The 132,699-nt window shown below is 40.2% G+C and overlaps 4 protein-coding genes, 6 long non-coding RNA genes and 1 other non-coding gene across 11 annotated transcripts; 2 read left to right on the top strand and 9 right to left on the bottom strand.

The window, feature by feature from the left end:
- Positions 1-13,775: 13,775 nt before the first annotated feature.
- On the top strand, positions 13,776-13,882 carry LOC131228338 (small nucleolar RNA R71). The gene has a single exon (XR_009162844.1). It is a non-coding gene; the product is annotated as a small nucleolar RNA R71 (small nucleolar RNA).
- A 6,195-nt stretch (positions 13,883-20,077) lies between these two features.
- LOC131227663 (uncharacterized) lies at positions 20,078-21,663 on the top strand. Its single transcript, XR_009162417.1, has 5 exons — positions 20,078-20,301; positions 20,389-20,469; positions 20,666-20,856; positions 21,285-21,346; positions 21,565-21,663. It is a non-coding gene; the product is annotated as an uncharacterized LOC131227663 (long non-coding RNA).
- Positions 21,664-28,908: 7,245 nt separating this feature from the next.
- Positions 28,909-37,729, bottom strand: LOC131227824 (uncharacterized). The gene is made up of 3 exons (XR_009162519.1): positions 37,611-37,729; positions 36,143-36,217; positions 28,909-28,990 (listed from the first exon to the last, which is right to left on the bottom strand). It is a non-coding gene; the product is annotated as an uncharacterized LOC131227824 (long non-coding RNA).
- A 24,784-nt stretch (positions 37,730-62,513) lies between these two features.
- On the bottom strand, positions 62,514-65,036 carry LOC131227439 (uncharacterized). The gene is made up of 3 exons (XR_009162274.1): positions 63,778-65,036; positions 63,498-63,583; positions 62,514-63,333 (listed from the first exon to the last, which is right to left on the bottom strand). It is a non-coding gene; the product is annotated as an uncharacterized LOC131227439 (long non-coding RNA).
- A 5,753-nt stretch (positions 65,037-70,789) lies between these two features.
- Positions 70,790-73,713, bottom strand: LOC131227440 (uncharacterized). Its single transcript, XR_009162275.1, has 4 exons — positions 73,139-73,713; positions 72,865-72,969; positions 71,897-71,971; positions 70,790-71,790 (listed from the first exon to the last, which is right to left on the bottom strand). It is a non-coding gene; the product is annotated as an uncharacterized LOC131227440 (long non-coding RNA).
- Positions 73,714-82,981: 9,268 nt separating this feature from the next.
- LOC131226807 (uncharacterized) lies at positions 82,982-88,915 on the bottom strand (the record flags this gene model as incomplete). The annotated part of the gene is made up of 3 exons (XM_058222533.1): positions 88,880-88,915; positions 87,858-87,947; positions 82,982-83,020 (listed from the first exon to the last, which is right to left on the bottom strand). Coding segments are annotated over exons 1-3 (165 nt in total), but the record flags the coding sequence as incomplete, so codon positions are not given.
- A 5,882-nt stretch (positions 88,916-94,797) lies between these two features.
- LOC131226806 (putative disease resistance protein RGA1) lies at positions 94,798-96,814 on the bottom strand. Its single transcript, XM_058222532.1, has 3 exons — positions 96,787-96,814; positions 95,585-96,719; positions 94,798-95,512 (listed from the first exon to the last, which is right to left on the bottom strand). The coding sequence occupies exons 1-3, from the start codon at positions 96,812-96,814 to the stop codon at positions 94,798-94,800; spliced, it is 1,878 nt and encodes a 625-aa protein (XP_058078515.1).
- On the bottom strand, positions 96,815-98,305 carry LOC131226805 (putative disease resistance protein RGA3). Its single transcript, XM_058222531.1, has one exon. It carries the CDS (start codon positions 98,303-98,305, stop codon positions 96,815-96,817), a length of 1,491 nt encoding a protein of 496 aa, XP_058078514.1.
- A 19,741-nt stretch (positions 98,306-118,046) lies between these two features.
- Positions 118,047-119,298, bottom strand: LOC131227437 (uncharacterized). The gene is made up of 3 exons (XR_009162272.1): positions 119,064-119,298; positions 118,716-118,794; positions 118,047-118,619 (listed from the first exon to the last, which is right to left on the bottom strand). It is a non-coding gene; the product is annotated as an uncharacterized LOC131227437 (long non-coding RNA).
- Positions 119,299-122,461: 3,163 nt separating this feature from the next.
- On the bottom strand, positions 122,462-123,498 carry LOC131227442 (uncharacterized). Its single transcript, XR_009162277.1, has 3 exons — positions 123,367-123,498; positions 123,116-123,253; positions 122,462-122,543 (listed from the first exon to the last, which is right to left on the bottom strand). It is a non-coding gene; the product is annotated as an uncharacterized LOC131227442 (long non-coding RNA).
- Positions 123,499-124,858: 1,360 nt separating this feature from the next.
- LOC131226804 (disease resistance protein RGA2-like) lies at positions 124,859-128,239 on the bottom strand. The gene is made up of 2 exons (XM_058222530.1): positions 125,844-128,239; positions 124,859-125,771 (listed from the first exon to the last, which is right to left on the bottom strand). The coding sequence occupies exons 1-2, from the start codon at positions 128,237-128,239 to the stop codon at positions 124,859-124,861; spliced, it is 3,309 nt and encodes a 1,102-aa protein (XP_058078513.1).
- Between the last annotated feature and the right edge of the window lie 4,460 nt (positions 128,240-132,699).

Here is a 132,699-nt window from a genome sequence, read left to right as displayed (position 1 = left end):
ATTGGCCGTCTTCAGCTTAAGTGTGGCTCATGTTTGTTGATTAGGATTGTTGGTCTGGTGGGCCACTATGCAGATGGTTCCAATTGCCCGGTATGTGCATTTTTTTATGGAAACTGCTGGTGATTTTCTCTAGTATTGATTTGACAGGATGACCTTGACAAAATCTCGTTCTACGTGCGTTTTTTATTACTAACATCTCAAGGGCTTGTTTGGATATGAAAGGAAAGAAAACAATCCCGTGAAACTAACTTGTAGTTGTTTGTTAAGTCTTTTTTAAAAAAAAATAATTTATGTGAAACATCTTTTGTCATTTTCTATCTTTATTGAAAACTATTTTTAATGCATTCTCACACATCCACTCATTTGAAGGGAGGCCATTTTCCCACTATGGAAGGAAAATGGAGTCAAACTCAAATGTGGCACCATCTATCTTCATTGTGCCCCACACCTGCCACTGCGCCACATGTTCTACCATTCTATCTTTTCTTGTAACCCACATGTGAAAAGCATCCTGCATGTGCCAATGTGCACAAGTTCGCAAAGGGCCCACATGTGTCAAATGTGCGAATGCATGTCTTGTGCTACATGTGCCACCATATACGACCTCAAGCACCTCACATGTGCCACATGTGCTGTATTTCAGCTTCAATGCTTGCATATGCCACATTTACTGCATGTTTATTATCCACCTTCAAGTATCCCACATGCACTAATCATTGCTATGATTTAGCTCCAAGCACCCATATATGCCACAATGTTGCATATCTAGGGGGGCATTTGGATGGTAAGTAACTTTAGATAAGTAACTCATTTTAGTTTCTACCTATTCAGTAGATAAGTACGCTTGGTAAACAGCATACTTATCAGCCAAAAATTAGAAAATCATGTTTGGCTTCGAACATCATAAGTAATTATCCCTCAAGTCTATTTGGTCTCCCTCACGTCCACCATCCATCATGTGGGGCCAACTTTTGACGTAGATCGTTCATTGTGTGGGTCCCACCTTTGATGTGGCCCATTCATCATTAGGGGATGACCTTTAAGGGCGTTTAAGATAAGCTACTTAATCCTCAAGTAGTTTAACTTGGTTTCTACTTACTAAGATAAAGTGATTAAGTAACATTAAGTAAAAATGTTACATATAATTGATCACAAACCAAACGCACTTATCTATTGTTGTAAGTAGAAAAGGTAGCTTATTTGGTGGTATCCAAATGGGCCTTAATGTGCACCGTTCATTATAGGGCCCACCTTTGATGTTTGTCATCCATCATGTGGGGCCCACCTTCAATATCCACTGCCCATCATGCGGAGCCCACCTTTGATGTGGACCATCAACCATGTGAGCCCCACCTCTGATGTGGGTTGTCCATCATGCGGGGTCTACCTTGGATATGGGCCACTCATTATTAGGGCGGAGCTTTGATGTGGATCATCCATCATGTGAGACCCACCATTATTAATTAGCCATCATGCGAAGCCCGCTTTTGATGTGGACTATCTATCATGTGGGCCCCACCTTCAATGTGGGTTGCCAATCATGCAGGGCTCGCCTTGGATATTAGCCATTCATCATTAGGGGCTGACCTTTGTCCATCATGTGGGGCTAGCTTGAATGTCCACTGCACATCATGTAGATCCCACCTTTGATGTAGACCATCCATTATGTAAGTTCGACCTTTGAAGTGAGTTGTCTATCATGCCAACTCACTTTGGATGTGGGTTATTTATCATAATGGGCCAACCATTGATGTGGACCATCCATTAGGTGGGCCCACATCAATATGGGGTCATCTAAATGTGGGACCCACTTGTTTACAACCATCCTGACACGACCACTAGCTAAGCCTAGCTCGAACTCGGCTCTGCTCGGTCCTCAAGCTTGACTGGCCAGCTCGGCTTGGTTCGGTCAGCAGCTCGAGCCAGTTCGAGCCGAGTTTGAGCCAAGATCGAGCCTCTACGGTATTTTCTTAAACGCATGGAGTGCACCTTCAACTTCTCATGGAATGTAAAGCAGCAACATCGATTTACAGGTATTTCATCAAATACTCAGTAGGCAACATATAAATCAAGATACAAGGGTATTTGTTTCATATCCATACCTTCCTTGCCACAAGCCGACCCTTTGTTGAGTCATGTCATCAAACACTTGCTGAGCAGCATCAATATCAAAATAACAAAGTCACCAAACAAGCTCGATCTGAGTTCGATTCGAGTTGGGGTTCGATCCAAGTCTAGTCGAGCTCAGGCAAGCTCAAAAAATCAGCTTGACTCGGCTTGAACTCAGCTTTGAACTGAGTCGAATCAAGCTTTTTTGAGTCGAGTCGAGCGAGTTAACCGAGATAACTCGGTTCGTGTACAGCTCTATCCACACATACCAATAAGATGCCACCATATGTCAACGCTTCCTATTAAATGATGGACGAAATTCTAGTCACATACCAAGGATATCTTTTGCCCCATATCCTTCGGTGGCACATCAGCTGCCAAAAGCAGACTGACACAAAATTGTATGCCGGTTTGTAGATAAAACACTGTGACGAATGACATGTAGTCATTATACAAGTGACATGTGTGATCGAAGCAGTGTGCACAACAAGTCTATAAAGACCTACCGAGATAGCGATAATATCGCAAATTGGATATGCTCGGCAAGGCTGTCTTACATAATCTTGCTAAAAATGAGAGATCCTCCTAGAGACGATTGATGCTCTCGCGACGATTAAGAAAGTTCGAGAAATGGTTTCTTCTCAAAGAAATCAAAGACACTGTAAGGAATCTGGACATAATGAGATTGATCCCACAATGTCTGCGGATCTCTATAGTCATGCTAGTAAGGAGATCTAAAATCAATTTTGTATTGTAGCCTTGGAGACCTCATTGGCAAGTCTGGGATGATTATGAAACAACTATGCGTCATGATCACCAAGGATCTTGGATCAACAAGAAAATCCAGTGAGGGTTTGCTTCCTCCCGATCTATATAAGGAGCACATGATGAAGAACTAAGGACCCCATGCCAAACATATTCTCTCATACATAGAGCAACGTTACTTATTTTAATTGAGATTCCTCCACTTCTATCCAACTACGCTATAGAACGTCTAATGTTTAGGTTAGCTTAGATTGTTACTATATAGTGGCTTCACTACAGTACAGTTAGGAGTGTTATAAATATTCACAACCTCCAGTCATTGGATTCCCAATTAACCGACTCCTTATTTGGAAGATTAAACCATTAGTTATATCCTATTGACCACTTAACTCGATTTTTTATTCACACAGGTGATCGCAGGTATTTATCTTTTGTTTCTCTGATTTTATTGTTCATTTGTTGATTGTACTAAGCTTGAAATATACATTAATAAAACCAACATTGTTAGCCTTTAGTTTTAATCTTTTCTATCCATCATTGTTCTATTAAAAAATACAAACCCTACTATCACCATTCAGAGAAAAGTCCTTAATGTAAGGCAAAAAGAATCCATTCACAAGGATAAACCCCTATCCTTTTGAATTGCTTGATTGCTATAGCAATTGGTGGATGAGAAGGTGCTTAATTCCACGAATTCATGAAATTTAATTGGTATGTCCTAGCGTTGGGGTCACTAGTGTTCAATCAAACTCAAGTCGAGTATGACTCTGGCATACCTGCACTAACCTAACTACACACGTTTAATCGAATACGGGCCTTTGTTAACATATGTGGCCTCGTATTTGATTGAATTATGAGAAACATATTTTTTGAAATGCTTGATGGGACATGGTATACTATCTTTAGTATTCTTCAATAGAGCAAGATGCCTCCTAAATCGAAAAAGGATAGTTCTATCCCTTACACTATAGAACAGCCATAAGACAAAGGACTGTGCATTAAACCCATCAACGTGGACGCATGATTCTCTTCTCAACTAGTCTTCAGAGATGTCGCTATGCGCTTCCTTCAGATGCAAGGACACATAAGGTAGATCACAGAGGGCATTTAGATAAAAGTAGAGACATTCAAAAGGGCAATCGAAAGTTTCTTTGAGTGGCTTTTGACATCATGAATATTCAACCTGCTCCCAATCTCCCTTTGGATTTGAAAGCAAAACAACCGACCAAGCTCCCTACAAGGGTCAGCTAGACCAAACTCCAAGGTCATCCTATACCATTGGTGGCGAGGAGAAACGACCAAAATGGCCGACCTTACAACCAATCAAAATTCGTTGCCTAAAACCTATGTATACCTAAGGGGTAACTCCAAGCATGCATAGATAATCTTGGGGAGAAGTTGGCCACTTGGCCAATGCTGCACAATTACTACACGATGGCCAAGAACCAAGGGGAGAAACCTCTAATCACACTGACCATTTAGCAAGGCTAATAGAAGGTTGATATACCCGAAAGTAACCTCTGAATATCACACCAACCATTTAACAAGGCTACAGAGGGTTGAGATACCCGAGAGCAACCTCTGATCCCACCACCTCCTCGATCGTTGATCAAGTGATACAAAGGTCATACCTTGCGCTGCTGGAATGACTGCTCGGCCAAGACGATGACATAGGATTCATTTAGGAGTACAACATCTAGCTAAACGGTTGGCGAATTGCCTGACCAATGTACAGGAAATCCTATCCTAACTGGGTATATTAATACTTTGAGTTACCTACAGGTTTCAGGTTCCCTGAGTATATCCTATTCTTCAAAAAGGGTGAGACTTCCACGTTTTAGCATATCGATTGCTTCACCATGTAATGTGGTGAAGTATTGCATTATGATTTCTTGAAATTGGGGTTGTTTGGGAATTCCTTGATGGGAGCAGCCTTTACATGGTACATAAACCTCATGATCAATTCAATCCAAACCTGGCTTGATATGGAGGAGAGGTTTCATATGCAATTCCCCTGAATCAACCCAGAGGTTTTAATGGCCATTTGTCAAAACTTTGCCAGTTGCCTGTAAAAATGGTCGAGCAATGTTGGGGATTTGTGTTGCGGAATCACACAGATCTAGATCTAGGATAACAATCCAAGAGCACTAAGCAAATACAAGAGAACACAGATTCAACGTGGAAAACCCTTTCGGGAAAAAACCATGACACAAAGTGACAAATCTTCACTATATATGAAAATAGAAATTACAAAGAGAGAAGACTTACCCGATTCGAACAACCTCGAATCTCACCCTTGCTACACCCTTTAGAAACCCTAAAACCCTTTTAAGAACCCTTGGAACCCTTTTAGAAAGCCTTAGAATCCCTTAGAATAATACTTCCTAATCCCATTTACACCCATATATAGTTTTAGGAAGAATCCCAAACAAAATCAGAAAGAATCATAAATGAAATCGGAAACAAATCCCGCACTTTCGCAGTTGTGCAAAAAATCTGTGCAGAATTTAATTAGATGTAAGACATCAAATACAACAATCAATTCATCAGTTGTTTCAAAAGTGCTAAAAATTAGTACTCAGTGATCCTTCACGAAGTTGAATTCACCAGACTCACCTTAAAAGACATGAACTTTGAGCTTCATAAGAAGTTTGAGGGCATACATTTTGGTGACTTGTTTGAGCTGTCAATTAGAACCACATGATACTAGTGGATTTTCTAAGGGGAGAAACACCATCACGTGGCATGTTTTATCACGAACTGAATTATGAACTAGACATGGCGGAAATAACCCCCACACAACTGTGCGAAGACCACGAAGTTGACTATGAAGTGGTTGTGGCGGAGGTAATTGGCAAATGCCCCTACGAGGGTCTGACCTTGTAATGGCCCGAGATTAAAGCCTCTACGGGTGTTAACCCCTAAAAAGGTGCCCCCGAGTCGAAGAGATCTTTGACCTCCAATTGGAAGTCAAATTTATTAAAATCCCGGATTACCAAAAGGTCCCATCAGCTGAGGAATTGAAAATGGATGTGTATTGCAAGTGACATGGTACTAAATCTCATTCTGCTAAGAATCGTGTCGTTTTCAGGAACATCATATGGGAGAACATTGACAAAAAGCCTTCTTAAGTTTTACACGATAAGGGCAATGGGGATTGATCGTGATCCCTTTTTTGAAATGACTGATGCAAATATTATTCAAGCCAATATAGCAATAATCGATTGTCAACAAGAAGCAACAGTGCAGCATCCTTTGCAACAACCTTCCCAAATGACAAATCAGCAACCAACCGTTCCATTACAGATGTCACAACCCAGGAATCGGCCAGTCATTATTAAGGACAAAGGCATCTCGTTGGCAACCGTCGTGGCCATGGGAAATGTAACAACGAAGTCTCCCTTAGCCATGAACAGCAAGTCATCTGCAGGAGCCACCATTTGCTGACTGGGGTCAACTTAAGGATAAAGGAAAGGCTTCGATGATAACTCCTTTCCTAGCTAGGAGGGTCAAGTGTTGCTAAGCCTTCCACGAAAGCTACTGAGCATGTCCTTCCCTACGGCACACCACACCTCTAACTCTTAGAATTTCTAACATTACTGTGATTGCTACTGCACATTTTTGGCTTATAGGTGCGGTCCACCGAATGGACAGACTGGATCGCCCGCAAGCATGTCGAGTAAGAGAACAGAGGAATTTTAACATTTCTGATGAATGCATTGCATTAAGTTTTTAAACACACGTGTATAAATGGAACAAATGGTCTGTTTGGGCAGAGGATCATCTGGCACAATCAGGATCAATTCAGGTGGGTCCCATATCTCAAAATCTATCTAGGTTGAGCAGCTAATGACCTTGCAAGCGATGAACAACATCCCTGTTTGATTCAAAGAAATACTTTCCGGAAGACCCAGCAGATCTGTAGCCCCCAGTGATGTTTCTGACAAATCCAACCTATCCACCATTTTTGCCAGCTCATTTTAGGGGATGGACCCAAACAAATCCAACACTCAAGTGGGCTGCACGACTTGAATAAATGCTATTAAACTCCCACTATTGAAACAATGCTAGCCCGCTGGGATGTTTTTGAAAAATCCACCCCGTCCACCATTTTGTTACATCATTTTAACGGGCAAGCCCAAATATAAGGTAGATCAACACTCAAGTGGGGCTTGTCACTTGCAACAGCAGGATTGAACGCCCACCGTTGAAATGTCCCAAACTCATGTAGCCCATTATGATATTTTCCGGAAATCCACCCTGTTCACTATTTTTGTTAGATCATTTTAGGAGGTGGGCACAAATAAAAGACAAATCCAATACTGAAGTGGACCACACGACTTGAAACAATAGTATTGAACTCCCATTGTTGACACAACGCCAATCCATATTAAAACATTCGTGGCCCACCATATTCGTCGGCTCATTTTAGGGTGTATGTCTAATTATGAGGCAAATCAAATACTCAAATGCCTCATAAGGCCCACAGTGATCTTTTTGGAAGATCCACCTGGTCCAATTTCTCCATATGATTTTAGGGCGTGAGAATGATTTTATGGCTGGTTTGAATGACACATAAATAGCATGATGAGCCCAGGAAAGAATATTTCCTCAGTGGTTATTCAATCTCGAATATTTCCTTTAATGTAGCCCACGTAAGCTTTGGATCAACTTCACTTTTTGGGCGTAGTAACATCAGTATTAAAATTTATAATTAAAAAAAAAAAAAAACCCCAGATTGGGCAACGTGGATTTCTGAACATGCATCATGGTGAGCCCTGCCTGCATCATGGGTCAAGCAGTTTGGATGGTATATAAACATAATAATTGACCCAAGAAGGTTTCAGCTGTAGCCTATAGGCATTTCCCTCCCTACTATTTGCACCTTGGTGAGCCCTACCCTCATCGCGGTTTAAGTGGTTTGGATGGCTTATAAATATAATAATGGACTCAAGAAGGTATCAATGGTAGGTATTGTATGCCTCCTTTAATTTTGGATTTGCCTTATTTTTGCCCACTCTCTAATATGAGCTGAGCCGGCGAAATAGATGGATGAGATGGATTTCTCAAAAACAACATGGTGAGCCTAGGTAGGTTTCAACAGTGGGTGTCGTTATTACCACTATTTCTATTGGTGTGGTCCACTTGAGCTTTGGATCAGCTTCATTTTTTGGGCTCATGCTCCAAAATGAATTGGCAAAACAGTTGAATTGTGTTGATAATATACTTACCTCACATCGGCCTTAAGGCTCTTGGGCCTCGTGGCACAGTAGCATGTAGAAATTCGCGCGCTATCATTTATGTATGTAAGCAGTGGAGATTGAGTGGCTACCCCTTAAACACTCAGGTCCACCGTGATGTCTCTGACAATTCTACCAATTCCACCCATTCCACCGGATCGTTTCAGGGGGTGGGCTAAAAAGTGGGGTAGATCTGAAGTGTGCCACGTGGCTGGAAACAGTGTGTATTGAACCCCATCCATTATTCATGGGGCCCACCAGGATGTATTTGGGTAATCCACTGTCGGTTTTAAGGGATGGGGCCAAAATGATGCAGATAAGGTTTAAACTCAGTTGGGTCCACCTTGAATGTATGTGGTCTATCCACACCGTCCATCCATTTTTCCATCTAATTTAAGGGATTGAGCCCAAAATTTAAGCATATACAAAGATCAAGTGGATCATACCACACGAAACAGTGGGGATAATGATTTCCACCGTTGAAACAATGCTAGGCCCTACAGGAATGTTTATTTGTCATCTAACCTGTTCATAAGATCATCCAGACATGGATGAATGGAAAACACATATATAAGCTTGTTCTAAAACTTCTGTGGCCCCTAAGAAATTTTCTAAGGGTAGAAGTTCAAGTCAACTGTCTCATGTGGTGTAGTCCAATGTATATGCTTCATTTTTAGGCTCAAGCCCTAAATTTATCTGGGAAAATGGATGGACAGAGCAGATAAAATTTATAATATATCATGGTGGACCTCAGAGAGAGTTTACTCAGTACGCTAGCTAAACGTAGTGACTCACTACACAATCAGCTTCCACATTTGGGGCTACTATGATGTTATTGATCCACCTAGTTTCGCAGGAGTTTCAACACGAGGTCTGGGGTTCAATACCCATAGGTGGTGAAATTCCATGTATGCATGGGTGGGTGTGGTGTGTGTAGGGTGCCTGTGTATAAGAAATAAAAATAAAAATAGAAATGCAAAAGATCATATGACCAGTTTGGATGGCATATAAACATCACAATAGACCTTAGGAAGGTTTTAACGGTAGGCATTTTCCTTCCTATTGTTTTCTGCCTATGCGATCATCCAGTTTTGAATTTGCCTCATTTTTGGGCTCACACATCAAAATGATACTTGGAAACTAATGATGATATGGTTTCATGAGCGCAGGGCCTCGTGGAGTCTCAACGCACTCAGTTTGGGGGTGTAAGTGTGTATGGTGTGATTAGCAAGGCTAGCATGTATTGAAATGCTTTCACTTGGGGCAGCTGCTTTACTAAAAGTGAAAGTAGTAGGCATTTTATGAACATAGTTTGAGTAAAAGATTTTCAATCGGGAGCACAAAAACCAGCATTGTCCAGATTGAAATTTAGATTTTTGATCGCCCAGTACGCTTTATGTTCTAACTCCACAGGCAAGTGACAAGCTTTCCCATAGACAAGTTTAAAGGGAGACGTTCCAATAGGGGTTTTTTAAGTAGTACGGTATGCCCATAAGGCATCGGTCAATCGGATTGACCAATCCTTACGATCAGGGTTAACCGTTTTCTCTAGAATATGTTTGATCTCCCTATTAGAAATCTCAGCTTGTCCACTTGTCTGTGGATGGTATGGGGTGCTCACCTTATGAGAGATACCGTATTTCTTCATTAAACTCTCGAATGGTCTATTACAAAAGTGTGAGTCCCCATCACTAATAATGGCTCGAGGTGTCCCGAACCGTGAAAGGATGTTCTCTTTTGGTCATTATTTCGGCACAGAATTGCTTCGACCCATTTAGTGACATAATCTACGGCGAGCAAAATATACAAATTTTTAAATGATTGGAGGAATGGTCCCATGAAATCAATGCCCCAGCAGTCAAATGCTTTTATGATAAGGATGGGATTCAAAGGCATCATATTTCGACGGGACAATGCTCCCAATTTTTGACAACGCTCACAAGCCTTGCAAAACTCATGAGTGTCCCTGAAAATAGTGGGCCAACAAAAGCCACACTGTAAAATCTTGGCTATGGTCTTTTTAGCAGAAAAGTGACCACCACAGGCCTGTGAATGACAAAAGGAGATGACACTCTGATACGCATCATCTGGCACACATCTCTTTAGAATTTGGTCTGGACAATAATTGAATAAATATGTATCGTCCCAGAAAAAGTTGCACACCTTGGTAAAGAATTTCTTCTTATTTTGTACAGTCCAATGTGTCGGTATGGAACCTGTGGTAAGATAATTAGCAATATCAGCGAACCAAGGTGAATGAGAGACTCTAAACAGTTGTTCATTAGGGAACATGTCATTGATATGGGTCACCTCAAGGGAATCAGAAGTATTAAGGCGAGAAAGATGGTTAGCCACTACGTTCTCTACTCCCTTTTTATCTTTTATTTTTAGGTCAAATTCCTGGAGTAGGAGGATCCATCGTATCAGGCGGGGCTTAGCATCATTCTTAGACAGAAGATACTTGAGCGCCGCGTGATTAGTGTAAATAATGATCTTGGATCTGATCAAGTAGGACCTAAATTTGTCCAAGGCGAACACTACGGCTAAGAGTTGCTTTTCCGTAGTCAAGTAGTTCACTTGGGCAGGATTTAAAGTCCTACTCACGTAATGAATGAAATAGGGCCTCTTATTTTTTCTCTGACCTAAAACCGCTCCAAGAGCATAATCAGAAGCGTCGCACATAAGCTCAAAAGGAAGGCTCCAGTTGGGTGGTTGTATGATGGGTGCACTAATCAACATGCCCTTAAGCTTAGTGAAAGCCTCCTGACATGGCTCAGTCCACTCGTATGGTGCATCCTTTTAAAGTAGATTACATAAAGGACGAGAGATGAGACTAAAGTCCTTTATGAATCTTCTATAAAACCCAGCGTGTTCTAAGAAGGATCGCACATCCCGTATGTTCTTGGGTGGATGTAGGTTAGAGATAAGATCAATTTTTGCCTTATCCACCTCGATTCCTTTAGACGAGATAATATGTCCAAGGACAATTTTCTTATGAATCATGAAATGACACTTCTCCCAATTAAGTACCAAGTTCTTCTCTTCACATCTTTTCAACACACATTTAAGACTTTCTAAACACTTGCTGAAAGATGAACCAAAAACAGAGAAATCGTCCATGAAGACCTCTAGATATTTCCCCACCATGTCAGAAAAGATACTCATCATACATCGCTGAAAGGTGGCAGGGGCATTACATAATCCGAATGGCATCCTTCTGTAGGCAAAGGTGCCATAGGGACATGTAAATGTGGTCTTTTCCTGGTCCTCAGGGGCGATTTCAATCTGATTGTAGCCTGAATACCCGTTAAGGAAACAGCAATAGGAATGACCAGCTAGCTTTTCCAAGATTTGATCAATGAAGGGCAAAGGAAAGTGGTCCTTCCTCGTGACGGTATTCAGCTTCCTGTAGTCAATGCACATTCTCCAACCAGTAGTAACTCTAGTTGGCACGAGTTAATTATTGGCATTGGCTACGATGGTGATCCCAGACTTCTTAGGAACCACCTGAGTTGGACTCACCCATTGACTATCGGATATAGGGTATATGATACCCACATCTAATAGTTTAAGAACCTCGGCCTTAACCACTTCCCTCATGTTTAGATTTAGTCTACGTTGTGATTGCCGAGCAGTCTTCGCATTATCCTCAAGATATATGCGATGAGTACAAATTGAGGGGTCGATTCCCTTAAGGTCCGCTATCGTCCATCCAATGGCTCCCTTATGCTTAATGAGAGTAGATATGAGCATACTCTCTTATTCTTTCTCCAGGTGGGCAGAGATCACTACCGGGTATGTCTCATTTTGACCTAAATAGACATATTTCAAATCAGAGGGCAAAGGTTTTAGGTCAAGCTTCGGCGGCTTAAGGTTAGACGGTAGAGGCACTACATCAGTTTGGGGCAACTTTTCAAATTGTGGCCTCCACCGGTTAACTTCAAGTACCAGTGCAGTATCAAGCAAGGCACATGTCTCCTTAATCATGTCATCATCAAAATCATGGGAGTGGGCCAGGCACATCTCTAGAGGGTCAGAGGATAAGGTCAGAGGTGTCGTATCTTCCACTAAAGAGTCAATCATGTTAATATCGTAGAAATCGTCATCATCCTCTAAGTTTCTGTCGTTATTAAAAAAGATGTTTGACTTCAATGTCATATTTCCAAAGGACATAGTTATGACACCATTCTTGCAATTGATAATTGCGTTTGAAGTGGCAAGGAATGGGCGACCAAGAATGACGGGAATCTGAGTGCTCATGTTATTGATGGGTTCGGTGTCCAGGATGTAAAATCTATAGGGTAGTAAAATCTATCAACTTAGACCTACACATCCTCAATTATTCCTCTTCGTACACGAACAGAGCGATCAGCAAGTTGTAGTGTGGTTAGGGTGGGTTTTAATTCACCCAAACCTAACTGTTTGTATACCGAGTAGGGAATCAGATTGACGCTCGCTCCTAAGTCAAGAAGTGCATGATCAATTCGATGGTCCCCGATTACACATGATATGGTTGGGCTACCGGGATCTTTGAATTTCTGTAGTACGTCTTGCTTTAGGATGGCACTCACTTTCTCGGTCAAGAAGATCTTCTTTTGAATACTCTGTCGTCGTTTGGTCGTGCATAAGTCTTTCAGGAATTTGGCATATGAAGGTATCTGTTTTACGACATCAAGTAGAGAAATGTTGACTTTCACTTATTTCAACACCTCTAGGATATCCTGAGAGTTAAAGAGAGGTTTTGGTGCGACCAACCGTTGGGGAAATGGAGCAACTGGCTTTTCTATAAGTTTCGATTCTAATTTTTGTGGGGCCTCACTAGATCCATCATCGTTGTCCTCTTCTGGTTCTTGAGGCTTTTCGGGCCTAACCGAAAGGGTTTTATCAATGATCTTCCCACTCCTAAGAGTGATGATGGATTTAGCGTGCTCCATTTGATTTGAAAAGCTGGGATTACTTATCTCGTATTGCGGTTTAGGATTGGGGAGTGGTTGTGCAGGAAGCATCCCCTTTTCTATAACCGTCATACGTGAATCTATCTTTTGTATAAAATCTCGAATTGCCTGGGTCAGCTCTTGCATGGAATTTTGAACCGGTTCTTCTTGAGGTTTCCCCTGATTTGGATTTTGATTGAAGAAACTTTGAGGGGTAGCAGTTTGTCCATTTCTCCAACTAAAGTTTGGATGATTTTTCCAACCAGGATTGTATGTATAAGAGGTCGGTCCATTGAAAGGTCTTTGATAATTATTTACGGCATTAGATTGTTCATTCAACACTTCTCGAAAGGTAGGTATCGTAGGACAATTTTCAGTTGTATGAATGTTGCAATCACAGATGCCGCAAACACTTTCATTAACCTTATCCTTCTTTCCTTACATGGCCTCAACTTTTTTTATAAGTATAGTCACTTTATACTTGAGATCATCCTCTTCTTTCAAGAGATATAATCCACCTTTCTCCTTAGATTGAGTTGGCCTAGACGTTGTGTTCTATTTTGGGTAATAGTCCCATGATTGTGTTTTTTCAACAAGACTATCGAGGTAATCCCATATCTCGTCGACATTTTTATTAATGAATTCTCCATTACACATTGTCTTGACCATTTGGTGCATGGAAGATGTCAGTCCATCATAGAAAAAATTTGTGATGCGCCATGTTTCAAAGCCGTGTTGTGGGCATGAACTGACCAAATCCTTAAACCTTTCCCAGCATTGGTAAAATGTTTCATCCTCCTTTTGGGTGAAGTTCATGATTGCTTTTCTAAGGGTAATCGTTTTATGATGTGGAAAAAATTTCTTTATAAATTCCCTTTGCATATCATTCCATGTGCCAATGGATCTAGGACGCAGTGAATGTAACCACATCTTAGCCTTCTCCTTCAAAGAAAAAGGAAAGAGTTTCAGCCTGACTGTGTCCTCAGATACATTTTGAAAATATAAAGTGGCTATGATCTCATCAAACTCTTTCAAATGTAGATATGGTTCTTCAGATTCAAGCCCATTGAACTTAGGAAGGAGTTGGATAACCCCTGGCTTGATGTCCATATGTCCTGTATTTTTGAAAAAAATCATGCATGAGGGCGTTCTCAGCCCCGCTGGTTGTAAATAATCTCGTAAAGTACGAGGCGGGGGTGCTTGATGCACCTCATTCTCACCCTGAATGTCCTCCAACCTAGGTTGGGGTAAAAGAGGTTGGTTTTCAGTCATCACTTCAATTAGCTCAGGGGATTTCGAGTGGTGTCTAGTCCTGCGATGGATAGTTAACCTCTCAACCAATCCTCCTTCAGTCAAGAGACGTCGAGTGTTGTCACGGGCCCACTTGGGCATGAAACACTCGCAGCCCTCAATCTAATTCAAAACCTAATCCTAAGAAAGGAAAAGAAAATCTAGAAAGAAAAAGAGAGTTGGAAAGAAGTTACCAAATTGAAGTCCCTAAGTTAAAAACCTGTGAAAGAAAACAAAACAAGTCAGTTTCTAAAGAGAATGTCTAAAATTAGAAAATCCTTAAAAAGAAAGATAGAAGTAAACTAGTCTCTAAAAGAAGAAATTCCTAAAGGAAAGTGGAAATTTCTAAAAATAAATTAGGAAACAAAGTTAGATTCTAAAAGAGTTAGAATTAGAAAGTTTCTAAAATAGAAAATCTAAACCTAAAATTAAAAAGTTTCTAAAAATAAAATATTTCCTAAAAATAGGAAAATACTGGAGTTAGAAAATTTCTAAAATTCAAACCTTAACTCTAAAAATAGAAAAAGTAGAGAAATTAGAAAGGAATTTACCAAATTAGAAGCTGATGTCAGGATCCTACAAAATAGGAAACAGGTTAGTTCTAGAATAAAAATAAAAATCTAAAACTAAAGTTAGTAAAATCCTAATCTTAATCTAATTCTAAAACAAATTAATTTCAGAGAATCGTAGCCGTCAGTCCCCGGCAACGGCGCTAAAAACTTGATCACTCCCCAAGTATAGGGTTGTGATGTAGTAATAAACTCGGTGAGACCGAGGTCGAATCCCAAGGGACTAAAACCTGTACGTTATCTGAAACTAGGTAAAATTAGACTAAGATGAAATCTAAATTGATTATAATTTGATGAATAATGGTGAAATATTAATGTAAAACTTAAGAAATTTAGAGGTAGGAAACTAGGGATTCAGAGGATCCACTTGTAGAGATCATGGAGATCTTATGCTTGTTTCAAAAACTCAACTGGACTTAGAGTCCATCTTCATCTAGTTGAAGGATGTAACCATGAAAATCAACTGAACTTCCTTTAATATAGTTTTCAAGAGATGAAAGGTATATGAATTAGAATGGATTCCATCACCAAACCATGCCCAGGAGACAAAGTAAACAATAGAATTAAACTAATTAAAAACCAATCAACATGATATGAAGGTTAAGAAGGGTACCGTCATCCAACCATGCCCAGGAGACGATGGTGAACAATAGGGCTTCTTGACGTCATAAACATAAAAAGGAGAAAGAAATACTCAAAACCATCGCAGATCTATTGTAATTTCAGTCACAACTGACCATTAAAGGCTAAAAACATTCCCTTAATAATCAAACTAAAATCAATTCAGTTCATAAATTAAAATTAAATTAAAAGCATAAAATAGAGTCTCCCATCTCACTACAAGCTTCACCTCTTAGCCCTAGCTAAGAGGTTTAGCCTATAAACATAATTAGGCTAATCTCTTAAACAAAATAAAATAAACAAGAAGAAAAAAAACAAAAGAGAACAACTCTACTCTCTGTCTCTCTCTCCTCTGTGCTCCACGTCCAAGCTGTCGATACCTTCCTCTCTCTCTTCTCTCCCATTTATATATGTGAAAGACGGTGGAAGGGAAGGTTGCTGGAGTCGGTGTGCGTGGCTTTTACGCAGCCAGTTTCGCAGCAGCACAAAGACAGCTGTGTTTGACAGCTTTTGGGGAATCCTGCGATCAACAGTGACCGAATCTGTCTCATGGTAGTGTTCATGGGCCCCCTGGGCATCTTCTGGACGGTCTGGATCACTGATCCGACCCTGATATTGATCACAGAACGACCCACCGTGGCCGGTTTTCCCGGACGCTCGTTCCTGCGTAAACAGGGTACGCTGTGACGATCGGTGGGCCCCACAGTATGGTTTTTAGAGAAATCCACCCCGTTCATTGGATTCCTGGCGAAAAACCAGTTAGGAAGGGATGGTTTTGGTAGAGTTTTCGTGCGGTCCAATGATGTTTTTCTTCCGTCATTCATCCTGCGTTTTAACGGTTAAAAATCGATCTTTGTTGTTCTCTGGAATTACGTCACCTAGGTTAGGATGATGGGGGCGTGGACGATCCAGATCCGACCGATGAAGCACGGTGGTGGCTCATAAGATTCCTCCGCAGGCTCTGTTCTTACGTAAATGGAGAAAAAATAGATTTCTTCCGCTGTGCTACTGGTGGGGCCCATGATTAAATTCAGTTGGGAAATCCACACCGCCCATTAAAATCCTGGCGAAAATACAGTTAGGAAAGAGTAGTTTTGGTAGGTTCTTATGTGGCCCACTGTACTAACTCAATTCGTCGTTCATCTTACGTCTTTTGACGATCCACGTTCATACACATGTATGGGTCCAAAAGTCCACCTAAGTGAGGGTATTCCCTACCCCAGAGACACAGTGGACGGCTCTGATCATCATAATGGATGATGGATGGGCCCCACAGTGATCAACCGGTGGACGTGCATCCGACCGCTGGCGTGGAAGATGATTTTGAGTCGGTCAGCACACGTTGACCGACTTCATAGGATGCAGTGTATGTTGAGTGCACCTACGCACTGTGCACTGACATTGCTAGTGGGATCCACTTGTGATGTTCATGATAAATCCGCTCCGCTCATCTGAATTTTCAGCTTATTTAACCTGTTGAGATCATAATTGAAGCATATCCGGATGCCAGGTGGGCCCTAAATCAGGATTTAAAGGGGCTGATCTATCCGTTGGGCTACTTCCACAAGGATCCGGGAGCTGATATTCAACGTGTACGGTTAATTTATGGTCTTCAGGCTAGGTATGAAGTTTGGAGCCGATCGGATGGTGGGAACCCTGTGATCTTGCATTATGGATGTCTTTCAGGCCTGTTTAAAGTGAGTGGCTGGAATTTCTCTGATCTCCAACGTGTAAATCCTCTATCTTGGTCCCATGGGGTCCCGTCCCATGCCTTTAAGCGTTAAATCCATGCCTTTAGCCTCCTTTTCAATCCATGCTCGTCAATTCTCCTTGCATCACAAACACGGTTAAAAGAGCCCATTAAAACATTATCATGTTCGTAATTCAGGTAACAACTGGGGTCTAATATGCAATATTTGACCCTCAACACCCTTTCCCCTAAGTACTTCAAAATCATCGTCTATGTTTGAACTGGTGCATACGGATGTCTGGGGCCCTTCTCCAATTATATCTCTCTTTGGACTACGATATTATGTTATATTCATTGATGATTTCACCCGTTACACCTGGATTTACTTTCTGCACTCTAAGTCACAAGTGTTTGAAAAATTCAAAATATTTCATTCTATGGTGGACACATAATTTCAAGTAAAAATTCAAACTCTCCGCTCTGACTCAGGGGGAGAGTATCTCTCCACAACTTTTTGTACATATCTTCAGGGTCATGGGATTACTCATCAGACCACCTATTCTAATACTCCACAACAGAATAGGGTGGCTGAAAGAAAAAATTGCTATATTGTTGAAACTGACAATACCTTAATGACCGCTGTGAATGTTCCCCGTTCATTTTGGGCGGAAGCCATAATGCATTCAGTGTACTTGATTACTCGGTTGCCAATCACAGTCCTGAATAGTAAATCTCTCTACTTTGTTCTCACCGGTTCTCTTCCTACATATTCCACATTTCGTGTTTTTAGTTGTGTATGTTATGTTCATCTGGCATCACGAGAACGTAACAAACTTTCCCCAAAATCAGTCAAATATATGTACTTGGGATTTGGAGAAACTTAGAAGGGTTTTCGTTGCTATGATCCAGTCTCTCGTCGTGTAAGGGTATCACGACATGTTGTTTTTCTTGAGCATATTGTCTTCCATTCATCTGGTCCTCCTTCGCCCACACCAGACTCTCCTGGTCTTACTATTTTTTCTGACATTCCGGTTGCATCGAGTCCACCTTCTTGTCTATTGCAGGTTTATTCACGACGACCATGTATAGATCCATCACCTACTACTCTCCCTATTGTACCTGTAACCGATCCAGATCCTATCTTGGTACGTCGTTCCACTCGTGAACATCGATAGCCTGATCGCTTGATATATTCTATGTCTACCTTGAATACTACCCTGGATATTGTATCTATTCCTACTTCATACCATCAGACAGCCAGTAATGATTGTTGGAAGAAGGTTATGGTAGAAGAACTTGCAGCATTGGATGATAACCATACATGGGATATTGTTACTCGACCTCCTGACCACCAATTAATTGGTTGTAAATGGATTTATTCTATGAAACTCAAGTCTGATGGATCATTAGATCGATACAAAGCTTGGCTTGTCGCTCAGGGATACAAACAAGAACACGGAATTGATTATGATGAGACATTCGCCCCTGTGGCCAAGATGAAAACTGTTCGCACTCTTCTGGCAGTTTCATCAGTTCGCTCTTGGCCTCTCACTCAGATGGACGTGAAAAATGCTTTTCTTCATGGAGACCTGCAAGAAACAATATATTTGAAACCTCCTCCTGGTTCTTTAATCCCTGCTGATAAAGTCTGTCGCCTGAAGAAAGCTCTATACGGTCTCAAACAGGCCCCTCAGGCATGGTTCCAACGTTTTCATAATGTTGTTATAGGAGCTGGCTTTACTCAAAGTGGTCATGATTCATCCTTATTCTTATGCACCTCTGCGCATGGAATCGTCATTGTTCTCGTTTATGTTAATGACTTACTTTTGACTGGTAGCGATGATACTGGCATCTCGGCATTAAAGGACGTTCTGAAATCATCCTTCAAGATGAAGGACCTGGGTCATCTAACATACTTTCTTGGACTTGAATGTTCGCGTTCTATACGTGGAATCCTGGTCAGCCAGCATAAATATGCCAAGGATCTTCTTGCCTTGGCCTCCTTAACGGATCAGAAGACAGTTCAGACTCCCTTGGAACTTAACGTTCAATATGGCCGTCACGATGGTGAACTCCTTGCAGATCCCACATTATACCGCCGTTTGGTTGAGAGTTTGGTTTACTTAACAATGACCCGTCCTGATATTGCCTACGCAGTCCAAGTTGTCAGCCAATTTGTTTCTGCTCCTCAAACTATTCATATGACTGCAGTATTGCGCATCTTACGGTACATACGTGGAACTCTAGATCGATATCTATTCTTTTCCTCCACGGCCTCTCTGGATCTTCGTGCTTATTCAGATGCTTACTGGGCCGGTTGTACTCTCACCCGCAGATCTACCACTGGCTACTGTGTTCTTCTTGGCACTTCTCTCATCTCTTGGAAGTGTAAGAAGCAGGCCACTGTTTCCAAATCAAGCACAAAGGCCGAGTATAGAGCAATGTCAGCAGCTTGTAGTGAGATTATCTGGTTACGTGGACTTCTTTCTGACTTGGGCATTCATCTACAAGATCCTACTCCACTCTATGTAGATAATCTGAGTGTCATTCAGATTGCCTCTAATCCGGTTTTCCATGAACGGACAAAGCATATTGAAGTTGACTGTCACTTCATCTGCGAGAAGTTTCAGTCTCGGTTCATTTCGCTACCATATGTCGCTTCCCATGATCAGATTGCTGACATTCTCATGAAGTCCCTCACTTCTACACGCCACTCATTTTTAGTTAGCAAATTATTACTTGTCGATGACCCGTATTAGTTTGAGGGGGGATGTTAGACAGGCCACATGCCTTTTTGGTTTGTTTACAGTTTCTACTTATTTCCTTGTCAGGAAAAAAAAAAAAAACACTGCTGTCCATGTCCAAAATAGGTATACATATCTGTGTCGACATTGCATTGTCACAACATTATTTTTTGGTTACATTGACTTTTTCTCTTTATATCCTGGACTGTTTAAAATGTGTAAGATTTGTTCTAATGGACTGCTTTACTCTTTTTACTCTTTTAGGCTTGTCTTCTTTCAGTGATTTGATTAGTCTTTAAAAGATATTCGGGGATTAAGTACCTGAGAATGTGCAAAAAGGTTATCTTATTTGCAACAAGCAACATACATATGCTTATCATTTATTTGTCCAATGAAATGCATTCGTGAATATTGAAATCTTTTCAGTTACTTGCAACAGGAATGACAGAATTCTGAAAATAAGATCAAGATTGTGCTTTGTTGGCCATCAGGAGTATACATGTGTTGGTGTGTTTTATTTAGTCCTTTTGCTTCTTATACTCTCTTATGATTCCTTGCCTAATGTTGTGGTTTTGTAGATCTCTTGACTCGCAATTCTGCAGTAATCATTCAGAAGTCTGGATCACAAGATTAATGTAAATCTTTATCCGATGAAAGGTAGAGTTATATTTAATCACTAACCCAAGAGGCATGCTATTTTCAGGCATGCATCTGCAGACACCCAATACAACTATTTCATGGAAAGTCAAAACTTGAAACACATGTTGGTGATCCAAGCCCTTCAACACACTGGTGTCATGATGAATGTGTCTTCACCTACTATCAGTTTTGTCCATTCATCAGGCGAGCCACACTTATATTGAGAAAATGGATGCAGTTTTATCCATTCATTAGGTGAGCCACACTTCGATTGAAAAAATGGATGCTTAAAAGATTGATAAGATGATAACCAATGGTACATGAGTGGACCACTAATTCACCATATTAGGGGACTGACCGAACTTTTACAATAGGACACTTTCACCTAGGGGTAGACCTTATGAATGGAATGGATCTCACACGCATATGCAACACTGGCACACGTGAGGGCCCTTATATTTGTCCTATGTAGAAGTGCATCCACAAGGACTAACTCCTTCAAATGTAAAATTTCTATCCACTTTCTAATATTTTCAATCCTGTGTTTACTTTTTTTATGTAATATCTCCACAACAGCCAAAGAACTGGTGTGTGTTCATAGGAATGTATATACTGATTTATTGTATACATAACCTTCTCTAGAAGCTCAGTTAACAGTTTTATAGCATTGTGGATATGTGCAGGATTTGCAAAATTGGTTACAGCTTTTGCAAGAAATGCTCACTGATGAGAAGTATATATTGAGGTGGAGTTTTGTCTATCGCTATAGTTTCTTAGACTTCAAAGTTGTTGCCTTGTTTGTGTTTGTATTTCATGCATACAAGCAATCACTTGTAGCCTACATGTTTGTGTAAGCATGAAAGTGTTTTTTACCAACCATCCCTTATTGACTTGGCATGAGAACAGAATAATGGAAATTTGCAAAGCATTACATTTTTATTTATTTTTTATTTATTTTGGCAGCTGTTGAACCGTGCCAGGAAATGTCAATAATGCAGCCCAATTCAGAGTAATGGAAGAATCTCTGATGAAATCTCTTTATTCACATTGAGAACACTAGGCAATTGTACTTTCTTCATTTTCAACATCTGTATGCTATCGCCTGCTCTGGGACAGGCTAAAAAGATGATGATTATAATATATTTGTGAGCCTTTGCATCTCCTTGTATTAGATTCACCATATTCGAAATGGAGAACAATCTATTTATACAAAGCTATGCATCATTCCTTCCCATCAAGGCTTATGGGATCTATTGGTTTTGATTTTATAGTAACTCAAACAGTAATATTAGTAGATATACATCTGAAAATGTTTAGCAACATCTACAGAGACATCACTGTCGGCATGCATGGTTTTTGATGGCTCAATGGTACATGCGTGGTTTTATAAATTTATATGAATGACTAATTCATACATGGTTTGGGGTAAAATATTTAATCCAAAGTTACTGTTGGAGATGGTGCGTACTTGAAGTTTCGAATACAGGTCGAATCTTGATCTTCAATCTTTCTATGGATGACCTGGCTACAATTTTGCACCTTCCAACAAATACCATTGTATGAGCGGATTCGACCAAACTTCCATCGGATACAACAGCTTGGATTAGAGAAGCCAGACCTGGTACCTTTCATCCCTTCCATGTTCAAGTAATTGAGGGAAAGGGAGATACAAGTCAAAGTAAAGGTTGTCTACATTGCAATTGAGGCTCTGTGGCTTCATACATTCATGGATGTGGCCCACTAGACTGCATGGATAAACGATCAAGACCACCACCCATCTGCTCGCCCCTACCGTTGTGGGTGATTGTACAGAAGACGGAGAATCTGTGCTACCTGATTTCAGTTGCATAGTCAGATTATGAAGACCAAAAGCTACACAGACCTACTGTTTGTTGGTGATTGTACAAAAAACATGCAGATAGGAGAATCCTAGCTGCCCAATTTTCTCTGTTGAATGTGATATTTATACAGTTTGTACCAAAAATGGCTGATTTTTGTCACCACCCTCTTAATCGAACGGATAGGATTGTCCAATTGATGTGATATTTATAGAGTTGACTGTCGCCGTAGGGCTGATAAGATTGACATAGCAGATGATCCACCCATGAGCTATGCAGGCCCAATCAAGCAGTAGACCCTCTGACATAAGGGCAGGCTCCAAATTGAAAATGAAGCAATAGGCCTCCCAAATTCTAGGTCAAGGGTAGGCAATCTCGTGTTCATAGGAGATTCTTCATTGCCTGCAAGTTTATCAGCTGCTATGCTTCACGAGTAGGTTTCAGGAAGCAATGATCACTTTACTAGCTGTTTGTAGCTCTATCCTTGTGTTGAGTTTAGAAGGCTAAAGTATAAATGGATGTTTAAGTAGAGGAAGAAAGAGTGATTGTATTTATTTTAGAATGCATGTAAAACAGATCTGTAGTCTGACTGTTATGCTTGTTACAAGTAATCATATGAGTTTCATGTGCTATGTTTATGTTAAGTAATTGATTCGCCATTGTATCTACTTTTTGGTTTTGGATCTCTCTGTTTAACCTTTTTTGTGGGCCCATGCCCTCCACATCAGACTTATACATGTCAAGAATCTTTTTCCCAGATTAATCACACCTATTAATCATTTTATTTTTTATTTTCATGAGACCTTTCCCCAGATTAATCTCACCCAAACAGAACATTCGTTCCATTTGCAACCATGTGATCGATTGTCCATAGTTCTGCACCAAAAACAAGATCACGATTTCCCATTCATGTTGAATAGAGGCTACAGATGGAATTGTTAGGATTGTTTGATCATTGAGGCTTTTGGGGTATGACCCACCCCTGCAGGGCACATGAGATGAAGTATGCATGTCTGTGGTGGTACCTCTAATTGTGTGTAATCATCAAACACATGACCGAAAAATCAAACAAGATGGCCCCCATCAAGTGAGCAGTTGCAATCATGGTCACCATAGATGCCTGTGGTGGAGATTGAAGTGTACACAATTTGAGGTGTATTTGAGGGAGAGCTTCCTTTCCTTGTGAAAAATGTGGACGCAAAGTTCTGCAGGGCCCACCATGATGTATCTTATCCACACCAGCCATCCGTTTTACCATATTGTTTTAGTGCGCTAGCCTAAAACTGAAGCATATCTAAAGCATAAGTGGACCACACCACAGGAAACAGTGGGATAATGACACCCACTGTTGAAACCTTCCTAAGGCCCACAGTTATGTTTATCTATCATCTGACCTGTTCATAAGGTCACACAGATATGGATGAAGGGAAAACAGAAATATCAACTTGATCCAAAACTTCTGTGGCCCTCAAAAAGTTTTCAACCGTAGGCATTGAATTCCCACTGTTTCCTGTGGTCTGGCCCAGTTGAGATTTGGATATGCTTCAATTTCTGGATAATATCCTAAAATGAACTGGTAAAACAGATGGACAGCATGGAAAAGACATATACATCACAGTGGGCCCCACAGAGTAAACTCTGTATGCTATAGCGACCATGGGCTTTTTTTATCCGTCTTTGTAGACTCCTTTTTCTGCCACTAGATCGAAAATAGCATATAGGCCATAATTTCATTACCTTCCATTCCACATCATCACTATTTTCAGTTGTAGGGCATTTCCAATTAAAGAAGCATTTCTCCCTGCATTTGTTAATGCTGGAGAAGTTGAATTCTCTACTTCAGCAGGAGTTTGAATTAGAATGTTAAAACAATGTTACTTCTCCAAAATGACAGGTTTCAAGAATTTAGGGGGTCCCACAAAATTACCACTTTAATCTCAATTTTGGCGGGCCCCATGACTTCTACATCAGATTTGTACATGGAGAGCTGCATTTCCTGGCTTGATCACAGCCGTGGATCATTTGTTTTTCTTTTTGGGGTTAAAATGCTACTTCCTTGTGCAGAATCAGAGGTGGAGATATAGGGCCCACCTGAATTGGCATAAGGGCATGATCCTGATTGTGCCCTGGATGATCGCCTTCGCAAACAGACCATTTATTCTATTTATAAACGTGTGTTTAAAACCTAAGGATTTTTGTCATGCATCTGTCTGAAATGTTTGTAACTTGAAAGGTCCCTGTTCTGGTACTCCACATGCATGTGGTGATCCAATCCGTGCATCTTGTAGACTGCACCAATCCGTAAAAAATACACTGCAGTTGAACGTATGAAATTCCAGGAATAAGGTGTACTGCTAAGCAGCTAGCAAGATCTTTTCTCCTCCCAACTGTAGTGGGCCCTGCAGTGGTGATAGCTGTGTGTATTACTTTAAGGTAATTAAATAAAAATAAAAATACACAAGCTAGATTATGTTAATGGGAACTAGCAAGCAGAAGGATGGTGGCTAAGGTGGGCTTCACTATGTGAAATCTACCCCAATCAACAGTTGCATCACCTTATCTTAGGTTCAGAAATAAAAAATAAAAAAATCAGTCTCATCACTCTCATCTGTAATTTAGGTGAATCACATGATTGAAAAAAGTGTACAATGCAATACTCATCCTTCAAATTATTTTTCTTGGTTTGTCCCACCTGAAGCACAGATGGACCTAAATTTTGGACACTATTTTTAAATTTGACATGGAATCTAATAATTAGAGTGAATTTTCAATAATCTCATTGGTGGCCTGCAAAAATCAGGGTACATGTCTCTCTACGAGTGGTTTCGATTGGTAGCACATGGATTAGGTAGCACCCTCGCCTGTTCAGACAGGACAGGGGAGGCTTTGAGGGACACTGAGAGGTTACCGTGATGTATGAATTCTATCCACACCATTTTATTTTTTTCATAACATTTTAGAGCACTGGACCAAAAATAAGTCAGATATAAGTCTGAAGTGGACCACACCACAGGAAGCAAGGGTGCTAAGAGGGCCCACCATTGAAACCTTTTTAGGGTCCACCATGTTGTTTGATGTGGTCATATGCACTTGGAAGAAGTGAAAAAAGCAAATATCATCTTCATCCAAAACTTATGTGGCCACCAAGAATTTTTCAACGGTAGGAATTTAATCCACACTCTGTGGTCCATTTGAGCCTTGGATCTTCCTTATTTTTCGGGTCATAATCTAAAATGATATGTAAAAATAGATGAACGGTGTGTATAAATTCATACATCATATTGGCCCCTTAGTGACCCTTAGAGCCTCTGCCTGTCTCACCTCATATTGGTAAGCCAAGGGTGGAAGTGAATTATGCACATTTAGAGGGAGATACGAACCATGTGGCAGTAGGGCTGTACATGAGTCAAGCTAGCTTGAAAAGCTTGCTCGGCTGGGCTCAATCTAGCTCGACTCGAACGATGATTCAAGGTAAGTCAAGCTTCATATGACACAACTCGTTTTGAAAACGAGACAAGTTCGAACATAGTGGAGCTTGACTCAACTCGAACCTGGCTTAGCTCGAAGCTCGAGGTTGGCTCGACTCAAATATATATTATATAGATATTATATTTAAAAAATAAAAAAAAATAAAAAAACTTAAACCCTACTCTACCCATCCATCCCTTTCTTATCATTTCCCTTCCTTACCTAATCATCTCTCTCTCCCCACTTGGCCACTGGCACAAACTTGACTCATCATCTGCCCAACTTGTGTCAGCCGTATAGCCTGCACTCACCTTAGATCTCCCCTCTCTCTCAACACCAACAACAAGGTACCCTCTCTCTCTCTCTCTCTCTCTCTCTCTCTCTCTCTCTCTCTCTCTCTCTCTCTCTCTCTCTCTCTCTCTCTCTATATATATATATATATATATATATATATATATAATATTTGATTTGGGGGTTGGGTTGGGTGGCTGGGTTAAATCAGGTGCAAGTTGGGTCGGGTTGGGAGTAAGCTCACCTCGACTGGATCCACTAGCTCGCCTCGAGCTCGACTCGACTCGACTTGATGTCTGTGGCAGCGCCAGCTAAAGGCTGTTAGATATGGATAAGTATCAAACATGCTACGGGAAATCATGTAGCGTGACAACAACAGCATACCAGTGATAGTTCACTCGGTTTTTCATATAACATCAACAGCTCTATAGTATATTTAAATAAGTATACACGCTCTTTCAAAAATGCTAGGTGGAGCCCATGATTTGCTACCCTAGGCAAATGATCCATGGGTCCCACCGTGGATGGGAGAATGTAGCGGTTTTTACACTACTCTTATTATCTGTTCATATGCAGGTCAAAATTTTAAATATAGATTTTGTTCTATTAGTGTGATTTTGAACTATAAGCCATCCATTGTGGGTCCACAACTGATGAATAGTCTCGATTTCCAAAATATGACTTCAAGTTTCAGAAATAAAAGAAGAGGTATAGGAAGCAAAGATGTGGTTTGCAACTAGCATTGGAAAAGAAACAATTAGCAAAGATGTGGATTGGCTATCGTACCAAACACTACCGACCTAGCTGGTGTGTTGACGTCACCATGTTATGTGGGTCCCATTATGATGTATGTATTATATCCAAACCGTCTGTAGATTTTTCAAACTCGACCTAAGGATTTATCCGAAAAATAACACAGATCTAAAGATTTCATGGACCACATTACAAAAAGCAATAGAGGATTGAACATCTACCATTGAAACCTTTTTGGGTAACAGAAGTTTTGGATTAATATGATATTTGTTTTTCCTCTTTATCTAGGTATTTTTGACCTTATGAACAAATTGGATGGAAAATACACGTTATGGTGAGCCCTATGAATGTTTTAACGGTGATAATTATTGTCCTACTTCTATTTATGGTATGGTCTATTTAAAGCTTGTAAACAATTCATTTTTGGATTAATGCTTTAAAAAGATATCTCCGAATGGATGAACTGTTTGGATATAATAAATACAACATTTTGAGGCCAATGTAATTTTGATTTCCTTTGAACCATTTGTACATTTGGAGCTATAAGAACACCAGTGCTCGTCTTCACACGACACATAACCACACCAACCAAGTCGGAGGTGTGTGGTACACCAGCCAATGGAAACGGGTGGGCTACTCCACTACCACTCTCCAATGGCTAGTGGTCGGTGCTATGTGGACCCAACATAATATACGTATCTCATCCATGTCGTCCATCCATTTTTCCAGATAATTTTATGGTGTGAACACAAAATCGAGGTAGATTAAAATCTCAAGTGGGCCACAGTGTTGATTGAACTCTCACCATTAAAACTTCTTGGGGCTACAAAAGTTTTGGATCAAGCCTTTTTTCTGCCTTCATCCATGTTTTTATGACCTAATATATAGGTTGGATGTCAAATAAACATTACAGTGGGCCCTAGGAGGTTTTTAATGGTAGACGCTCAATTACTACTGTTTTCTCATGGTCTGGTCCACCTGAGATTTTGATCTACCTCAATTTTAGGTTCATAAAATAAAACTATCTTGAAAAATGGATGGACGGCATGGATGAGATACATACATCATGTTGGGGTCCACAGATCACCGACTAATAGCCATTTGCTAGTGGTAGGGGGAATTTCACAAACGCGGATTGTGTCTTGCCCCCGCCCGGACGGTAATCTGTCCAGGCAGGGCTCTGTGCGGCCCAACGTGATGTAAGTGTTTTATCCACGCCGTTCATCGCTTTTATCAGATCATTTTATGGTATGATACTAAAAATGAAGCAGGTCCACATCTCTGGTGGACAACACCAAAGGAAGCTGCAGTGATAATGAAACTCACCGTTGAAAGCTTTCTAAGGGCCACCGTGATGTTGTTTACCGTTTCAACTTGGGCAGGTTGGGTTGAGGGTCAACCCAAGCACAACCCGACACCAAGAGGACCCAACCTACAATCTGACAGCTAACCTTATCAGAATTCCAACACAAGGTGACCAACCCCAACCTAACATGACCAATTACATGTGATTACTCCAAACCCAACCTAAACCGACCCAAATTTAATCAACAGAAATTCAAATCTGGTTGGCATTTTTCAACCTGAACCCAACCCAAGGAGCTTGACGATTCAAGCCATACTCAGCTTGGGCCAGTTGGGTTCAGGTTTTCCCATACCCAAGTTGCAGCCCTAGTATCAATGCGTCAAGCTAGGGCCAGGCCAGGCTCTGATCACCTAAGCCCTAGCCCTAATCAAGCTGAAAAGGCATTAGTCATGGTCTTGGCCTCATTGGGTCGTGCCATCCCATAAAAGTGGGAGTCCCATATGGGTGCATGATCCCATCAGTCCATCAAGTGGCTCCCATAGTGTAGATACCTTGTCGAATAATCATGCCTATTCACAAATTTGGCAGGTTGCCCATAGTTTACAAAACAAATGGATGGCTAAGATAAAGGGATCATTTTTAAGAAATCAAACTTACTAAGCGTAACACGTTTTGCCTAGAAGGCACAAATCATTCCGTCTTCGAACAAATGGACCAAATAATCTTTAGCTGCCTGCAGAAATATCACCTACTTAGATGAAGTAATCCACATATCTATGAAATGTCAAATTCATGGCAAGAAGTGGACAAAATGAACTTAAGCCCCACAGAAAATGGAAATATCATCGCCTTGGATGCACAAGGGCACATATCTTATAGAAGTTCAAATTTCAACTAGTAATAGTGGCGGAGGAATTGTATGATCCTCGATGCAAGAACATGCATCGCTTCCTCGAGTCTTCAGTTTGTATTAATGGAACCGTTGGTTCAGTCCCTTCAATGGTCAGCCCATAATGATTTGATGAGCACCATTTTGGATGAACCATACCCCAAAATTCTACCAAAGCAAAAGAGTTAAGCAACTCAAACCTTTGGCTGCCTTTTCAATGGGTTGTGGAATGTTGCCATCTAACTAGTTACAGTCACCAATACTGGGGTTGGGTCATCCTACAAAGAAGAATTTAAGGGCATGGTCCATCCATTGTGAGGCCTATCAAACCTACAGTCTGGATCAATGATGTAAAAATAGAACACCTGAGGGATACCATGCATATCATTGGACCATGTAATTCCTCATAGCAACAATGTATTGCTGAACACATTCAATACAACAGGGATGAATTTTGATTTCATAAACCAAAATTTTGGATTTAGTGAGAAGTATATGTTGTGAGCAGTAGAAAGCATAGAGATCATTGAAGGCAAGGAATTGAGACAAACTTCTCTAGACAAAGGCATATCAAGTTCTGCATTCCCTGCCATTTCAAAGATCTCAATCACTAAGTACATTGTACATGTGACACACATAGGGGATCCAGGCAGTCTAAACCATTGGCACCATTGGAAGCAACATGGCCTAATAATCAATCACACTGATGATCTCAACCAACTAGAAGGGAATAAACACATTCAAAAGAGAGCAATTTGTGGCTTGCATCGAAGGAGAAGATTATAACAACTGATTAGTCAAGAGGAGGATTTCTTCGACAATTCATTGCAGATTCCAGGAATAATCATGGCTAGGCGTGTTTGACGTAGACATGTACCCAAACACATTCCACTCTTTTGCAGAATCCAGAAATGGTTGTGCCCTCCTGTGGGAAATGAGAGTTTCTATAATGAGGGAGTTTGTTCCAATAGTTCAGGAAATTTTAAAGGAGCTAAATGTAAGAGTCTTCGTTCCCATTAATGCTCCAACAAGGGAAGTTAAAGGGCTCTCCTTCATGACTGCTCTGAAGTATTATCAAGAAGTTGGCTAGTTGCAAACCAAATGTAGGCTAGCAAGATCTACTATCACCCCAACAAGCCATTCAATTTGTTGAGAAACTCCCACGACTAGTTTCAAATTAGGCTACATGATGGCGTCCAAGTACAGGAGTAACTTTTGAGCCAGCATCAATTTACGAAAGATGTGGATAGAAGGTGATTCTCTCCTCACCATTCCTTGACTAGAGGAGTGTCCCCCTCCCTAGCACCTTAACCTTAAGGAAGCAGATTTCTTCTCATGAAGATAGACATTGGGTAGATTTCTCATATTCACCTTGAAGCAACTATCTTAGCATTTGTTTGGCACATTTGGGAGCTAGATACAACAATCTCATGTATAAGGATCATAGTTCTAAAGCTGTTGTGGCTTGACTAGCAACACAGTCAACTCAACTAGACGAGGTTTCATGACCAAAAGCCTTACTCCATTGAAACCATTGACACAAAGTGACTCAAACCAAATCACTTGGTTCAATGCAAATCTGGGTTAACCATTTTGTGGGGTTTTTTTTTTTCTTATAAAGATGTAAAAGATTGAACTCGGAATTGCATGTTGACTCAACCCAAATAAACAAATTCGAGTCAAGTCCTCAGTTATAGAAATTAAAACTATGATGGCAATCATATACCAAACACTTGATGTGTGTGCTTGTGTTTCCCTTCTCTACTAAGGCTCCCCTTTTGAAGGTTTTCTTCTTTATATTTCTCACTTGTACATAAAATAATAATGATGATATTGTAAAGAGTATATAAACCTTTTCAATATAAATATATTTGTATCTCTTGTATTTCTTGTCTTTGGTTTTGCTAACATAGTATTAGGGTGAGTTGAATCATGTTGACTTTGTTCATTTTGTTTGTTTATCTTATTATGGTTTCATTTGACATATGCTTTGTGCATTACACTCTACTGGCTTTGACATCAAAAATTACAAATCACATCTATTTTGGAATCAAATCTTTTCCCATCAAAAGACTACAATTGTGTTTATTTTGAATTTTCTTTACTTGCATTTAGTTTCTCAAACCCACCATCCATTGTTGATTTAACCTTGCTTTATTCACCGCTTACCAAGTTTTTGACATGTCTATGTGAGAGTTGCACCTTGGAAAACCAATGCGAATCTTATCCACTGATTACATATTGATGATCTTGACCGTAGATCATGATAATCATGGGTCCTCGATGGATAGATTGCAATGCAATAGTTAATGTGAAAGTGTCTCAAACATCTATGAACATAGGTTAATGGAGAAGGATTTCATTGGTTGTCCTTGAGAACTTGAGATTGGACACCACAATCATTGAACAAGGGAGAGTTGTGGGCCATGGATCTTGGTACTCTATTGTGCCAGGACCATCTAGCAAGTTGTTGGACAAACCTATGGTTATTAGCATTATTATGTGGTCATCTTGTGCAAGGGGACTAATGACAACTCAAGAAAGTCTCCACCATCAAGCACAATGACATGTCGGTGTGTGCCTTGCCCAACCCCACATAGGAGTGTGAGTGTGCCATGGGAGTAGGCTCCTGCTTTTGGACCTATTGGACACTTGAAATGGTGGATTGAGTTCAAGTCTCTAGACTAAGAGGCTTGTCATACGTGGACTATGATCGACTTAAGGATGTACCGGATCTGATTAATCCATAGACTTAAGGGTGTGTGAAGAGTTCAAGATCTTGATTATAGGTACTTTGGCTCACTTGACGAGGTCATGTGGCCAACAAACGACGGTGTAGCTTGGCGCATCCATGAATGTTCACTGTGGCTCACATGGTCCAACAAGGGATCCATTGATTACTTGTGTTTTACATCTTGGGGATCAAATGTTCATTAAGAGGTGTTCCATTGAGCTTGGCACTTAAAAGGTTTTTAAAGCTTTTACAAATGTTTTCAACCATCAAGCTTTTGTTTTAATCGATAAAAAGGTTATTATTGCACTTAATGATAATTTGATGATTTAGATATGGTGTTCCGCCACTTGATCTACAAGAAGATTGGTTGTGATAGTGAAGGGATTGAGTTATATATAAGTACATAAGATAAGGCAGGATTACATGATTTAAATGTAGTAGGGCATGTGGAAACTTGTGGATGGTAAAGTACCACAATTGGTCTCCCCAAAACCCTAACTCCTTGTATGTGGATGTTGTCCTAGAGGAAGAGGGGAAATGATAAAATCTCCCACATCGCCCCTGGGCATTAATGTATACCATTTGCTTCCCACTTCCTTCACATCACGCACATGTGTGGGGTCCACTTGAGTGAAGTGCCCTATGTGTTTCCCTTGTCCCTACTACAAGGGTTGACTTGTGGCTCCCATACTCTCCTTTGTCTAGGATAAATCTGAAATAGATCTCCTATGTTGGAGGATCAACACTGTCAAGTGATGGGTTGTCGACGACATCGATCAAGGTAATCCTAATCGTAGGATTTATGTTTTTCATTCTTAGAAACTTGAGAATATCTTAACAAGGATACATAGTGATGTAAAATCTAAAACAAGGTTTTTGAACATTGTCAAACTCCACTTTGTTTTGCTAAACAACACTAACCACTCAACAACATGCTCGACATAATGTATATTTTGATATTAGGATGTAGATTTTGGCTTCCTTGATGTGTTAGAGTACACAGTCATTGGTGTGCATACATTACAATGTATTTGACTGTGAGAGTACACATATTCAGTTATCCTATGGTGCACCATATCCTTGAAGGTAATGGTGCATCTTTTAAATTCAATTTACATTTATTTTAAGCTTATCTTTTATAACAAGTGATCTATAAATAAGAGCTAGTGGGGGGAGAGAGAGGAAGAGATGAAAAAAAATATTTTCTTCCCCCTCTTTTCTTCATCTCGACATCTTCCACAATGCACTCTTGAATTTAACATGTTATCAGAATCATGATAGCTTTCTTATTTATAATCTCTCTTATTTTGTTCATTTCCCCAATTTCCATTCTTACAATTTGTCATGAAGTTTTGAAGGGTTGTTACTAGCATATTTGTCAGGAAATAAAAAGGGCCTCATCATGTGCCGACAACTGTCAAAAGTGTTGACTGATTGTCATCCAACCATCGGAAATGATGTCGGATCATCATACAGCCACCATAGGCGTTGAAAAATCATAATGCAGCCACTAGAGATGCTATCAGGACATTCTATGGCCATAAAAAAATGCTATCAAAACATTCTAAATCCCCCGGATGTGTGGTCGCATAATACAACAACCACCAGAAGAGTAATAAGTTCTTTGCTAGCAACCGAAAATGCATGTGACTCACATCAGCCAACATAAGTGCCTACAATTCAAATCCCATCCAACACAAGCGTTGGAAGTACAATTAGCTTATTCCAGTCTCCGAAATCTGGCAAGCTTGACATGTAAGATATACATGCTCTAGAGTCTTAGAGTACACTGTTTGTGATGTGCATGTATTACAGTATATTTTGGGTTTGAGAGTACACATTCAGTTGTCCTATGGTGCATCACATCCTTGGAGATAATGGTGTGTCTTGCCAATTTGATTTCCATTTATTTTAAACTTACCTTTTATAATAAGTGGTATATGAAACCAGTGTTGCTTCAGGAATGCTTATTGATTCACTATGTATTTGCCAGGGAGGTTTGGAGTCTTTTTCTCTAATTGTTCAGGTTACTATGGGTGTTCCCGAAGACGATAAAGGAATTTCTCATTGCTTGGCACAGTGGGAGGATAGAGAAAGAAGGGAAAAGGTTGTGGCGATTAAGTTTCTTAGCGAGTCTATGGCCTTAATGGGGGGAAAGAAACCGTCGTTGCTTTAGGAACAAAATGAGTGGACCGGTGCAAGTGTTCAATAGGGCAATTCTTAATATGAAGGATTGGGTGGAAGCATAGATTTTTCAATCTTCTCTCGTCCTTTGGGGGGCGTTTCACTGGGTGTAGTTGTATTTTTGTATATTTGCATGCTTTGGCTTCAGCCTTTTTATAATATATCATCATTGATCCAAAAAAAAAAAAAAAAAGTGGTATATGAATAAGGCTGGTAGAGGGAACGAGATGAAGAAAATATTTCTCTTTTCTTCATCTCCACGTCTTCCACAACGTATTCTCTTGAGTTGAACTTGTAAGATTTTGATTACTATTTTCTTTTCTTTGTTTGTCAAGTCATTGTTATCTATTATGGGATGTGGTTCATGTATTTACTACACAATGATAAACTTATTTCTACATATGTTATCCGTAGCTCTCAACCATTTTCTTCAAGAGGATTTTGGATGTGAGTGACATTCTTATAACTCAATGGTTCTCTAGTTCTAGTAAACCCTATTGTTTTGAATAAGGTTGGTTTAGACTCACATAGAATAGTCGAGATTTAAAAAAGTGACCAACGATTGCTATCTATATAGTAGAGCTTAGATTGTCTAAGTTAATACTGAGTCGACAAGGATGCAACACCTTTTATGCCCAAGAGATCTAATCTAGTAGGAGTTCCCTAGCCTTTTATCATTTCGAAAATAGAGAAATGCTTCAATTTTCTTAGAGCAATATAAGTTATAGTGCTCCTAATTGCATTTGGTTGCATTGGGGCTCGTGGACTGTTGTATCCATTGATCTAGATTGTTCATTGGGTCCAACGAACATTCCTAGTCTACCATGCAAGAATCACACCAATCTAACAAATATTAACCACTCATTCAATGCTCTCTAATTTGGACAGTCAAGATCATTTACACATAAATAGGTCCAAGCAACAATTCGATCCATCTATTTGTTAGAGATCATGATGGATTGTTTATCATTCTAAAGAATCCTTTTGTTAGGCAATCATAGCCACCCCATCCATGTCCTAGAACAAGGAAGGGTATGGAAAATAAGTCCAAATCAAGGATGGATTGGATCATCCAATCAGTGCATTTTTTGAATGGTAGCTTGAGGAATATTTTCTGAACTTAATGCATAGTTCAGATCAATTGATTGAACTGTCTAACTAAAATTCTCATCATTAGTCTTTCGTTTTAGTTTTGTTAAAACTTACGAAGGAAATCCCAAATCCAATATTAGTTTTTCATTTGTGAAGTTATGCTTCCAAATACACACTTTTTGCATCAATTTGAGATGGAGTTTCAAACATATCATTCATGTACCTCATCATATCAAGGGAATTAGGGTAGTTCATTTATTACATTCTTTTTCTCCCAATGTCAACATGTCAATGATTACGTTTATGTAGAGTATAGGAAGGTCATTTTTAATTCTCTTAGTTGATGATTTATACTGAATGGAGTTTACAAGGCCCTATTCATAGAAATGAGACTTGATCAACCTCTTTTAAAAAAATCTAGTATTTTTTGTTTGCTTTTAACATAGGCATTTGCTCCAAACAAAAGTTTACTACCCATCATTTAAGGTAAATGATGCAAAAATAAATAAATGAATGAATGAAGAATGTTGTAAAAATTTAAAACTACATAAGAGTATTTAGCATCAAGTTTAGTTGGAACAAGGTATTCCATAATGGCAACAGTGCCCGTAATGGCAATAATGCTTAATAAAAAATTATTTTTAAAAAAAAAAAAACTATTTTGGCCCCATAAGGGCCATTGTAACCGTTACAGGACCGTTACAGGTCATTACAAGACAATTCTGAGGTCAATTTTTCCATAACAGCCGTTACGACACCATAACGAGGGATGGTTGCCACCATTACTAGGGATACCTTGAGTTTGAAGCATAACTACTTAACTTGAAACCACAAAGAAACTCAGGTCCGTAAGTTGAACAACAATCATTGAATAGCATTTCAACAAATGGAAAGGAAACATAGACTTCAAATAGTTTTTAGCAGCAAAAAACAACAATGACAGATTGGCCATCCATGCTCCTAACAATATTTTGTAGTTCCCATACATCTTGGATTGCTACTAAAGCTTCAGCCATCCAATAATTAACTCCCCTAGAATAGAAAGCAGTTAGCTCCCTTACCTAAAACAAAAACAAAAACAAAAATTAAAAAAAATTAAAAATTAAAAATTAAAAAAAAAAAAAAAAAGGACCATGAGACTAATACATGTGCGAATATTAAGACTCTTCAATGTATGAAAATCCATAGAAGATTCTTAAAAGCAAGGATCACCCAGCAATAGAAAGGAAAAATGCTCAAAAGTAAAAGCTCATTGAGAACACAAACATAACATATTCCTAAATTTGCCTAGTATGCGTTTATATTATTACATTGCTGTTTAATCCCCACTGGATTCATAGAGAATAGCCGAAGATACTCGTTGATTTCAGGGGGCCTAAGTTGTATAAGCCAGCCATGTTGTAGTGGTTTGTGCACCTCAGAGCTCTAACCTTTTGTAGCGTTCTCAAGTTCTTTTAATATAAAATGTTATTGTGCTTTGATATTTCTGACATGTAAAATGGTATCAAAGAAGTTTAATTGTGTTTCAATATGATTTTGTTTTGAGTTGGATTGAGGTTGACCAGATTAGTAACCAAACCTCGAGATAGAGAACAAAATCAAATCACAAGAGCACATCTATGAGCAAATGAGCAAGGGAGCCATCTACTTTCCTAAAAATTGGATCAGGAGACTACAAAGATCTTGCAGATGAAACTTTCACCATTACATGGAATATGCATTGTAGGAAAACCTTTCTAACAGAGCAAGCCTTGCCCAATTACAACCTCCCAAGTAGGAATCCATTAATCGATTGGTTCAATCAACCAAACCTATGACTTTCAAGTCACAACTTTTGAAGACTGTCATGGTACCTTTTGAAGAAATGTGGGTGTGAAAATCACCCTGTTTTAGAGCATTAAAAGAGCTTACAGCCCAAGAATCCCAAGTTCTATATTCAACTAGGAAGTTAAGGCCAAAGCATGCTCACCCAAACTAAAACATCAATAGTTCAAGCTAAGCATTGTAAAAGTCGAGTCCAAGTAGGAAGCTATAGCCAAAATATCCAGACAATCACGCCAAAACTAAAACAGCAATCATTCAAGCCAAGCATTGCAAGAGCCCATTTGGAACCTCGTATTGGTCAATACAAAACAGACCAATGCATGCATTTTAAACTGGATTGGCGCAAATATATATATATATATATATATATATATATATATATATATATATATATATATATATATATATATATATATATATATATATATATAAAATTTGTTTGAACTGCAAGCATTGCCAATCCTGGATTGACCAATACAACAATCCAAATGGGCACTAAATGTACAGAATGCTCAAATAGTCAAATCCATCAATCTGAACTGCCCATTCAGTCCTAACAGTGTCATATGGCTGATCAAACAATCATAACCATCCAATCCAAACAAAAGCAATGGGTGAACAGACAGATACCCACGCATCGAATGAAAGTAGCTGTGGGTATCAACAGCTCACAGGACTGATACTTCCGTATCTCCCAAAGAGCCACAGTCCCCAGCCTGAACCTGTGGGGCTTCCGCGGCTTCCTCCCTGATGAAGGCCCTGCTCTTCCAAAACCGATACACCATCAAAACTCAACAAAGACAAATATAATAATAATAATAATAATAATAATTATAATAATTAAAAACACACACACACCTGCCTGTGCACTTGCAGGTACCTCATCCCGTCCACTCGCTTGACTTTCCTGTTTTATTCTAATTCTTTTTCAGAAACTTCAAGAATCCAACGAATCAACAGGAGAAAAATAAAATAAAAAGAGGATCAGAAATGGAAGTGAGAGAAGTCCCAAGGCCGGGGTTGGGCGAGCCGATGACGCTGGATCTTCTTGAGATCCTGTAAGTTAGAAAAGGGGGAAGAAATGGAAATTTGATTTTCAGGGGTTTTGAGAAAGACCCAAATAGGGGAGAAAAAGGTACACCATCAGCAGGACCACCTGAAATGGTAGTCTATGGGAAGCGGTGCAGCAGACATTGTGGCCTACACCTTACCTGATTGGAGCTGTTAATCGAGTGTCCTGAACCGTGGAAGGCACCATGGATTATATGATTCGTCCGACCCTTACACCCTATGCAAATGGACGGATGACGATGAAATGGCAGGAGATTCACCATCGAGAAGCGAAAAGTCATCAACCCAACAGGGCGATTCTAGCATGGCGGACCGTCCATGGTGGGGGCCTTAAAGACGAGTGATTCTGACCTACACGGAGTGGGCCCCATGTATGGCGGAAGGCTTGGTGACTACATTTTAAAATGGTACCACGGGCTGCTGAAACGAGAGAGAGAGAGAGAGAGAGAGAGAGAGAGAGAGAGAGAGAGAGAGAGAGAGAGAGAGAGACTTGACCTTGTTGAGTCGTTCGAGCGGGTGGACGCCTTCTGGTGGGAGTTGAGAACCGGCAGTTCGGCGGTGAGGAGCGACGGGAGAAATGCTTTCTCCTCCTCGCCATGGGATTGTGCCCTCAGAGAGAGAGAGAGAGAGAGAGAGAGAGAGAGGGAGGGAGGGCTGAAGATTTCAAAATGCTCTTTTCCCGCTAGAATTTCAATACGTCCGTCATGTGGAGGGATGTACGGCTCGCACTTGTGCTTCAGCTGAGCTCGGGGTCCAACGGGAGAATGAACGGTCCGATGGGGGAATTGGATTGCTTGGGGTGCCAGGCAACGCCGACCTCCGTGCTGTGTTGACATCACCAAATTCTCTGGGTTGCCAGGGGTGCCAGGCCCACATGATGTGTTTTATATCCGGAAGCGGATTGGCTGGTGTACCACTCCCCAGCTATATAGCTGCTGTAGGTACGTGTCGTGCGAAGGCGAGCACTGACGGTCCTCGAGTTCCGAGTTCTACGAACGGTTCAAAGGAGATCAAAGTTAAATGGGTTCCACAGTGATGTATTTATTTTATCTACACCGTTCATCTATTTTTAGAGATCATTTTAGGCATTATCCAAAAAAACGAATCATATCCAAAGATGATATGGACCACACCATTAATAGCAACGGAGATAATGATTTTCACTTTTAAACAATTTGTAAGGCCAATCCGCTTCCTTTATATCCAGACCGTTCATCCATTTGGCGATAGCATTTTAGGAAGAGCCCAAAAATGGGGCACGGATTGGCTACTGACAGGTTGAGTAGCGAGATTGGGATTGAAGTGACCACACCAAGTTGGCCCCATTATGATGTATGTTTTGTATCCACGCCGTCCATCCATTTGGAGATATCATTTTAGAGTGAAATCTAAAAAATGAGTCACATTCAAAGCTCTAGTGGACCCCACCACAGAAAACAGTGGGGAGAGTGACACCACCGTTAAAAACTTCTACAAAAGTTTTCCATCAAGCTGATATTTGTGTATTCCCTTCTTTGATGTCCTTTTTAACCTCTGAATAGGTTGGATTTCGAAAAAACATCACGGTGGGTATTGGGAAGGTTTCAACGGTGTGCATCAATTTTCATTCTATTTTCTGTGGTGGGGTCTACTAAAGCTTTGGATCTGCCTTATTCTCTAAGTAATGCATTAAAATAATATCTCTAAATGAATGCCCGTTGTGTATACAACACATACCTCAGAGTAAGGTCTGGTGACATCACTTCATGGCTAGTCAAGCCGTCAGTATCTAATATGCGACGCCCAAAAATGTTGCAGATCCGAAGCTCAAGTGGACCATATCACATAAAGGCATAATGACATCCACTTTTGAAACTTTCAGAGGGCCACCATGTTGTTTAGTTGAGACACGGCCTACCTAGAAACGCGGCCACTAGCAAGGTGGCTAGTGGTGTGTGCTATGTGAGCCCACCATGATGTACATATTTTATCCACCTATACATCAATTTTTTGCTGTCAGTTTGGGCTTACAGTGACTCGATGTTCACCGTTAAAACCTCTAAAGGTCCAATATAATGTTTATTTAACAGCCAACCTATTTTGTTCACATAGATATGAACCAAAGTTAGAAAACAAATATCAACTTGATCTAAAACATTTATGGCCTGAAAAGTTTTTAATGGTGGGAGGTCAATCAACACAATCTCTTGAGATGTTATAATCTACCTCTTTTTTTTATTCATACCTAATTATTTGAAGAAAATAGATGGATGGCATGGATGAAACACATAACATGAATAAAACACTTGACTACAAGCCACATGCTGGTCTAGACTCCCAATCTCTGTCAATCCCTATCTATTTGTTTGTCATCCAACCAATTCATAATGTTTGGTAGACTTAGATGAAAGAAAACATAAATATCAAATCGATTCACAACTTAGAGCCCCTAAGATTCAACGGTAGAGTACAATTTTCTTTGCTTTTCTATGGTGTGGTCCACTTAAGCTTTGGATCTGCCTCATATTGAGCTTGCCTAATATAATCTCACAAAGTAAATAAATGGTGTAGATATAACACATATATCATGGTGGGCTCCACATAAGTTGATGATGTCAACACACCACTAAGGTTGTTGTTGTGTTGCCCACCATGCAATCCGCTTCCTCTGATGGGAAGCTGAGCTGGAGGCCTTGCACCTGGGCCTTCAGTGTAAATAGCATTACAAATGGCCCAGCTGTTGCAGCCCAAATGGGGGCTAGCAATTATCCAGGTATGGGCCAAGTTGGCTAGGTTGCCCAGTATGCCCGACATAGCAGGTCCAAGCCCAAGCATGACTTGATCAAACCTGGCTCAGCTTGAAAATTGATAAAATCCCTATTTCCCTTTGGATTTTTCTAATACATTCATTTATCAAGTCAACTACACATCTGCAAAGATAGATAACTGTCCGAGGACCAAAATGGCATATTTATAAGGTCAAGCAAAAATGAGGTCAGGTCAGTTGGGCTAAAATGACCTAGGGCGAAGCCCCAACCCAAAAATAGATCTGGCCATGCATGCAAAGCCCAAGTTTGACCCATGGGCAAAACTAATAGGTCCATGCCCAGCCTAAAGCTGGGTCAGGCTCACCGGGTTGGGTGGGTTACTTGGCCTGATCCCACCCTTATGCCAAGAACGAACTCATCCTATCAGGGACCGGTTCATGGTCTCACTACAAGAAAGTAGGCCTTTAGCCTCAATTTTTTAGCCTCGGTTCAAAAAAAGGAGGCTAAATATGGTTTTTAGCCTCAGTTGTAAAGGAACTGAGGTTAAAAATTCACTTTTTGCCTCAGTTGATGAGAAACTGAGGCCAAAACTCTGCCCTATTGCCTCGGTTGGTGAGAAACTGAGGCGAAAAGTCTGCCATTTTGCCTCGGTTGGTGAGTAACTGAGGCTAAAAGTCTGCTCTTTTGCCTCGGTTGGTGAACAACTGAGGCTAAAAGTCTACGCTTTTGCCTTGGTTGTTGAGAACTGAGGCCAAAAGTCTGCTCTTTTGCCTCGGTTGATGAGAAATTGAGGCCAAAAGTCTACCCTTTTGCCTCGGTTGGTGAGAAACCGAGGCCAAAAGTCTTCCATTTTGCCTCGGTTGGTGAGCAACTGAGGCTAAAAGTCTGTCTTTTTGCCTCGGTTGTTGAGAAACTTAGGCTAAAAGTCTGCCCTTTTGCCTCGGTTGGTGAGAAACTGAGGCCAAAAGTCTGCCCTTTTGCCTCGGTTGGTGAGCAACTGAGGCCAAAAGTCTGCCCTTTTGCCTCGGTTATTGAAAACCTTTTTGCCTCAGTTATTGAAAACTGAGGCCAAAAGTCTACCCTTTTGTCTCGGTTGGTGAGCAACTGAGGCCAAAAGTCTACCCTTTTGCCTCGGTTATTAAAAACTGAGGCCAAAAGTTTCCCATGTTGCTTCGGTTGGTGAGAAACTGAGGCCAAAAGTTTGCCCTTTTGCCTCAGTTGGTGAGCAACCGAGGCTAAAAGTCTGTCCTTTTGTCTCAATTGGTGAACAACTAAGGCCAAATATCTACCCTTTTATCTTGGTTGGTGAGTAACTGAGGCCAAAAGTCTGTCATTTTGCCTCGGATGGTTGGTAACCGAGGCTAAAAGTCTGTCCATCATTTTTGGAAACTCATTTATGGAAGTGGGCCGAAAAATAATTTCTTGAAGACGTCTATCAGTGAAGCCTTCTTGAGGCTACCGGACTCATCACAGTGGGCCACGATAAGATTTCAAAGGTAAATAGTCTCATTATTACTGATCCATGCATTATGGATCATTGGAGTGTTGAATGAGCCTACTATTGTGGGTCCCATTCTAAAATAATCTGTCATGAGAGATGGATGGAGTGGATGCCATGTCATGGTGGCCCTGCAGGGCTCTCTCGTTCAATGCCCTTTTTTCCTCGGTTATGGAAAATTGAGGCCAATATTGCCCCAGGCACGTGCTAATATACTGAGAAAGGAGCATGGGACGACGTTGCGTTTTCGTTATTTCCCGTAAGGCTCTGCTACAAAAGCAAGCCACCGTTCCTCTCACTCAGAGGCATTTCGTGCAGGTCGGTATTGCTCTTATTCCCACATTTTTTCGTTAAATCTCGTCGAAGATCGGATGTTCTAGCTCTCAATTTCGTTTTTCTTGATTTGTTTGGAATTTCTTTGTTGTTTTTTTATTTTTTCTCGATCGAGAACCCTAGATCGTCTGGTTTAGAGAGGAATTTGGTTCCGTATCCTGTAAATCTGTAACCGGATAAGGATTTTAGGTGAAATAGGTTCAAATCTTAGTACTGGAACAAGATCTATTGTTTTTTTTCCCCAAAATTTTGAGTCTCCCTGTTATCTAGATCTGTAGATAAACGGATTAGTGCTTTCCTAAAAAATCTCACATTGTAAAGAGCTCGAAGGATTGAAAAATCTGCTCCAGCGCCATCATATCTTTAACTTGGATTATTGTCAGTCTAAGCTTTTAGATCAGATCTGTAAAAATTAAAATAAAAAAATTTAAAATTTAAAATTTAAAAAAAAAAAAATTTAAAAGGAGAGAGAGAGAGAGAGAAGCAGAACGAAGAAGATTGACAGCCTGCAAATGCTTCGTATCATGTAAATTTAAACCTAAGAGAATTTGGGTGTTTGCAGAAATGTCAGATCAGAACTTTGTAACCTAAGAGAATTTGGGTGTTTGCAGAAATGTCAGATCAGAACTTTGTGAATGAAGACTGAAGCAGCGGAGCAGTTAAAAGAGAGGGAGGATTGCAATGGAGATTATAAGCAGTGTATGTATTTTCCTTCATTAGCCATCTCATATTTTAGATGAAAATCTCACTTCCTTGTTCCTCTTGAAGTCTCTTATGACATCTCTAATGAGGATCACAAGCAGTTAAAAGAAATGTTGCTGACTCAATTGTGTTTGGGAAGTTAAGAGGGAAAATCAGTAGAAGGAATCTGATATCGGTTGAAGTTCATGATAAGGAAATCAGTAGGAGGAATCTGATATTGGTTCGTTTCAATCATCTTACTTTAAGGTATGGCTTATATTAGGTAGCCTCTCCCTCTTGTAAGCTTTTAATGATGCATACATGTAAGTGGTTCACTCCTCTGTGGCTCTACATGCCAACCTGGCACCAATCTAATTATAAGCACAATGTTTTAAGTTACTTGCTATGAATGGCTTTACTAATTATAAGCACAATGTTTTAGCTTTCGTTTTATTTGAAGTTATTATAATTTTTGTTGCAGGCCAATGATAATAATGTTGATGATGATTTATATTGCTATGAATGCCAGGTCAGCCAAAGTGGACTTGATAGACTAATCAAACTTTCATCTATAATTCTGAAGACCCATCTGTGCTACAAGAGGTACATTGAGAGATGAGTTGTGCCAGACTTAAGGTTGAATACATACGATAAGACAGATTGCTATGCACTTAATCAGAATGAAAGGAAGCATCTTAAAGGGACGAGAACAAGATGTCAGATTGTATTGGGGAAGGGCAAACATAAGGAACATTAAATATAGTTTAAAGTCACATAGCCCTAAATTACAATCTCTAAATGCAGTATGCAAATGATTCGCTTGTCAAGATCATCTAGGATAACAAATTCCTACTTATGATATCAGTGATCGTCATCTAATATAAATTTATCCAGATTCCAAATATTTGGTACCTTTGGTGAGAACATTTAATATATGATATCAGTGATCGTCATAGCATGCAAATTCATTTTTCTGTTTCTTTGTAGGCATGGCACAGTTTGTGAGCAATTTTGCTGAACCAGGAGATCCTGAGTATGCTCCTCCAGTCCAAAAGGGTGAAACTCCGGTAAGAAACTCTACTGCATGGGATATTCTCCTTCACATGCTTGGTTGTATAGATGCTACTTGTAGATATTTTTCTTGATGGAATCCCAAGTTGTATCCTGTGGATAGTGCAAGTTGTGCAGATTTGTTCCGCTTTTTAGACAAATAATTGTTTCCTTGAAATGGATAGGCAAAACATCATTTGATGTTTTTTACTTTTTAATTATATTGATGTATTATTTGTCTCCTTGAAATGGATAGGCAAAACATCATTTGATGTTTTTTACTTTTTAATTATATTGATGTACTTTATAATGTTTTTTTTGTCCTTCTCTTGTGTAATATATTTGTGCTCTGGGTTTTTATTTTGATGTTTTTTAGCTCATGGGTTTTCTTTTTTTTCTTTTTCTTTTTTGATGGAGCTTTTTTCCTGTTTGTTTTCATTTATTGAATATAAGGCCAGGCTGGTTTTTTGTCCCAAGGCGACCTGGCAAATTCAAGAATGGAGATTCTAGTGCAAAGGAGTTGGCCTCAGCTACCCAGGTCCAGGGTCCATACATGCCCATCAGGGAGACATTTATTGCTTTTGCTTACTGTTGGCCATTTTATTCCCACATTCAATGTCAAAATTTGTGATTTAATGTTAACAAGTCTAACAATGATTTGTTAGAATGTTAGACTGGGCAACTTAAGGCCAGGAATTTTTCTTCTTCGTAAAATTTTTTTATCTCTATGACCGTGGTTAATTTATATCCGTGTTTCATTTGGGGATTAGTTTTCTAGAATTGTATGTGAATGGCTGCCATGCATGTGGCACATCCAGTTTGTCTGTCTCCACATCCTTTCTTTTACGTATTGCCAGTCTTGCTGGTCAATCAGCAGGCGTGCTTGGTTCAGCCTGCTTGCTGTTGGCAATGGTTCTTTCATTTTTTAAAATTCTGCTTAAGGTCTGCTGGAGAGCCTCTGTTCCAAGCTGGAATGGTCATCTCACCATCTATAGAAAACGTGCCTTTCCTTGGCGTGTTTGCTTGTTTAATACAAGTGCTAACCTTTCAGTTTTATTCTGCCCCCTCATATGCAGTCTAGTTGTAATATTGGCATGTACAAGTTACTAACTATAATCAACAATGTTGAAATAACTTCCATGAATCTAATGACTGGTGCTTAAGGAAACTATGATAATGGGTAGAAAACACTTGAGAGCTTTGTTGGGGACTATAATTTTATTTTGCATTTCTTTAACCTTAGCTGAGGTGCTTCTGGGACTTGACATTCTCTTATATTCCAATTTTTCTGCCCTTTCATTTTCCTGCAAATGCAAGCTTGCTTCTCACTGTTTTTTATTTTAGCCAATCATTTGGGACTGTTACATTATTTCTGACACCACTAGCTAAACATGTAATTTCTTCTATTTATCAAGATTGAAATTTCTGAATATTGAACATTAGATTCTGGGAACTCGCAGATATGCTAGAGCAATCTTCAGATGGTCATTCTGGCAACTGAGCCAGGCTCAGGAACTCAGGTCATGGGTCTTAAAAATTCATTCTCCCTAGAATTTCTGAAATCTATTTAGAAGCTTGCATTGCAAGATTGGGGTTGGTGATGTCAGAGGTCTTGAAGAGGAGTGGGTGATGTCATGTTATAATTTTGGTTATCCTCCAGCTCGGAACACAATGGCTTAATTGTATTTATTCTGTTGCAGAAATGCTGGTGAGGAGAGTCATGGGCTTTACTTCTCAGAAGCACTTCATCTTCTGATGACTGTGAGGAAAATGGGTATCCAGATGACAACCAGGAAAAAACCATAAATTCTTTTGCAGGATCAGATGTACCATTATCACTTTCTGTGGTTGATGATTTCCATTGTGAAGAACTAGGTCTTTTGGGCGTTAATAGCATGTTCCATTAATGGTCTTTTGGGAGGTCAAGTTTTACAAAATCATAGGGTCTGTGCTACATTTGAGTCCAAGTCTTCTGACTTTTATGCAACTGATGATAGTGGTTTATCTCACCACCTCTTGGGAATTAATAGCATGTCCCATCTATGGTCTTCTGAGAGGTCAAGTTTTACAACATCATGGGGTCTCTGCTACATTCAAGCCCAAGTTCTCTGAATTTTATGCAACTGATGCTAGCTGTTTACCTCATCACCTCTGAAAGGATCTTTTGCTCCTTTAGGTTCCAGAATTTCCCTGCCTTCAATTTTTTTTTTTTAGGGCTGTCGTACATCCAACTTGCATTTCCTCGACTAGTTTTCCCCATGAAGCGTTTGCATGCATTGCTGTTCCATCACCTTCCTATTTTATTCACTGCTCTATACAAAACTGCTGGACAAAATTGGCCTCCCCCCTCCCAATTTTTTTTGCTACTGCATAGGTTTGTGTCCAGCTCCGCATTAACAACAAATGTGATGCTTACTTAATAGATATCCAACATAGGATCTGGCTGCTTAAGATTTGCAGGTTGATCTTACATGGTGATAATCTACTTCCACATTTGGTTTTGGTACCCTGAGTAGCTTGGTAAGCTATCGAATTTTGGTGGCTTGATTGCTCAGTACATATCTGACACTATACGTACATATACATACGTGCGTGTTTGTACTCAACTACTAAGCGCTAAGTACAGGAATCACATGTTGAGAAAATTAAACAATAACCTCCAGTGAGTATTTTAAGACTGATCATGCTCTTCTTTCTAAGCTAATGATATTCATCATAATTTAGTTTTCTGTTTTCCTTTTTACAGGATTGATGGTAACTCATGGAAATGATGCTCCGATCCGAGAGAAAATAGTCACGTGGAAGGAGACCTTACTGAATGTGGAAGGCTATGTGGCAGTTTGTTTGTTTGTTTTGAAAACTTTAAATTGACCATTAATTGTTTTGTTGATTGTTGCCTTGATGGATGTTAAATGGGTGAAACATGCACAGATTCAATCATTGGTTGGTTATAATATTGTTAGCTTTTGTTGACAGAAACTAGATTTAGCCTCGATTATTGATAAATGATGTTAAAAATTGATTTTAGCCTCGGTTGATGCCAACAAAGGCTAAATCTATCTTTAGTCTCAATTTTGCCTTAGTTGCCTAAACTGAGACTACAACTCCCGTGGCTAAAGGCTTTAGCCTTGGTTGTTGAGAACCGAAGTTAAAAATAGATTTAGCTTCGGTTGGAGGCAATCGAGGCTAAAATTTGGATTTAGTCTCAGTTGGAAACAATGGAGGCTAAAATTTTGATTTAGCCTCATTTCGAGAAAACTGAAGCTAAAAAGGTCTTTTTACCCTCACTTGAAGAACTGAGGCTATAAAAGTCATTTTAGCCTCTGTTGTTAAAACTGAGGCTAAAGCCTTTAGCCACGGGGGTTTCAACCTCGGTTTGGATAACCGAGGCAAAACTGAGGCTAAAGACTTTAGTCTCAGTTTTAAACCTTTTTGTAGTGTCTGGACCTGGGCCTATTTTTAGGCCGAGTTAGCGTACCCCAACAGGATAGCCTGGCCCAGCTTTACCATGCTAAGACCAAAATCAAATTGAGCTGGATGGGCCTAATGTTTGCTAGTTGGACCAGTCTAGACGGCTGTAACATCTAAGACCTCAGATGGAGCTGAACGCGACTGGGCTGCGACCAGCCAGTGATATGGGTTTAACCCTGACCGTAGCGCCCACCTTGATGTGTGCATTATACATCCACGCCGTTCATCAGTTTTTTCAGCTTATTTTAGGGCATGGTTACAAAAACGATTCAGATACCAATTTCATATGGACCACACCACAGGTAACAGTGATTATTGACCATTAAAAACTTTTTTGTGGGCCACAAAAGTTTTGGATCAAGCTGATTTATTTTTTCTTTCATCTAGGCGAGTGTGACTTTATCAATAGTTAGATGGTCAATAAACATTGGGTGATCGCAGGAAAGTTTTTAATGGTGGACTTTCAATGAACATTATTTCTTGTGGCTTGGTCTACATGAAATTTGTGTCTGGTTCGTTTTTTAACCCTGCTCTAAAATAAGCTGTTTTGAATAAGCTGTCAAAACCATTGGACGGTGTGAATGCAGAAAGAGATGCTGTCCAATGACAGAACTATAACTTGCTTGGTAATGGGGGCGTTCCCAATGCATCGATGATATGGGTATATTTAGTTTTGATATTGAACTGATTTTTATTTGTTTTCCTAATGTTAACCGAATGAAACTCATTCACTCAAAATATTAAAAATCATATATATATATATATATATATATATATATATAGAGAGAGAGAGAGAGAGAGAGAGAGAGAGAGAGAGAGAGAGAGGGTATTATGCGCTCGACCGTATGTTACCTTCCCATGAGGTCGAGTGCTGGCAACACGTTATTCATCAGATGGTAAAAATTTTAATTAAACGATGAGATTTTATAGGGGAGTTGGATAAACAAAATGGTGAAACTGGTTATTAAAATACCCCTCCACCTCTATCTCTCTCATGCGAATTTTGGGCCTATTGTGATTTTTTTTAGAAATTTATCCTGTCCATCCGTTTTTCCATATCATTTTAGGACGAGGCCAAAAATGAGCCAGATCTAAGACTCAAATGAGCCCAAAATGTGAGGATTGAACATCCACAGTTGAAATATTCGTGGGGCTACAGAAGTTTTAAATTAGGATAATATTTGTGTTTTCAGTTCATCTCAGTAGGAATATTGCTATGAATGGTATGGATGTAATTGAAACATCACTTTCGACCCAAGGAAGTTTCAATGGTAAAAATTTTCCTACTCACCTTTTCCTTTAGTGCAACCCACTTGAGTCTCAGATCTGGCTCATTTTTTGCCTTATGTCTTAAAATGATCTCCAAAAATTGATGGACGGGGTGGATTTCTCACAAACACTAAGGTTGACCCTTGACTAACACATTGCAACCCTGACCACCCTAAGAATTTCTTAATGATAGAAGTTAAAATCACACTATTTCTATCCACTTGGGCTGCCGATTAGATGCTGACAAGTTGAGTAGCAAGACTCGCTACTGAAGTGATGTCACCAAGTTCAGTGGCCCCCATCATGATGTATGTTTTGTATCCACACATTCCATCCATTTAGAGAGATTATTTTAGGGCAATATGCAAAGAATGAGTTAAATCCAAACCTCCGGTGGACCCCAACACAGAAAATAGTGGGGACAGTGACGCCCACCATTAAAAACTTCTAAAGGCCACAAAAGTTTTAGATCAAGCTGATATTTGTGTTTTCTCGTATTTCATGTCTTTTTTAACTTTTGAACCGGTTGGATTTCAAATAAACATTATGGTGGGCCTTGGGATAGTTTCAACGGTGGGAATCACTCTCCCAACTTTTCTGTGATGGGGCCCACTACAGCTTTTTATCTACCTCATTCTTTGACTAATGCCCTAAAATGATATCTCAAAATGGATGGACGATGTAGATACAACACATACATCATAATGGGCCCAAATAACTTGGTGACGTAACTTCAGTCGCCGACTCGTATCTAATTCGCGTACATCTAGGGCTGTACACAAACTGGGCTAGCCCAATTAGCTCGCTCGACTCGGCCTAAAAAAGCTCGACCCGACCCGACCCAAAGCTGAGTTTGGGTCGAGACGGGCCATTTTCTTCAGCCTGAAACTGAGTTCGGGCCGAGTTCGGATAGGTTCCAGTTCGGCCGGACTCGGCCCGAAACCCGACTCAGCCTATATATATATATTCTAAATTCTTACCTAGTTACCTAACCATTTATGCAATCCAGGCCGTCCAAATTGAGGGTCCCTTTGTAGATGGAGCAAAGTCTTAAAAATCTATGACAAAAGCCCTTTTCAAAAATCAAGGCCATTCAAGTTACCTGCCAAATCTCTTCCCATGGAGTAGATGGAGCAGAGTCAAAAAATCAAGGCCGAGCCGGGTTCGGGCTGCTTTGGCTGGTGAGCGGGCTGGGCCAGGTTGAGCCCAGTTCGACTCGGTTCGGCCCGATGCACACCCTTATGTACTTCCACTTCCATGTTAAAAATGTTAAAAGGCGGACTCAACACGGAAGCGGATTGGCTAGTGTACCACACATCAGTAGCAAGTTTTGTGGGTCCTATCATGACATATGTAATATATCCAAACTGTCCATCCATTTTGCAAGCTCGTCTTAATGCTTGAACCGAAAAATAAGATGGATATAACACTCAATTGGACCACACTGCAAAAAGCAGTGGAATATTGAACATATACCATTGAAACCCTTTTAGGGGTCACAGAAGTTTCGGAGCAATATGAATTTTTTTTTTCCTCTTCATCCATATATTTGTTACCTTATTAACAAATTGGATGGAAAATAAACATTTTTGTGGGCCCTAAGAATTTTTTAACGGTGAAAATCATTATCCTTGCTGCTATTTTTGGTGTAGTCCATTTGAGATTTGGATATGATTCATTTTTTGTCTAGTGCTCTAAAATGATCTCGAAAAATGGATGAACGGTGTGGATATAATAAATACATCATTGTGAGGCCCATATACCTTAGAATTGGACAAGCCCATATACCTTTGGTGAAAAGAGAATAGTCAACTTTAGATTGAGTATAGCCTGCAGAGAGTAAGGCTGTGGAAAACTTGGCAAACCATTGGCGAAAAGCTTGTTTGAGACCATAAGACGACAGACCCGAGTCTCCCCCTTGCTAGAAAAGCCTGGTGGAAGAGACATGTAAACCTCTTCATCCAAATCACCATGTAAGAAGGCGTTGTTGACATCAAGTTGATATAGCGGCCATTTGCGGATAGCAGCAATCGCGAGTAAGCAGCAGATTGTGACCATCTTGGCAACAGGGGCGAAGGTCTCGTGATAATCAAGACCTTCTTGTTGGGTGTATCCTTTAGCAACAAGACGAGTTTTGTGCCGTTCAAGAGTGCCATCAGAACGGAATTTAAGCTTGTAGACCCATTTACATCCAATCGGAGTTTTACCGGGAGGTAGAGGAGTGAGCGTCCAGGTATTGTTTTGTTCAAGGGCCTTGATTTCTTTTGCCATTGCATCATGCCAACATTGAGCTTTTACAGCCTGAGGGTAACTAGTAGGTTCGGCAAGGGAAGATATTGGCGAGAAAAGCTTGATGAGGTGGTGAGAAATGAGAATATGAAAGAAATCAGGAAATTGGGAAGGAAAGAACCTTACCTGAAGTGGACGATGCTGGGGAAAAAGGCATGGCGTCATTTAAACACTCAAAATCACGCAGCCAAACTGGTGGATGGCGGGGACGAGTAGTACGACGGGTGGACGTGGGGGAGGGAGGAGTAGGCGATGGAGGTGGGGAGGATGCAGGAGGGGGAATAGTAGGGGATTCGGTAGAGGGGGTAGGGGCAGGGATGTTAGAGTCATCTGTTTCTGCAGAAGGAAGAGAGAAAACATGCATGTTAGGAGTGGAAAGATTGGCAAAAGGAAAAATATCTTCATGAAATACAACATCTCTTGAAATGAAAGTTTCACGAGAGGAAATATCAAAAACGCGGTAACCTTTTTGTGCATATGGGTAGCCCACAAAGATGCACTTACGGGAACGGGGTTGGAATTTATCACGATGTTGAGATAAGGTGGAAGCGTAGCATAAACAACCAAAAACACGAAGATGAGAGTAGTGCGGAGGTATACAGGTTAGTTTTTGGATTGGGGTTGCTCCTGAAAGAAGGGGGGTGAGAAGGCGGTTAATGAGATATGTAGCTGTAAGAATACAATCGCCCCAAAAAGCGAGAGGAGGATGTGCATGAAATCGCAAGGCTCATGCAACCTCAAGGATATGTCGGTGTCTTCTTTCAACGACCCTATTCTGTTGTGGGGTGGCGAGGCATGAATGTTGATGGATAATACCAAGTTCCTTGAGAAGTGATTGAAAGTTATGTGAAAAGAATTCCATACCATTGTCTGTACAAATCTGTTTAACTTTCTTGTGAAATTGTGTGGCAACCATAGCAAAAAAGGAGCGAAGAAGGGAATTGGTAGAAGATTTATGATGCATGAGAAAGGTCCAAGTTGCACGTGAATAATCATCGACAATTGTTAAAAAATAACGTGCACCAGGGACTGAATAGGGTCCCCAAATGTCAACATGGATTAAATCAAAAGGATCATTTATAGTAATAGACCTTAAAGGAAATGGTAAACGAGTTTGTTTGGCTAAAGGACAAACATTACAATGAAATTTATTGGAAAATAAAATACTAGAAAAAGTATTTGATAGATGGTGAAGACGAGCATTTGAGGGATGTCCAAGACGTTGATGCCAAAGGGCTGAAGAGGCTGAAGAAGAACGTAAAGCAGTGAAGGCGGCAGGGGCTTGTGGTTGAAAGTGATAAAGGCCACCTTGCTCTTTACCCAGTCCAATCGTCGTCTTCGTAAGTAGGTCCTGAAATATGCAAAAGTCAGGATAAAATGTGACAGAACAATTTAAAGAGCGGGTTAATTGGCTAACGGATAAAAGGTTGAAACGAAAGGAGGGAACAAATAAAACATTTTTAAGAGAGATAGATGGTGTGAGATGGACAGTGCCCATATGGGAAATAGGTGCAAGTTGGCCGGTGGGTAAGGTGACTGAAGAGACTTTGGGAGAGTGGGAAATGGTGGGAAATGAAGAGGATGAAGGAGACATATGAGTGGTTGCCCCGGTGTCAATGACCCATGAAGAAGGAGAAGAAGAAATGGTAGAGGAAGAGGAGATACCTGCAAGGTTGGCCGTAGGCTGTGTAGTACCTTTATCGAGTAGATTCAAGATTTGGCGGTACTGATCGGGAGTAAAAGTGGGTGGAAACATGGTGTGGTTGGAAGAGCCTGGATTGTTAGGAGTGGATGTTTTAGGGGGTCTTGTCGGAGTAGTGTCATGGAGATGATGACCTGGAGGATAACCATGGAGTGTATGACACCTATCTTTTGTATGACCAACCCATCCGCAATGGGCACAAATGAGGGGAGATCGGCGCCGACCACGAGTGTCCTTAGAAGAGCTTTGTCCAGAGTTGCGAGAGAGGCCCATGGATGGAGCAACTAGTGTTGTTGCATCATCAGATGACTGGATGGGAGCGCAGATCTCACGTTGTTTTTCCTCTTGAAGAAGAAGGGAGTATGCCCTGTTGACAGTAGGGAGAGGATTCATTAAAAGTAACGGACCTCGGATTGCTGAATAGCTTTCATTGAGTCGCATGAGGAACTGCATAAGACGCTCTTGATTTTGATGGGAAATGATATCCTTGGCAGCGCTACAAGTGCACACGGGGAGGGTAGTAAAAAAAGTTAGTTCATCTCAATATGTCTTCAATCCAGAAAAATAGACTGCAAGGGAAGTCTGTCCTTGTGTGTGGGAGCAGATGGATCGTTGCAGTTGAAAGAGGCGAGGGCCGTTGCTTTGAGAAAAACGATCTTGCAGATCTGTCCACACGTCATGAGCATATTCTGTGTAGACGACCGAATTGGACAATTCCTTTGTGAGGGCATTGAGGATCCAAGAGAGGACCATATTGTTGCAACGAGTCCAGGATGCAAAGTCAGGAGAGGAGATGGATGGTTGTGGATAAGATCCATCAATAAAACAAAGCTTGTTCTTAGCACTTAACGCAACGATCATGGCGCAACTCCAAGTGGCATAATTGTCACCATTGAGTTGTTGGGAGACAAGTGTAATACCTGGTTGATCAGAATAGTGAAGGTGTAGTGGATTAGAAGAATCATGAATTGCTTGAACATTGGTGGAATTGGATTTGGGGTCAGGTGAAGTAGCCGATGAAGTAGCCATTTAGGAGTAATCTGAAAGAGGAACACCAGATTTCTGCGCTTCTACGGAGCACAAAAAAATAGACAAAAAATGAGCAAAGGAAAGTTATTTATGATACCATGTAAGGTGAGAATAAATCAATTTTATTTCTCAATATATCATACGAAGGAGAGAAGCCTTTCTTATACGCATTGTACAACAGCTAATTGTATCTAATAAAGAAAAACCTACAATAAGATATTTGACAGCTATTCAATCTAATGAGGAAAATCCTATAATAAAATATTTACCACTGTACAATCTAATATCCCCCTTCTGCCAGGTTTTCAGGTGCTTCTTTCTTGTCTAGCTGCAGCAAGTGGATGGAGCTTTGTTAGAGGAAGTTTTGGTCTTCTGGATGGCTACTTCAGGGGCTGCCCCCCTCGAAACAGATTGTTTATATATATATATATATATATATAGTAGCTGATTGTGGCTGCTGGATTTTTCGTCTATTTTAGGAGCTAGTGGAGGGAGCATCCTCAGTAGTCTTCATTGCAGGTTGTTGCTGCAGCCTGCTCTCTGAATGGTGGAAGGATTTCTGCGGCAGGGTCTGGGAGAGTTGATCGATTTGCTGCTGTGTTTGCTTTCCCTTTGCAAGGGTCCTCTTTAGAGTCTGATTCATGCATGCTGGCCTAGCGTGGGGTCTTCTTCTGAAGTTCTTGATGCTTGCGGATTGTATTGGATGAGAAAGGGACGCAGTGGTTTGGTAGTTCTTCTTTGCAGCTTGCTTCTCAATCTATGGGAGGAGTAGGGATTGCTTTTATCATCAGAAAGAAAAAAAAATAAAAATGTAAGGACTTTTGTGCAGAGTGGGCGTCTGGTCCTGGTTTCTATATTGCTGCAGATGGATTGCTTTTAGTCTTTTTGCTGCTGCTGGTTGTAGCTTGGAATGATTAAGCTGGTAGTATGGTGATATGGTAGTATGAATGCTTAGATTTGTTATGGATGGTTGGCTGCAGGGAAGTCATGCAGTTGGCTGGGAATGGTCGCATGATTTTTTGCTTTGTAGTTTTTCAGCTGGCTGGTCTAAGCAGGTATGGGCGATCTAGGTGGTGTTCTTTGCCTTTGTTGAGGCTTGAGGGGCATGTGGTTCTCTGTCATGGATGTTGATTTCTTTGTTGGGTATTGAAGGTGAAGAAGGCTTGTCTGGCGTTGCAGTAGAGGCTTTAGCCGTGGTATGGTTTCTGGAGGCTGTCCAACGATGCTAGTGTAGTTTGCTTGCTGCTTTGGTAATGTAGTGGCTTTGTGGGTTGGTTGTGTGTAGAGTATGGCGCCTCTGTTTTTTATTGTCTTTCTTTTAGCATTGTTCTGAGCCAGTATGGGATATGCGAGGTCCCGTCTCTATTTGTGGGCCTGCTAAATGTTTGTATAACTAATTTCTTTATCAACAAAGTTACAGGTGGTGTGCTCCCACCTTTCTGAAAAAAAAAAAGAAGAAAAGAATGATTATGGCATGAGGTTTTTATCTGTATTAGCTTAGATGAGTTGATATATTGGGGAATGTACTAGCAATGGTATCAGTGGCTACGGTCTTGCAATTTCTTCCAAAGAATGGATATGGCACTAATAGCTACGGTTTTCTACGGGATAAAACCGTAGTAGTATGTATGGCTTTTATCCCCCACCTTCAACCCTTTTTTTGGTAGTGGTGGGTTGAATGTGGTTTCCAATTTTCCTTTTAGTCATGTATTTCAAATCCTTTCTCATGATGAATACAAGGTAACATCAGTATAATTTTGAAATCACGGCTTTTATTAAACTGAACCTTCAAATTCCGGTTCAATTATGCATCCAAATCCTCTTTCATTCTTTCTTTCTTTCTTTTTTTTTTTTCTTTTTTTTTTATTTTTTTTCTTTTTTATTTTGTCTTTTGGCTTTTCCCTTTTCCTTTCTGTTTGGCGGTGGGGGCAAGGTATGCAGAAGACAAATTGTCCACATTTTAGGAAACTTTCACCCCACTATATAGCTACATTAGTCTGTCTCATTACTTGAAGGAATAGCCTTTTAAGGGGAGTTAAAAATCTATCATAATGGTTAAATATGCTTTTATTAATATAAATACTGTATCATTTAAATCTTTTTTTTTTTTTAATACCATAAAGCTCATGAGATTGGAAAACATGTGAATCAATCTAAACTGACAGGCTAATAGTGGATGGACGAATGCTCAACATTTACATCAGTTTAAAGGATAGGATAATGGTGATGAAGTTGAATTAGGTAGCCCCCCGATTGAATGTTCCAGATCCATCGCACCATTCTGCACCAAATCAACGGTTTTACAGGGTGGTAACATTTTCAGAATGTACTAGGCATCCACCAACTTGGGAACTAAAAAGTTAAGCAAAATGGGAAGTGGGCCTGATAAGACCATGATTGCACAATACCTGTAGTGACCAGGATCAGGTTTGCCTATTAGAGATTAACTCATTCCAATCACAAAAATATTTTGATCTACTGCATTGTAGAATAGATGCAAAGATCATACCATTGAAGTTATCACACCACCTTAAAGTTTTATTAATTGAAAAATATACACATTCATTTGGAAAGGGCTTAAATAAATAAATAAAAATCCAGGCCTCACCTATCAAATACGACAATTGAGTTACAATACTAGTACTTAAGAAATCAACAACAGCTAACATAACAAAATTAGAAGCCCATTACATCTCATGCACCACAAACCCATCCCACATACAGAGTGTGCCTCAATTCAAGAAGCCCTAGTGCGTCCGATGTCGAAAGATCGCACCCTTTGAGCTCCAAAATCCTCAGCCGCCTGAACGGCAGCAATGAGATCGGTGTGGGGTCCCGTGCTGGTTGTGGGAGGACTGACACAACCTTCAGCCCACGGAGAGAGAGAGAGAGGTGAGTTGGGGCGGGCGTGTCTGGAGAGATAGAGAGAGGGAGAGACAGAGAGGCAGGTGAGGGCGGGCGTGGCTTGAGACTTGAGAGAGAGAGATGTAGGAGAGATATGCGTGTCATTTGAACTTTCCATGAGGTCGAGCTATGTGGGCCCCACCGTGATGCGTGTCGAACATCAACACCAAGCGTCAGATGTACCATTCCATGGTGGGCCTCGGGCTTAAAAATCGAGTCAATCGATGACTTTTGTGGGCGACACCACGTACAAAATTTGAGAGGGGTTACCCTCCCATTAAAACATTCACAATCATTTGTTGGGCCCACTGAGGTGTGTTTCACAAATCCAGTCCATCCATTATGTGTGTCCCACTTGGATGAGGGGCTAGACCAAGTTTCAGATGCATCAAAACTTTATGTGGGCCCCACCAAGTTCTTTTATATGTTTTAGGCATGTCTTCACATGATTTTAGATGGTATATATGGCCTACTTGAGTTCTATACACGGCTGATTTTTGGGATATCCCATCACTTAAAGGGGACCCATCAAATGCACGGTGTTGATGTTTGACACATATCATGGTGGCGCCCACACAGCTTGACCACATGGGAAGTTCCCATGAGCTCGACCTCATAGAACCATTTCCATTTCCACACACACACACACACACACTAGCTGGGTTTCAGATTGAGTTGAGTCAGTACTGAGTTGGATTTCGGGTTGAATTGTGTTAAGTTACAAGTTCGGATTGGACGAAGTCTACTCGGTTCGGATTGACTAACCCACTCGGTTTGGATCAAGTCGGGTCTAAACGAGTCGGACGAGTCTGAGTCGTCCCATGCCCAGCTCTAATTAGATGGCACACATATGCTGCTTTGATACATACATAGTTACTGTTAACATGATCTCTTTATTTATTAGAGAACAAGACCTCTAATACAAGAATTTATTGGATTTCTCAGTTCCATTGAGCAATCCAAACAACAGCCTTATGTAATTGAGATTTGTAGAGAAAGGGATTTCGGGAAAATGGTGTGTTAACGAGAGAATGGCCTCCCTGACATCTTTTATTAGTTTTTGAATATATAAAAGATACGATGATGTCCTGAGGGAGCAAAATAAATACTCCGTCTAACAAGATTAATCAAATTTCAAACAACATTCCAATATTGACTCCTCTAAATCAAGGATCCCACTATATGAGCATATCCCAACCACCAAATTGGTGGACAGATAAAAGTAGAACTGTCAGCAATCCAAATTCAATAGCAGAAATCAGAAAACTAGCATCGTTTAAAACAATGTGATTTTTGGGCAATTGTCCATCCATGGTTAAATATATAATGTTAGAATGAGAATTTGCTTGTGTAGATTGGCGGGCCCCACGGTGAATGGGGGATACCCAAAATTCTTCGCCAGTGGATGTCTTCACTGTACTGTACGTTGTGGGCTGTTGGTTATATTTGTCCTTTTTTTTGTTGGATGACTGATTTCATCCAATAAGGGAGATATTAGGCCATGGCCCATCCTCCTTTCAGGGTATGCTAGCTATTGTTTTAGTGCTGAAGGTGTGTTTGGATGTTCAATTGAACTGAATTGCAATTCATTTGTCATCATTTTAATTCCCAGTGACAACCAAACCCCTAATTGCATGTAGGACTGAGACATTAGTAATTCCAATTCAGGTTGCTACTCTGTCATTACGAATGGAGTGAGGCGAGCCCACTGTGGTCATTTACTCATTAAGAAATGCTGTTCTTGCTATTCAATTCGATTGAACATCCAAAAAAATCTTAATAATCTCATCTAGGAAATGAAGAATCTTATCGGAGCTGCCTATCTGCAGTCACTTGAGTAAGACGCCGCCTACGTATATGTGTGGGCACAAATTATGAGCAGAGCAGCATGATTTGTAGGTCAGCAGACATTAACAGTGGGACCCACCTATGGACATCCCAGTTCTTTCATGATTGCACCATGTAGGTGCATTTGGAGGATTCTTGGTTTGGCAACAGCCTGTCTGCAAGTACTACCTCTCTTTTCATCTCTGTTTCTGAACTTTCACAAGTATGCTAAGAAAGTAGACTTTGGCAAGCACTGTTTAGGTCATTCCTGGTGTTGTCTGATGAACATACTTGGAAGACCATCTCTTCATCTATAAAGTAATTGATTTCCAGTCTTCTGACCATCGATCCTCACAGAAGACCCACTGCACAAGAGGTATATAGCATGACCATTAGTCCATTCATGTTAAATTAGCTACTTATGCTCAAATCTAAAAACACATCGATCATACATGTTGGCCATCTCTAGGTATTATAAGCTGCTGGTAATGTGGGCCCAGACAGATAATAGGATCAATCAATGGGGATGATTTTTTCCAGTGCCTCTGACCCACCATGGAGCCCCCACATAAGAACAAATATGATCACCAAAAGGTGGCCCACATATAATGTTGATTGGGATGAGCAAATGCTGGTTCAAACATTTTGTGTATTTCCTGTTTTAGTATCGGCATTCTCATGAATTTCTCATCCAAAACTAGATAAAGTCATTGAAAAACTCACTGATTTAACTTGATCACGACCTGGGTTGAGTTAGAGGAGGTAATTTAATTTTTCTTTTTAGGAAAAAGAAAGAAAGAAAATCTCAATTGAGTAATTAACAATCCCAAAAACCAGAGCAGATGGCACGCCTTTGAAATTAAAAAAGGCAACCAAGTAGAGTTTCGAGTCAACTAGTACACAAGCCTTCTCCAATTCTAAGCTGAATTCTGAGTTTTCAAACCTTATTCCCACACATTATATAATATACAGTGTTATTCATTATTATAGTATAAAATTTGTCCCGTAAACAGCTTCTACTGCATCCATGGGTGATCGGTGACTCGGCAAAGGAGGACCTAATGGACTCGGAGGTTGTTTCACGGCTGCAAAGTTTCAATGCACGGTGCAAATTCCCGCGCTGCAGCAATAGCAAGCGTGTTGAGTAGCACGGTTTTCTTGAGATCGAGGACTCTGTTAGGGTCCCATGATCTTACTCATGAGGAGCTCAAGAAGCTGAGAAAACATTTCAAGAGAATGTGAGTTTCTTCTCTACTCTCTCCACCATTAGTATCTTATGGTTGAAACCAGATGCAAAATGTTATAGAACGAATGTAGATAGAATCTTATGATTGATGATTGGATATTATTGGGATCTAATCCCATGGAAAACGGTAAAGAATTCAATCTAAATCCTATCTAGAAAAAAGAATGAAAAATCAAATGGTTCACTCAAAGTGAAGGTTTATGGATTTATGATGTTAATGTTTTAATGTTAGTTTTAAGGTCTGCTCAGATGCCCTGTTGAACGAACTTGCAAGAATTCAAAGTAAGGAGGAGACGACCAAACTCAATGTGGGACGTGGGAATACTGTAATTCATGTTTCGTAGTGATGATGAACAAATCCTAACTGCAATTCCATGCATTTTAAAGGTCGACTTGGAGTGGTTGGAGTTGCTAATATGAACAGCACTACTGTAATTCAGTTCAATTGAGCAATCCAAACAGCAGCCTTCACTAATTAAGATGGGTTGTAGAGAGAGGGATTTTGGAAAAATGGCATGTTAATGACAGAATGACCTCCCTAACCTATTTTATTAATAATTGAATAACAAACACATCCTATAATGGGGCCTTCTGGATAGTCTCATAGGATATTGAGAGGTCCACTGCCTGTACCATTGATGGGTAAGAGAGCAAGCCAACTATTTCGATCGCATATTGTATATATTGCTTCTCTTATCAAATCAGAATTCAAAAATGCTTATCAACATAATTTAAAACATTTTTAATAATTTCAAACAGCTGCATTTGCCACGTATAAACTCTATTTTGATCATTTTCTGGAACGGCCTAATGCACAAGTTGTTTCACGTGCCTATGTCTTCCAAGGAACTGTGTATTCATCAAGTGAAATGAAATTATCTTTTCATATCTCGAATATCTATTCTACATAAAATTTTGAGCTTAACATGTGTGCATTTTATGTTCCCATCAGATGTATGATACAGACAGGTCAGGATGCATCACAAAGGAAGAAGTAGCGTCAATGCTTAGAGTAAATATCTCTCACCCTTCCTTTGAAGCCTGCAGAGTTTCAAGAAATGCTAAGGCAGTACAAAGGTGCAAGACATGTCCATTGATCCGATGGGGGCCACTTCAGAATGCCCTGGCCCAAAAATCACAACGATCCACTTACTAGGGGAACCATACATGTTGATCTATGTTTAACATTTGTGTGTCTCACCTGATATGCAGACCAACCAGAATTTTGGGACAAGGTGTGTTCATGGCATTCCCCACGTAATGAACAGCCTGGATCTTGTACATGTGCGACCTGAATCTCCACCTTTCCAGTCTTCCTGCACAGGAATCACCTTAGCATTTCTCTGTAGTTTTACGTTGGATATGGTAGAAAATATCTGCTAACTGAAATCCATATAGGCCTTGCCAAAAGACTGCCTTACAGCAGACATAACAGAACCTGGGAAGCTTGATGAGATTTTCGAATGGATGGATGCCAATAGTGATGGAAAGGTCACATTCGATGAGTTCAAAGCTGCCATGAAGAGAGACAGTTCCCTCCAAGATGTAGTCCTCTCCTCTTTGAGGCCAATCTAGTTCATCTGTTTTGAAGATTTTGATCAACAATATGCTTCTCTTTCTTTTGATTATTGTTATTCACAATTATTAGATATGCAAAAGATTGTACAAAAATGAGAAGGCTTAGTCCTTGGCCAGTTTCATGATGTCTAGTCTGGAATTGTGGGAAGTGAAAACAACAGCTACTCACGTTTCTCTTCACGCATGCCAATGTGGCATGTATTTCTTTGGTGGGCTCCACCACGAATGTTTCGTGACCTAGGAGTAGGCATGTCCAGTCATCAGGGGCAAGGCATGTGTATCGATTCAAGCTTTTAGAGCAAGTAGTTAATTGTCTTGCATCAATAAGTAAATATGATGGCCCCACCAAATGGATGGTTGAAATTGTTGACCGGAGTCATTTATTTATAAACAATCTTGATGGTCCATTTAATTTACTATTGGTCATTTGGTTAGAATTGCGGTATCATTGTTATTTTTAAATGTTGTTGGTTGTGATTTTAAATGGTTCCTGATGCAGGACAATTAACCACTTGCTCTAAAAGCTTAAACTGATAGAGGACGGTGAATCAATCCCTTTATCGCATAGCCCAGGCCCCACATCCCATGGGTTAGGACCTTGGCCGAACCCCGCTCGTGGGCCCCACTTCACATAGGTTCCGCTTCAGATGAGCCACCTGCCTCACACCGGCCACCCACCCTGAGTGTGTCCCTGCATCCCTAGGCTACTATTAGTTCCTATGAATAGTGTGTTGGATGGAATGCATAATCTAGGTTGATTGATTGGACTATCCTAGTCTTACAACTAGGAGCACTATCAAGTATCGTGCAATGGACTGTTTCCTCTGTACAAATAGAAGAGATGTGAACCCCATATCTACATTACTCACTGTTTCATATCTCCACTGCACACTGTGTGGTCTGGTTGGAAAGATGATGGACTGAAGAAATAGCCTCACTTACGACAGTCGTTGCATCAATGCAGTTTGCTGTGGGTATGAGTTTCACCTCCTGGCATCCCATACCCACACTTGTCATAAAGCTTGAATAAAACTGGAACATTACCCACCAAGCCTATCTTAACCGCCATCAGCATACCATCTTGCAGAGCCATATCTCAGCTACCTAATCCAAGTTATTATTGTCCCATAGTTCAGCTATGCTGTTTGTACAAGTTCCCATGGTGCCGCATTCACAAATTTAACTATTACTTTCGTCCTAGTCAAATTGGTATGTCCATATCTATAGATTTGGAAGGAAAAAAAGAAGTTTATGGAAAGGTAAACATCATCCGATCCACGTACAAATTACACATGGTCTACATTCACATTTGGCTTAATTTAACATTTGTAAACATCAACTCCATGGAAACGAAGATTACAAATTCAATGTCATTGACAAGTCAGGTGCCTGCAAGACAATCAGTGCTCTCTAACCCTCCATCTATAACTGACAGAAGAATCTCGTGAACTAGCAGCAGCTCGCCACTCTCGTTATTGCCACTTATGTGGTGAGGTTTGTAGCAATGGTGTGTCTTTCAACTTGATATAGATATGTTAGCTCTCCAAAAGTATCTATGGATCATAGACTATGTACTCAACTTCCCAAAGGACATAGGTGAGACAGATCCACAAAGAAATGTCCATAAGATAGATGGTCGCCAAGGATATCCAATAGGCCTACTGAACATATATAACAAGCATTTTATTTAGGTTACTGCTCACATTGTGTGTGGGCAACATTGTCATACAAATGTAAGAAGCATTAATGATCTTCGATATTACTGACTTCAATTAGATTCAACTTTCTTTTTTTTTTTTTTGTAGAAAAAAAAATTTCTTACTTGTTCCTAGATGATTCAATTCTTTGAGTGTTGGCATTCACCAGCTATTGTCGCTTCTCATCTTAGGCATTCTAAGTGTCCACTTCCTGCATGACGATGCATTGACAGTTGAAAGAACTTGGAGAGTCAGTTCAATATTAGATACATATGTGAGAACTTACAGATGTTATTAAAAAATGAAGGGAAGTAAAGTTTCTGGCATTAATGCTCCATTACAACCAAGCACGGAATATGGGAATAGGAGAACAAGATGAAGAGAGAATGTAATTGTTAAGGTTACCTAATGCAAGTTGAGAGAGCTTTCCTCAATGTGGAAAGATCTTTCTATGTTCATTCTCCATCGTGGGGATGCTTTCTATCATCAGTCAATCATCGCTTCCCTTCTTTTGGCCCGTTCCTTTAATATGAGAAGTGAGAGATGGATGCCTGATGTAGCTCACCAACATCATGGCACAGTTTTTGTTTATCATTAGCTGCAATGAAGTAGACAATGCCTCATTTGCTTCGTCACTCAAATCCAACTGAAACATATTCTGGGAAACTAAGTATCCTCACAATAAAGAAAAATACAAGAAAAGAATGCTGATTTTTGTCGTAGATGTCTTAGATGTGAATTAAGCAAAACTATGGCAGTTTGATGGAATGAGAAAGGTAAGATGAAATCTAATGTTTAAACGCATTGTAGATAAGACAAGGAGAACCTAGGAAGTACCAGGGGAGCTAATGTGCTTCTTGCACTGTAAACAGGGGAACCTTGCCTCTTTTTTTTTTGGGCATAAATATAACAAACGAGTGAACAACTTCTTGTTACTTTCTGGTTTAACAGGTAAATGTTCTCTGCTGAGTTCCATGCATGTTTTGCTTCTCACTTTCTGATCTAAGGCTCGCCTTGCTTGATATAGAAACACCTAGCAAACATTTATTTGTATCATTTTTCAAAAACAGCCCATACAATGAATACAATTAGATGAACGCTGCTTGAGGTACACAGGAGCAGTGCATGACAGGTAAAGGCACACTATGCTAATGCTCAAGCCCAAAAATCATATTGGTCTACTCAATGGGTGGCCCACATTTGTATGCGAAAAATGGACAATCAATCATATGGTTAGTAATGTCTGATTACTTGGTGCATAAACATCGGTCCAAAGAAACTTGCAACAATTTAAAAAGTGATTCAGATAGCCATCAACCCTGTGGGGCCCATCAAAGTTTGATGAGAACATCTTGCTAGCTAGCTGGATGGCACCACTCAACTCCTGAAATTTCCAACATCAGCCCTAGATTGCTACATGCTTTTGCTGATCGGTGCGCAAAACAGATGGATGGACTTGATCACCACATGCATGTTGTGTACCAGAGTAGGGGGCTTGTAATTTACTACCCATCATAAAGATGAATTGTGTAAATCATATGGCCGTGTTTGTTTGACACCTAAAAATGACTTATCTCATTTCTGTTAACAGTAATTATGTATTAGAGCTATTGATATCTAATGCATAGTTACTATTAACATGAAGTAATTATGTATCAGAGAACAAGATCTCTAAATTCTAATGCATAATTACTGATAATTAAAATGAAATGAACTAATTTTTAGTTGTCTTCCAAATAAGGCCCCAGGTTCTACAAACATATGCCTGTAAATGGAACAAACGTTCTGTTTGGGTGTGATTAATCTGGGAAAAGGTTTCATAAAAAAAAAATAAAAATAAAATGATCAATGGGTGTGATTAATCTGGGAAAAAGTTACTAGTAATATATAAGTCTGATGTGGAGGGAATGGGCCCACCAAAATTGATATTGAGACTTAACATGGGATCCGCTAAATTCTTGAGACCTGTAATCTCGCATCAGCCCACTAAACTTGTTATTCTTGTTGGAGCTATTTGGCATCGGGCAAATTTCAAAGTACAATTATGAAAAAAACGTTAAACAGAGAGATACACAATAAATAAATAAATAAAAGTAAATACAATAGCCAATCAATTGCTTAACATAAACATAGCCCATGAAACTCATATGAATATTTGTAACAACCATAACAGTCAGACTACACATTTTTTTTACATGCATTCCAAAATAAATACAATCTCTCTTTCTTCCTCTACTTAAACATCCATTTATACTTTACCCTTCTAAACTCAACACAAGTATAGAAATACAAACAGCTAGTAAAGTGACCGTTGCTTCCTGAAACCTACTCGTGAAGCATAACAGCTGATAAACTTGCAAGCAATGAAGAACATCCATGCTCAATCTGAAGAAACCCTTTTGAACATGGGATTGCCCGCCGTTGAGATAGAATTTGAGAGGCCTATTGCTTCATTTTCGATTTGGAGCCTGCCATTATGTCAGAGGGTCTACTGCTTGGGTGGGCCTGCATGGCTCATGGTTGGGTCATCTGGTATGTCAATCTTATAAGCCTATGGCCACAGGGAACCGTATAAATATCACATTAATTGGACAATCCTATCCGTCTGAGTAAGAGCCTTCAAGCAAATGGGCGATGACAAAAATCAGCCATTTTTGTACAAACTGTATAAATATCCCATTTAACAGAGAAAATTGGGCAGCTAGGATTCTCCTATCCGCATGATTTTTGTACAATCACCCACAAAAAGTTGGTGTGTGTAGATTCTGGTCTTCATAATCTGACTATGCAACTGAAATCAGGTAGCACAGATTCTCCATCTTCTGTACAATCACCCACAACGGTAGGGGCGAGCAGATGGGTGGTGGTCTTGATCATTTGTCCATGCAGTCTTGTGGGCCACATCCATGAATGGACTACGCCACAGAGCCTTAATTGCAAAGTAGACAACCTTTTCTCTTGCATCCCTCTTTCCCTCAAATACTTGAACATGGAAGGGATGAAAGGTACCAGGTCTGGCTTCTCTAATCCAAGCAGTTGTATTGGATGGAAGTTTGGTCCAATCCGTTCAAAGAATGGTATTTGTTGGAAGGTGAAAAATTGTATCCAGGTTATTGATGGGAAGATTGGAGATCAAGATTCGACCTATATCTGAAACTTCAAGTATGTGGCATCTCTGCAACATAACAGTAACTTTGGATTAAATATTTTACCCCAAACCATGAATGAATTAGTCATTATTCATGTAAATTAAGAAAACCATGCATGTACCATCGAGCCATTGAAAAGTTGAGATCTTCACTTGAAAGCAAAGAGAAAACGATATAAAAGCAAAGAGAAACGATTCTCCTTTGGTTTTTTGTGTATTTGAGACAACCCGAATGGGTTGAATATATAAAGATTTACAGCTATCTATATAAGGTAAATGATAAAGACAGAATCATCTATCTATGGAAATTAGATATACAAGGCAAGTGGTTATACAAGGCAGACTCTCTTAGAACTTAACGTTCAATATGGTCGTGATGATGGTGATCTTCTTGCGCAGCCCACATTATACCGCCGTTTGGTTGGGAGTCTGGTTTACTTAACAATGACTCGCCCTGATATTGCCTACGCTGTCCAAGTTGTCAGCCAGTTTGTTTCTGCTCCTCGGACTCTTCATATGACTGCGGTGTTGTACATCCTATGGTACCTATGTGGAATTCTAGATCGATCACTGTTCTTCTCCTCCACGGCACCTTCGTGCTTATTCGGATGCTGATTAGGCTGGTTGCGCTCTCACACGAAGATCTACCACTGGCTACCGTGTTTTTCTCGGCACTTCTCTCATCTCTTGGAAGTGAAAGAAGGTGGCCACTATTTCCAAATCAAGCACGGAGGCCGAGTATCGAGCAATGTCAGCTGCTTGTAATGAACTTGTCTGGTTACGTTTACTTTTTTCTGACTTGGGCGTTCATCTACAGAATCCTACTCCACTACATGTAGATAATCTAAGTGTCATTCAGATTGCTTCTAACCCTATTTTTCATGAACGAACAAAGCATATTAAAGTTGATTGTCACTTCATCTGAGAGAAGTTTCAGTCTGGGCTCATTTCTCTTTCACATGTTGCATCCCATGATCAGATTGCAGACATTCTCACGAAGTCCCTCACTTCTGCACTTCACTCATTTCTAGTTGGCAAACTATTACTTGTCGATGACTAGAATTAGTTTGAAGGGGGATGTTAAACAGGCCACATGGCTACATGCTTTATATAGCCACATGCCTTGTATATCTAATTTCCATAGATAGATGATTCTGTCTTTATCATTTACCTTGTATAGATGACTATAAATCTCTATATATTCAACCCCTTTGGGTTGTCTCAAATAGACAGAAAACCAAAGGAGAATCTCTGATACCATGAAAACAACGAGAAACGATATGAAAGCAAAGAGAAACGATTCTCCTTTGGTTTTCTATGTATTTGAGACAACCCAAAGGGGTTGAATATATAGAGATTTACAATCATCTATACAAGGTAAATGATACAGACGGAATCATCTATCTATGGAAATTAGATATACAAGGCTTGTGGCTACACAAGGCATGTGGCTATACAAAGCATGTGGCCATGCGGCCTGTCTAACATCACTAGCTCCCATATATTGCCATGATTAGTTAACTGCCAACAGTGATGTCTCTGTAGATGTTGCTAAGCATTTCAGAACTATTTCTACTAATATTACCATTTAAGTTACTATAAAATCAAAACCAATAGATCCTATATCCTTGATGGGAAGGAATGACGCATATCTTTGTATAAATAGATTGTTCTCCATTTTGATTATGGAGAATCTAATACGAGGAGATGCAAAGGCTCACAAATATATTATCATCGTAATCTTTTTAGCCTTTGTCCCAGTGCGAGCTATAGCATACAGATCTTGAAAACAAAGAAAGCAAAATTACCTAGTGTTCTGTTGAGGGTCAAATATTGCATATTGGACCCTGTTATTGCCTGAATTTTCAAACATAGTATTGTTTAACGGCCTGATTTAATCATGTTTGTGATGCAGGGCGTATTCATGAGCTTGGACTGAAAAAGGGTACTAAAAGCATGGATTTAACAGTCTAAAGTCACCCAGGCAAGCGACGACCCTAGGAGACCAAGATCGATAGATTTGCACGCCAGAGATTTAAGAAAATCGAGGAATTGAAGCTCAAGTGGCCTGAAAAGTGTCCAGAATGCAAGATCACAGGGTTCTCGCCATCCGATCAGCTCAAAACTTTATACATGGCCTGAGGGTCATAAATTAACCGTACACGTAAATTTTCATCCATTGGATCGCTATGGAAGGGGCCCAATGGACAGATCAGCCCACAATTTACTGATCTGGGACCCACCTGATCTCTGAATACTCCTCATCTTCGGTCTCAACGCCTTAAATCATGAGAAGAACAAGATGGATGGTGTGGATTTCTCATAATCATCATACAGTGTACATAGTACACTTTTTGCACTAAGACTGCATGGCAACACAGCTCCAGTTCAAATACGGACAGCGTACTGACGCCGTCCGCCGGTTCCTCTCAGTGGGGCCCATTCCTCCCCCAAATAACTGATCGGGACCGTCCATTGTGTGCATAGGTGGGGTATTTACCTCACCAAGGTGGCCTCTTGAGGTCATGGAAGATGTTGCAGAATCCTAACTGTTAAATGCATAATGAACGGCGGAGTAGAAGATACGGTGGACCACACTAAAATCAAGAAAAAGTGCACGTTTCTTACTGGTTTTTCGCCACGAGTCGAATGAGCGGAGTGGATTTACTTTATGACAGTGTTCATGGCCCCACCGACTCTCAATCAAAAGACGGAACGTACGTTTCTTCTGGCGTGAAACAGGGGCGCCGTTCGATCTCTATGGGCCACCATCATGGTCCAGATGACTGATCCAGACAGTCCATGAGAATCACAAGGGCCATATCATTCATGCCTAGGTGGCAAATTTCCAAAAAAGTCCCGAAGATCCATTCTTGATCGTCCAAAAGCAAGATGGACGGTGAAGGGATCTGATACAATGGGCCATGCAGAATTTTAAGAAAACCCACCCTTCCTGACCAGTTTTTCGTCAGGAATCCAATGACCGGGGTGGATTCCTCTAAAAACTATACTGTGGGGCCCACCGATTGTCACAGCGTTTCCTGCTTACGCATGGACGCGCGTCCGTGAAAAACGGCCACGGTGGGCCGTTCTGTGATCACTATCAAGGCCGGATCAGTGATCCGGACCGTCCAGAGGATTCTCAAGATAAGGAAGGTTCCAACCATGATGTCAGACGGGTAAGGTAGATGATCGGCCACCCGAGACGATTCGTCGAATGCAAGGATGTATACGGTTTTCCCTGTGCAAAACAGGAAGTCCAGCTCGGTTACAAACATGCTGCGTAAAGAGGAATGCGGAAGCCCTTCTCATCACGCAGCCATCACCTCCATCAGCCTATAAAGAAAGCCGTGGAGGCCAAGAGAAGTTGTCTTTTTTGGGGGAGAAGGCAGAGAAACGGGAAGTGGGGAGGAAAAAAGTAGGGCTTGGACGATTGCAAGGGGTGCTCGGTTCTGATTTTTTTTTTTTCTTCTTCTTTTCCTTTATATTTCTATTATTTTTTTTAGACTTAGCCCATATCATGTGTGGCTAAACCTCTTAGCTAGGGCTAAGAGGTGAAGCCTGTAGCGAGATGGGAGAACCTACTTTCTGCCTTTAATTTAAATTTCTAAACTGAATTTGATATAGTTGATTATTAAAGGAATATTTTTGTTAGTCTTTTATGGTCTGTTGTGACTGAAATTACAATGGGTTTGCAATGACTTTGAGTATTTCTTTTCCCTTTTTATGTTTATGAAGTCAGGAACCCCTGTTGTTCATCATCGTCCCATGAGCATGGTAGGATGACAGTACCCTTCCTGATCCTCATACATTGTTGGTTGGTTGGTAATTAGTTTAATTCTGTTGTTTACTTTGTCTCATGGGCATGGCTTGGTGATGGAATCCATTCTAATTCATACACCTTTCACCTCTTGAAAACTATATCAAAGGAAGTCTAGTTAAATTCCATGATTTCTGAAGCAGGCATAATTTCTCCCTGATCTCTACAAGTGGATCCTCTGAATCCCTAGTTTCTTCCTCTGAAATCCTTAAAGTTTTAGATAATTATTCCACAATTATTCCTTAAACTCTATTTGGATTAGATCACATCTTAGTCTAGTTCTAGCTCTACTTGGTTTCAGATAACGTACAGGTATCAGTCCCTGTGGATTCGACCTCGGTCTTACCGAGTTTATTACTACATCACAACCCTATACTTGGGGAGTGAACATGTTCTCGATGTGAATAAAGAGATTTCATCAGAGATTCTTCCATTACTCAGAATTGGGCTGCACTATTGACATTTCTTGAGATGGTTCAACAGCTGCCAAAATAAATAAATTAAAAAATAAAAATAAAAATGTAATACCCTGCAAAGTTCCTTTATTTTGTTCTCATGCAAAGTCAATAAGGGATGGTCGGTAAAAAAACACTTCATGCTCACACAAACATGTAGGCTACAAGTGTTTGCTTGTATGCATGAAATATAAACACAAACAATGCAACAACTTGAAAGTCCAGGAAACTATAGCTATATACAAAACTCCACCTCAATCTATACTTCTCATCTGTCACCATTTCTTGCAAAAGCTGTAAACGATTTCGCAAATCCTGCACATATCAATAATGCTATAACTGTTAACTGAGCTTCTAGAGAATGTTATGTTTACAATACATCGGTAGATACATTCCTATCAACACACCCCAGTTCTTTGGCTGTTGTGTAGATATTACATAAATAAAGTAAACATAGGATTGAAAATATTAGCATGAGGATAGAAATTTTACATTTGAAGAAGTTAGTCCTTGTGGATGCATTTCTACAGAGGACAAATATAGTTTGATGAGTCCACTAATATGGTTAATTAGTGGTCCACTCATGTACCATTGGTTATCATCTTATCGATCTTTTAAGCATCCATTTTCTCAATAGAAGTGTGGCTCACCTAATGAATGGACAAAACTGCATCCATTTTCTCAATAGAAGTGTGGCTTACTTGATGAATGGACAAAACTGATAGTAGGTGAAGACACATTCATCATGACACCAGTGTGTTCAAGGGCTTGGATCACCAACATGTGTTTCAAGTCTCACATTAATCTTGTGATCCTGCCTTCTGAATGATTTCAGCAGAATTGCCAATTAAGAGATCCACACAACCACGACATTAGGCAAGGAATCATGAGAGAATATAAGAAGCAACAGGACTATATAAAACACACCAACACATGTATACTCCTGATGGTCAACAAAGCACAATCTTGATCTCATTTTCAGAATTTTGTCATTCCTGTTGCAAGTAAGTGAAAAGATTTCAATATTCATGAATGCATTTCATTGGACAAATAAATGATAAGCGATTATGTTGCTTGTTGCAAATAAGATAAACATGTCACCTTTTTGCACTTTCTCGGGTACTTAATCCCTGAATATCTTTTAAGGACTGCTCAAATCACTGAAAGAAGACAAGCCTAAACAAGTGGAAGTAAATCATTCCATTAAAACAAATATTACACATTTTAAACAATCCAAGATTTAAACATTTTAAACAGATATGTATACCTATTTTGGACATGGAGAATAGTGTGTTTTTTTTTTTTTTTTTTTGACAAGGAAATAAGTAGAAACAAGGTCCTGGAAAACCCACCACTCCCACATGCCTGTACAGATGTGTTATGACATATGAGAGTTGTTTTATTAGAAATACCTCATATAAGGTCAATTTTGAACCAAGAATAGATATCCTAATAAAAACAAAAGCTGATAGACATCCACCGTTATCACGATGTCGGCATGCATATAGTGTGTGTGTGTGGAGGAGAGCGTGATATTTCATCAATAAACATTTTACCAAAAAGTAAAGAAACTTCTCGGCTGTGGCATTTAATAATCGGTGTCAATAAGAGTATGTTTTTAAAACAAATATTCTCTCTTGGTTCCATACATCATATACATAAGAAACAGGAACATGTATTCTAGTAGCTAAACTATGACCTATACAAAATGTATATAAATGCTGCCAGAAGTAAGAAGAAAATAGAACATCAACATGTGTCAGACATGGGTGTCAAATAATGCAGGTTTCTAGAATATAAAAACATATAGATTTTGAAAATAATCAAAATGAAAGGAAACCACGAAAACTAATGAAGTATGGGTGGATAGATGATTGGTAAATACTAAAACTTCTATATGAAAAAAGAAGAAGAAAAGTTTCCCTATAACTAGTCAAGATCTTGAAGGATCCTTTCATGGTGAGGCCCAATAAACAAATGGTTTTGGGAGCGACACTCGCAACATTGTCACACCAATGTAAGAAGCATTAATTAGATTCAACTTTTTATGTAGAAATAAGTTTTCTTACTTGTTCATAGATGCTTCTATCCTTAGTGTTGGCATTCACCAGCTATTGTTGCTTCTTATCTTAGGAATTCTATGTGTCCAGTTCCTGCATGATGATATATCGACACTGGAACAACTTGGTGAGTCAGTTAAATATTAGATACATATGAGAAAACTTACACATGTCACTAAAATATGCAACTCAAAGGGAAGTTCCTGGCCTTCATGCTCCAATTGCAACCAAGCATGGAATATGAGAATAGGAGAAAAAGATGAAGAGAGAATGCAATCATTACCCAATGCAACTCAAGAGAGTTTTCTTTGATGTAGAAAGATCTTTATATGGTCATTCTCCATCGTGGGGATGCTAGCTGTCCACAGTCAATCATTGCTTCCCTCTTTTGGCCCATTCCTTTAACGTTAGAACAGAGAGATGGATGCCTGATGTAGCTCACAAACATCATGTCATAGTTTTTGCCTATCATCAGCTGCATATACAATGCCCCATAATTCATCAGTCAAATTCAACCAAAACACCTTTTGGGAAACTAAGTAACCTCATAATAAAGAAAAATACATGAAAAGAATGCCAATTTTTGTCATAGACATCTTAGACGTGAATTAGAAAAGACAAGGAGAAGCATGATTGTACCAAGGGTGCTAGTGTGCTTCTTGCATTCAAAACAGGGGAACCTAGTCCTTTTTTTTTTTTTTTTTTTTTCCTTCAGCATAAATATAACAAAGGAGTGATCAACTTCTTGTTATTTTTTTAGTTTACAGGAAAAATGTTCTCTGCTGAGTTCCATGCATGTTTCCTTTCTCATTTTCTGATGTAAGGCTTGCTCAGCTTGATATAGATACACCTAGCAAACATGTATCAGTATTGTTTCATAACCAGACCATACAATGAGTATAATTACACAAACACTGCTTTAGGTGCACAAGAAGCAGAGCATGATAGGTGAAGGCACATTCTGCTAATGCTCAAGACCAAAAATCATACTAGCCTACTCAATAGGTGGGCCACACTTGTATGAGAAAAAAATGGACCATTGGAAAAAATGACCAATGGTCCATATTCAATGTACATGCACGTCTTATCCAATGAGTCAACCAGCATAATGTTTGTGTTAGGTCTTGATGATATTGTTCCCTACCAGATGAATGCCCGGGTCTATAACATATACCGTAAGTTGGCAGGCGAGCTACGACCAACCTACATCCACCATACATGAGCAAGTCCATTTAGAATTCCTTGTATTTTCAACTTTTGATATTTTGCAAATGATAACTGACCAAGAAGTTAACTGCATAAACAAGAAAAAAAAATGAAATAATAAGACATTTAACCTTATTTAAGAGAAAAGTTATGGCTCCATCAAAAAATACAACAAAATAGTGTGGACATATCGATGAAAATATCTTACTTGTGAAAGAAAAAGGAATTTTAGGAGCAGACTGAAACCTTTCCCATTGTTCATTTTGCCTTTACTGTTATGAGTGGGAGGAGAGGAAAGCTTCATGGAAGAATGATGCAGCTCACTCACATTTATGGACTGTCATGTAGATCAACACTAGTTCAGGGGTCCCTCCTGATCATCCACTCCTTTCCCCTCCCTTAAGCTGCATGCCCAGTTTATATAGCTTGGTTCTTTCTTTAACAAAATTCAAGCTATCTTGCAAAAGAAATAAGAGTATATCAGTTGGGATGAGAGACAATTAGATGAATGGGGCAGAGGGCTTGACAAAGGGTAAGATCGTCTTATCATGTTGGAAATATTCACTAGACATGTACCATCATAACCAAAGTCAGATAATGCTAACGACTAGCCCTCCTCTCATAAATTCAAAGTATTATAGTAGATATGTTAAATGATAATTCATAATTCATGCAACACTATGGCTAAAAAATGTAACAAGTTGTGAAGAAGAAAGTATAAAGATGTCAGCCAAGCATGAAACCTCTGTTAACAAACAATAAAAACCATGCATGTATTTGATGTTGATCAAGGCCCACATGCCAAATTGACTAGGTTTTTTTTTTTTTTTTTTTTTTTTTTCCATTTTAATTGTGCATTAGATATCCACCAACCAGCCACTTAGGAAATCAGACATCAGTTCCATATAGCTTATGGTTTATCACACATCTAAAGTAGGGTATACAGTTTGGATGGTTTGATTTTGAGTCATACATGCATAAGAACCATCACACACATACTAGAGTATGACCATTTTTCTCACAAAACAAACCCAAGTGACAAATGGCATCTACATTTGGAAGCATAGTTCTAAAACTCACTAACTTGAATAAAAACTGGGCCTATTGACTTGGCAAGATATTGAACTGGGTCAACAGGAACTCAGTTCTAGAAGTGGCTTGGTTCCAACTCGGAGAAACCCATTGAGTCAATCCGCCGACTCAGCTGACTAAACATGACTCACGGTGACTCAAACAGAGTCACTTACTTTGTTAAAGGGTTTATTAATATATGTGTGTGTGTGTAGAAGGGCTGGTGAGAATCAGTCACTTGCCCTCCCTTAACCCTCATCCTATTCAGTATCTTACTGTTTGTTTTCCTATTTTATGTTACTTTTATACTCTATGTAAATATTTTTTTACTACCAATTAATCTTGATTTTTTATTTTATAATTATTAAATATTGAGTCAAGTTGGGTCCGAGTCCTCATGTCAACCTGAACTGATTGAGCATCAAGTCAAGTTTTTGGGATTTTAAACTATATTTTGAACAAGACATCCATTCGCCATCCAAATGAAAATCAATTTTGTGGAATCCCCTGAGTTCTTGAAACCTGTTATTTGGCAACGGCCCATCGAACTTAGTATTCATGTCCCAGCTGTTGGCATTGTACAATTTTGAGTATGAACAGGAAAGTAAATGGAGTGATACCCAACCAAACAGTAAAATACAATGGCAGATCAATTCCTTGAACATAAGTATAGCACATAAAACCCATTTGATTAATTGTGACAAGCATAACAGTTACTATCTCAGACTTGAATAGCTACTTAATATGTATTCTAAAATAAATACAACAGATGACATGTAGTTGGGCTCCCTGGCACACACACTTAGCAAACCTCTAAATAAGAACTCAGGTAATGCAGACGTGTATTTTGGTTCTATTTATTTACATAGATTGTAGGGAGTTATGATAAGAGGTTAGTTAATCCCATGCGTACAGCCAAGCACATCTATGTGCAAAGATGTGTGCAAATCCAGAGCATGTTTTAGACATCCAGGCCTTCCATCATGTGATCCCCATCAAGTAGGTGCCCTAGCCCAAAAGCCATGCCAGTCTATACATCAGGATGTTTTAGCTCTCTGTTTGTTTGACATTGTAGATTGATTATTTGGCCAGAAGATAAAATAGCATCCCCCACTTCCTGGAAAGCTTGAATATTACATATGTGCCATGTTAGCATGTGTGCTTGCTTGTGGATCCATAGGGCCCCACAAGCATGTTGCCTTCGTCACAAAAATACAAGACAGAATATATTGTAGACAGAGGTTTGCTATTCCACACGCATGTAGTCCCCTGCTCATGTAGATGCTATTGTATGTTCCAATATGACAAATGCATGTGAGATCTGAGCTTACAATCAAATAGATTGCCACAGGGGCACCATATTCTAGGAGCCCAAACTATGTGATTGAATAAATCCTCATTTATCTCATGCAGGTCAGGTCTAGGGCTCCTTCTCCTTCCCCTCCCCCTTTTGGTCCAAAAATCCAGGCTTTCACTCAGTTTAGAAGGGCATGAAAAACGCTACATAATAGTTTTTTTTTTTTTTTTTCGATCACAAAAACCAAAAACATTAGAGTAGGTCGAAATGATTTTAAATTAACCTCTATCTGTCATTCCGTCCCTTGTTTTGTATACCATGAACCACATTAGATGATTCAAGACATGTGGGCCATCTCATGGAGAGCTTGATCTTGTACACGTGCCATATTTGCAAGTGCAATGGCATGTCCACAAGCACAGTTATAAACACAAGCGGGTTATTGAACCTCATGATAGCAAAATCAATTCAATAATTTACTTGTTTTAAATACCATGGTGTGTTTTGATTATTTAAAACTTACTTAAAACTTAGTTTAAGCCGTGAAAATGGTTATGTATATATCACATGATTCAATGCTAGAATTTTTTTTAATCACAAAAACCAATAAAATAATCATTTAAAAAAATTCCAATGAATCAAAAAAATTCATTTTTGTCTATCTATTTCAATTTTTAAATATGAATGAAATCCTATTAAACAATAGAAAAGCAGGAAAGAAACAAAATCCATCAAGACATTGGATAGGAATCCCCAATACAAAGAGAAGATAACAAAATAAATCAAGGCAATGGATAAGAGTCACTAATAAAAGATATCTATGGACCCCTTTGCAAGAGAGTCAACAATATAATTAAACCAACTACTGGGAATATACACATGAAATTTCCAAGAAGCAAGATCACAACCTTAACTCATTCAAAATAGAGCTCGGCTTCGAAGCAAGAATGCACTTTCCAAAGGCCAAGAAAATCTCCACATCATTTGTAATAGCCAAGAATTCCCTCCTTCAATAACCACTTTCATCCTTAAACATATATCAATCCTGAAAGGCCCAGGGTTACCAAAATAAATAAATTCTGTCAGTATTAAGGAACCATCATATAACAATTTAAGAAATCATCCTGAGAACTGATTACCCACAAGCAAGTTACCACAACTTATGGTGTTGTATCTTGTCGACATAGTACATTCCAGCTGTGTATAATTGACACCAGTACTATGAAAATGGTAGGCATCACCATGAAGATTACCTGGCATTGGAATGCACACCTAGTGATCTGATCAGCCTGATTTTTGAGAAGGGAGGCCTATAGTTTTTCATAGTACTAATTTCCTACACAAATGGCATTTTGGCGGTAAATATGTTATAGTACAAGAACTAGTCCCGTTATTGCTGGTAGCTGATCAATTCTCAATCATCTTCCCCACACTATTCAATAGGATGCGATGATCAAAACCGAAGTTTTTGGGTGCGTGCGTGCGTGCGTGTGTGTGTGTGTGTGTGTGTGTGTGTGTGTGTGTGTGTGTGCATCAGAGAACGCAACAAGCATTCAAACATGACTAAGGCCCCGTTTGTTAAATCTAAAGTATAAAGCCTGAATCTGAAATCTAAAGCTGAATCTGAAATCGGAAACCTGAATCTGAAATCTGAAGTCAAAAAACTTGTTCAGTAATTATGGCTGAAGTCTGAAAATTAAGTACTGAATTTGAAACAATCTGTTTGTTAACAAATATCTGAAATGTTTGAAATATGTTAATTTGACACATTTGCCCCTATTTCCTGTTTAGATATATTTTACATTATAAAGAAATTATTTTTTATTAAATGAAAATAAATTTATTCTATTTAATTCAAATAAACTATGGTATGGTGCAATAAATCCTCTTGTGAGTGTAAGCAACATCAACCAGATAATATTTATCTACATAAAAACAAATGATATTTTAGCAAAATTTCAAGTTATAATTTTACCAAGCTATCTGAAATATATATATATATATATTACCAGGAGGAGGCAACAGAAATTTCTTTGTTGGATCAAGCTCAGCATCCATAATGACCCTTGAATCATATGCCACCCCTTCCCATCCAGCTATGCAATATGTAAAAATCATATTAAAGTTACAGATGGCCATAACATTATGAGCACATTCACCCCTTCCTCTTCCTCTATAAGGTATTTGTTTATCTGTCAAGATATATGCAGGAAACAATGTTGAATGAGCTTTGTCAATTGAAAACTTTTTGGGGGCCATAAAAGTTTTGAATCAAGTTGATTTTTGTTTTTTCACTTCATCGGGGCATGTATGACCTAATCAACATATTGGATGTCAAATAAACAGTACAGTGGGCCCTAGGAGGATTTTAATGGTGGATATCCAATCACCATTGTTTTCCTGTGGTGGGGTCCACCTGAGATTTATACCCATCTTATTTTTGGAATAGAGAAAAAAAATAATATGTAAAAATGGATGAAACACATCCATCATGGGGCCACACAGCACTGACCATCACCCACCAGGTTGGGGAGTAGCCAATCCGTTTCCGTATCACACACCAGCTATATCGCTGGTGTAGATACGTGTTGTGCGCAAGACGCTCCTCAAGGTCCGAGTTGTAGGAATCAAAGGAAATCAAAGTTAAATGGGCCCCACAATAATGTATTTATAATATCTACACCATTCATAAATTTTTCGAGATTATTTTAGAGCATTTTCCAAAAAAAATGAATCATATCCAAAACTCCAATGGACCACACCAAAAATAGCAGCGGGATAATGATTTTCACCGTTAAAAAATTTGCAAGCCCACTGTAACGTTTATTTTGCACCTAATCTATTCATAAGGTTAAAATTATCTGAATAAAGAGGAAAAACAAATTTCATATGGATCCAATACTTTTGTGACCCCAAAAGGGTTTCAATGGTAGACGTTTAATCCCCTACTGCTTTTTGCATTGTGGTCCAGTTTATCTTTAGATCTATTTTATTTTTTGGCTCAAGTCTTACGACGAGCTCGCAAGATGAATGGACGGTTTGGATATAACAAATACATCATGATGCGACCCACATAACTTGCTGACGTCAATACACCAGCCAATCCACTTCCAATCCCGTCCCTTAGTTGGAGATGGACTAGCTACTCCACCTGACACCAGCCGGCTGGTGGTTGGTGCTCTGTGGGCCCCACTATGATGTACGTGTTTCATCCATTCCGCTCATCCATTTTTACAGATAATTTTAGGGCTTGTTACAAATAAAGATCAAGTTAAAAATAAAGAAAAAAGAGTAGAAAATTTGATTATTAATCCAATGAAAGTTTAGCACTAAATGAGATTTGCTATCAAGGCTTGCCCATTCACCTCATGATGTGATGATCCAAACCATACATCTAGAAGGTCCCATAATATATGTCCGCCCCCATGAGATAAATCTAACTGATCTGACATTTCAAGTTCGCAAAACATGTAGACCATTGTTTCAAGTTGCTTTTAGATAAGTAAGACTTTCTATGTATGGACCATCTTCTGTTGGAACTTCTGGATGAACAATTTGAATCATCACATGGTGTATCAGAAGGGGAGAGAGCCCTGTAAGCAAACCTAAAATTATTTAAACATAACGTTCCATTGCGAATATGAACTTCCAAAACTCAGTGTCATCCACACACCAGTTGTGCCACTTTTGTAACAAAAAATTGGAAACTTTGCAAAGAAAATAACTATTGATTCACATTCAACATATGCTTGTGTAACGTCTTGGAAAAATCCATACCAAGACCTGAGTACCACCTCAGGCGGAAATCATTAAGGACCAAATCCTTTAGAAATTAGACGAGAATTAACTAAGTGTTAAACGAGATTATCTGTGAAATTAGCTTAGATCACTTTAAATACGATCTGCAAGACCCAAAACCTGTAGAGTCATTTACGCTATATTACCCTGAAATCTAAGATCAACCTCTAAACCCGGTTGCTCTCGGGAGCACATTGAAACTTCCTATCGGATCTGGACCACGCGTCGAAAGTCCGACGACCGTGAAACTGTACGGTTATGACCACCTTATTGGGCTTGATGATCAACTCGAAAATCAAGTCCTAATAGTATCCCAAAACGCACAACTTGAGCCCGGAGCGAAGTGTGTGAGAAACGTGAATACCTTTAGAAAGCGAACTGAAATTTAAGTGAATTGAGTCGTTCGCTTGCAGGCCAAATCTAAAGTTTCAGACCATCAGATTCTGACCCAACTACACCCTTGGATCAGGAAAAATTTCCAACACAGGTCGATGTACTTGTGGCCCTGATCGAGTGTCGATGACTATTGAATTGAAACTAATCCTCCGCGATCAAACTGTAAATCCGATTGGACCGAAAACTTAACTTGGCGTAGATCCATCGTTAGGAAACTTTCCCCAGACCGTACGCAAAAAAGGGGCCTCCAGATGTGCTCCGTTGGACCGAAACAGTCGACTTTTGGCTATAACCTAAGTATACCATGGCCCTAGGGCTAATCTCATAAGTTCTGGGCCTATATAAGCACCTAAACCCACCCCTCTCTCACTCCATACGAATTTGTAAACCCTAGGAGAGAGAAGAGAGCAAAGAGAGAAGGAAAGAGAGAGAGTGTGTGAGAAAGTGGGAGATCGTTCCTAAGATTCTTCCCTACCACTCCACGTGCTTAACCACCGTTATTGTATCGCTATTCGGGCGATTTTGATTCCATTCTTGGGTAAGAAATCCTAACCCTAATCTATTTTAGGGATTCAAGTAGAGAAAAAGGTGAAACAGCTAACCTATTTCATACTATAGGTTGTCGTTGTGCCGTAGACGATGAGTTAGTGTTCGAACTGAGTTCGTTACGAGTCTACCGGCGTGAGGTGCGGACTATAAACGTTTAGGTTATGGTTTTCAAGGCATTCAATGTCAGCAATGATTTATGTCTAACTTTATTGCTATCACATATGCCTAGATACAATGTTTTCCGTATATTTCACATATATGTAAACTATGTTAATTGTAAATGCATTCTCTATGTTTGTTGAAATGTCTGAATGGATATGGAATTATGATTTGTGCTTGTTGTGATGGACGTTTGGGAACACATGATGGTTGTACGTGTGGCAACTCATATGTGGAAGGATTTGCTATAATATGTGTTTTAACTAACTTTTTACATGTATGTAATATGTGTAGTCTAAGTGTTTGATAAATGCCTGAATGAGAAAATGCTTTATGAGATGTATTTAATGAGGGTGTGGAGATAGGATCCTCAACTCCCTCATCTATAGTTACAGTTTCCTTTATGTAATCTATCTTGCTACTACGTGATTTATGTATGGAATGCCTATATATGATAACATGTACTCTATGTGTTCGTTAAAATGCTTATATGAGATTTATATCTGAATTGATTGTCACATGTTGTCTTTGACGATTACATGTGAATGCCATTGCTTGAAGTGTGATTAGGGCTACGATGTAATCCAGGCAATCGGTAATGGTTCACTGTCGGTGGCCAAGCTATTTTAGCCACGAGGATACGTCTGATGAATCCGAGTCGTACGGTGATTACCTACAGTGGTTAGGCCACGAGGGGTGCGTATGCGCTCCATGTCGACTAATTCAACGTACGCTCGTACTAGTCGAGCTTGTCAAGTAACCCAATTTGTCCAATGTATGTTCACCATGTATGGACGCTACTTCTTGAATCTAAGATACCAACTTTCCAGTGAAAAAGCTTGTTTAACTTTGGTACCTCGATTCGCTAAGAATCTTGAGCCGGGCATGGTGGTATGGGACATCGTGGTCGAGTTGTCGGCCTACGTTGGGGCGACGAGCCTCCCCGTAGTGACCAATGAATAACCGAAACTCGTGAGCCGAATACGGTGGTATAAAACACTGTATTCGAGGTGTCGGCCTACGATCAGGTGACGAGTCCGTAGTGACCTCGAGTATACACTAGGACTACGTTAAGGCGACGAGCCTTTCTGTAGTAACCTTGAGTATAAACTAGGCCTGCGCTGATGGTGACGAGCCTCTCTGTAGCGACCTAGAACTGCTATCGTATGTGATTTAACTAGGATTGACGACCCTAGATGGATCATTGTTTGGGTAAATGATATAAAGGGAGGTGTCTTAGCTTCCCAATCCTGCTGTATGAATATGCTTAATTAAGTATTGGCTAACACAATCATGCACCACATTGCATGTGCTTTGGCGAGGAAGCGCACGTTTCGGGAGGATGACATGCGTGAACGTAAGATGAAGTCACTGAGGGAGTGTAGGCGAGGGCATATATCATTATCATATACCATGCTTGCATTAACAAGAGTAATATACCCAATTTTTCCAATATATGTTCACCATGTATGGACGCTACTTCTTGAATCTAAGGTACCAAGTTACCAGTGGAAAAGCTTGTTTAACCTTGGTACCTCGATCCGTTAAGACTCATGAGCCAGACATGGTGATATGGGACACCGTGGTCAAGCTGTCGGCCTACGCTGGGGCGACGAGCCTCCCCGTAGTGACCAGTGACCAACCCAAACTCGTGAGCCGAAAACGGTGGTATAGGACACTGTATTCGAGCTGTTGGCCTACGATCAGGTGACGAGCCCGTAGTGACCTCGAGTATAAACTAAGCCTACGCTAATGGTGACGAGCCTCTCCGTAGCGACCTAGAACTGCTATTGTATGTGATTTAACTAGGATTGACGACCCTAGATGGATCATTGTTTAGGTAAATGATATAAAGGGAGGTGCCTTAGCTTCCCAATCCTGCTGTATGAATATGCTAAATTAAGTATTGGCTAACATGATCATGCACCGCATTGCATGTGCTTTGGCGAGGAAGCGCACGTTTCAGGAGGATGCCATGCGTGAACGTAAGATGAAGTCGCTGAGGGAGTATAGGCGAGGGCATGCATTATTATCATATACCATGCTTGCATTAACAAGAGTAATATAAGACATGATTGCTAGATTGCATTATCATTACTACTTGACTGAATTGATAACATGTTAACCTTTGCCTTATAGTTCCATTGAGTTGATCACTCACTCCCACGTTCTGGGACGGTGTTTTAAAACACCAACCAGACTCTGTCTTAGTTGCAGATGATGGCGCGGCTTATGAAGCGGAGCCTGATTTTGATGTCGATGAGGAGTTCTCGTATATGCAGAATTCAGGCGGGTTCATGTAGGCCGCATTCTGATCGTCGAGGCTACAGGGATTTCATGATCTAGACGGACTTACACCCTTTGATATTTTGTAATGTGAAATGATACATGTAATTGTTTAACCTGGAACATGATTATACTCCGGAGACGCACTACCCCTTATATGCTTTATATATATATCTATCACAGTCTTCCGCTTGCAAAATTTAACTCTCTGGAGTATGATATGCTGTTTTGGTATAATCTCACTCATGTCTAATGCACTAACACGGACAATATTAAATCATTTCTTTCCATGTTACATAAGTGATGCGTTGGAACTCGGGAGTTAGGCTCCTGCTCGACCCCCCGATTTTATCCTCTTTTATCCTCTCATAACCGTTTTTCATGAATCCTAGCCCTAGATTACGTTTTCCCTAAGTTATTTGCCAATTTTCTTACCCTAGGGTTCCCCGAATTGGAATTTCTGAATCCCTTGGATTAGGGACTGATTACTACGCATGCGTGAATGATTATTTCTTATCTTTGAGTATCGTTTGGTTCATAATTTTTATTGATCCAGCCCTATCATGTGTAAGCCTGGACCCGCATAAATTCCCCTTAATTGAATGTTTGGACTTTCATGTGGTATATGGAATTTGTGTAATTGTTTCTGAACTAGCGTGATCTTAAGCCTGAAATCTCGCATATCATATTTAATTTTCATGTCCTGCATCAGACAGCGTCAAGCTCGACTCGACGAGAGTGAGGATGAGATGGAAAGCGAAGATGAGGGGAGTGAGGAAGAAGAGGAAGAGAACGAGATAGAGGAAGAAGGAGAGCAGGAAGAAGAAGAGGAGGCCTAAGACACTGACGAGGGCTCTCCTCCTGCTACATAGGAGAGTGGCAGTGATCAGGCTGCTATAGAAGCCCGATTGGCTCGACTTGAGGAGGGCCAGGCTGCTCTGCGGCAAGAGGTTGGTGAGACCCGGTCCTTGGTGAAGCAAAAATTCAAGAAGGTGTCTCGCACCTTAAGGGCTGTCCTGTGTTGTCTGCAGGACAAGGGTGTGCCACCACCATCGTCAGATTCTGATGACTAGTCATGCATGCAGTCGTCTTTTAGTCTACTTGGTTGCTGTTTCCTGGTTTCTATGTTTTAGCCTTGGTAGGCTTAGTAGTAGAGTAGGTTAATAGTGTATTGTATTTAAGGCTTGATTAGATTAGCTCACATGCGTTTCCTGTCATGATTCATGTAAAACTATATCTCATGTATGGTGAAAAATTTTATTTAATGAAATGCATGACTCCTTTTGTTATGGACTGCGTAAAATGCTTGAAGAATTGAGTATTATATACTAAATCTCACGGGTTGCACCCTATGTTGTATATAGGGAATGCCACCTAAGGCCACGGGGAGTACGACACGTCTCACACTTGGCGACTCGGTTGACGAGGCACCTCCCCACAGCGATAGCCATATGGACCCCAGTTTAGGCCCGACTCACGAGACCCTGCCGAATTCTCAGCCGGCCACTGGCTCCACTAATGGGCCGACACCGGCTGCCCCACCTGTGGTACCACCAGTTCCTGAGCAGAACCGTGCGTCCTCTTCGAGCCTCACATAACACAGTCTGCTCCTCCTCCTGATAGGCTGGAGCAGATGATACTATTGATGTAGTAGCAGCAGATGCAGCACTAGCAGCAACAACAATAGTTCTTGGCCACCATCGCAGGGGCTTTTGCCCAGAATATGCACACGGCCCCACCTGCATCACCTGTGCACCCTACTGGGAACGCGAGTGCTAGCGGCACATTCGAGCGATTCCAACACTTGCGGCCTCCTACTTTCGCAGGTACTCACAGACCCGGGGAGGCCGAGTATTGGCTTGGCCGCATCTCTAAGATGCTAAAGCCGCGGCACTATACTGAGGCACAGCAGGTGGAGTTGGTCACTTTTATATTCGAGAAGGAGATCAGCCTTTGGTAGGACAGCGTCCTTTGGACTGTTGTCGTTGGCTTCGTGTGGACGTGGGAGGCCTTTGAAACATGCTTCCGCGAGAAGTATTTCTCCCTCACGTACCACCATGAGGGAGAGTTCCTTCACCTCCGATAGGGAGGGATGACCATTTCTGAGTACGAGAACAGATTCACGGAGCTAGCTAGGTACGCTCCGTTGATACTAGCTGATAAGCCGATGCGTATGCAGCGATTTTCTGAGGGTCTACGACCCGAAATCCGCTCGAAGATGTGCTGCGCTAGCATACCCAACTATGCTGAGCTAGTGAGCATATCTATGCGAGTTGAGCAGGACGGGGACAGGCAGTCCCGTATGCGAGCACCCATGGGTCAGAGGCCCCGACTAGATCTACCGAGCAGACCGTTCCTAGGTAAGAGGCCACGTGCGGATTCGCCTCTTAGGCTTGTGGCACCACCGACTCAGCTGGGGCGAGTAGAACAGTGCTCGTTGACTTGATGGTCGCACCACTTTGTCATTATGATGTGATTCTCGGTGTGGATTGGCTCACAGAGGTGAAGGCAGAGATCGATTGTGATGATAGGGTGGTGACAGCACATGGACCCGAAGGCACGGCCTTTACATTTCTAGTGCAGGTCAGTTGGTACTACCGCATCAGTTGCTACGCTACCTTGTTAGAGCATGTGGATGGTCCGACATTGGGGAACACGCCAGTAGTTCAGGATTTTCGGAATGTGTTCAAGACAATTCCTAGATTGCCTCACCAGCACGAGATCGATTTTACTATTGACCTGGTGCCTGGTACGACACCCATTTCATTACCGATATATCGCATGCCTCCACGTGAGATGGAGGAACTGAAGAGATAGATCGATGATCTGTTGGAGTCGGGCTTCATACAACTGAGCGTGTCTCCTTGAGGAGCACCCGTGTTGTTTGTAAAGAAGAAGGATGGATCTCTGCGATTATGTATTGATTATCTCAGGCTGAACCAAGCGACGGTGAAGAACAAGTATCCATTGCCCAGGATAGATGATCTGTTCGATCAGTTGAAGGGGGCACAGTATTTCTCAAAGATTGACTTACAATTAGGGTATCACCAGTTGCGCGTCAGGGATGAGGACGTGTAGAAGACGGCTTTCAGGACCAGTTTTGGGCACTATGAGTTTCTTGTGATGTCATTTGGACTAACAAACGCACCGTCCGTGTTCATGGACCTGATGAACAGGGTGTTTCGACCGAATCTATTCCAATTCGTCTTCGTGTTTATAGATGACATCCTGACATACTCCAAGAGTCGGGAAAATCACGAGGAGCACCTGCGAGCAGTCTTCGATAAGCTCAGAAAGAACCAGTTGTTTGCACAGTACAAGAAGTGCGACTTCTGGAAAGAAAAAGTCAAGTTCGTGGGACATGTGGTGTCCAAGGAAGGTATAGCTGTGGACCTTGCAAAGGTAGCCATAGTCCAGAACTGGGAGCAACCCGGTTCGGTTACTGAAGTGAGGAGTTTTCTTGGCCTGGCGGGTTACTATCGACGCTTCATTAGGAATTTTTCCAAGATAGCCAGACCGTTGTCTCAACTAACTCGGAAGGATCTCAAGTTTACCTGGGATGAGAAGGCAGAAGTAGCTTTTAAGGAACTAAAGGACAAGTTGACGTCCGCCCCTGTGCTAGTATTGTCAGAGCAAGGGGTCAAGTATACTATCTACACCGATGCCTCTCGTATGGGTTTGGGTTGTATTCTGATGCACAAGGACAGGGTTATTGCCTATGCATTGCAGCAGTTGAGGAAACACGAGGAAAATTACCCTACACACGACCTGAAATTAGCGGACGTCATCTTTGCACTGAAGCTCTGGAGACATTACCTCTATGGAGAGGAGTTCAAGCTCTTTTGCAACCACAAGAGCCTTAAATACATATTCACACAAAGAGACTTGAATATGAGGCAGCGGCGGTGGACGGAAACCTTGAAGGACTTCAAGTTCGAGGTCTCCTACCATCCTGGTAAGGCCAACCTTGTGAGAGACACGTTGAGCCGCAAGAAGGCGTTAGCATTTGCGGCTCCGCTGATGATAGCAGAGTGGGATATGGTAGAGTTTATGTGGGACTTTGAGCAGAGACTTACGGTAGAGGAGCCGTTTGAAAGCATCGCACATATTCGAGTTCAGCCACTTATCGATGACCGAATCATTGTGCCTCGGAAGGAAGATGAAGGGTTGGCAGAGTTGAGAAAGCGGGTTAGTGATGGTGGAGACTCAGAATGGAGAGTTGGCACGGATTGGGGTTTACGTTATCGTGGCTGCCTACGCGTCTCAAATCTTCATGACTTGAGGAAGGAAGTTCTCGAAGCTGCTCACAATTTGAGGATGGCACTGCATCCTAGCAATACGAAAATGTACCGAGACATAAAGCACTCGTACTGGTGGAGCAACATGAAGGCCCACATAGCAGATTATGTGTCTCGTTGTCTCACATGCCAGCAGGTCAAGGCAGAGCATCGCCGACCTCCTGGTTTACTTCAGCCCATGCCCATAGCTGAATGGAAATAGGATTTCATTTCCATGGATTTTATTTCAGGGCTACCAAAGACGAGGAAGGGGCATGACTCCATATGAGTGATCGTGGACTAGTTGACGAAATCGGCTCATTTTCTCCCTATTAGAGTTTTGGAACTCAACAGACGATTTGGCCAAGCTGTACATCAAGGAGATAGTACGCCTGCATAGAGTTTCTATGGAGATCGTGTCGGACCGAGACATGCGATTCATATCTATCTTCTGGACTCGTATCCAGGAAGCAATGGGTGTAAAACTGAAGTTTAGTACCGCGTTCCACCCACAGACTGACGGGCAGACGGAGAGGATAAATCAGGTGTTGGAAGACATGCTACGAGCTTGCGTACTTGATTTCAAGGACAGTTGGGATGACTGTCTTCCTTATGTCGAGTTCGCTTATAACACCAGTTTTCAGGCTAATATTGGCATGGCTCCCTATGAGGCCTTGTATGGGTGTCCCTGTAGAGCACCGCACGGCTGACAGAGGTTGGCGAGAAGAGTTTGATTAGCCCAGAGTTAGTACAGGGGACCTCAGAGAAGATCGACATTATCAGGCGTCGACTTCTTGCAGCGCAGAGTAGATAGAAGAGTTACACCGATACGAGACAGCGACCACTAGAGCTCGAGGTCGGGGACCATGTGTTTCTAAAAGTTTTCCTTATGAAGGGAGTCCTTCGGTTTAGAAATAAGGGGAAGCTTACGCTGAGATTCATTGGCCCATTCCAGATACTGGACCGAGTGGGTGTGGTGGCTTACCGCCTTGGTTTGCTCACACCACTCGTAGGCGTACATAACGTATTTCATGTATCTATGCTGAAGAAATACGTTCCTGACCCTTCCCACATTATCAAATGGGAGCAGGTACAGTTGAGTGAGGACGCTACTTATGTATTGCGACTAAAGCGTATCTTAGACAGGAAGGAGTAGGTGTTGTGTAGTAAGGTTATTCCGCTGGTGAAGGTATTATGGACGCATCACACTGAGGAAGAGGCTACTTGGGAGACAGAGGCCAAGGTCCGTAAGAACTATTCTCAGATTCTCGAGGAGTACGAAAAGTACTAATTTTGAGGATGAAATTTTTTCTTTAAGGGGGGGTAGATTGTAAAGTCTCGAAAAAATCCGTACCAAGACCCGAGTACCACCTTAGGCAGAAATCACTTAGGACCAAATCCTTTAAAAATTAGACGAGAATTAACTAAGTGTTAAACGGGATTATTTGTGAAATTAGCTTAGATCACTTTAAATATGATTTGCAAGAGCCAAAACTTTTATAGTCATTTACGCTATATTACCTTGAAATCTAGGATCAACCTCTAAACCCGGTTGCTCTCGGGAGCATATTGAAACTTCGTATCGGACCTAGACCGCGCGTCGAAAGTCCGACGACCGTGAAACTGTACGGTTATAACCGCCTTATTGGGCTTGACGACCGTCTCGAAAATTAAGTCCTAATAGTATCCCGAAACATACAACTTGAGCCCGGAGCGAAGTGTGTGAGAAACGCGAATACCTTTAGAAAGCGAACTAAAACTTGAGTGAATTGAGTCGTTCGCTTGCAGGCTAAATCTAAGGTTTCAGACCTTCAGATTCTGACCCAACTACACCCTCGGATCAGGAAAAATTTCCAACACAGGTCGATGTACTTGTGACCCTGATCGAGTGTCGATGACCGTTGAATTGAAACCGATCCTCCGCGGTCGATCTGTAAATCCGATTGGACCGAAAACTTAACCCGGCATAGATCCATCGTTAGGGAACTTTTCCCAGACCGTACGCAGAAAAGGGGCCTCCAGATGTGCTTCGTTGGATCGAAACAGACGACTTTTGGCTATAACCTAAGTATACCATGGCCATGGGGCCAATCTCATCAGTTCTGGGCCTATATAAGCACCTAAACCCACCCCTCTCTCACTCCATACGAATTTTTAAACCCTAGGAGAGAGAAGAGAGCAAAGAGAGAAGGAAAGAGAGAGAAAGTGTGTGAGAAAGTGGGAGATCGTTCTTGTGATTCTTCCCTGCCACTCCACGTGCTTAACCACCATTACCGTATCGCTATTCCGGCGATTCTGATTCCATTCTTGGGTAAGAAATCCTAACCCTAATCTATTTTAGGGATTCAAGTAGAGAAAAAAGTCAAACAGCTAACCTATTTCATACTATAGGTTGTCATTGTGCCGTAGACGACAAGTTAGTGTTCGAACTGAGTTCATTACGAGTCTACCGGCGTAAGGTACGGACTATAAACATTTAGGTTATGGTTTTCAAGGCTTTCAATGTCAGCAATGATTTATGTCTGACTTTATTGCTATCACATATGCCTAGATACAATGTTTTCCGTATATTTCACATATACGTAAACTATGTTTATTGTAAATGCATTCTATGTGTTTGTTGAAATGTCTGAATGGATATGGAATTATGATTTGTGCTTGTTGTGATGGACGTTTGGGAACACATGATGGTTGTACGTGTGGCAACTCCTATGTGGGAGGATTTGCTATAATATGTGTTTTAACTAACTTATTACATGTATGTAATATGTGTAGTTTTTATGTTTCATAAATGCCTGAATGAGAAAATGCTTTATGAGATGTATTTAATGAGGGTGTGGAGATAGGATCCTCAACGCCCTCATCTATAGTTATAGTTTCCTTTTATGTAATCTATCTTGCTACTACGTGATTTATGTATGGAATGCCTATGTATGATAACATGTACTCTATGTGTTCGTTAAAATGCTTATATGAGATTTATATCTGAATTGGTTGTCACATGCTGTGTTTGATGATCACATGTGAATGCCATTGCTTGAAGTGTGATTGGGGCTACGATGTAGTCCAGGTAATCGGTAATGGTTCATTGTCGATGGCCAAGCTGTTTTAGCCACGACGGATACGTCCGATGAATCCGAGTCGTACGGTGATTATCGATAGTGGTTAGGCCACAAGGGGTGCGTATGCGCTCCATGTCGACTAATTCAACGTATGCTCGTACTAGTCGAGCTTGTCAAGTAACCCAATTTGTCTAATGTATGTTCACCATGTATGGACGCTATTGCTTGAATCTAAGGTACCAACTTACCAGTGGAAAAGCTCGTTTAACCCTGGTACCTCGATTCGCTAAGACTCATGAGCCGAGCATGGTGGTATGGGAAACCGTGGTCGAGCTGTCGGCCTACGCTAGGGAGACGAGCCTCCCCGTATTGACCAGTGACCAACCCAAACTTATGAGCCGAATACGGTGGTATGAGACACTGTATTCGAACTGTCGGCCTACGATTAGGTGACGAGCTCGTAGTGACCTTGAGTATACACTAGGACTACGTTAAGGCGACGAGCCTTTCCGTAGTAACCTTGAGTATAAACTAGGTCTGCGCTAATGGTGACGAGCTTTTCCGTAGCGACCTAAAACTGCTATCGTATGTGATTTAATTAAGATTGACGACCCTAGATGGATCATTGTTTGGGTAAATGATATAAAGGGAGGTGTCTTAGCTTTCCAATCCTGCTGTATGAATATGCTTAATTAAGTATTGGCTAACACGATCATGCACCGCATTGCATGTGCTTTGGCGAGGAAGCGCACGTTTTGGGAGGATGCCATGCGCGAACGTGAGATGAAGTCGCTGAGGGAGTGTAGGCGAGGGCATGCATCATTATCATATACCATGCTTGCATTAACAAGAGTAATATAGGACATGATTGTTATACTGCGTTATCATTACTGCTTAACTAAATTGATAACATGTTAACCTTTGCCTTATAGTTCCACTGAGTTGATCACTCACTCCCACGTTCTGGGACGGTATTTTAAAACACCAACCAGACTTTGTCTTAGTTGTAGATGACGGCGCGGCTTATGAAGCGGAGCATGATTTTGATGTCAATGAGGAGTTCTGGTATATGCAGTATTCAGGCGAGCTCATGTAGGCCGCATTCTGATCGTTGGGGCTACAGGGATTTCATGATGTAAACGGACTTACACCCTTTGAAATTTTGTAATGTGAAATGATACATGTAATTATTTAACCTGGAACATGATTATACTCTGGAGACGCACTACCCCTTATATGCTTTATATATATATATATCTATCACAGTCTTCCACTTGCGAAATTTAACTGTCTCTGGAGTATGATATGCTGTTTTGGTATAATCTCACTCATGTCTAATGCACTAACACCGACAACATTAAATCATTTCTTTCCATGTTACATAAGTGATGCGTTGGAACTCCGGAGTTGGGCTCCTGCTCGACCCCCCGATTTTCAGGGCGTTACAGCTTGTCACCTACCTAATAAGCAGACTGGCCTGATTTTTCGTTCAACCACCAGCTGTTTTGCTCAGTCTCCCACAAGTGTACCACAATGGCATGTTTGCTGCTAGGCCCTATCATCTCATTTGCACGAGTCCCACTCCCATTCCACAATGAAATGATGGTGTTTAAATGATCTGTTTGCCAAACACATACAGTTAACCATAAAAGGCAATCCAGGAACCATACAATGCATCTACCAAAAAATTGAGATAGTCCATAAAAGGATGATTGGCCTGCCCGTTTGGATTGGTGGAATCCAAAAAATAAGTGGAAAAGTGCTGATGTGATGTTTTCCATCCGTTGCGACAATAAAGTAACATGTGAGAAACTATTTTCTTTTCTACAGTTTTCCTAAAAAAAAAAGCGTTTTCCTTTTCTTCCAAAGACCTTGATTATCCACATTTCCACACTTTTTGAGAGGTAAATATCACTTTTTCATTAGTGATCATTCCACATTTCCCTTAGTGGGCATTTGGATCATAAGTTAAGCAGATAAGTATGTTTGGTTAACAACATACTTATCAGCTTCTCCTCTCTTTCGTCTATCCTGGCGCCTCTCTTCAGTAACTATGAAAAGTAGAAAAGCTTAAAAAACTAAATGAAGTGATTAAGTGATTTTAAGCAAAAAAGTTACTTATAACTAATCATAAACCAAACTTATTTGAAATAAGTTAATTAACTACTGTTGTAAGTAGAAAACGTAACTTATTTGGTGGTATCCAAACGGGCCATAAAATCATGGAAAGTAACATAGGCAACCTTTATAGGATTCTTTTCCATGGACTTCCTCATCCATTATTTTCCTTAGATGTCGAATTTTCTTTTTCAATTCTACTCTTTGGACTCCATCAATTCAAACAGGCCTAAAATATTTTCAGATCAAATAATGTAACAAAAATACTATAAACTGCATGATTTTTCACATTTAAAATTTTATTTTTTATCAGAGCTAGGCCTTAGTGACTTAATTTCATTCCAACAATATTTTAAATGAATAATCTTAAAGTTAATTACCTTAGATTTGAACTGATCATTTGCAGTGTAACTTCAACCATGCAAGCATTCAAGGTAGCATTAGCCTTAGATAATGATTATCACGAGCTCCTGAATTGTCTCCGGTGTTTGATGCCAATGTGTGGCTCCATCGCACTCCTGAAGAAGTACAATTAATTAAAATGATAATACATCTACTGAGAGTAAGTTGAGCATTTTTAGTAGACAGTGTCTTGACTAAAGGAAAGCACGTAAGATTGCCTTTTGGTCAGTTGAAATGACTGAAGTGACCTCTATTTTTTTTGGGAGTTTTACCTCAAATTTCTTGAGGAATCTATATTTTACCAAATAAAGCCTCTACAATTAAAAATTATGAGGTGATGCTTTTTGAGGGATGAAATTACAAAAATACTCTCATTTTTTCTTAAGTAGTGAAACTCGATACTTGTAGGCCCACGTAGTATATGTATAACATCCAAACCATCCAACCTATGCACCACACCATGGTGATAACATGACCGAAATATCAGGTCAATCATATTAGCTGATGGGCTACACTTAAATTGAGAATTTTGAATGGTGTACATTATTTTTTTATGGATTAGCCCACCTTATGGTTGGATTTTTCATAATTTTACTCAGTATAATAATAATATTAGTGTGCAGATGTTGGAGGGTTGGATGTGAGACACATATCACGTAGACCCCGCAACTTTTGATTTTCTGCTTTGTTGTAAAGAAAAAGCAAAGGTGAGCAATATTATAATTTCTCATCTTAAAAAGCATTTCCCAATAATAAATATAAGCTTGATCCAAAGCTTTTGTGGCCTCTACGAAGTTTTTAATTGTGGGTGCTTAAAGACCACTATTTCTTTGGTCCACCTGAGATATGGATGTGTCTTAATTTTTGAATCATGCCATAAAATGATATGGCAAATAAATCCATAGAGCACTGACCAATAGCCCCCTTGCCACCAGCAGCTTTCAACAATAAACACCTCATAAACATGGTATTTACATTCAAGTGTTTGAGATAAATCATTAAGGATGGGCATTTTTGTCATTTAATGAAAAACATGACATAAGGTAACCCTTTGACAAATACCTTGATTGGTGAGGTAGTTTAATACGAAGATTATTTTACAAAAGGTACCAAAATGTAAATAGAGTCTTAATGATGTAGTATTTTATAAAATTCCCAATCATATTATTATTAAGGAGCTTTCCAGTAAAAATCCCCAAATTATAAAGCAAAGATGAGTTTTGAGAGAGAAGTGGCGCTTACAATCCTATATGGGGGCAGCCTTGCCAATCTGAATATGTGGCATGCGTGATATGTAGTGCCAATCCTCGCCTTTCTCCTTCTACCATCGCTCCTTTAATTGGGGACATCCTTGGATTGTTAGACGTTGGAGATTTGTTCGGAGTTGCAACCCTGATGGCAAACACTCCAATTGAGGACATTCGTAAATTCCCAAATATCGAAGCAATGATAGGTTTCCTATCCACTCTGGCAGAGCCGTTAGACATGAACAACCCCGGATTTCTAGGTGTTGGAGGTTTGTTAGGAGTTGCAACGCTGATGGAAAACACGTCAATTTATCAAAATCATGTATCTCCAAAATTCGAAGCGATGACAGGTTTCCTATCCACTGCGGAAGAGCCGTTAGACTTTCGTAATTACCAATAACTAGCTCTTCCAGGGTTGTGACATGTCGTAGCCCTTCCGGCAAACATGTTAACTTCTGACGGTTCATGATGGTGAGTTTTCGAAGGGAAGTAAGGTGCTGCATACCCTCTGGTAAATATGCCAGTTCCGGACATCTATGAATTTCCAAGGATTGTAAGGCAGTGAGGTGTTGCAGTCCCCCTATCAAACTCGTTAAGCTTTGACACCCGTAGATGGATAGATCTTGAAGAGAGCTCAAGCCTTGTAGCCTCAAGCACGTTAGACCATTGCACTCATTAATCGACAACGAACTGAGAGAGGTGAGGTTTTGTAACTCCTCTGGCAACAATGCCAGCTTATCACACCCATAAATAGACAGAGACTCTAGAGCAGCAAGGTTTCCAAGCTCCCTAGATACAGACTCTAGCTTTGGGCATTTCTTAATATCTAGTCTCAAGAGATGGGTATTGTTTTCAAACAACCCATCTGGCAGCGACCTTAGCTCCTTGAAACCATAAATGCAAAGGGAGGAAAGTGAGGATAGGTTTGCCACTGAACCTAACAACATCTCATTACCATACTCCAATACCAATTTTTTTAGAGATGGAAGGTCTGGAAGCATCGTTAACTTTGGACATCGCGAGACAATTAATTCGACAAGGAGAGGGAGTACTTCTCTTCCATTAAATCCTGACCACTCCTGTAAATTAAGCATATCCATCAACCTGAGTTCTTTCAGTGACTGAAATCCCTCTGTAACATCATCACCGCCAGAGAAATGCTTTCCAATAGACTTCACAGCATCCATTCCCCATGTCATAAGAACCTTCAGGAATGGTGAGTGGCTGACCAAGGGGAGCTGTTCGCATCTTCTGCAATTAATCACTGAAACTTCAATCAGATTTGGAAGAAATGAAGAACTCATCCAATCTGGAAATCTGACACCCATATACTCTTCCACAGTCAACCTTTTGAGATTTTGATGCGGTCGGAGACCTTCAAGGGTTTGCTCCACGTTTCCTTCCAACTGAAGATCAATATTCCCACCCCATGAAAAGCATAACTTACGAAGGTTCGGCTTGTCCTTCAAGTTTGCTTCCTGGGCATCTGCTACACACATCACATTCTCGAGGTTTTGAATAGTCAATTCTCCTCCAAGGTTTAGACCTTGCAGCTCTCTTATATCACATCCACTATCCTTACCAACTACAAGTATTGGCAAGGTCTGAAGGAACTTTAATTCTCCCATATTAGCTGGCATATGGGTCAATTGACGACAGAAATCAATTTCAAGATGTCTTAGGCTAGTCATTTTGCTCATGTCCCCGGGTAACTCTTTGAGATAATTATACCCTGAGATTCTCAAGGTTTGCAAATGGTGAAGTGTGCAAATGGATTCAGGAAGGGCTCGTATTTCAGTACCAGAGAACTCGAGGCATCTTAAGTGCTTCAAACTGCTGATTGAATCCAACAACTCCGTGGTGACATTCACATTGTGTAAATCTAGCACACGTAAGAACATAAAATGTTCCAAAACATCATGAAGAATGCTGAAATTCTGACCTCCAAGCACAAGCAGCGTCCGCAAATGGTTTTCTCTGCTTGAGGGCTCTGGGTCTGTTAGGAAACATTTTTTATACCCACACTCCAATAACAAACGACGAGGATTGTTAGGGATACTCACTGCATTCTTTTCTGGCACAATCGAGCATTTATTCCCAGCAACAGAGCATGCCAAGATCATGCACGAGGTCATGCATCTTGCACCATTCTATATTCCCATCTTCATTTTTCTCAACATCCTGAAAGAAGGACCGCCATAATAGATTATTGAAATACTCTCCCCCGACGTCTTCCATTTGTTTTCTTCTGTATGATGATTTAATAAAACCTTCTGCCATCCATAGTCGGATCAGCTTCTCCTTCTCGATTATATGATCTTTTGGAAATATTGAGCAGTATGCAAAGCATTGCTTCAAATGTGGTGGAAGATGATAATAACTCAACCTCAAAGCAGGTAAAATGTGATTCTCTTCAGGCAGATTCCAAATGTCACTATCTTTGACAAACAGCCACTCTCCTTCCTCTGTTTTGAAGTGCATCAAGCTTCCTAGCGCCTTTGCCGCCAAAGGGACCCCCCCACACTTCTTCACAATTTCTTTTCCAAGCATTATAAGGTTTGGATGTTCTTGTCTTCCATACCCAAATGCCCGCTGCTTGAACAGAGACCAACAATCATCGTCTGATAATTTTGGCAAATGGTGCGGATGGATAGTGCCCATGAATGAAGCAACTTTGTCACTATGGGTAGTTACTATAATTTTACTGCCCCTCGCACCTTCTCTGAGGAATTGTTTCAATCGATCCCAGTTCATGGAATTTTCATTCCACACATCATCCAACACAAGTAAAAACTTCTTCTCCCTCAGCAATTCTCTTAGGCGATGCTGCAGCTGATCCATGCTTTGGAGATCACATTTGCTATGGGTTGCTGACTCTATGATATCTTTTGTTACCTTACTCAGACTGAAATCGTCCGACATACAAACCCACATTCTTAATACAAAATGCGTTGCTACCCTCACGTCATTGTAAGCTAATTGAGCGAGTGTGGTCTTCCCAAGGCCCCCCATACCGACTATGGGAATGATGGTAACATCCTCTCCGTTATCATTGCTAAGCAGTAATTCCATTACCCTTCTTTTATCTTCTTCCCTTCCATAAACATCTGATTCGATTACAAATGAATCAGTTGGTTCTCGGCCTTTAATATCTGACACCCGTTCTCCCCCTATCAAATGGAATTGAGACCTCTCTTCAGCAATCTTATCTAATCTCTGCCCTATCTCTTTCATCTTATCTGCCATATTTGAACGGGACAACAGTGGGTTTGATGCTGAAAAGAAGGTGCTGATCTGCAATTTTCTGCGTTTAGCTTCCACTTTTGCTTCGATTGTGAACTCATCCAATATGTCATCTGCATCATAAACCACATCTTTAAGCTTTCCCAGCCAATTCTGTAACGCCTTGCTCTTTATTGGCTGCTCCTCCGCATCTTCAAGCACTGCTTGTATCGTTGATAACCTGCTTCTTAGTTTTTCCATCTCCTTGTGAAAAACCCAGAACAGTTCACACTTTTCTAGGATTGGCGATGCTAGTTTTTCAATAACTAGTTGAAGAAAGCCGGATACTACTTCTGCCATTCCTTGTTCCTAACAGGGAAATCACGAGGAAAAAAAAATAAAAATTTAGAGATGTTCAAAGTAAGGGAAAGAGAAGGATTTCAAGATCGCATACAAGATTATCCACCTCTATCATTGCCTATATATGTTCCATCTATCATATCCTCTTCTATCATTGCATGTACATGTTCCATCTATCTTAAGATTCTTCACTATATAATAAGCCAATGAGAGCCCAACACGTGAGTTGACATAATTAGCTGTCTCCAGCTTAAGTGTGGCTCATGTTCGTTGATTAGGATTGTTGGTCTGGTGGGCCACTATGCAGATGGTTCCAATTGCCCGGTGTGTGCAATTTTTTTTAATGGAAACTGCTGGTGATTTTCTCGAGTATTGATTTGACAGGATGACCTTGACAAAATCTTGTTCTACGTATGTTTTTTATTACTAATATCACAAGGGCTTGTTTGGAATAATGAAAGGAAAGAAAACTTTTTAGTTGTTTGTTAAGTTCTTTTTTTTTTTTTTTGGCAATTTATGTGAAACATCTTTTGCCATTTTCTATCTTTATTGAAAACTATTTTTAATGCATTCTCACACATCCACTCATTTGAAGGGAGGCCATTTTCCCACTATGGAAGGAAAATGGAGTTAAACTCAAATGTGGCACCATCTATCTTCATTGTGCCCCACACCTGCCACTGCGCCACATGTTCTACCATTCTATCCTTTCTTGTAACCCACATGTGGAAAGCATCCTGCATGTGCCAATGTACACAAGTTCTCATAGGGCCCGCATGTGTTAAATGTGCGAATGCATGTCTTGTGCCACATGTGCCACCATACAACCTCAAGCACCTCACCTCACATGTGCCACATGTGCTATATTTCAGCTTCAATGCTTGCATATGCCACATTTGCCACATGTTTATTATCCATCTTCAAGTATCCCACATGCACTAATCATTGCTATGATTTAGCTCCAAGCACTCATATATGCCACGACATTGCATATCTAGGGAGCATTTGGATGTCAAGTAACTTTAGATAAGTAACTTATTTTAGTTTCTACTTATTCAGTAGATAAGTAAGCTTGGTAAACGGCATACTTATCAGCCAAAAATTAGAAAATCATGTTTGGCTTCAAACATCACAAGTAATTATCCCTCAAGTCTATTTGGTCCCCCTCACATCTATCGTCCATCATGTGGGGCCAACCTTTGACGTAGACCATTCAATGTGTGGGTCCCACCTTTGATGTGGCCCATTCATCATTAAGGGATCACCTTTAAGGGCGTTTGGATTGTAAGTTACTTAAGATAAGCTACTTAATTCTTTCTACTTATTAAGATAAAGTGATTAAGTAACATTAAGTAAAAATGTTACATATAATTGATCATAAACCAAACATACTTATCTATTGTGTGTAAGTAGAAAAGGTAGCTTATTTAGTGGTATCCAAATGGGCCTAAATGTGCACTGTTCATTATAGGGCCCACCTTTGATGTCTGTCATCCATCATGTGGGGCCCACCTTCAATATCCACTGCCCATCATGTGGAGCCCACCTTTGATGTGGACCATCAATCATGTGAGCCCCACCTCTGATGTGGGTTGTCCATCATGCAGGGTCCCCCTTGGATATGGGCGACTCATTATTAGGGCCGAGCTTTGATGAGGATCATCCATCATGTGAGACCCACCATTATTAATTAGCCATCATGTGGAGCCAGCTTATGATGTGGACTATCTATCATGTGGGCCCCACCTTCAATGTGGGTTGCCAATCATGCAGGGCTCGCCTTGGATATTGGCCATTCATCATTAGGGGCCAACCTTTGTCCATTATGTGGGGCTAGCTTGAATGTCCACTGCACATCATGTAGATCCCACCTTTGATGTGGACCGTCCATTATGTAAGTTCCACCTTTGAAGTGAGTTGTCCATCATGCCAAGCCACTTTGGATGTGGGTTATTTATCATAATGGGCTGACCTTTGATGTGGACCATCCATTAGGTGGGCCCACATCAATATGGGGTCATCTAAATGTGGGGCCCACTTGTTTACAACCATCCTGACACGGCCACTAGCTGAGCCTAGCTCGAACTCGGCTCTGCTCAGTCCTCAAGCCTGATTGGCCAGCTCGACTTGGTTTGGTCAGCAGCTCGAGCCAGCTCGAGCCGAGTTTGAGCCAAGATCGAGCCTCTACGACATTTTCTTAAACACATGGAGTGCACCTTCAACTTCTCACGGAATGTATAGCAGCAGCATCGATTTACAGGTATTTCATCAAACACTTAGTAGGCAACATATAAATCAAGATGCCAAGGGTATTTGTTTCATATCCATACCTTCCTTGCCACCAGCCGACACTTCATTGAGTCATGTCATCAAATACTTGCTGAGCAACATCAATAACAAAATAACAGAGTCACCGAACTAGTTCGATTTGAGTTTGATTCGAGTTGGGGTTCGATCCGAGTCTAGTCGAGCTCGAGCAAGCTCGAAATTTCAAGCTCAAAAAATTAGCTTGACTCGGCTCGAACTCAGTTTCAAATCGAGTCGAATCGAGCTTTTTTACGTTGAGTTGAGCGAGTTAACCGAGCTAACTCGGTTCGTGTACAACTCTATCCACACATACCAATAAGATGCCACCATATGTCAACGTTTCCTATTAAATGATGGACGAAATTCTAGTCGCATACCAAGGATATCTTTTGCCCCATATCCTTCAGTGGCACGTCACTTGCCAAAAGCAAAATGATGCAAAATTGTATGCCGGTTTGTAGATAAAACACTGTGACGAATGACATGTAGCCATTATACAAGTGGCAAGTGTGATCGAAGCAGCGTGCACAATAAGTCTATAAAGACCTACCGAGATAGCGATAATATCACAAATTAGATATGCTCGGCAAGGCTATCTTACATAATCTTGCTAAAAATGAGAGATCCTCCTAGAGACGATTGGTGCTCTCGCGACGATTATGAAAGTTCAAGAAATGGTTTCTTCTCAAAGAAATCAAAGACACCGTAAGGAATCCGGATATAATGAGATTGATCCCACAATGTCTGCGGATCTCCATAGTCATGCTAGCATGGAGATCTAAAAACAATTTTGTATTGTAACCCTAGAGACCTCATTGGCAAGTCTGGGATGATTAGGAAACAACTATGCGTCATGATCACCAAGGATCTTAAATCAACAAGAAAATCCAATGAGGGTTTGCTTCCTCCCGAGCTATATAAGGAGCACATGATGAAGAACTCAGGACCCCATGCCAAACATATTCTCTCATACATAGAGCAACGTTACTTATCTTTAGTTGAGATTCCTCCACTTCTATCTAACGACGCTATAGAACGTCTAATGTTTAGGTTAGCTTAGATTGTTACTGGGTAGTGGCTTCACTACAGTATAGTTAGGAGTGTTATAAATATTCACGACCTCCAATCATTGGATTCCTAATCAACCGAGTCCTTATTTGGAAGATTAAACCATTAGTCATATCCTATTGACCACTTAACTCGTTTTTTATTCACACAGGAGATCGCAGGTATTTATCTTTTGTTTCTCTGATTTTATTGTTCATTTGTTGATTGTGCTAAGCTTCAAATATATATTAATAAAATCAGCATTGTAGCCTTTAGTTTTAATCTTTTCTATCCATTATTGTTCTATTAAAAAATACAAACCCTACTATCACCATTCAAAGAAAAGTCCTTAATGCAAGGAAAAAAGAATCCATTCATAAGGATAAACCCCTACCCTTTTAAACTGCCTGATTGCTATATCAATTGGTGGATGAGAAGGTACCTAATTCCACGAATTCATGAAATTTAATTGGTATGTCCTAGCGTTGCGGTCACTAGTGTTCAATGAAACTCAAGTCGAGTATGACTCTAGCATCCCTGCACTAACCTAACTACACACGTTTAATCGAATACGGGCCTTTGTTAACATATGTGGCCTCGTATTTGATTGAATTATGAGAAACATATTTTTTGACATGCTTGATGGGACATGGTATACTATCTTTAGTATTCTTTAATAGAGCAAGATGCCTCCTAAATTGAAAAAGGATAGTTCTATCCCTTACACATTAGAACAGCCATAAGACAAAGGATAGTGCATTAAACCCGTCAACGTGGACGCATGGTTCTCTTCCCAACTAGTCTTCAGAGATGTCGCCATGCGCTTCTTTCAGATGCAAGGACACATAAGGTAGATCACAGAGGGCATTTAGATGAAAGTAGAGACATTCAAAAGGGCAGTCAAAAGTTTCTTTGAGTGGCTTTTGACATCATGAATATTCAGCCTGCTCCCAATCACCCTTTGGATTTGAAAGCAGAACAACCAACCAAGCTCCCTACAAGGGTCAGCTTGACCAAACTCCAAGGTCGTCCTATACTATGACCATCGGTGGCGAGGAGAAACGACCAAAATGGCCGACCTTACAACCAATCGAAATTCATTGCCTAAAACCTATGTATACCTAAGGGGTAACTCCAAGCATGCATCGATAATCTCAGGGAGAAGCTAGCCACCTGGACGATGCTGCACAATTACAACCCGACGGCTAAGAACCAAGGGGAGCAACCTCTAATCACACTGACCATTTAGCAAGGCTACCAGAAAGTTGATATACCTGGAAGTAATCTCTAAATATCACACCAACTATTTAACAAGGCTACCAGAGGGTTGAGATACCCGGGTGCAAACCTCTAATCCCACCACCTCCTCAACCGTTGATTAAGTGATACAAAGGTCATACCTTGTGCTGCTACAATGACTGATCAGCTAAGACGATGACATAGGTTTCATTTAGGAGTACAACATCTAGCTGAATGGTTGGCGAATTGCAATGTACAAGAAATCCTATCCTAACTGGGTATATTAATACTTTGAGTTACCTACAGGATTCAAGTTCCTTGAGTATATCCTATTCTTCGAAAAGGGTGAGACTTCCACGTTTTAGCATATCGATTGCTTCACCATGCAATGTGGTGAAGTATTGCATTATAATTTCTTGAAATTGAGGTTGTTCGGGAATTCCCTGATGGGAGCAGCCTTTACATGGTACATAAACCTCCTAATCAATTCAATCCAAACCTGGCTTGATATGGAGGAGAGGTTTCATATGCAATTCCCTTGAATCAGGCCAGAGGTTTTAATGGCCATTTGTCAAAACTTTGCCCTTATGCTTGAGTGTCTATTGTTTGACCAGGCCATGTGGCTTCGTGGGTGCATCATCTAATCTGTTACCCTAGGGTGACTACTTAAATATGGCATCGGATGATCCTCTTCGTCCAAGTAACAACTTTCAAACAAATTTGTAATAATAAAAATTGGCCTAAAGTCTACATTCAACAGAGAATATCGGATAATTAGGATTTTCTATTAGTGGGGTTTTTTTTTAATATTTAATGGAGCTGATAGCTAGTCTAGTTCATCTGACCATGCAACCAAGTGGGGTCCATCCATAAATGGACCAAGCAACAGGCGGCAGACCATAATTGCCACCAAGATGGTCTCTACTTCAACTTGTATCTCCATTTCGTTATTCTGAATGATGGATTAGATTTCATGTGCATATGCCATGCTAGCACATGGGTGTTGTATACGTGAGCCGCCTTGTTCTTGCATCTAACATGACAAAGCTCTTTTAAAAGAACCAAGTTACCCATCAAGATCAAAACTTATAAGTATTAGATAAGGCCATGTTGGATGTTTAATTCATATAAATTGAAATAATTTAAGATTGAACAATGAATAAATGAATGATCAAAATCATTTTCTTGTACAAATCATATCAATTGAAATAATCTAAGGGCCTGTTTGGATGCCTGTAAGTTGGGTAAGTGGGAAGTGACTTACAGGGAAGTCACTTACAGGTGGCGTTTGGGGGAGAAAAATCACCTGTAAGTAACTTACAACCTGTAAGTCACTTACAAGCAAATCTACCAAAAAACTGCAGAGGGATGGGGGTAGGAAGTCACTTCCCTGTAAGTCACTTACAGGCTCAACGGTCAGATTTTTAAAAAGAGGGCAACAGGGAGAAACGTACCAACCCACCAAATCTCTCTCCGTCTCTGCAAACTCTCGCTGCAGTTACTGCCTTCCGTCTCCTCCTCCTAAAACGGTAGGGTTTCATCTACCCTTTTTTTCTCCTTTGAAAACGGGAGTGGTTTGACGTTACTCTATAAGGCACGCTGGCATCCAAACATTCACTTATACGCACCTGCGTATTTTTTCACACGTGTCATGGGCCTCTAATCCAAACGGACTATGTGATGCAGCATCCCATGAAACCGTCAGGGACTGTGGCCTGTGGTCGGTGATCCTGTAGATCGTTTATCTGGTGGGTCTCACTGTGGCCTGTGGTTGGTGATCTTGTGATGTACTCGCAGTGTTGGTGAATCTCTTAGATTGCACAGTTAGAATGCAAGTAATTTAACGATCTACATCAGTGTTGGTGAATCTCTTAGATCTTGAGCATCAAACTCCTCATTAGAGAATGAGAAAAACTTTGATGATAGAGTGGGATTGATGATGCGCTGGCCCTTGGAAATTACATCAGATTGCACAGTTGGAATGCAAGTAATTTAATTAATAGATTTTCTATTAATGTTTTTAAGTTTATTCTCAATGCTTAAATTGAGTTATTACTCCATATTATAGATTTTTTGAATTCGTGGGCCCACTTTTATAGCCCACTTGATGATTGGTTTAGCTTAATAATTATCTCAAATATTCATCTTGATGGGCTTAACAAAATAACATATTTGATCCCATGTTTTTTTATATGATTATAACATTTTAGAACGATTCCCTAATCTAAGCTATGCTCGATGTGAATATACAGCTTTCTACCTGTAAGTAACTTATAGGATATCCAAACAGAAAAAGTAACTTACCTGTAAGTGACTTACAACTTACATCCAAACAGGTTACCTGTAAGTAACTTTCACCTGTAAGTCACTTACAGGTAAGTCACTTACAACTTAAAAGAACTTACAGGCATCCAAACAGGCCCTAAGATTGAACAAAGAGTGATATCAATTAAAATGAATGATCACAAGCATTTTTCTATCAATGGCGCTCAATAAGGAGGGATTAGAGAAATATGTGACCATCAGGTACAAGGACGCTAGACAAGAGTCGGACCATCACTGTACATGTAATCTAAACCATCCACAAGGATGATCCACCATAAAAAAATAATGGACAACTTAGAGATCCGGCTAATCTAATCATTAAGTGGGCCACAACATAAGCTTCCAAATTTGCATGGTGGCCTAGTTGATGGTTGGATTAGCATGATTTTCAGAGCATCTCATTTTCTTGGTGAGGTGAGCTGGTTTTGGATCTTTCAGGTCTAAACACAAACCTGGTACTTTTAAGGATCCAATTCCCTTGAACACCTCACGTGCAATAAAGTCAGATTTCTAATAATGGCCTAAACATGGATGGTTAAGATATTACCTTGAAGTGATCAGGATAACGTGGATAGATTTCTACGATGAAGAGTTTGATACCGATCCTCTAAATCAAGAGGTCTCCCTGATCTATTGTAGGTGGAGGGAGCTGAGAGAATGGTAGGGAAAGAGGATGATTGTAAGCCGTCCACACAAGTAGACTACACCGCATTTGCGATGATGGAGAAGAAGAAGATGAAAGGAAGAAGGAACTCTCTCTCACAGACAAACACTCACACTCTTTTCCCCCGACACTGGTGGAAATCCCCAAGAACTGAAAACGTAATAATGTGTAATGGAAAATAAGGAAACACTCCACAAAAACGAACAAAAAAAGTAAAAGTAAAAAATTCCATTAAGCGGGAGAAAAAGGAATCACTGACAAGGATAAAGAAAGGAAAAGAAAAAAACCATAAGGAAAGCGCACGCCAATACCTTTACAATGTAGGATACCTCCCTTAACAATGTCCTCGTATTTCTACAGGGAAAGGAATGGGCCCAGCCAGGGATGGGCCATAGATCAGAAGCCTCATTGATCAAATAATCCTAACAATCGGTTCTGCAGCTTCTCTTCAAAATAAATGGGTAATCATCGTATTCTTTTAGGGCCCGTTTGGCCAGGTGGATTGGAAGGGATTGAATGGTATTAGGGTGGATGGCATGGATTTCTAGGTAATGATGATGTTGTCAGTGGATTGTCTGGAGATCCATGGATTGATATATTCCTGGATTGCCATATCCAGTCTGTTTGGTGCGCCCGGCCAATCCCAGTATTAAACCTTTTCATCCCTTCTAATCTCTCAAACCAAACACGTCCCAGGCAAATTTGAAGGATTAGGGTGGATTTGATGGGATTTAAATGTAATGATGGTGTTGTCAGAGGATTTTCTTGAGATACCTGGGATTGGGATCGGATCACCGACTCTGTTTGGCACGCCAGGCCAATCCTGGGATTTGACTTCCAATCCCTTCCAATACCATCCAATCCCTTCAAATCCGACCGGCCAAACGGGCCCTTAGATCTCCATGCTAACACCCCACAACAAATTAGATATGTACAATAGTATGGTCTACCCAATATGAAACAAATTCATCAAGGTGGGCCCCACACAGTAAGGGTAACACCACACCCACTAAGCTGTTACCCCAGGAAGAGCTAATCCGCTTCCGGGAAAGAGAAGGATAACATACAAGTAAGAACACATATTCTTTACTGTATAGTAATTTTAACTGATCCAGACAGCCATCAATTCGGCCAGGTCCATGTAGTTGGGAGATGAAAGTATATTTTTAGCTGGATGACACCACACTTATTGACTCTTGGCATTTTTGACATCTCATGACGATTGCTTCACATTTTTTGCTAATCAATGTGGCCCACAAGATGGATGGACCGGATCACCACATGCATGTCGAGTACCAAAATGGGGACATTGCAAGTTAATTACGAAATTTCATATAGATGTATAGCATAAATCATAGTGTTATAAACAGCGTATAAATGGAACAAATGGAACAAATGGTCTGTTTGGGTAGGGGATCATCTGGGCACAATCAAGATCACACCCTGATGGCAAATCAGGTGGGCTCCATATATACTTGTAATATTCCACACAAGAAAGCATCGTTTTAAGCCCCCTAATCACAGCAATGAAGTTTCAGGGAAAAAAAATGATCTATAGTAGTGATTAAACCGGGGAAATGGAAATGCTGCTCCACATATGCAAATCTGACTTGGAAGGCACCTGGGCTGCCAAAATTGGGATTGAGGCTGAATCCTTAATTTTGATTTTGCGGTATCCCCTAAATTCTTGAAACCTGTTATTTTGGCGACGGCCCACCAAACATGGTATTCCGACCCCCAACTGTTTGGCATTGGCTAATTTCGAGTAAACAGAGAGATACCCAACTAAATAGTAAATAGAATGGCAGATGGATTCCTTAAACATCCAAGTATTGCACATAAAACCAACCCATTTGATTACTTGTAACAACCAAAACAGTTAATACCGTTATAAACTTAGGTAGCTGCTTAATATGAGTTCTGAAATAAATACAGCCTCTGCTTCTTCTTCAAACAAACATTCACTTTTAATGATTATGTATTAGAGATGAAGATTCCTAACACATAATTACTGTTAAATAAAATGAGATAAACTCATTTTTAGTCATTTACCAAACAATACCATGTTTGTTTACTTACCCAATTCAAAATATGGAGTTTTCTGACTATTCATGATGGGTTCATACCCAATATGAATGATAGAGTTTCCATATTATCAGCTCATAAGCGAGCTATGCCCAGTGGTTCAGGTACATGATTTTAATTTAATTTATTTATTTTGTACTGAATGTCAAACGGCTAAAACCTTCCACTAGGTGTAGTATATATAATGGTTCAGTTCTACTAGGTGTTATCTGTTTGGATGTAACTACAGGCTCTTTGGGTTAGTTGGGTAACCATTAAAGTTCTGTTTGAATAGGCTACTTTGGATGTATCTATCCAACTAAGGCCTTTCTTAATAGGCTACTGTGCCACAACTAATACTAATTAAAGATCGATAGACAAGCACATACGGTACCTATACACATTCGGCGTACTAACAGTTGTAGATTGATAGTGTGACATATGGCAAACTTGGTACTTGTGGATGCTTGAAGATACACCTTATTAGCTAGAGTTGGGCATCTGACTGAGTCGAATTGGATTCCTCCAACTCAATTCCATTCGAAATTTACTAGGGCTAACCCGAACTTGATCCGATCTGGGACCGAGTCTGGGACACATAACTCGAACCGATCCGATCCATGGTTGGCTTGAGCTGAACCGAGTTCGACTCAGTCAGGAAACGAGTCGGATCGGATTAGGTACAATTCGAATCTACGGTGAAAATTATTACCCGCGCTGCTATTTTAGGTGTGGTCCATTTGAGATTTAGATATAATTCATTTTTTTTTTTTCAAATGTTTTAAAATAATCACAAAAAATGGTAAAAGGAATAGATATAATAAATACATCATTGCGAGCAATGTTATTTTAATCACATTTGAGCCGTTCTGACAACTCAGAGCTCGAGGCAATGTCTCCCCTCGTCTTTCCACGAGCCTCTAAGTAACCCGTGCAGAATATGCAGAGAATCCCTTTCTTTTCCCATGAGGACATCGACAAGCCCTCTACAGCCTCCTGAATCTTAATGCAATGGGGCTCATCTTTTCTCCATCCAGACCATCCGTATTGTCGAGTGTACTGTGGATTGGGGACCACTTTGTTTTCTCCTATATCAGATGCTTTCAACCGTTCATTCGTTTTTCCTATTCTTTAATACAAAACGTCTCAAGCATTTCTTGGCTAGATTTCTCCGGCCCTGAAGATTTCTATTTATCCAAAATGCTTGATTTGAATAATAATATCAACGGTCTAGATCAGCTACCCATGGGTCCCACTCCAAGAAATGGTTGCGTCAGTACAGCATTTGACATTCTGGTGCGTCCATACCCTCCCATTCCTTGGAGTAGGTGTATTAAATGTTAAAGTACGTGTTAAGCATTGTATTCCAAATCAAAATCTGACGATATCGTGTGCATGCATGCACGCCCATACCACCTGTCGTGCATATACTTCTATCATGACCGTCCAATGCATTTGTCCCACTCTATTTCGAGAGATGACACGTGTTGATTGGATTATGTTATTGTAGGAGATGTCTTCGCTGAGTTCTAACCGTATATTTAGTGACCAAGAATGGATGCTGTGAAAGTACGTGCACTAGTTTTTTTGGGTAAGGCCATCAACGGCGAGGACACAACGTACGTACTTCTCCTCTGGTACGGTCGTGATACGTGTACATATGGAGTGTTGGGGTATGAAGGCTTATGAATTCCATTCTCTTGCAGAGCACGGTATAATTCTTCGAATTGAAATATCCACCGGGCGCGTCCTTTTCTATCATTACCTAGATTAGCTCTCATGAAGTTGCTTTTTCCGGACGCGGTTACGTTGATTCCATCTCTGTGGGGTTTAAAGTGATGTAAGTGTTTTATCCATGCCGTTTCATCGCTTATCTCAGGTCATTTTAAGATATGATAAAAAATATTAAGCTGATCCACGGCTCCAGTGGACCACATCAAAGGAAGGTACAGTGATAATGACTCTCACCATTGAAACCTTTCAAAAGGCAACCATAACGTTTTTTTCACCATCCAACCTATTAATAAGGTCATGTAGAGATGGATGAAGTGAAAACACAGATATCAGCTTGATCCAAAACTTCTACGGCTCCTAAGAAGTTTTTAATGGTGGAAGTTAAATCCCAACTTTGTGGTCCAATTAAGAGCTGGACCTGCATCATTTTTCGTATCATATATTGAAGTGATCTAAGAAAAGTTATGAACGGCAGGGATAAAATACTTAAATCACTTTAGGCCCCACAGAACCCTGTTCGGACGGATACAGTCTGGGTCGGGGTAGGACGCAATCAGCGTCCGCTTTTTCCGTGGAGTGGAAACGAAAACATTGAAATTGGGTCCACATGTTACTTTCGGTGTAAGTGGAATTGAAAGAATCAAGAGAAAAGGAGGAAGAGAGCACATGAAAAGCATCAAAAGGCTGCCAATTCTATTACTTTCTGAAAACATCAATGCAGCAAGCTACCTTTGTTGATAATGCAGGTTACTTTTAACTGCTCCTGTATCAATAGGAAAGAGAGTTTCCTTTCAGGGAACAATCCAATATCCACAGTAGACATGGATGTAAGGCACATACATCATGGTGGGCCCCACAATCACGGATCCACCAACTTCGATGGATCTAGGGTCCACCCAAGCCGTGTCCCCCATCAACCAGATGAGCTGACCATGCAGGGACCACCGCAGTTGGGAGATGAAAATATCCTGCTAAATGGATGGTACCTTACCTCTTTCCTCCTGAAATTTTGGACATGGCATGATGACTCACGTACACTTTTCTATTTCCTTTTTCCGATCAATATGGTACACTAGAACTGAACCTCCACATGCATGTTGAGTACCGGAATAGAGACTTTGCAAGTTGCAACATTTCAGATAAATGCATGGCATAAATCTGGGGTTCATTTGGGATTACGCATTGCGGAAGTTGCATTTGTTCATCGAAACTTGAATCCCACTGTTCAGGCCAAGGAGTGTCCGTGTGTCACTTTGATGGCCTGTTTGCAGCTAGTTTCTGCCATTTTTGTGGCATCTAACAGTTTGGAGTGGATTTCATATAATCATCAGATAGGCCCTTGTGGATGTCTTTCTCCTAACTATTTTTTTTGGTGTGTCCAACCTATATCACTGGTCAACCTGATTTTTTGGCTTTGGACATAATATGGGATTACACATCTAATGGTCAAAGTAGATCTTACATATACATCTTGATAGGCTTGTAAAAAATCAAGAGTGTGCTTAGGGTAATTTTTTTTTAAATTTTATGGACCACTATAGTGTAGTGTGTGAAAAACACTCAGTTCATTAGATTAGATATGTAATCCCAGGCAAGGCCCAGGACCACAAAAACAATGCTACCCTGTCATTTATATGGCCTTCCAATGGAAACAACTTGCACAGAAACATGTACCCTTGATTTTTGCAGGGCCCACAATGAGATTATAGAAAATCCAATCTAACCATTAGATACCATACCAAATTTAGGAATAGTGTCCAAAATTCAGGTCCATCAGTGATTCAGGTGGGCCAAACTAAGAAAAACAACTTGAGGGGTGAGTATTGTATTGTACACTTTTTTCAATCATACGGTTCACCTAAATCAGATATGGGGTTGATTATTTTGTCCCGAGCCTAACATGAGATAGCGCACTTGATGGTTGGGGTAGATTTCACACAGTAAAAGCCCACCTGAGGCACCATCCCTTTGCTCACCAGTTCCTATTAATAAAATCTAGCTTTATCATTATTTTATTTTTTAATTACCTTAAAGTAATCGAGACAGCCATCAACATTGCAGGACCCACCACAATTGGGGGGAGAAAATATGTTACTAGCTGCATGACACCACACCTCTTATTTCGGGAATTTCATACATTCAACTGCTGGATTGTTTTTGCTGATCCGTTTGGTCCACAAGATGCACAGATTGGATCACCAAATGTATGTGGAGTACCAACATTTCAGATATATGCATGGCAAAAATCTCAAGGTTTTAAACACACGTTTATAAATTGAATAATAGGATCATGCCCTTATGTCAATTCAGGTGGACCCCACATCTCCATCTCTGATTCTGCACAAGAAAGCAGCATTATAACCCCTTAATCACAATTATACTAAGTTTCAGAAAAAAAATAAATAAATAAACTAAAAATGAACCTTGGTTGTGATCAAGTCAGGAAAATGCAACTCCCTTTGTACAAACTTGATGTAGAAGGCATGTGGCCCACCAAAATTGAGATTAAGGTGGTAATTTCGGAAGTAACATTTTTGGTACTTGTGGCCCACCCCCTAAATTCTTGAAACCTGTTATTTTTCAGAAGTAACATTGTTTTAACATTCTGATTCAAATTCCTGCTGACGTAGAGAATTTAACAAAAGCAAGGAGAAATGCTTCTGTCTTTGGAAAAGCCAAGCGGCTGACAATAGTGATAATGTGGAACGGAAGGTAATGAAATTTTGTAAAAAAAAAAAAATAGCAGAAAAAGGAGTCAACAAAGAAGGACAGAAAAAAGCTCATGGAAAACATCAAGAAGCTGCCAATGCTATTGCTTTGTAACATCAACATGGTGGGCCACCTTCCTTGACAATGTGGAATACTTTTGAATGCTCATATTTCATGGTCGCTATAACATACAGAGTTCATTCTGCGGGGCCCACTGTGATGTATATGTGTGTTCCATGCCGTACATCTGTTTTACCAGTTCATTTTAGGATATTAGGTAGAAATTGAAGTATATCCAAAGCTCAAGTGGGTCACACCACAGGAAACAGTGGGAATTCAATGCCTATGGTTGAAAACTTTTTGAGGGTCACAGAAGTTTTGGATTAAGCTGATATATCTGTTTTTCCTTCATCCATATCTGTGTAACCTTATGAACAGGTTGGATGATAGATAAACATACCTATGGGCCTTAGGAAGGTTTCAACATTGGGTGTCATTATCCCCGGTACTGTTTCCTGTGGTGTGGCTATGTTTTGGATATGCTTCAGTTTTGGGCTATTGCCCTAAAACAATATGGCAAAACGGATGGCTGGTGTGGATAAGATACATACATCACAGTAGGCCCTACAGTAATTTGCGTCAAAATATATTTCAATGGGAAAGAAAGCTCTCCCTCTCATACACTACAAATTGTGTACGCTTCAATCTCGACCGTGGACATCTATGGTGACCGTGATTGCGACTGGTAACTTGATGGGACTATCTTGTTTGATTTTTTGGTCATGTGTTTGGTGATGGGACACAATTAGAGGTACCACCACAAATATGTATGCTTCATCTCATGTGCCCAACGTGTAAGGGTCCCACCCCCAAAGCCTCGATGATTAAACAATCCTAACAATTTCATCTACAGCCTCTCTCTGTTCAACATCAATGGGTCCCACCCCAAAATGCTCAATTCACACTAATTTCTATGGTGTGATCTATTTGAGCATTGGGTGTGCCTTCTTTTTTTGTTCATACTCAAAAATTATATGAAAAAATAGAGTAACAGTGTAAATATAACATATACATCATATTCGTGCCTACAAAACTTTGCCACGTCAACCTACGGATTGGCTACTCCCCCAGCTTCCAGCCCCCTGGGTTGGTGGTCGGTGCTTTATGGACCCAACATGTTGTATGTGTTTCATTGATTCCGTTCATCCATTTTTACATATCATTTTAAGGCTTTGAAACGAAAATGATAGGAATATAAATCTCGGGTGCACCACACAACAAGAAAACAATAGTGATTGGATATCCACCATTAAAATCCTCCTAACGCCCATTATACTGTTTATTTGACATCCAATCTTTTGACTAGGTCATAAAGACCCAGATTAAGGGAAAAACCAAAGATCAGCTTGATCCAAAACTTTTATGGCTACCAGAAAGTTTTTAATGGTCGATGTTCATTCAACACAGTTTCCTGTAATGTGATACATGCTATATATCTTATTTTTGGTCTCATATCATAAAATGATGTAGAAAAATAGATGGATGACATGGATGAAATACATAGATCATGGTGGAGCCCACAATGCACCGACCATCAGCCATTGTCTGGTGGCAGGGGAGTAGCCAATCCGTTTCGGTCCAGAGCAGCAGCAGGGGAGTAGATTAGGTGCGGCCGGCCTCACCTAATATGGTTTGTCCCTAACCAAGGGATCCACCTTAATGCATGTATTGTATATCTATACCATCCATCCATTTTCCCAAGTACTTTCCGGCCATGAACCCAAAAATTAAGCTGATTAAAGTGGGCCCTAAGATGGTTTAACAGCGAGTGTCATTATCACCACTGCTTCCATTGGTGTGATCCACTTTAGCTTTGGATTTTCTCTATTTTTGGGAATTTACTCTAAAATAATATGAAAAGATAAATATAAGGTGTGGATAAAACTCGTAGATCACGGCGGCCCCTCAGAGCCCGTGCCCATTCCTAGCCAGGGATGGGTAGGGTCAGTACATAATCCACGTTCTTGGGCAGCGATGAAGCGTCTGTTTACAATGGACGCGGGGCCAAAGCCATCTCCATGAACTTCCTTCGGTGGCAAGCTAGGTGGGGCCCAAAAATGAGCCAGATCTAAAACTCATGTGGGCCGTACGGATGGAAACAGTAAGTGGTGGAATTCCTGTCAGTTGAAACTTTCCTAGGTTCACCATGATGTATATATGCCATCCATATGGTTCATGAGGTCATTCCTACCGCGATGAACTGAAACTATAAAAACATTAGTATGATCCAAAACTTTTGTGGCTGCTTGAATGTTTCAATGGCAGAAGCTCAATCCTCACCTTTTCCTCTAGTGTGGCCCACTCGAGGTTTGGATCTATATCGTTGTTGGGTCCATGGTGTAACATGATCTAGAAAAACTGATGGTGGTATAGATTTATCATAAACATCGCGTTGGGCCCCACCTAGCTTACCGTTGCAATTGAAGGCAATAACATAAGGGGGAGAGAGCCTTAATAAAGGAGAGAGGGATTAAATGAAGAGAGATAGAAAGATGAGAAAGCTTGTTTTAAAAGAAAAGAATATTTAGAGAAGTTGAACACTTGTGATTTATTTGGTAAATTAACCATATGTATAACAAATCTGGTCTGTTCAACAGTTATGGTCCCTTATAAGAATGTGAATCATATAAAATTATTATTTTTCTGTAATTAACAGTATGATATTTTTGTACGAGAAGAGTGGCGGTTGTTAGAAATTCAGAACAATTTAGATTTCAAATGGTTAAGATCATAAAATAAATTTTAACAAATAAAATTTTATTAATATGCCTTATTTGATAAACAGACTAGATATATGACACATATTCCTATAATACCTATATAAAACTTAATGTCATGTACCCTCCAATTACATGTAAATAAAAAGAAGTGTTTTTTAATTTAATGTATGGCTAGTTGGACTAATTTGAATTGTCTAACTAGTTGCATGTGAGCATTTCTCTTTCTCTCATATATATATATATATATATATATATATGGAAATGGTTCTATGCTTAGCTGTGTGGGCCCCACCGTGATGCATGTAGAACATCTACACCGTGAATTTTATGATTCCCCTTTAAATTATAGGATATCAAAAAATTAGCCATATACGGAACTTAAGTGGGCCATACCATCTAAAATCATGTGAAGACATGCATAAAACATATAAAAGCACTTGATGGGGCCCACCTGAAATTTGGATGTGTCTGAAACTTGGTCTGACCCCTCATCCAAGTGGTACATAGATAATGGATGGGCTGGATTTTTGAACCACATCTCTGTAGGCCCAACAAATGTTTATAAATGTTTTAATGGGCGAGTATTGCCTATCAACTTTTGTATGTGGTGTGGCCCACACAAGTCATAAATTGAATTGATTTTTAAGCCTGAGATCCACCATGGAATGGTGCATCTGACTAATGAGGTAGATGTTCGACACGCATAGCGGTGGGGCCCACACAACTCGCCCTTATGGCAAGTTCCCATGAGGTCGAATGCAAAGAACCATTTCCCATATATATATATATATAAGAAAATCACTGAAAAATTCTCCAATTCTTCACATGTTCATGAATACACGTGGAGTTATTTGATTCTCTGGTGGCTTGTGGCCCTTGATACCCAGGCACTATAAAATAAGTACATGTGGCATATATAAACTCAAAACACACTGACTAGATTGTAGAAGCAATATCTCTAAGTTAAGAGTCCAAATATCAGATTGGATGAACAATCCTAACCTTTGATTGGTGGTCACTTGTTAATTTGTTGAAATAAGACCATTGGATATTTTTCATTTTTCACCATCAGATTGCCAAGTAATCGTAATTTTTTTTTTTTTTGCTCATGGTACATCTAAGGTAGATTCTATTATTTGAATGGTTTGCTTTGACTTCCTTGTATTCCAAGTGTGCAATCTCTAAGTGCCTGCATATGATCCATCACGCTCTGCCAGAGTATAGAAGTTTCTCTCTCGTTTTAAGGCACTCACACGGCAGGAATATTCCCTTGCTAGACTCAATGGACTTTTGAAAGGTATTCGTCAATGACATGTGTGGCCCACCTGCCACGTAAGCATGTTTGATTTTGAGATTACCACATATTCTTTGGGGGCCATGCAATAAACATCCCATGTCTTAGCTCAGTTTCAAGCAAGAGCATTGACCAAAAGTCATAAAAAGATGACGTCAATGACTATGGGTCAATCCAATAAGGCCCTAGTGGGTATTTCCCTAACCGTGGGGCCTACCTTGATGTGTGTTGTATATCCACACCATCCATCAGTTTTTCCAGCTCATTTTAAGGCATGGTATCAAAAAACAAAGGAGATCCAAATATATATTTCAATAGGAAAGGAAGCTCTCCCTCAATGCATGGTGACTGTGATTGAAACTGGCCGCTTGATGGGGTCATCTTGTTTGATTTTTTGGTTATTTGTTTGGTGATAAAAAGCCTCAATGATCAAACAATCCTAACAGTTTCATATGTAGCCTCTTTCTATTCAACATAAATGGGTAATCGTGATCCTGTTTCTGATGCAGAACTATGGACAATCGATTATACGATTAGTAATGTCTGGTTACCTAGTACATAAATAATGGTCCAAAGAAACTCGCAACAATTTAAAGAGTGATCCAGAAAATCATTAATCCTGTGGGGCCCAACAAAGTTAGGAGATGAGAACATCTTGTTAGCTAAATGACACCACTCAACTCCTGAAGTAATTATGTATAAGAGAACACGATCTCCAAATTCTAATGCATAATTACTGATAACTAAAATGAGATGAACTAATTTTTAGTCTACCAAACAAGGCCCCAAGTTCTACAAACATATCCTTGTAATTGGAACAAACGTTCTGTTTGGGTGTGATTAATCTAGGAAAAGGTTTCACAAAAATAAAAAATAAAATGATCCATGGGCCCACCAAAATTGGTATTGAGACTTAACCTGGGATCCTCTAAATTCTTGAGACCTGTAATCTGCCCAGCCCACTAAACTTGCAATTCTTGTTGGAGCTATTTTGAATTGGCAAATTTCAAAGTACAAGTATGAAAAAAAGATTAAATAGAGAGATTAACAATTAAAAAAAAAAAGTAAATACAATGGCCAATCAATTACTTAACATAAACATAGCACATGAAACTCATACAATTACTTGTAACAAGCATAACAGTCAGACTACGGATCTGTTTTACATGCATTCCAAAATACATACAATCTCTATTTCTGCCTCTACTTAAACATCCATTTATACTTTATGCTTCTAAACTCAACACAAAAATAGAGCTACAAACAGCTAGTAAAGTGATCATTGCTTCCTGAAACTTACTCATGAAGCATAGCAGCTGATAAACTTGCAAGCAATGAGGACCATCCATGCTCGATCTGAAGAATCCCATTTGAACACCAGATTTCCCACCCTTGACATAGAATTTGAGAGGCCTATTGCTTCATTTTCAATTTGGAGCCTGCCCTTACCTCAGAAGGTCTACTGCTTGATTGGGCCTGCATGGCTCATGGGTGGATCATCTGGTATGTTAATCTTATAAGCCCTATGGTGATAGGCAATTGTATAAATATCACATCAATTGGAAAATCCTATCCGTCTGAGTAAGAGCCTCCAAGCAAACGGGTGATGACAAAAATCAGCCATTTTTTGTACAAACTGTATAAATATCACATTCAACAGAGAAAATTGGGCAGCTAGGATTCTCCTATCCACATGTTTTTTGTACAATCACCCACAAACAGTAGGTGTGTGTATATGCTGGTCTTCATGATCTGACTGCAACTGAAATAAGGTAGAACGGATTCTCCGTCTTCTGTACAATCACCCACAACGGTAGGGGCGAGCAGATGGATGGTGGTCTTGATCGTTTGTCCATGCAGTCTAGGGGGCCACATCCATGAATGTATGAAGCCAAAGAGCCTCAATTGCAATGTAGACAACCTTTACTTCGACTTGCATCCCCCTTTCCCTCAAATACTTGAACATGGAAGGGATGAAAGGTACCAGGTCTGGCTTCTCTAATCCAAGCTATTGTATCGGATGGAAGTTTCGTCGAATCCGTTCATAGAATGGTATTTTGTTGGAAGGTGCAAAATTGTAGCTGGGTCATCGATAGGAAGATTGGAGATCAAGATTCAACATGTATCTGAAACTTCAAGTATGTGGCATCTCTGCAACATAACAGTAACTTTGGATTAAATATTTTACCCCCAAACTATGAATGAATTAGTCATTATTCATGTAAACTAAGAAAACCATGCATGTACCATTGAGCCATCGAAAAGTTGAGATCTTCACTAGCTCCCATATATTGCCATGATTAGTTAACTGCCAACAGTGATGTCTCTGTAGATGCTGCTAAACATTTCAGAACTATTTCTACTAATATTACCATTTGAGTTACTATAAAATCAAAACCAATAGATCCTATAGCCTTGATGGGAAGGAATGATGCATATCTTTGTATAAATAGATTGTTCTCCATTTTGATTATGGAGAATCTAATACAAGGAGATGCAAAGGCTCACAAATATATTATCATCATAATCTTTTTAGCCTTTGTCCCAGTGCAAGCTATAGCATACAGATCTTGAAAACAAAGAAAGCAGAATTACCTAGTGTTCCCGATGTGAATAAAGAGATTTCATCAGAGATTCTTCCATTACTCTGAATTGGGCTGCACTATTGACATTTCCTGACATGGTTCAACAGCTGCCAAAATAAATAAATAAAAGTTAAAATTAAAAATGCAATACCATGCAAAGTTTCATTATTCTGTTCTCATGCCAAGTAGATAAGGGATGGTTGGTAAAAAACACTTCATGCTCACACAAACATGTAGGCTACAAGTGTTCCACAAGTGTTCGCTTGTTTGCATGAAATACAAACACAAACAATGCCACAACTCTGAAGACCAAGAAACTATAGCTATAGACAAAACTCCACCTCAATCTATACTTCTCATCTGTGACCATTTCTTGCAAAAGCTGTAACCAATTTTGCAAATCCTGCACATATCAATGATGCTATAACTGTTAACTGAGCTTCTAGAGAATGTTATGTTTACAATACATCAGTAGATACATTCCCATGAACATACCCCAGTTCTTTGGCTGTTGTGGAGATATTACATAAATAAAGTAAACATAGGATTGAAAACACTAGCAAGTGGATAGAAATTTTGCATTTGAAGGAGTTAGTCCTTCTTGTGGATGCATTTCGACAGAGGACATATATAAGGACCCTCACGTGTGCCAGTGTGGCATATGCATATGAGATCCATTCCATTCATGAGGTCTACCCATTCGTGAAAGTGTCCTAGTGTAAAAGTTCGGCCAGTCCACTAATTTGGTGAATTAGTGGTCCACTCATGTACCATTAGTTATCATCTTATCAATCTTTTAAGCATCCACTTTCTCAATATAAGTGTGGCTCACCTGATGAATGGGAAAAACTGATAATAAGTGAAGACACATTCATCATGATGCCAGTGTGATGAAGGGCTTGGATCACCAACGTGCGTTTCAAGTTTTGACTTTCTGTGAGACAGTTGTATTGGGCATCTGCAGATGCATGCCTGCAAGTGGCATGCCTCTTGGGTTAGTGATTAAATATAACTCTACCTTTCATCAGAAAAAAGATTTTACATTAATCTTGTGATCCTACCTTCTGAATGATTTCTGCAGAATTGCCAGTCAAGAGATCCACACAACCACAACATTAGGCAAGGAATCATAAGAGAAAATAAGAAGCAAAGGACTATATAAAACACACCAACATATGTACATTCCTGATGGTCAAGAAAGCACAATCTTGATCTTATTTTCAGAATTCTATCATTCCTGTTGCAAGTAACTGAAAATATTTCCATATTCATGAATGCATTTCATTGGACAATTAAATGATAACAATTATGTTGCTTGTTGCAAATAAGATAAACACATCACCTTTTTGCACATTCTCGGGTACTTAATCCCTGAATATCAAGGACTACTCAAATCACTGAAAGAAGACAACCATAAAAGAGTAAAAAGAGTAAAGCATTCCATTAGAACAAATCTTACACATTTTAAAAAATACAGGATTTAAAGAGGGGCAGTCAATATAACCGGAAAGCAATGTTGTGACACTGCAATGTCAACATGCATATGTATACCTATTTTGGACATGGACAGCAGTGTGTTTTTTTTTGGACAAGGAAATAAGTAGAAACAAGGTCCTGGAAAACCCACCACTCCCACATATCTGTGCCGATGTATAATGACATATGAAAGTTGTTTTATTAGAAATAGCTCATATAAGATCAATTTGGAAGCAAGAATAGATATCCTAATAAAAACAAGCTGATAGACATCCACTTTTATCGCCACATTGGCGTGCATATTGTGTTTTTGTGTGTGTGTGTGTGTGTGTGTGTGTGTGCGCGCGTGGAGAAGAGAGCATGATATTTCACCAATATACATTTTACCAAAAAGTAAAGAAACGTCTCTACCATGGCATTTAATAATGCGTGTCAATAAGAGTATGTTTTTAAAACATATATTCTCTCTTGGTTCCAAAAACCATATACATAAGAAACAGGAAAATGTATTCTGGTAGCAAAACTATGACCTAAACAAATATAAACGTTGCCAGACATGGGTGTCAAATAATGCAGGTTTCTAGAAAATATAAACATATATATTTTAAAAATAATCAAAATGAAAGGAAACCCTGAACACTAATGAAGTATGGGTAGATAGAGGATTGGTTGATACTAAAAACTTCTATATGGGAAAAAAAAAAAAAAAGAAGTTTCCCTATAACTAGTCAAGATCTTGGAGGATCCTTCCATGGTTGGGCTCAATAAACAAATCATTTCGGATAACTAAGCCATGGACACCACTTTTACAAGCTAATGATCCGAGTATTCTCCTGAGTTAATTAGTAAAACTCAAGATACTCTCTGGCAATATTTTTCTTTTCCTTTTTGATAAAATGAGAAAATATATACTAATGAACAGCTTGGATCTCGCACATATGTGACTTGAATCTCTGCCTCTTCCGTCTGCCTACACACGAATCGCCTTATCATTTCTCTATAGTTTTACTTTGCATGTGGTAGAAAAGATCATCTAACTGAAATCCATATAGGCCTTGCCAGAAGACTGCCTTCCAGCAGACATAACAGAACTTGGGAAGCTTGACGAGATTTTTCAATCAGATGGATGCCAACAGGGACAAAAAGGTCACGTTCGATGAGTTTAAATCTGCAGAGAGATAGTTCCTCCAAGATGTAGTCCTCTCCTCCTTGTGGCCATAGGTGAGAAAGCTCTGCAAAGACATGTCCATAAGATAGATGGCGCCTTGGATGTGAATTAGGCAAACTATAGCAATCTGATGGAATGTAAAAGGTAAGATTAAAATCTTGTATTCAAATACATTGTAGAAAAGATAAACCATGACTATAGAAGGGTGCTACTGTGCTTCTTGCACTCAAAACAGGGGAACCTATATAGGCAGGCCACACTTGTATGAGAAAAATGGACCATTGGAAAAAATGACCAGTGGTCCATATTCAATGTACATGCACGGCTTATCTGATGAGTTGACCAGCCTAATGTTTGTGTTAGTGCTTGATGATAGTGTTCCCTACCAGATGAATGCCCATGTATATAACACATACCCTAAGTTGGCATGCGTGCAATGGCCAACCTACATCCATCACAAATGACTGGCCAATAAGTTAACTGCATAACAAGAAAAAAAAATGAAATAATAAGACATTTAACCTTATTTAGGAGAAAAGTTATGGCTCCATAAAAAGCAATGCAACAAAATAGTGTCGATGTATCTATGAAAATATCTTACTCATGAAGGAAAAAGGAATTTTGGGAGCAGACCGAACCTTTTGCATTGTTCATTTTGCCTTTATTGTTATGAGTGGGAGGAGAGGAAAGCTTCATAGAAGAATGATGCAGCTCACTCACATCTTTGTACCGTCATGTAGATCAACAGTAGTTCAGGGGTCCCCCCTGAGCTCTCCTCCTTTCCCCGCCCCTAAGCTGCATGCCCAGTTTATAGCTCGGTTCATTCTTCAAAAAAATTCAAGCTATCTTGCAAAATAAATAAGAATATATCAGTAGTAGACATGTACCATCAGAACCAAAGTCAGATAATGCTAACGACTAGCCCTTCTTTCATAAAGTCAAAGTATTATAATAGATATGTTAAATGATAAATGCATCACTATGGCTAAAAACTGTAACAAGTTGTGAAGAAGAAAGGATAAAGATGTCAGCCAAGCATGAAGCCTCTGTTAACAAATAACAAAAACCATGCATGTATTTGATGTTGATCAAGGCTCACATGCCAAATTAACCTTTTTTTTCATTTTAATTGTGCATTAGATATCCACCAACCAGCCACTTAGGACATCAGACATCAGTTCCATATAGTTTATGGTTTATCACACATCTAAAGTAGGGCCTACAATTTGGATGATTTGATTTTGAGTCATACATGCATAAGAACCATCACACTCGTGCTATATTATGACCATTTTTCTCACAAAACAAACCCAAGTGACAAATAGCATATACAATTGTAAGCATAGTTCTAAAGGCAGTATTTGGTAAAATCATATATTATAAAGCAAAGATAAGGATGAACAAGAAGTGATGCTTACAATTGGATGGCTATCCAATCTGAATATCTGGGATGTGTACTATCTTGTGCCAATCGTCACCTTTCTTCTTCTCGCATCGCTTCTATAAATGGGGACAGCCAGAGATTTGTAGACATTCAAAGTTTGTTAAGTTGCAACCTGGATGGCAAACACTCCACTTACATTGGTTGCACCACATTTGTAACACAAAAATAGAAAGTTTGCAAAGAAAATAAATATTGATTGACATTCAATGTAAGCTTGTTGCTCACCTGATAAGCAGGCCAGCCTGATTTTTAGTTCAACCACCATGCTGCCCTTTGCTCGTTCTCCTACAACTGTACAAGGATAGCACATGTGCTGCTAGGCCCCTTCTCCATCTCATTTGCTTTAGTCCCACTTTCATTCCTTAATTAAATTATGGTGCTTAAATGTTCTGTTTGCCAAATAAATCAGCCAACCATAGAAAGCAATTCAGGAACCATACAACACATCTAACAAAAAAGGAAGTGGTTGACAATGCCCTAACAGAATATATATGCCATGTACAGGTTTTCAATTTGCATAAATAGACCCATAGTTCTTTGGAATTTACTTCATTATATGGTAGGTATGTATAATCAAGATAAGTGTACTATTGAATAAAAACATCCTTCAATGTATGATTGTTGAGCTTGCAATTTTGGATCATCCAACAACCTCTACAAGGATGATCTGCTTGCCTGTTTGGATTGGTGGAATCCAAAAATGTATGTGCAGAAAAGGAGTTTTCCGCTGATGTGATGTTTTCCGCTGATTGTGACAATAAAGTGACATCTCGGGAATTATTTTCCTTTCCAAAATTTTCCTTAAAAAAGGTATTTTCTTTTTCCTCCAAAAACCTTGATAATCCAATTTTCCATACTTTCTAAGAAACAATATCATTTTTAATTAGACCATTGATCATTTCACATTTCCTTAAAAATCATAAAGATTAAAAGAAACAACCTTTTCATAATTCTTTTATAGGTGTTTCCTTGTTTACGTTTTCATGAGATGAGACATTTTACTTTTCCAATTTATATTTTAGATTCCACCAAATTCAAACAGGTCATAAAATACAACTTCTAGCTATAAAACCATGATTGACCTACATGATAATATGATCAAATCATATAAAATAAAAAATAGTGAATTCAAGCATCGTAGGGTGTGAAATAGATGAATCCCACCATAATGTTCTACAAACAATAAATCATGAGTGTTACTAATGGACGAGTTGGATGTGATCCGCAGGAGTGGATTAGGTGTTACCTGGGTAACACTTTATTGGGTGTTACCTTTACCATGTGGGGCCCAACTTGATGAATACATTGTATATCCACGCTGCCTGTCCGTTGTTTCATCTCATTTTAGGGCGTCATCCCAAAATTTAAGTAGATCCAAGTCTCTGGTGGACCACACCACTGTAAAAAGTGGCGAATGACCATTAAAAACTTATTGAAAGCTACAAAGTTTTGGATCAATCTGATCTTTGTCAGGTTGGATTGAAAATAAACATTACGGATCTGCTTATGTGGGCTTGGGAAGTTTTTGATGGTGGGTGTTCAATCACCACTGTTTCCTGTGGTGTGGTCTACCTGAGATTTGGATCTAGTTAATTTTTTTGGAAAGAATCCTAAAATAGGCTGGAAAATGGATGGATAGATTGGATATAGAACACATAGTGAAGGTGGGCTCCACAGTAAGGGTAACGCACCCTTTAAGTTGTTGTCCGGGTAACACCTAATCCGCGGCTAACATAGAAAGGGTTGAGTGAATTAAGTAATACTTACAATTGGAAGAAGAGGTAGGAAGGAGAGCGTTGATGCATTTCCTCTTCAACTCCAGCAGACGTCCACACCATTCGCCTTCTCTCCGGGATTGATATTTGGGATATCCAATTTCAATATATGGGATGTGTGCTATGTAGTGCCAATCATCGCCTTTCTCCTTCTTGCATCGCTTCTCTAATTGGGGACAGTCTGTGATTCTTAGACGTTGGAGATTTGTTAGGAGTTGCAACCCTGATGGCAAACACTCCAATTTATGACATTCGTAAATTTCCAAATATCGAAGCGAGGAGAGGTTTCCTATCCACTCCGGCAGAGCTGTTAGACTTCGCCAACCCCAGATTTTTAGCTGTTCGAGGTTTGTTAGGAGTTGCAAACCTGATGGCAAACACGTCAATTTATCACAATGGTAAATCTCCAAACGTCGAAGCGAGGACAGGTTTCCTATCCACTCCGGCGGAGTCATTCCACCGATTGATAGATATTCCAGCGTTGTGACATGTCGTAGCCCTTCCGGCAAACATGTCAACTTCTGACAGCTCCATATGGTGAGTTTTCGAAGGGAAGTAAGGTGTTGCATACCCTCTGGTAAATATTCCAGCTCCCGACAATACTTAATTTCCAAGGATTGTAAGGCAGTGAGGTGTTGCAGTCCCCCTATCAAACTCGTTAAGCTTTCACACCCCTGGATTAATAGACTTTGAAGAGAGCTCAAGCCTTGTAGTCTCAAGGACGTTAGACCATTGCACCCATCAATCGACAGCACACGGAGAGAGGTGAGGCTTTGTAACTCCTCTGGCAACAATGCCAGCTTATCACACCGACAAATAGACAGAGACTCTAGAGCAGCAAGGTTTCCAAGCTCCCTAGATACAGACTCTAGCTTTGGGCATTCCTTAATATCTAGTCTCAAGAGATGGGTATGGTTTTCAAACAACCCATCTGGCAGCGACCTTAGCTCCCTGAAACCTTCAACCTTGAGGGAGGAAAGTGAGGTTAGGTTTGCCACTGAACCTAACAACATCTCATTACTATCCATCAATACCAATTCTTTCGGAGATGGAAGGCATGGAAGTGTTGTTAACTTTGGACATCCCCCGACAGTTAATTGGTTAAGGCAGGGGAGTACTCTTCCATTGGATCCTGACCACTCCTCTAAATTAGGCATATCTTGGATGGTGACTTCTTTCAGTGATGGGAATGCCTCTGTGACATCGTCGCCATAGAAATGCTTTCCAATAGACTTCACAGCATCCATTCCACGTATCACAAGAACCTGCAGGAATGGTAAGTGGCTGAGCGGGGGAAGCTGTTCGCATCTTCTGCAATTAATCACTGAAACTTTAATCAGATTTGGAAGCGATGAAGAACACATCCAATACGGAAATCTGACACCCATGTACTCTTCCACGGTCAACCTTTTGAGATTTTGATGTGGTCGGAGACCTTCAAGGGTTTGCTCGACATTTCCTTCTAACTGAAGATCAATATCCTGACCCCATGAAAAGCGCAACATACAAAGGTTTGGCTTATTCTTCAAGTTTGCTTCCTGGGCATCTGCTGCACACATCACATTTTCGAGGTTTCGAATAGTCAAGTTTCCTCCAAGGTTTAGACCTTGCAGCTCTCTTATACCACATCCATTATCCTTACCTACTATGAATATTGGCAAGGTCTGAAGGAGCTTTAATTGTCCCATATTAGCTGGCATATGGGTCAATTTATCATATGGACTGATTTCAAGATGTCTTAGGCTAGTCATTTTGCTCATGTCCCTGGGTAATTCTGCAAGATCAAAGCACCGCGAGAGTATCAAGGTTTGCAAATGGTGAAGGGTGCTAATGGATTCATGAAGGGCTCGTATTTGACGACAAGAGATGTTGAGGTATCTTACATGCTTCAAACTGCTAATTGAAACCAACATCTCCGTAGTGACAGGCGCTAAACTTAAATCTAACACCCGTAAGCACATGAAATGTATTAAAAGATTACGAGGGATGCTGAAAGTCTGTCTTCCATCCAGAAGCAGTGTTCGCAAATGGTTTGCTTTCCTTGAGGCCTTTGGGACTGTTAGGACCCATTCATAATGCTCACCCAACATGAACAAACGGCGATGTATGTCGGGGATACTCACTGCATTCTTCACCTGTACAACTGAACATTCGTTCCCTGCAACAGAGCATGCAAGATCATGCACAAGGTCATGCATCTTGCACCATAATATATTCCCATCTTCATCTTTCTTAACATCCTGAAAGAAGGACCGCCATAATAGATTATTGAAATACTCTCCACCGATATCTTCCATTTGTTTACTTCCATCAGATGGTTGAATGAAACCTTCTGCCATCCATAATAGGATTAGTTTCTTCTTATCGATTATATGATCTTTCGGAAATATTGAGCAGTATGCAAAGCATTGCTTCAAATTTGATGGAAGATGAAAATAACTCAATCTCAGAGCAGGTAAAATGCCACTCTCTTCTTCAGGTATATTCCAAATTTCACTTTCTTTGACAAACAGCCACTCTCTTTCATCTGTTTTAAAGCGCATCAAGCCGCCCAATGCCTTCGCTGCCAAAGGGACGCCCCCGCACTTCTTTACAATTTCCTTTGCATGCATTACGAGGTTTGGAGGTTCTTGTCTTCCATGCCCAAAGGCTCGTTGCATGAACAGAGACAAACAATCATCCTCTGAGAGTCTTGGCAAATGGTGCGGAGGGAGAGTGCCCATGATCGAAGCAACTTTTTCACTACGGGTAGTTACTATGATTTTACTACCCCTCGCACCTCCTCTGAGAAATTGTTTCAACTGATCCCAGTTCTCGGGATTTTCATCCCACACGTCATCCAACACAAGTAAAAACTTCTTCCCACGTAGCTTTTCTTGGAGGCAACGCTGCAGTAAATCCAATTCTAGGAGATCATGTTTCCCATCGGTAGCAGACTCTAAAATTGTTTTTGTTAGCCTCCTCACATCAAAGTCATCCGACACACAAACCCACATTCTCAGCTCGAAATGCTTCGCTACCCTCTCGTCATTGTAAGTGAATTGAGCAAGTGTGGTCTTCCCAAGGCCCCCCATACCGACTATGGGGATGATCGAGACATCTTCTTGAGTACTGACATGAATCAACAACTCTACGGTTTTCTCCTTATCTTGGTCTCTTCCATAAACTTCTGACTCAATCACAAAAGAGGCGGTTTGTAGTTTCCCTTCAGTATTGCCTGGCCGATCTACAACTCCCTCTCTCAAATGGAACTTCAACCTCTCTGCTGCAATCCCTGTTGGAAGCGGTGATGGATTTGTGCAAATCCAAAACCGTATGAGCATCGTCTGAGCTAGCTTTGCTAGCTGTGAGATTGGATTTCCTTTCTAAAATTAGATTCCTAGCTGTGTGATCTTTTTAGCTGTTGAGATTTTTTTTCTAAGTTTACTCTGCTAGTTAAGAGAAGATATACAGTAGATTTTTTTATAAACGTGATTGCAATCCCTGGATGTATGTATACAGGGATAGATTAGTCTTTTCACGTAACAAGAAAAGCCTATAACAACAGCACCGTGTATTCATCTCCGTTTGAATACGATTCTAACACAGCAGGCCATCACTTTTCTTTTTTAAAGTTTATTTTCTGTTTTGAGGTGGCTGCAGCCACTCGTCCAAAGGATTGGGTTTACGACCCAACAAAGTGGTATCGAGCCGACGATCCTTGGGCCTCATCAGCAAGAGGCAGACTGCACTCCCGGTTTTCAAAAAAATCAGCTTTTTCAAAAGAAATCGATTCAGTGCAGTCTTCAAAAAAAACTGCTTTGAAAAAATCGATTGCGAGCTTTTTTGAGAAAAAAATCTGTTTTTAAAAAAATTCAGATTGTAGCGGCAGTTTTCAAGAAAAATCAGATTCTTTTTTCAAAACAATCAGATAGCAAAAGGCCAAGAATTTTCCACAACTCGACTGTTTCAGCAAAGATGGCCAGCACAATCCAACCGTAGGTTCCTAAGTTGTCAAAGGACAATTATGAAAAATAGTGCATCCAAATGAAGGCATTGTTCAGGTCGTAAGAACTATGAGAGATCGTCATCGATGGGTATGAAGAACCCACTAAGGAAGAAGAAGCCGCCTTCACCAATGAAGAAAAGATCGCTCTAAAAAATCAAAGGAAGAGAGCCAACAAGGCTTTGTTTCTCCTCTATCAAGGGTTGAATGAATCCACCTTCGAAAAGATTACTGAATAATATCAAGCAAGCAAGCATGTGATACCCTTGGCACCATTTTCAAGGGTGTAGATTGAGTGAAGCAGGTTCGCCTTCAAGCATTAAGAGCCGAGTTCGAACCAACTCATATGAAGGAAGGTGAGAATATTACTGATTATTTTTCGTGTTTGCTTGTAACTGTCAATAATTTGCAAAGAAATGGTGAGAAGATTGAAGATTTTCAAATTATTAAAAAGATACTTTGATCCCCCACAACTAAGTTTGAGCATGTGGTTGTGGTGATCAAAGAATCAAAAGATATTGAGAAACTCTCCATTGAGGAGTTGATGAGATCGTTGTAAGTTCATGAGCAACGAATGTAGAAGAATGCCAATTCCATGTCGATGGAACAAGCTTTGAAGTCAAGATTGACTCTGAATGATAACAATGGTGGACATGGAAGTTCACAACGTGGTGGACGTTTTACTAACAATCGCGCAAGAGGCAGAGGGCGCGGAGACCAACAAAGTCATGGCCAAAACCAACAGAAGAATAACAATTTCCGTGGAAGAGGAAATGGTAGAGGTAGATCTATGCGTGGACGGGGAAGTACAAAGAACATCCAATGCTATAATTGCAACAAGCTTGGCCACTATGCATCTGATTGCTGGAGCAAGCCGGTAACTCAAGACGAGTTATCCAACTATGCTGAAGCATCAGGCCATGAACAAGAAAGCTCCACACTTCTCCTTGCACAAGAGAAAAGTAGTGATCAGCAGGATGTATGGTATCTCGACACGGGTGCAAGTAATCACATGTGCGGCGACAAGAAACTCTTTGTGGAACTCACAGAAGGAGTTCATGGCGATGTAACGTTTGGAGACTCATAAAAAATACCTGTGAAAGATAAAGGTAAAATCCAAATCTTTCAGAAGAATGGTGTTCCAAACTATATCTCCAATGTGTACTATGTGTCTAACATGAAAAGTAACATACTGAGTCTCGGACAACTCCTCGAAAAAAGGTATGTCATACACATGGAGAACTCTTCTCTTTCCATTAGAGATATGTATGGACGTTTGATTGTAAAAGTCCAGATAGCGAAGAACCGTATGTTTCCTCTCCATATAAACACAATGCTTGAGAAGTGTTTTTATGGAAAAGCAAAGAATGATTCCTGAATGTGGCATCTTCGCTTTGGCCATCTAAATTTCAGTGGCCTGAAACTTCTGTCCCCATCAAGCATGGTGCATGGTTTGCCTGCTGTTGAAGCACCAAAACATGTATGTGAGACGTGCACACTTGGAAAACAACAAAGAAATTCCTTTCCGAGTGGAGTATCCCGAAGAGTAAGAGAATCGTTGCAGTTGGTTTACACTGACATCTGTGGACCATTAGATCCAATCTCTCTTGGAGGTAATAAATACTTTATTACCTTCATTGACGATTTCAGTAGAAAATTGTGGGTGTATGTAATTAAAGAGAAGTCTGCTGCTTTTACTATTTTTAAAAATTTTAAGGCCCTTGTTGAAAAAGAAAGTGGTCTTAAAATCAAAACTCTCCGATCTGACAGAGGTGGGGAGTACACCTCAAATGTTTTTCGAGAATATTGCAGGGAACATGGCATTAAGCAACAACACACTGCAGCGTACACGCCACAACAAAATGGAATTGCGGAACGAAAAAACCGCACCATCCTCGATATGACGAGGACCATGCTGAAGGAGAAAAGTCTGCCAAAGAATTTCTGGGCAGAGGCAGTTGCATGTACTGCCTATCTGCTCAATAGGTGTCCAACCAAGAGTGTCAGATTCCAGACACCGCAAGAAGCATGGAGTGGTTACAAGCCGAGCGTGACGCACCTTAAGATCTTTGGGTGTGTCGCCTACGCTCAAGTTCCAGAAGCGAGAAGAAAAAAGCTTGATGATCGTGGCGAGAAGTGCATCTTCATCGGCTACAGTGAAGAGTCAAAGGCATACAAGCTCTACAACCCACTAACCAATAAGCTGGTGGTAAGTAGAGATGTAGTATTCTGCGAGGAAGAATCTTGGAAGTGGAACCAGGAAGATTCGGCCAAAGAAAGTCAGGTTGAGGCAGAAGTATATGAAGAAGAGAGGCATATGAATCAGGAGCAGACACCCACATCACCCCCTTCGAATCTCAGAAGTCCAGGAGTACGCTTCATATCTCCTGGAAGTACTTCATCAAATCAGAATTCATCCAGCACATCTTCATCCGATTCTCCTTCATCCTTGGCTCCTATTAAAATGAGAAGCCTCAACGACATCTATGCAGAAACTGAGGAAGTAAATTTACTCTGCTTGTATGCGGACCATGAGCCTCTCACATTTGAGGAGGCTGTGAATGAAGAATGTTGGAGAAAGGCTATGGAAGAAGAGATTCATGCCATCGAGAAGAATCAAACATGGGTGTTGACCTCACTCCCCAAAAGCCAGAAGACCATTGGTCTCAAATGGGTGTACAAAATCAAGCGGAATGCCGATGGTAAGATCGAACGATATAAAGCAAGGCTCGTAGCAAAATGTTATAAAAAGAAATATGGGGTACACTATGAAGAAGTTTTCTCCCCAGTTGCTTACCTTGACACTGTAAGAATGATTATCTCCCTTGCAGCTCATCATAGTTGGATGATCTACCAACTAGATGTGAAATCTGCATTTTTAAATGGAATACTCAAAGAAGAAGTCTACGTTGACCAGCCTGAAGGCTTTTTCATACAAGAGGAGGAACATAAGGTGTATCGGCTGAAGAAAGCCCTGTATGGGTTGGAACAAGCTCCCTGTGCTTGGAATACATGGATTGATGACTATCTTCAGGAGAATGGTTTCGTCAAATGTCCGTATGAGCATGCCGTCTACACAAAGAAGAATGCCTATGGTGATATGCTTATAGCTTGTTTATATGTTGATGATCTGTTGTTCACTGGGAACAGCCAGGCGATGTTTGAAGAATTCAAGCTGGCTATGTTCAAAGAGTTCGAAATGACTGATGGTGGATTGATGTCATTCTTCTTGGGCATTGAGGTGAAGCAACAAGTCGGCGGCATTCACATATCCCAGAATAAGTACACAAAGGAACTCCTTGAGAGGTTTCAGATGGTCGACTGTAAAGCGGTAAATACACCTATTACAACAGGCCTGAAGCTCACGAAAGATGGAGAAGGAAAAAACGTCGACTCAACCCTATTCAAGAGCCTAATCGGAAGTTTAAGGTACCTCACAATCACTAGGCCAGATATAGTCTACAGTGTTGGGCTTCTAAGCCAGTATATGGAAGCCCCAAAAGAGTCACACTGGCTAGCTGCAAAACGAGTACTGAGGTATATCAAAGGGACTATTGAGTTTGGTCTTTTTTATCCGTACAATGATGATGCGATGTTGTATGGATACTCTGATAGTGATTGGGGTGGTGATCAAGATGAAAGAAAAAGCACCACAGGCTATGTTTTCTATCTTGGGTCGACAGCATTCACATGGAATTCGAAGAAGCAAAGTGTGGTCGCCCTATCCATATGTGAAGCAGAGTACGTGACAGCATCGTCCACTGTCTATGAGGAAATTTGGTTGAGAAACCTACTAAA

Source organism: Magnolia sinica, chromosome 15 (assembly GCF_029962835.1).
Source record: "Magnolia sinica isolate HGM2019 chromosome 15, MsV1, whole genome shotgun sequence".
Taxonomy (NCBI): Eukaryota; Viridiplantae; Streptophyta; class Magnoliopsida; order Magnoliales; family Magnoliaceae; genus Magnolia; species Magnolia sinica.
This window is presented reverse-complemented; position numbering and strand designations above follow the sequence as displayed.

Excerpts from the sequence above, each read along its gene's own strand:
- LOC131226806 (XM_058222532.1), bottom strand. The coding sequence starts at position 96,814 with ATGCTCGATTGTGCCAGAAAAGAATGCA. Across the intron at positions 96,720-96,786 it reads TTGTGCCAGAAAAGAATGCA|ACCCAGAGCCCTCAAGCAGA; the intron begins GTGAGTATCCCT and ends GTTTCCTAACAG. Across the intron at positions 95,513-95,584 it reads CTAAGGTCGCTGCCAGATGG|GGAGCTTGGAAACCTTGCTG; the intron begins GTTGTTTGAAAA and ends GTCTGTATCTAG.
- LOC131226805 (XM_058222531.1), bottom strand. The coding sequence starts at position 98,305 with ATGGCAGAAGTAGTATCCGGCTTTCTTCAACTAGTTATTGAAAAACTA.
- LOC131226804 (XM_058222530.1), bottom strand. The coding sequence starts at position 128,239 with ATGCTCATACGGTTTTGGATTTGCACAAATCCATCACCGCTTCCAACA. Across the intron at positions 125,772-125,843 it reads CTAAGGTCGCTGCCAGATGG|GGAGCTTGGAAACCTTGCTG; the intron begins GTTGTTTGAAAA and ends GTCTGTATCTAG.